This window comes from Bombina bombina, chromosome 6 (assembly GCF_027579735.1).
Source record: "Bombina bombina isolate aBomBom1 chromosome 6, aBomBom1.pri, whole genome shotgun sequence".
NCBI lineage: Eukaryota > Metazoa > Chordata > Amphibia > Anura > Bombinatoridae > Bombina > Bombina bombina.
In genome coordinates, this window is record NC_069504.1 from 1080131154 (window position 1) to 1080275332 (window position 144179).

General features: G+C 38.8%; 1 protein-coding gene across 1 annotated transcript; it reads right to left on the reverse strand.

The window, feature by feature from the left end:
* Positions 1–9046: 9046 nt before the first annotated feature.
* FAM180A (family with sequence similarity 180 member A) lies at positions 9047–100117 on the reverse strand. Its single transcript, XM_053718987.1, has 3 exons — positions 99638–100117; positions 12568–12668; positions 9047–11671 (listed from the first exon to the last, which is right to left on the reverse strand). Exons 1-3 carry the CDS (start codon positions 99711–99713, stop codon positions 11324–11326), a joined length of 525 nt encoding a protein of 174 aa, XP_053574962.1. The 5' UTR covers positions 99714–100117; the 3' UTR covers positions 9047–11323.
* Positions 100118–144179: the final 44062 nt, after the last annotated feature.

Consider the following 144179-nt stretch of genomic DNA (forward strand, 5'->3'; position numbering starts at 1 on the left):
TTATCAGTCAGATGCCTTGGGTGCAAGAAAGTACACTCCAAAGGACTTACTTGTTGATCCACTTTATTGTGAACGTTTTCGAGCCTCACCGGCTCGTCCTCAGACAGACAATTGGTTGTTGTTTTGTCTGTCTGAGGACGAGCCGGTCAGGCTCGAAAACGTGCACAATAAAGTGGATCAACAAGTAAGTCCTTTGGAGTGCACTTTCTTCTACTTGCCTATATATATATATATATATATATATATATATATATATATATATATATATATATATATATATATATATATATATATATATATATATATATATATATATATATATAATATATATACTTGTGAAAAAAACCCATCTCATATATATATAATATACTTGTGAAAAAAACCCATCTCATATATATAATATATACTTGTGAAAAAAACCCCATCTCATATATATATATATATACTGTATATGTATTTATGAATAAAAAAAAACATATTCTTCTATGTGAAGAACGTTGGCATGTGAAATATTCATATTTTCATATCGGATTAGCGCTTTTGAGAACATGGGATCGGGTTTACGCGTGAGTAGGGTGTTAGTTCCCCCCCCCCCCCATTTTTTTGCTCCATTGACTTCTATGGGGGAATTGGTTATCGCGCGCGATATTCTAAGTTCGGCTTTTATACGTGTCGGGTTACATGAGCACAACACGCGCAAAAAGCTTACTTCTGGCGTTTCACTTGTAATCTGACCCAAAGTGAGGAAGAAAGGAAAATTTGTCACAAATAAGGTGTGATTACATGTGGAAAGACTAAAGAAAAGGAAAAAGTAAAATAATAATTTATTTACATTATGCAGTAATTATACATCTGATGAAAGATTAAGGTTTTAGTACAGTAATGGATAGTCTGTATAATTAAATAAAAATAAAGCAGCTAGCTATGGCGTGTTTTTTCCATCTATAAAACCTTTTAACAAATAATAGTAAGTGTAAGGCATGCATTTGTCAAGGGGAAGCAAATTGTATTTTCTTCAGGGTAGCCAAAAATCCTAGCACCGTTTGTGTATTATCCTAGCAACAGATTACACTAAATGATACTGTAGCAAATTGAAACTCATAAAAATATTATTTTTAGAATATAAAGTTTTCTTTTAGTGTAAGAATATTTTTATTAATATTATTGGCTCATGAATAGCAATTGTCAGCAACTGACAGGGTGCTGGTTATTAGTTGTTCATTTGGTAACAATTGCTACTGGATCAAAAGTTTGTCCAGAGTCCTACACATTAAGTAGAAAATATGAATCCTAAGTACATTAAAAGCAAGCACCAATATAACAAACAACCTGCTAAGGATAGTAGTAGCAAGATAATTAAGAAAAACAGTAGTGGAAGAACAAGTGGCGCCTCAAGAGAATAGTTATAAGGGAGCACTTCCCGGGGCCCACTATTTTTGTGGGTGGGGCTGTGATGGGAGGGGCTGAGGCCTGTCGGTCAGTGCGTGGGGCCAGGCAGTATGTGGCCGCAGCTTGTGCAGTCCATGGGCAAGTGGTGGATTGGGCTGGTACAGAACTGGGGGAGCCTGGGCAGAGTTCACATGGGGAGCAGCCATATACTGGGGAAAACTATAAATATAAAAAAACGACATTAAACTAAAAGTTTAATTCTCCATAAAATGTTAAATCATGTGTAGTAAAAAGTCTGTAATTTAATTCATAATGGCCTAGATTTACAAAGATCATTCGACTAGATTTAGAGTTTTGCGGTAGCCGTCAAAACCAGCGTTAGAGGCTCCTAACGCTGGTTTTTACTGCCCGCTGGTATTTGGAGTCAGTCATTAAAGGGTCTAACGCTCACTTTGCAGCCGCAACTTTTCCATACCGCAGATCCCCCTACGCCATTTGCGTATCCTATCTTTTTAATGGGATCTTTCTAACGCCGGTATTTAGAGTCTTGGCTGAAGTGAGTGTTAGAACTCTAACGACAAAACTCCAGCCGCAGAAAAAAACCAGGAGTTAAGAGCTACTGTGCTCTACAGTACACTAACACCCATAAACTACCTATGTACCCCTAAACCGAGGTCCCCCCACATAGCTGCCACTCGATTACATTTTTTTAACCCCTAATCTGCCGACCGCACACCGCCGCCACTTACGTTATACTTATGTACCCCTAATTTGCTGCCCCTAACACCGCCAACCCCTATATTATATTTATTAACCCCTAATCTGCCCCCCACAACGCCGCCGCCAGCTAACTACAATAATTAACCCCTAATCTGCCGACCGGACCTCACCGCTACTATAATAAAGTTATTAACCCCTAATCAGCCTCACTCCCGCCTCAATAACCCTATAAGAAATAGTATTAACCCCTAATCTGCCCTCCCTAACATCGCCAACACCTAACTTCAATTATTAACCCCTAATCTGCCGACCGGACCTCACCGCTACTCTAATAAATGTATTAACCCCTAAAGCTAAGTCTAACCCTAACACTAACACCCCCCTAAGTTAAATATAATTTAAATCTAACAAAATAAATTAACTCTTATTAAATAAATTATTCCTATTTAAAGCTAAATACTTACCTGTAAAATAAACCCTAATATAGCTACAATATAACGAATAATTATATTGTAGCTATTTTAGGATTAATATTTATTTTACAGGCAACTTTGTAATTATTTTAACCAGGTACAATAGCTATTAAATAGTTAATAACTATTTAATAGCTACCTAGTTAAAATAATTACAAAATTACCTGTAAAATAAATCCTAACCTAAGTTACAATTAAACCTAACACTACACTATCAATAAATTACTTAAATAAAATACCTACAATTATCTACAATTAAACCTAACACTACACTATCAATAAATTAATTAAATACAATACCTACAAATAAATACAATTAAATAAACTAACTAAAGTACAAAAAATAAAAAAGAACTGTTACAAAAAATAAAAAAATATTTACAAACATTAGAAAAATATTACAACAATTTTAAACTAATTACACCTACTCTAAGCCCCCTAATAAAATAACAAAGCCCCCCAAAATAAAAAAAATGCCCTACCCTATTCTAAAATTAAAATAGAAAAGCTCTTTTACCTTACCAGCCCTTAAAAGGGCCATTTGCGGGGCATGCCCCAAAGAATTCAGCTCTTTTGCCTGGAAAAAAAAACATACAATACCCCCCCCCAACATTACAACCCACCACCCACATACCCCTAATCTAACCCAAACCCCCCTTAAATAAACCTAGCACTAAGCCCCTGAAGATCTTCCTACCTTATCTTCACCACACCGGGTACCACCGATGCATCCTGGCTCCGATATCTTGATCCAAGCCCAAGCGGGGGGCTGAAGACATCTATCCTCCGGCTGAAGTCTTGATCCAAGCGGCGAATGAAGAAGTCCATCTTCGGGCAGAAATCTTCATCCTATCCGGGCAGAAGAGGACATCCGGACCGGCAAACATCTTCATCCAGGCGGCATGTTCTATGTTCTTCCATCCGATGATGAGCGGCTGATCTTGAAGACCTCCGGCGCGGATCCATCCTCTTCTTCCGACGACTAGACGACGAATGAAGGTTCCTTTAAGGGACATTATCCAAGATGGCGTCCCTCGAATTCCGATTGGCTGATAGGATTCTATCAGCCAATCGGAATTAAGGTAGGAAAATTCTGATTGGCTGATGGAATCAGCCAATCAGATTCAAGTTCAATCCGATTGGCTGATTGGATCAGCCAATCAGATTGAGCTTGCATTCTATTGGCTGTTCCAATCAGCCAATAGAATGTGAGCTCAATCTGATTGGCTGATCCAATCAGCCAATCGGATTGAACTTTAATCTGATTGGCTGATTCCATCAGCCAATCAGAATTTTCCTACCTTAATTCCGATTGGCTGATAGAATCCTATCAGCCAATCGGAATTCGAGGGACGCCATCTTGGATGACGTCCCTTAAAGGAACCTTCATTCGTCGTCTAGTCGTCAGAAGAAGAGGATGGATCCGCGCCGGAGGTCTTCAAGATCAGCCGCTCGTCATCGGATGGAAGAACATAGAAGATGCCGTCTGGATGAAGATGTTTGCCGGTCCGGATGTCCTCTTCTGCCCGGATAGGATGAAGATTTCTGCCCGAAGATGGACTTCTTCATTCGCCGCTTGGATCAAGACTTCAGCCGGAGGATGGATGTCTTCAGCCCCCCGCTTGGGCTTGGATCAAGACATCGGAGCCAGGACGGATCGGTGGTACCCGGTGTGGTGAAGATAAGGTAGGAAGATCTTCAGGGGCTTAGTGTTAGGTTTATTTAAGGGGGGTTTGGGTTAGATTAGGGGTATGTGGGTGGTGGGTTGTAATGTTGGGGGGGGGGGGTATTGTATGTTTTTTTTGCCAGGCAAAAGAGCTGAATTCTTTGGGGCATGCCCCGCAAATGGCCCTTTTAAGGGCTGGTAAGGTAAAAGAGCTTTTCTATTTTAATTTTAGAAGATTGTAGGGCATTTTTTTTATTTTGGGGGGCTTTGTTATTTTATTAGGGGGCTTAGAGTAGGTTTAATTAGTTTAAAATTGTTGTAATATTTTTCTAATGTTTGTAAATATTTTTTTATTTTTTGTAACTTAGTTCTTTTTTATTTTTTGTACTTTAGTTAGTTTATTTAATTGTATTTATTTGTAGGTATTGTATTTAATTAATTTATTGATCGTGTAGTGTTAGGTTTAATTGTAGATAATTGTAGGTATTTTATTTAAGTAATTTATTGATAGTGTAGTGTTAGGTTTAATTGTAACTTAGGTTAGGATTTATTTTACAGGTAATATTGTAATTATTGTAACTATTTTAGCTATTAAATAGTTATTAACTATTTAATAGCTATTGTACCTGGTTAAAATAAATACAAAGTTGCCTGTAAAATAAATATTAACCCTAAAATAGCTACAATGTAATTATTCGTTATATTGTAGCTATATTAGGGTTTATTTTACAGGTAAGTATTTAGCTTTAAATAGGAATAATTTATTTAATAAGAATTATTTTATTTCGTTAGATTTAAATTATATTTAATTTAGGGGGGTGTTAGTGTTAGGGTTAGACTTAGCTTTAGGGGTTAATACATTTATTAGAGTAGCGGTGAGGTCCGGTCGGCAGATTAGGGGTTAATAATTGAAGTTAGGTGTCGGCGATGTTAGGGAGGGAAGATTAGGGGTTAATACTATTTCTTATAGGGTTATTGAGGCGGGAGTGAGGCGGATTAGGGGTTAATAACTTTATTATAGTAGCAGTGAGGTCCGGTCGGCAGATTAGGGGTTAATTATTGTAGGTAGCTGGCGGCGACGTTGGGGGGGGCAGATTAGGGGTTAATAAATATAATATAGGGCTCAGCGGTGTTAGGGGCAGCAGATTAGGGGTACATAGGTATAATGTAGGTTGCGGCGGTGTACGGAGCGGCAGATTAGGGATTAAAAAAATATGCAGGTGTCAGCGATAGCGGCGGCGGCAGAATAGGGGTTAATAAGTGTAAGGTTAGGGGTGTTTAGACTCGGGGTACATGTTAGGGTGTTAGGTGCAGACATAGGAAGTGTTTCCCCATAGGAAACAATGGGGCTGCGTTAGGAGCTGAACGCTGCTTTTTTGCAGGTGTTAGAGTTTTTTTCAGCTCAAACTGTCCCATTGTTTCCTATGGGGGAATCGTGCACGAGCACGTTTTTGAAGCTGGCCGTGTCCGTAAGCACCGCTGGTATTGAGAGTTGCAGTGGCGGTAAATTATGCTCTACGCTCCATTTTTTGGAGCCTAACGCAGCCCTTCAGAGAACTCTAAATACCAGCGGTATTTAAAAGGTGCGGCCAAAAAAAAGCATGCGTAGCTAACGCACCCCTTCTAACGCAAAACTCCAAATCTAGGCCATTGTTTTTTATGCACAGACAAAACACACTAATGCCATTTTTAGCTGTAATGAAAGGGACAATGTATTGCAAATTTAGTTTCCCCTTGATTTGTTTACAATGACTTGTTATACCAGCTGCAGAGTTTAAAATCTATGGAAAATTGCTCCTTTAGTTATTCCCCTCTGCTAATGGAAAACATAACCTAATCAAATGAGATGAGCTTGCAGGGATAGCTTATATCGCTATTTACTCAAAATCCTAATACTCTTTTCTCTCACTGTATACACAGTGAGACCAGAGAATAATGGGGGAAAAAAATAAGATTTTATTATCTCTCTGTCGTCCACCCCAGCTGAGAGCTTGATTTTTTTCTAAACATTGTCGTTTACATAGCTTTTCTATAACCAGTACTTAGGTTTTGAAATTTACATTATAGGTGGGGATACATCAACCAAAGACAGCTATTTCAAATGATAAAATAAAATAAAACAATTTAATACACTAAAATGATAACTGGGAACAAATGAAAGGGGGGACAATTCCAATACACTGTAGCTTTATATATACAATGGTTTAGACTCAACTCAAAAACATCAGGAGAATATAATTTACAACAAATTGATTTTTTTGAAGAACTTCTGAGGGTAGTGTTGTTTTACAACTATTTTCTTTTTATGAACTCTTGGTATATACAAAAGAAGGGAACTGCCATGGGGTCCAATGCTGCCCCATCATATGCCAATCTCTATATGAATTTTTTTGAAGAAAAATTTGTGTACAATAACCACCTTGTTTTAAGGTATGGCGCCACCTGGTGGCGATTTATAGATGATATTTTTGGCATATGGTGGGGCAGCAGGGACTACCTGGTCAGATTTGTAGATGAGATCAATCATGAAGTAGCAGGCTTAGAATTTACTTTAACATTCAGTGAAGAAAGAATGGTATTTCTAGACACTGAGGTATACATAAAGGGTAAAGATTTAAAAGTGGATTTACATTGTAAAGAAACAGACCGCAATACCCTTTTGAGATATGATAGCTTTCATAACAGTAAATGAAAAGAATCACTACCTAGGAGGCAGCTCATTAGAGTGGATAGGATTGTAAGTGAACAAGAGATTAAAAAGTTAAAACTTAAAGAAATGGGTAAAAAAAATTTGGATAGAGGATACCCAGCAGGGTTAATCAACAGGGAAACTCAGAATGTGTGCAATGAAAGGGATAAAAGTACAGCCAGACAGGCAAATAATGAAAAATTGATATTTATATCCCAGCACAATGAATACAGTAATAAGATATCAAATATTATTAGAAAGCATTGGCACATCATTCGGAATTGTAATAAGGAAATAAAGATATTCCAGAATAAACCGATTATGGCTTACAGGCGAGTTAAGAACCTTGGTGATATTTTGGTAAAATCCGATTTAGGATCTAGACAGAGGAATAAAGAAAGGTATATCACTGAGAAAAATGTTGGTTGCTACCCATGCTTGGGTTGTGGTAATTGCCATTCTGTAATCAAGGGCAAGGAGTTTGTTCATCCTATAAGTGGGCATAGATTTAAGTTAAAATCTCACTATACATGCAAATCCACTTATGTGGTGTATATTATAAAATGCCCGTGTGCCAGGATTTACATAGGTGAAACGACCCAAAGCATGAGAAACAGGCTCAACCAACACAAATCCAACATTAGGAAAAAAGATGATAAAGCACCAGTAGCTTGCCATTTTGTGGAATATGGCCATCAAATTAGCCAGTTACGATGGCAAATAATCAATCAAGTAGGTATACTTAGAGGAGGAGGCAACAGAGAAATTATTCTAAAACAAAGAGAGGCATTTTGGATCCATAAGTTGGATTCCATGCACCCAAAGGGGTTAAATAGAGAATGAGATCTGTCTGTTTTCCTCTAAACAAACCTTCTAAAAATCTTTCTTCTAATAGTTTTTCTTGTAAAAGCTTTTTGCTTACATTCTGGTATTACACATCTATTCACTAAACCTCTCTTGAATTGGTCCAATGGTAAGTCATAGTATGCAGCAGTTTATTTTTTAAAAAAAGAAAAACATTTTTTCATTTCAAAAGAATGTAGAATAAGGGTTAAGATATAAATTAGGATTAATAAGACATATACATTATCCTATGTGAGTAATATTGATTATTGTCTGTTTTGAAAAATTCTTTTGAAAAAATGAGAAATGAATTTCTGGTATTGTACATTTGCTCTTTGCCTGTAATTTACCTGGTCTTTATGTATTTATATTTGTTTTTAATTGTGTATACTGACCTCCAGATGGCAGTAACCATCCTCAGGGAATGTAATTAGATATATATATATAAAATAAGCAGTAAAAGGGTTACTCACCTTGCAAGGTGTGTGTTTTTTGGATTCCTGTTGTGATTGGTTGGTGCTACTTTTAAATTAAGAGACAGGTGCATTGCTTTGTATGCATGATTAAGAGACCACGGTCTCGAAACATTGCATATCTGTTCTTTGTATGCTTTTAATATTTAAATGAATATTTTCATTCTTATCTGGTGCTGTGGAGCTTTGAATTTCTTAGACTCAACAAGGCTACTTTTAAAAGTACAGTATTTCATGTTGGGATGTGCTGATATTAACATATATATTTAGAGGTTGTAAAATCAATGGTATTTGTTTTCTTAAGGAAAAAAATCATTATTGTTTAATCCATGTGAGCTAGGGCATTATGGGTAAACAGTGCAGGTGTGTATGCTGTGTAATTGATATGCATTAAGCTGTTGGATTGTTCATTATACATTTTTTACAAATTATACTCCAGGCAGCACTTTTACACAAGTTTAATTTACCCTAGAAATCTTGCTCAAATACAGATCCACATGTAATCTAAGATAATATATTTTACCAGCTGTTACTGTAATTTAACTCCAAAAACCTGCAACATCCAGAATACCTGGAGCATCCTACACAGTGATTTCTTGATTAGTGCAGGAGCTTTTTGGCATCTTTCGCTAAACATACTAATGTCAGAAATTTTTCAAGAGAACAACAATGCAAATTATCATAAAAAAATGAAAATGTGTGATATTAAGCCAATGATTTATCAAATCATAGACACAATTTAGCAAATCCTGGGCACAATATAAAGACACAATTTAATAAAAAAATTGATGTGTTGTTTTTAGGTTTTGTAAAATTGGATTTAATGTATATTTTAAAGTAGAAAATTACTTTTGCACCAAGAATACGTTTTTTGACAATGATTAAATAGAAAGAACTGATACACCATTAATTAAGACGATATTAGGATCATCCCTATTAGATTCACACAATTTGCTAACATTACTAATAGTAATTAATAAAACAAATTAAAGAAAAAATGTGCAAGTTTTAGTAAATCATGGGCACGATTTGTTAAATTGTGTGCACCATATAATATAAAACATTCTTAATAGCCACTCCGAGGCTACTTAAAGTTAAAGTAAATCCTAGCGTTTTACAAACGCTAGGATTTGCTATTGAAACAAATAAAGGGCACTTTCATTCATGAAGTATAAGATACTTCATGTAGAAAGCTCCTTTATTTGAATCAATTGATCGCCGCTCTTAGCTCCTACAGCAAAGCATGGCTAAAAAATGTTTTGGCTAAGAGCTGACGTTTTCACCTCTTAGCCAATAGCCGTGCGGTAAATCCGGCTCCCATGTGCGCCAAGCTGGGTTTTACCACACAGCTATTGGCTAAGAGGTGAAAACGTCATCTCTTAGCCAAAAAATATTTTAGCCGTGGGCTGCCAAAGCAGCTAAAAACGGCGATAGATTGAATCAAATACTTCATGAATGAAAGTGCCCTTTATTTGTTTCAATAGTAAATCCTAGCGTTTGAAAAACGCTAGGATTTACTTTCACTTTAAGTATCTATACTGAGGAATACTCATAATATAAATATATTTTTCTTTGTATTCTCGACTAGCAATATCTGCAATTAAATTAATAATCCTTGTACAGATTTTGACTGACACAATTGTCCATAGTTTGCCAAGATGAGAGGGTGTAGATTTCAAGATACATATGTGCCTTTTAAACTTTAGTGAAGAAGAAACTTTTTTGAAGGGTTAAAATATATTTTTAATGCATGATGAATATTTTGCGGCTCCATTGACACCCATCATTTTTTTTCCAATTAGGGGACAAAAAAAGTGTCCCATACATAATAATAACAATGATGGCAAACCCCCCCCCCCCCCCCACAATTCAATCATAGTTTTGAGCAAGATCCTTTTTTTACCATATTATATTTAGAGGGTCATGCTATTGCTAATTTAAAGAACACAGACTCTTTAAAATGTGAGATCTCATTGTGAATTGCTTTACTTTTAGTAGAAGCAGTGTTTTTTAAGTGTATTGATGACCTACTGTTAACCATTTTCTATAAACCAGTTATTTTTAACCTTTTTTTTTGCCATGGCACACTTTTTTACATTGAAAAATCCTGTGGCACACCACCATCCCAAAATTTAAAAAAAAATCACACATTGTAGCCTAATACAGCATATATATACACATACACACACATACACACATACTGTATGTATTGTGCTGTTATGCCATGCCTCCTACAAACTACCCCTGCATTGGGAGTAAAAAACAAGCAAAGTTTAAAAAATATGTCACACTGTTGTCAGTCTGCCGTGGCACACCTGAGGATCTCTCACGGCACACTGGTTGAAAAACACTGCTATAAACCATTTGGCAAGTATAGGGTGACGTGAGCCCTAATTTAAAAGAGGAGTATCTTCTTTTTCTCATTGTGGTTCTCATGAACAAATGTATTTTGTTTTTGCCAGAAAAGAGACAAAAATGTATCTCCCTCCTCCTCTATTACTTTATATCTGGTGTATAATGGGTTAAGAGATGTAACTGTGACCATGTGCTAACCGTAGGGTCATGTGGAGATTTTCCATTCTTAAGTAACTGGATGCAAAGACATATATTTATTTTTAACTGAGACACATCTTCAGACTCCGCACTCACACACAATACCTGGTTTCTGTCTACTTGTTGTCTAAAGTAATAATTTCACAATGACCATGCGCTAACCAGAGGGTCAATCAACAGATAATTGCTTAGGGGCTGAGTTAAAGGCTCTTTACTATCTATTCAAAGGATTAGGTTCTAGACATGTGCCTAATACCCATGGGCTTCATATTTCTTTACATGTTAATCTCATATTCACTCACAGGTTAAAGATCTCTCTAAACATAAATGACTCTTTGCTCCAGCTTGACAATATTCCACTATATTCTTCTTATTGGCTAATACCTGATATATATATAAATAAACCAACAGCTGGTTCATAATGTTATGTAAAATCCATGTTTTGGTATTGCTTTATCTCAAATAAATATAAATTTGCAGTAATATCACAGCATGCAAAATAGTCGTGGCTTTTTTGTCAGTGACGGCTTTGTTTATTGTATGGAAACATCAAATCTCTCCTTAGTGCCTTAAAAAGCTCAATTAATGAATCAATCCAGACTTTCTGTTGATGGATACTCTCAGAGTTGGATGTTTTGTAGGCTGAATATGCCATTGTCAACAGTGTCCTCTCAAAATCTTCATTCCTTAGTGGTCCTGGAACATGGGATAACATGTCTCCTAGCCTCCGAATTTCACCGATGGACTTAGGTATCACATCATTGCAAACAACATCAAAGATGGTAGCTTTACTCAGGGATGAAAGCTCAGGGTCCTGCAGGGTCAGTCTGTTTTCCTGGTCAATTTTCACTCCAGATAACAGAAACTAAATGGGGGAAAATACATTATGGTTTAGAAACAAAACAAAGGTTTGGTAGCTAAACAAATTAATTTCATAGTTGATATGAACAGTTTGTGTATACTGTGGTGTCTCCATAAATTATGTCTGGAGAGAACTTCCAGGAGGCCCACTGGTGACTTGTGTGTAGGGCCACAGGGGACAGGGTGTGGCATAGGTTGAGCTGTGGGGGTTCTGGATAGAGTTCTGGGTGAAAGTGAGGGATTATCACTGTGTGTATGTACTAACATTTTTTAATTTAAAAAACATAACTTTGTTGTATATAAAAGAAGGCATTTTAATATGTTTTATAGCTTTTTGTAATGGATTTTCTAAGTTGAAAAATAAACATTTTTTCTGTGCATGATTAGACAGGGTGTTACTGTCCCTTAATACACCAGAGGGAGCGCTTTTAATTTAACCAGTGAGCTTCTAGCTTTGTTGTGCACTAACATGTTCTTCCTGTTGTTTTTTAATCAAAATACACAGCTTTTTTATTTCATGATGAAGATAGAGCATACAATGTAAAATAACTTTCCAATGTATTTCTCTTTTCTAATTTGTTTTATTCTCTTTCTATCCTTTGTAGAAAAGTATACGTAGGTAGAAGCTGCTGATTGGTGGCTGCACATATATGTCCTTGTCCTTGACTTTTAGCTAACTCCCAGTAGTTACTTGGTGTTCCTTCAACAAAAGATGCCAAGAGAAAGAAGCATATTAGATAATATAAATAAATTGGAAGGTTGAATAAAATTGTATTTACTGTCTGAATCAATCATGAAAGAATGAATTTGGGTTTCATGTTCCTTTATCATGTAAAAACAAATCAAAATATTGTTAACATATTAGGGTAAACGTTTGCACTTAGCGAGCTGTCCACATACCTCATACAGCAGCTCCACCTCTTTGAGAGACGATTGTAGTACAGGATTCAGTAACTCAGCAGAGGAACGCCGAACGCGATGAGCAGTTGGGAAGAATGGCACTAGTGAAATAAAAAACAATTATCATTAACAGGTGCTAAAGTGTCACTATACCTTTTATCTGCCTTTTTGTCTATCAATGATCCATCTATCTCTCTATTTGTTTATCAGTTCACCTATTTGTATGTTATACATCATCAATCTATCTTTTATCTATCATCTTTCTATCTAATATCTATCTATCTATCTATCTATCTATATATCTAATATCTATCTATCTAATTTCTACCTATATATCTAATCTCTATCTATCTAATTTATATCTATCTATTATCTATCTCTTTCTAGAATCTATCTATCTATGATCTATCTATCTGTGCATCTATCTATCTCTCATCTATCTCTCTATGATCTATCTGGATATCTATCTATCTATCTATCTATCTATCTATCTATCTATCTATCTATCTATCTATCTATCTATCTATCTATCCTGTCACCTATCATCTAGTCTCTATCTATCTATATATCTATCATCTATCTTTCTCTCTCTCTCTCTCTCTCTCTCTCTCTCTCTCTCTCTCTCTCTCTCTCTCTCTCTATCTGTGTATCTATCTATCTATCTATCTATCTATCTATCTACCTATCCGTTTATCTTTATCTATCTTCATCACTATAATCAACATCAACCTCATGTGTGTAACTGTCTAGTTATTTATTGCTGTCACCTTTTTTTGACTCTATTCTGTGTATAGTAGCTAACCTGATTTCATTACAGCCTATGGGCTCCATGTATGAAGCAGCGAGAGCTGCTCCGGAGCCCTTGTGGGGTAAGTTTGCATATGCAAGCCTGCTTCCCACAATGTAAGAAGCAGCGGTCAATGTAAGAAGCACCGCTGCTTCTTACACCCTACGCCAAATCTGAGGTGGCGCAGGAAAATCATACGGCTAGATTTAGAGTTTTGTCGGTAACGACCCGCGTAGCTAACGCTGGCTTTTTTCTGGCCGCACCTTTAAAATAACTCTGGTATTGAGAGTCCACAGAATGTCTGCGTTAGGCTCCAAAAAAGGAGCGTAGAGCATATTTAACGCAACTGCAACTCTCGATACCAGAATTGCTTACGGACGCGAATCCTATCAGCCAATCGGAATTCGAGGGACGCCATCTTGGATGACGTCATTCAAAGGAACCGTCATTCGTCGTTCAGTCATCGGCCAGGATGGATGTTCCGCGTCAGAGGTCTTCAGGATGCTGCCGCTCCGCTCCGGATGGATGACGATAGAAGATCCCGCTTGGATGAAGACTTCAATCGGATGGAAGACCTCTTCTGCCCCGCTTGGATGAAGACTTCTACCGGATGGAGGACCTCTTCTTGCTCCGCTTGGATGAAGAATTTGGCTCGGCTGGGTGAAGACGACTCAAGGTAGGGAGATCTTCAGGGGCTTAGTGTTAGGTTTATTTAAGGGGGGTTTGGGTTAGATTAGGGGTATGTGGGTGGTGGGTTGTAATGTTGGAGGGGGGGTATTGTATGTTTTTTTTTACAGGCAAAAGAGCTGAACTTCTTGGGGCATGCCCCGCAAAGGGCCCTGTTCAGGGCTGGTAAGGTAAAAGAGCTTTGAACTTTAGTAATTTAGAATAGGGTAGGGCATTTTTTTCTTTTGGGGGGCTTTGTTATTTTATTAGGGGGATTAGAGTAGGTGTAATTAGTTTAAAATTGTTGTAATATATTTCTAATGTTTGTAAATATTTTTTTATTTTTTGTAACTTAGTTCTTTTTTATTTTTTGTACTTTAGTTAGTTTATTTCATTGTATTTATTTGTAGATATTGTATTTAATTAATGTATTGATAGCGTAGTGTTAGGTTTAATTGTAACTTAGGTTAGGATTTATTTTACAGGTAAATTTGTAATTATTTTAACTATTTTAGCTATTAAATAGTTCTTAACTATTTAATAGCTATTGTACCTGGTTAAAATAAATACAAAGTTACCTGTAAAATAAATATTAATCCTAAAATAGCTATAATATCATTATAATTTATATTGTAGCTATATTAGGATTTATTTTACAGGTAAGTATTTAGATTTAAATAGGAATAATTTATTTAAGAAGAGTTAATTAATTTCGTTAGATTAAAATTATATTTAATTTAGGGGGGTGTTAGTGTTAGGGTTAGACATAGCTTTAGGGGTTAATACATTTATTAGAATAGCGGTGAGCTCCAGTCGGCAGATTAGGGGTTAATAATTGAAGTTAGGTGTCGGCGATGTTAGGGAGGGCAGATTAGGGGTTAATACTATTTATTATAGGGTTAGTGAGGCAGATTAGGGGTTAATAACTTTATTATAGTAGTGGTGCGGTCCGCTCGGCAGATTAGGGGTTAATAAGTGTAGGCAGGTGGAGGCGACGTTGAGGGGGGCAGATTAGGGGTTAATAAATATAATATAGGGGTCGGCGGTGTTAGGGGCAGCAGATTAGGGGTACATAGCTATAATGTAGGTGGCGGCTCTTTGCGGTCGGCAGATTAGGGGTTAATTATTGTAGGTAGCTGGCTGCGACGTTGTGGGGGGCAGGTTAGGGGTTAATAAATATAATGTAGGGGTCAGCGGTGTTAGGGGCAGCAGATTAGGGGTACATAAGTATAACGTAGGTGGCGGTCGGCAGATTAGGGGTTAAAAAAATTTAATCGAGTGTCGGCGATGTGGGGGGGCCTCGGTTTAGGGGTACATAGGTAGTTTATGGGTGTTAGTGTACTTTAGGGCACAGTAGTTAAGAGCTTTATGAACCGGCGTTAGCCCAGAAAGCTCTTAACTACTGACTTTTTTCTGCGGCTGGAGTTTGGTCGTTAGATTTCTAAAGCTCACTTCAGACACGACTCTAAATACCGGAGTTAGAAAGATCCCATTGAAAAGATAGGATACACAATTGACGTAAGGGGATCTGCGGTATGGAAAAGTCGCGGCTGAAAAGTGAGCGTTAGACCCTTTTTTGAATGACTCCAAATACCGGCGGTAGCCTAAAACCAGCGTTAGGAGCCTCTAACGCTGGTTTTCACGGCTACCGCCAAACTCCAAATCTAGGCCATAGAGAGCTCGCTCTTGGTGATTGACAGCCCCTTCAGTCGCGCGATTGGTCATGCGAATAAAGGGGCAGGTATTACACACTGTGATGAGTGTGTAATGATACATATGGGCCAGCAGATTAACAGATCCACTGCCTGTATGTAGCATAGGAATGCACAACTGCTCACTGGTAGTTTTCATGGGGTTGCAGAGCAACTCCAATCTTTATCCTAGCAACTTTATTGCTCAAAGATGTAATAAGCTGTAAATGTTTAAAGGGACAGTCTACACCAGAATATTTATTGTTTAAAAAGATAGATAATCCCTTTATTTCCTATTCCCTAGTTTTGCATAACCAACATGGTTATATTAATCCACTTTTTACCTCTGTGATTACCTTGTATCTAAGCCTCTGTAAACTGCCCCTTATTTCATTTCTTTTAACAGACTTGCATTTTAGCCAATCAGTGCTGACTCCTAGGAACTCCACGTGCATGAGCACAGTGTTATCTGTATGAAACACATTAACTAACACCATCTAATGGTGAAAAACTGTCAAAATGCCCTGAGGTGAGAGGTGGCCTTAGATGAGAGGTGGCTTAGAAATTAGCATATAAACCTCCTAGGTTTAGCTTTCAACTAAGAATACCAACAGAACAAAGCAAAATTGGTGATAGATGTAAATTTGAAAATTGTTTAAAATTACATGCCCTATCTGAATAATGAAAGTTTTGTTTTGGACTAGACTGTCCCTTTAAGTCACTTTCATTTAAATAACAAAAGCAAGAATACACATTAAAAAATGTATGTCCCCCCTCACCCATAAAAATTTGCCCCCCGTGTGCCTCCCCCACCGTGATCATTCATTACTCATTATAGTGAGGATTTCCTACATCCTATCCTATATCCCTCAGTCCAAACATAATTCAGACCAACATCAGCGCACTCTCACTTGCTTAATCCAAATACCAGGATGCAGAGAAGGCTTAAAGGGACACTGAACCCAAAAATTTTTTTTTCGTGATTCAGATAGAGCATGACATTTTAAGTAACTTTCTAATTTACTCCTATTATCAAATTTTCTTTATTCTCTTGGTATATTTATTTGAAATGCGAGAATGTAAGTTTAGATGCCGGCCCATTTTTGGTGAACAACCTGGGTTCTCCTTGCTGATTGGTGGATAAATTCATCCACCAATAAAAAAGTGCTGTCCAGAGGTCTGAACCAAAAAGAAAAAAGCATAGATGCCTTCTTTTTCAAATAAAGATGGCAAGAGAATGAAGAAACATTGATAATAGGTGTAAATTAGAAAGTTGCTTAAAATTGCATGTTCTATCTGAATCACAAAAGAAAAAATTTGGGCTCAGTGTCCCTTTAACATAAAGTCGCAATCTCTCTGGATTTAACTCACAACAACTTTCTTTATTCTGTGACCTTTTAGGGTCTTCACCCATGCCTCAGACGTCTGAGACCTCTAAATGTGTCAGATTAAAGAAATTTGCTGTGTGGTAAATCCAGAGTATACTATCTATCTATCTATCTATCTATCTATCTATCTATCTATCTATCTATCTTTCTATCTATATACACACAGGGCTTAAAATTTCCAGTGGGCCCTGACAACTTAGAAATTTCAGCGGACGATTTCAAAATTTGACTTTTTCCTATTTTTAACATTGAGTGGACTGCTAACTTTTTCCCTCTGTGCTAGTAGCTTTTAACCCTGTGTATATATATATATATATATATATATATATATATATATATATATATATATATATATATATATATATATATATATACATATATATACATATATATATATTTATATATACACACTCACCAGCCACTTTATTAGGTACACCTGTTCAATTGCTTGGTAACACAAATTGCTAATCAGCCAATCAAATGGCAGCAACTCAATGCATTTAAGCATCTAGACGTGGTGAAACTGACTTGCTGAAGTTCAAACCAAGCACCAGAATGGGGAAGAAAGGGGATTTAAGTGACTTTGAACGTGGCATGTTTGTTGGTGTCAGACAAGCTGGTCTATTTCAAAAGCTGCTGATCTACTAAGATTTTCACGCACAACCATCTTTAGGGTTTACAGAGAATGGTCCAAAAAATAGAAAATATCCAGTGAGCGGCAGTTGTGTGGACGAAAATGCCTTGTTGATGTCAGAGGTCAGAGGAGAATGGGCAGACTGGTTTGAGATGATAGAAAGGCAACAGTAACTGAAATAACCACTCATTACAACCAAGGTATTAGGAATACCATTTCTGAATGCACAAAACTTTGAGCCTTGAAGCAGATGGGTTTCAGCAGCAGAAGACCACACCGGGTGCCACTCCTGTCAGCTAAGAACAGGAAACTGAGGCTACAATTCGCACAGACTCACAAAATTGGACAATAGAAGAGTGGAAAAACCTTGCCTGGTCTGATGAGTCTCAATTTCAGCTGAGACATTCAGATGGTAGGGTCAGAATTTGGCATAAACAACATGAAAGCATGGACCCATTCTGCCTTGTATCAACGGTTCAGGCTGGTGGTGGTGGTGTAATGGTGTTAAGTATATATTCTTGGCACGCTTTGGGCCCCTTAGTACCAATTGAGCATCGTTTAAATGCCATGGACTACCTGAGTATTGTTGCTGACCATGTCCATCCATTTATGACTACAGTGTACTCATCTTCTGATGGCTACTTCCAGCAGGATAATGCACCATGTCACAAAGCTCAAATCATCTCAAACGGGTTTCTTGAACATGACAATGAGTTCACTGTTCTCCAGTGGCCTCCACAGTCACCAGATCTCAATCCAATAGAGCACCTTTGGGATGTGGTGGAACGGGAGATTCGCTTCATGGATGTGCAGCCGACAAATCTGCAGCAACTGCGTGATGCTATTATGTCAATATGGACCAAAATCTCTGAGGAATGTTTCCAACACCTTGTTGAATCTATGCCACAAAGAATTAAGGCAGTTCTGAAGGCAAAAGGGGGTCCAACCCAGTACTAGCAAGGTGTACCTGATAAAGTGGCCAGTGAGTGTATATTTATATATATATACACATACATACATACATACATACATACATGCACACATACATAAAATGACAAAAATTTTTTGTAATTTTATATCTATCTATTTATCTATCTGTAAACACAAAATTATTTTTTAATAACTTTGATATTCCGTAGGGACAACATTTTTGATATATTTCCGTGTTCAGATATTTAACAAATAGTATGAAATTGTTTCTATTTTGATAAACTTGGTGAAATTTTGCTACAAATGTACAGCCAGGAAAGTGAAAAAGAAAAAAAAAACATATGTATGGTGCAATCTGAATATGTTCCACTGTTATAGCCCGATAATAACTGCTGGCCTGCGTCACGGAATAAGTGTATCATTTTAAAGCCATCTGTACATCAATGTGTACGTAGGGCAGCTTTGTATATTCTTTAATTACTGTATGTTTTGGCGAGACGTGATGGATTTGTCAGTTTGCCTACATTTGTGTATATAGCTATGTGTAAAACATAATCACTGTTCCTTGAGAAGCGCAGGGCGTTTCTTTTAAACTAGTAAAATTCAGCTTACTGTTGGAGTGGAAATGCCTGGGCAGAGGCTTGCTTCGTTGGCAAAGAGTCATTGCTAAGCACTTTTTTGCCAGAAGCAATAAGACAAATATGAAGAAGGACTATCAAATATTCATGTGAAAACTTAGGTGAGAAAACACATGAATATATTTAAAGGAAAAAGCCTACAGCTTAAAAGCAACCTTATTTCAATGGCAACATGAAAAATGCATAGATTTTTTTAAAGCTCATAAAAACACGGCATAAAAAATCATAAATAAAAAAAATATTTTATTGGGACTTCTCATCACATTACCTCTTCACAGATATTGTGCTAGATTACAAATGTAGGGCAATCGTTAACGCAGGGTGCGTTATCTCTTGCTCAAACCAACTCAATCTAGTATTATAAGTAAATGGTAAAAATGAGAATTTTAAGGCGACCAACATTTATTTAGTGCACCCTAATTTTTCTTTTATGGATAGTACAGGGAGCGATATTAACCCTCATATTTCAAGTGAAGGTCATGCCCCTGTGTTTGAAGGTGGCATGAGATACAACGAGGAGTTTGTGAGGAGTAATGAATTACCGGGAATACCTGTTTATGCACAGAAGAAATCTTTGTATGCAGCAAGCGGCTTGGTGAGTCTAAGGCCTCTATTTATCAAGCTGTCAACCGCAAATACGCTGGAATTCCGCAGCGTATTTGTGGCGAGCTTGATTCGCCGTAGTTATCAAACCCTACAGACCTGCAAAAGTAGAATATAGTGACGTAACATACGATCCGCCGGACTCAGTCCGACACAGATCGATGGTTACATCACTACAGATGTTCCGAACGCAAGTTCGGCACAATCTAACTACTTTTGGAAGTTATCATAAAACTACCAGGTACGCTCGCCACTATTCCGGCCCAGATGCCATAGGAATCAATGGGAGTCTGACAGCAGCGAAAGCTCATGTTCGCTGCTGCCCGATATCCCATTGATTCCTATGGGAATGTTTACACCTAACACCCTAACATGTACCCCGAGTCTAAACACCCCTAATCTGCCCCCCCCTACACCGCCGCAACAAAATAAAGTGTTTAACCCCTAAACCGCTGCTCCCGGAGCCCGCCGTCTCCTACATTATACTTATTAACCCCTAATCTGCCCCCCCTATACCGCCGCAACTCTAATAAATGTATTAACCCCTAAATCGCCACTTCCGGAGCCCACCGCAACTCTAATAAAGTGTTTATCCCCTAATCTGCCCCCCCCCCCTACACCGCCGCCACCTACATTATACTTATTAACCCCTAAACCAGCGCTCCCGGACCCCTCCGCCACTATATTAAGTTTATTAACCCCTAAACCTAAGTCTAACCCTAACCCTAACTTAAAGATAATTTAAATTAATCTAAATAAATATTCCTATCATGAAATAAATTATTCCTATTTAAAACTAAATACTTACCTGTAAAATAAACCCTAAGATAGCTACAATATAACTAATAGTTACATTGAAGCTATCTTAGGGTTTATTTTTATTTTACAGGCAACTTTGTATTTATTTTAACTAGGTACAATAGTTATTAAATAATTATTAACTATTTAATAACTACCTAGCTAAAATAAATACAAAAGTAGCTGTAAAATAAATCCTAACCTAAGTTACAATTACTCCTAACAATACACTATCATTAAATTAATTACCTAAATTAAAATAAATTAATTACAGTTAAATAAAATGAACTAAAGTACAAAACCCCCCCCCCACTAAATTACAGAAAATAATAAAAGAATTACAAGAATTTTAAACTAATTACACCTAATCTAATCCCCCTAATAAAATAAAAAAGACCCCCAAAATAAAAAAAGCCCTACCCTACACTAAATTACAAATAGCCCTTAAAAGGGCCTTTTGCGGGGCATTGCCCCAAAGTAATCAGCTCTATTACCTGTAAAAAAAAAGACAATACCCCCCCCAACATTACAACCCACCACCCACACACCCAACCCTACTCTAAAACCCACCCAATCCCCCCTTAATAAAACCTAACACTACCCCCTTGAAGATCACCCTACCTTGAGATGTCTTCACCCAGCCGGGCACAAGTGGTCCTCCAGAGGGGCAGAAGTCTTCATCCGATCCGGGCAGAAGAGGACCTCCAGACGGGCAGAAGTCTTCATCCAGGCGGCATCTTCTATCTTCATCCATCCGGCGAGGAGCGGCTCCATCTTGAAGACATCCGACGCAGAGCATCCATCCAGACCGACAACTACCCGACGAATGAATATTCCTTTAAATGACGTCATCCAAGATGGCGTCCCTTGAATTCCGATTGGCTGATAGAATTCTATCAGCCAATCGGAATTAAGGTAGGAAAAATGCTATTGACTGATGCAAGGGGGCGGGAGATAATTTTGGCGAACGTATTCAGGTCCGCGGCATCAATGTTAGGCGATCTTAGGCGAGCGTATTGGTGCCGGCGAATGCTAGAAAGTCGATGGCTTGATAACTAGAGGCCTAAGTCTGTTGGCATCAGCTACGGACAAAAAACAGAGCCTAATACAATCCGGTGAGTGGATGTACTGAGGGGTAGCTCTGAGAGGACCACGGGCTGGTTTCTGCATGGGAGACCGTCCCTGGCTACATGGGTTTAGTGAGCTGTGGGTGACAACCACTTTTTCCCTTCCTCTGAATTAACATCACTCTAAGAGGATTCATGCTGACCGTTACACTGCTATGCTTATTTGTACTGGATTAGTCGCTGATTTTGCTGCCACTTTAAATACAAGTTCAATACTGTTTGGATGGTGCATTTTTCTATGGGTACCCTAAAATCTTATATTTGTGAGACTTTCATTGTCTGGGAGTATTAATCTCCCCAGGACTACTCCTCCTTAAGTAATCCTGTGTTTAGGTTTGCTCACAAATGTATTATTATTATTTGTTGAGTGATATATTTTTTTGTGTAATAAATAAGACTCTAATTGCAACATTTGGGCTTCCTCAGTTTTAATGTATGCTGGTTCCAAATTAATTTATTGCCCCTATATAAGATTGTGCTGGATTAGTTAATTTATGCAGTGTTCTTTTCACTTTACATATCAATGTCTTTTGGAACTCCGTGCACAAAGGGCGACCTGACAATATTTTTTAGTTCAGGGGCCTTTTTCTCTTAGGCATTTTTATATCCGATGAGCTGGTCATATCTATCTATCTATCTATCTATCTATCTATCTATCTATCTATCTATCTAGGTATATACAAATATATTTAGGAATATCTATTTAAAAATACATCGATCATTTCCCCTCTGTGAAGAACATTGGAATGTATAACATTTACAGTACATACACAATAAAACACATGATTAAACATTAATATATATATACACTTATAAATACATAAATATGCATGTATATACACACACACATATATATATATATATATGTGCTCAGTGTGCTTAGAGGAATACGGCTACACCTCACTGACGAGGCCCAATGAAGGCTGAAACGATCGTCTGGGGTTGCTGTGTTCCTTGTTCAGAGAAGAATTGCCTGGTATTTCGGCGCTGGACTGACCGTGATAGGCGGGATCAGACTGATATACTACAGGAAAGTTCTACTCTGTGAAGAGCATTACTGGGCTAAAAAGCTTCACCCAGGTGGTAAATCACCATAGAACAGGCTAACAACTGTATTGAGCCAGTTGTTCGTTCCTGTGAGTGCACTTCTCTCTGTATGTATATATATATATATATATATATATATATATATATATACACATACATACACATATATACATACATACACATATATACATACATACACATATTTAGACGTGTGTGTGTATCAGTGTTAATTTTGACGGCAAATTTCCATTTAGTCTTAGTTTTAGTCTTTTGACTAAAATGCCATTTTAGTTTTAGTCATATTTTAGTCATCTGAATTGTTTTAGTTTTAGTCTAGTTTTAGTCGACTGAATCTCCAGTAGATTTTAGTCGACTAAATCTCCAGTAGATTTTAGTAGAGTAAAATCTAAGGGGTTTAGTTAAAGTGTAATGCATTATTTAAGCATTTCTCTATAATTTGCAAACTGATACTCCAGGAGTAAACATAACACCTGTTATTATTTATGGTATTAAGGTTTAAACATGCAATACAGACACAGATTTAGCCGTTGTGATATATAACGTCTTTATTAAACTTAAAATTAAATAAAACCAAGTTTCATAAACAAACAGAAGTGCAACTTTAAAATATAAAAAAAACAAAACTGTATTGGCTGTATTGAACATATTACCCAATATAAAAACTTTAACAGTTCTCTGTTAATAATTAAAACAAGTATCAAGTAACTCAACACAACAAAAAGTTTCTGCAGCTAGCACAGGCACAGCATAACTTAGACCCATACTCGAGGTTTATGCTTATTTACTGTATATAGGAAGAATCAATCGATTGTTCACAGATTCGAAACATTTTCGGCAACGATATTAGCACTGCTCTAGAATTTCCAAACTCATTATATACTCCTGGAGTAAAGATTTATTAACCAGTTTTTTTTTATGGTATTACGGTTTGAACATGCAATACAGATTTAACAGATTTAACAGATTTAACTGCTGTGGTATATAACATGTCTTTATCTTAAAATTTAATAAAATTATGTTTTATAAATTTTACAAAAGAGCAGTAATTGGATATGGATTGATTATAACACCTTGCATAAAATATTTTTGTCAGCAAATTTTGATTTAGTTTTAGTCATAGTCTTTTGACTAAAATGACATTTTAGTTTTAGTCGTATTTTAGTCATCAGAATTTCTTTAGTTTTATACTCATTTTAGTCTAGTTTTAGTCGACAAAATTAACACTGGTGTGTATATATATATATATTTATTATAGCCCTTTGCAGTCAAACACCTTCTCATATACAATATACCTTTTAATCCTTAGAATTTTTTTTTATTTAGATTTATTTGTATAATTGTTATCAGATGGTGTATATTTGAGTTTTACATTTTTTACTGTTTTTATATTGTGTTTGGTGCAACTTTTTATTTAGCCCTAGCCCTTTACGTGAGGCTTCAGTTAATCTAACCTGCAGTTGCATTTACTTTCAACTTGTAATACATGCAAGTTAAGGCTGTTTTTTTTCAATATCATGCGCGCTGTTTGCACGCCACTTTGGTTGGTTATCCATTCACAGCATAAGAATGTACTCAGAACCCTACTTTCCTATCTAGATTTCCAGTGCATACTCATAATAAGGATCAGATATAGGGGTCTATCTATCAAGCTCCGGATGGAGCTTGAGGGCCCCATGAGCCTGTGGGCTCGCCAGAAACAGCAGTTATGAAGCAGCGGTGCAAAGACCGCTGCTCCATAAGGCGGACACACCTCCCTGCTGGCAGCCACGAATCTGCAGGAGGTGGCGTTGCACCAGCAGCTCACAAGAGCTGCTGGTGCAATGCTGAATACGGAGAGCGTATTGCTCTCCACATTCAGCAAGGTCTGGCGGACCTGATCCGCACTGTCGGATCAGGTCCGCCAGACCTTTGATAAATATCCCCCTGGGCTCCCTAAGAAGTCTAACACACTGTGCCTGCTTGACAAGGCAATGACATGCTAATATTATATTAACAACCTTCTTGGGAGAGTACCTGCAGCATGGCCTGCTTTTGTTAGTGCGGTCAGGACTTTGACAGTGTGGTTGGTCTGGTAGTGTGCTTAGCAGTCAGACACTTTAGTTTCTAAGCTGCCGGCTGTGCTATCATTGTGCGCTGTTCCAGCATGGTGGTGGTATTGAGTGCTCACCCCTTCTCTCCTGAGTTAAGCTGTATATATAGGGCTGCTGGATTTCGCTCTGGGCCCTTGCATAGTCTGTTGTCTATTTGTATGTGCTATTCAGTTGTGTTATACAGACTTTGACCTTTGTGTACTTTTGAATTTCTCTCTTCTACTTATCGATTTGGAACCTCATTGCCAGTGTGTTGCCGGTCCTTTGCCTGACTTCTCATTACCCGCCTGCCTGCCAAATATGTACTACTACTGCCAGTGTGTTGCTGAAACTTTGAATGACCTTTGACTACCTGCCTGCCTGCTGAATCTGTATTGCCATTGCCAGTGTGTTGCTGGACCATTGCCTGATCCCTGACTACTCGCCTGTCTGCCATACCTATTTTAACTCTGAATTACCAGACCTCTGCCTGACAATTGTTTTCTCCCTTTAGCTTGAAATGACCAGTCCTGCCAGTATACCTAATTAGTAAGTCCCTGTACATAACTTCAGGTTTGTTCCACAGTTCTTCCTTCCAGGGAGTCAAGACCTGGTTTTATCCAGAGTGATGGGACAGTACTTTTTCTGCCACTACTCAGCCACTAGGTCCAAATCAGGACTTGCTTATGGCTTGATTATGCTTGATAGCTATATTGCTCCTCCAGAATGGTCCAGTCACAGGAACTGTGATTTCAATACAAAACTGTGTACTCAATCATGAATGTGATCTACAAATGGGACAGATTATGAAAATTTTAAGTTTTTAGAATATATGATAAATATGAAAAATGTATGACAAATAGACACATATAAAAATGTAAGGGGCAATACATAAAGATTTAATGTATCATAACTGTTGCATATTTTCCCACAGAATACCAGCACTGTTTCTGAATCTGTAGCTTATTTCTATTATTTCTTAATTAATCACGTTTTTTTCTGGCATTGTCTTTAAAAATTGCTCTCACTTATTGCTATATATATCTATCTATATATATATATAGCTATCTGCTTTTTGTATCAGACTGGGTTTATTGGAAATTGTTACATTTTTTTTTATTTTTTATCCAGAAAGTGATTGTAGTCCCAAACCAAGAACCTAGGTGCAGCTGGATGCAAGTCATTCTTGACCAGCTTATATAGAGCAAGACATCTTTAGTGATTTAACTGATTTCCCCCACTATTTCCACATCCTCTGTACTTAAAAAAAAAACAAAAAAAAAACATGACACAGTTTTCAAGATTCTACTACATGATGTATCACCTCTCACCTCACTTACAGAACTGTCAGCGTGCCAGGAATCAGACTGAGATGAGAAGTGCAAAAATAATCACACCTTTATTAATAGCAAAAAATAATAAAAAGTCCACAAAACAAATAACAAGCCAGGAATCAAACTTTGGTCCAAATGTGCAGTGTGAGTCAGCAGGGTTTGCAGGGCTAGTGCAAATGATCCAAGCGGTGATCCTGTTCATCCATCCTGGAAATTATGGCAGGTAAAGATGGATTATTAGCACCATCAGGATTCATGGCCCTTGCGTAATGTCAGGGTTCCAGGAATCAGACTGAGACGAGAAGTGCAAAAATAATCCCACCTTTATTAATAGCAAAAAATAATAAAAAGTCCACAAGTTAAATAACAAGCCAGGAGTAAAAACCAGAGATGGTAGTCAGACGAGCCGAGTCAGGAGCCAAAGCGAGTAGTCAGATGAGCCGGAATCAGGAACAAGGAGAACAGCAGAGTCAGGAACAAGCCAGAGATCAGGAACCAGGAGGGACGTCAGACAGCCAGGTAATACACAGGAGCTCTCACAAACAGGTCTGAGACAACGCAAGGGCAAAGCATACTGAACAGAGGCCCTTTAAATAATAAGTGATGACATCAAAATTCTGAGACTGCATCCTGTCTCACATGGATAATGTACACCAGTCTGGCCATAAAAGGAAGTGCAGGAAATGAGCAGCATCACACAGTATGCACCAAAGTCAGCAAGAGAGGTGAGTAAAATAGCTGCCAGCAGCACATGGCAAACACAGCAGGGAAAAAGCCCTGACAGTACCCTCCCCTCAACGACCCTCCCCTGTGGGAGGACAAAAGGCTTATTGGGGAAATGCGCATGGAAGGCACGGAGGAGGGTGGAAGCATGAACATCAGAGGAGGGGATCCATGAACGCTCCTCCGGACCGTAGCCCCTCCAGTGAACCAAATACTGTACGCGGCCCCTGGACATACGAGAGTCAATAACGCTGCTGACCTCATACTCCTCATGGTTGTCAACAAAGATAGGACGGGGACAAGGCAACACAGTGGTAAACCGATTACAAACCAATGGTTTCAAGAGGGAGACATGAAAAACTTTGGAGATGCGCATTGCAGGAGGAAGGTCAAGAGCGTAGGCCACAGGATTGACCCGTCTGAGTATTCAGAAAGGATCTACATAATGGGGAGCCAGTTTATTGGAAGGCACATGAAGGTTCAAGTTGCGGGAGGACAGCCAAACTCTCCCACCAATCTGGTAGGAAGGCGCGGGCAGACGCCTACGATCAGTTTGGAACTTTTGGCGCTGCATAGAATGATGAAGACAATCCTGAATCTGCACCCACGTGGAACGGAGTTGCCGGAGATGCTCCTCCAAAGCCGGAATACCCTGAGACATGAATGAATCGGGCAACAAGGATGGTTGAAAACCATAATTCGCCATGAACGGGGATAACTTGGAGGAAGCATTAATAGCACTATTACGAGCAAACTCTACCCAAGGTAACAGTTCAGATCAATTATTGTGGTGATCTGGGACATAGCAATGGAGAAACTGTTCCAGAGCTTGATTAGACCGTTCCGCAGCCCCATTGGATTGAGGGTGATATGCCGAGGAGAAGGAAAGCTGGATCCCCATTTGAGCACAAAAGGAACGCCAAAATCTGGATACAAACTGGCTACCCCGGTCCAACACTATCTCCTTGGGTAACCCATGTAAACGGAAGACCTCCCGGGCAAAAATTGAAGCAAGTTCCTGAGCGGTAGGCAACTTCTTCAAGGGAATGCAATGGTACATTTTAGAAAAACGGTCAACCACCATAAGGATAACAGTATTGCCATTGGAAACAGGGAGCTCGACAATGAAGTCCATGGAAAGATGTGTCCAAGGATGCTCACCATTAGCAATTGGTTGAAGAAGATCCAAAGGAAGACGTCAGTGTCTTATTCTGTGCACAAACTGAGCAGGAGGCAACATACGCAGCAACATCAGAACGAAGAGCTGGCCACCAGAATTGTCGAGTGACAGACCAAATCATTTGCTTCTTGCCTGGGTGACCTGCAGCTTTAGGATAGTGGTAAGTGTGCAAAAGTTTAGTTCAAAGATTCTCAGGAACAAAACACTTACCACTAGGTTTCTCAGGAGGTGCATTGGTTTGTGTAGCCAGGATCTCCTCCCCCAAGGGAGAAGTCAAATTAGTACGTATGGTAGCCAAAATATGGTCAGGAGGTATAACTGGAGTAGGTACAGACTCCTCCTTGGACAGAGGCAAAAATTGTCCAGAGAGGGCATCAGCCCTAACATTCTTACTACCAGGCAGGTAGGAGACCACATAATTAAACCGAGACAAAAATAGCGCCCATCTGGCCTGTTGGGGTGGCAAACGTTTTGCTTCAGATAGATAAGTTAAATTCTTGTGGTCAGTAAGAATGAGCACTGGCACACTAGTACCCTTGAGAAAATGCCTCCATTCCTTGAGTGCCAAAATTATGGCCAGTAATTCCCTGTTGCCAATTTCATAATTGCACTCCGCTGGAGACAATTTCTTAGAAAAGAAACCACATGGATGCAAGGAACCGTCAGGCGTAGGACATTGAGACAAGAGGGCACCTACTCCAGTCTCAGACGCATCCACCTCAAGAACGAAAGGCAGGACAGGGTTAGGATGAGCCAGAACTGGAGCGGCAGCAAAGGCAGTCTTAAGACTATCAAAGGCCTTAATGGCAGTAGGTGACCAATGGAGTGGATCATTCTCTTTATGGGTCATGTCTGTGATAGGTTTGACCAAGGAAGAAAAGTTTTTAATAAACTTTCTATAGCAATTGGCGAACCCCAAAAAACGTTGAATAGACCAAAGACTGACTGGGCGAGGCCACTGCAGAACTGCAGTTAACTTGTCAGGATCCATGGAGAACCCTGTAACGGAGATAACATAACCTAGGAAGGTTACTTGAGTCTGATGGAACTCACATTTCTCGAGTTTACAAAACAGGCCGTTCTCACGTAGTCTCTGAAGAACCCGTGTAACATCAGAACGATGAGCCTCAAGTGTGGGTGAGTATATGAGGATGTCGTCTAAGTACACCACAACACACTGTTGCAACATATCTCATAGGACATCATTAATAAATTCCTGGAAAACAGCAGGAGCATTACATAGGCCAAAGGGCATTACAAGATACTTATGATGCCCTCTCCTGGTGTTAAATGCTGTTTTCCATTCGTGGCCCTCCTTGATCCTAACGAGATTGTACGCTCCTCTCAAATCAAGTTTAGTAAAGACCGTAGCTCCCTTGAGGCGGTCAAAGAGTTCTGTAATGAGCGGAATAGGGTAAGCATTCTTAATGGTAAGATGATTAAGACCTCTATAATCGATGCATGGTCTTAACTCGCCACCCTTTTTCTTCACAAAGAAGAAGCCAGCCCCTGCAGGAGAGAAGGATTTGCAGATGATCCCCCACGACAGAGCATCAGCAACATACTCCTCCATAGCACAATTCTCCGCAACAGACAGAGGGTAAACCCGGCCCCGAGGAGGAATGGCTCCGGGTTGCAGGTCTATGGCACAATCGTAAGACCGGTGGGGAGGCAACGTACCAGCATGCACCTTGTCAAAAACATCTAGGAACTCTCGGTACTCCTCTGGCAATTGAGATACCGAAGACGTGCACAAGACTTTAACTGGTTTCCGAAGGCAAGTGGAAATACATTGCGGAGACCACGACAAAATTTCGGACCTGCATCAGTCAAGACTGGGATTGTGCTTTTGGAGCCAGGGATAACCCAGAACAACCGGAAAAAGCGGAGAGTTTATCACCTGGAACTGGAGGGTTTCAAAATGGAGAGCCCCGACAGCCATGGTAACATTGATACAAAAGCACTGTCAATGAAATAGCCTGCAGCACCAGAGTGAACAAGAGTCCACTCAGGAAAGGACAACCATGACCAAAGGTTTCTCCTTTAGCGGTTCCGGGGACGAGATAAACCACCCAAGGTCTGCCCCGACAGGACCTTAGGTGTGAGCGTTTCCCGGACGTGTAGGACAAGACTTTAAAGGTGGCCCTGTAACCCACAATAAAGAAAGAGCCCCTCCCTCCTCCTACAGGCCCTCTCCGCCGTGGAGAGACGTGTGAATCCCAACTGCATCGGCTCAGCAGTACCTGGTGACTCAGGACCAGGAGGCATGGGAGGAGAAGGAGGCATGGGTGGGAACGAACATGTAGGAGACAATAGAACAGGAGGCTTCTGCAAGCGCTCCTTGAAAGAGGGCCTCTCACTTAGTCTGATGTCAATTAGGATCAAAAAAGACACCAATGCCTCGAGATCTTCTGGTAAATCTCTGGCAGCAACTTCGTCTTTAATCGCATCAGAGAGCCCATGAAAGAAGGCAGCAACAAGGGCTTCATTGTTCCAACCTACCTCTGCGGCAAGCGTACGGAACTCAATGGCATACTGAGCAACAGATCTTGTACCTTGCTGAATGGACATGAGTTGTTTAGCAGCAGAGGAGGAGCGAGCCGGAACATCAAATACCCTTCGAAAGGAGGCCACAAATTCAGGATAATTTGAAATTACAGGTTTATTAGTCTCCCACAAGGGATTAGCCCAGGCAAGAGCTGTGTCAGAGAGTAACGAGATGAGAAATCCCACCTTAGCTCTGTCAGAGGGAAACGCCTGAGGTAACATCTCAAAGAAAATGCCCACCTGGTTCAAAAACCCTCTGCACTGATTAGGATTGCCTCCATATCGCTGAGGTAGAGGTGCAGAACCGGACATGCTCCTGGTAGGACTAGATGTAGCAGCGGAAACAGGAGCAGCCATAACTTGCGGAACACTTTGGTCCAAATGTGCAGTGCGAGTCAGCAGGGTTTGCAGGGCTAGTGCAAATTGATCCAAGCAGTGATCCTGTTCATCCATCCTGGAAATTATGGGAGGTAAAGATGAATTATTAGCACCATCAGGATTCATGGCCCTTGCGTAATGTCAGGGTGCCAGGAATCGGACTGAGACGAGAAGTGCAAAAATAATCCCACCTTTATTAATAGCAAAAAATAATAAAAAGTCCACAAAACAAATAGCAAGCCAGGAATCAAAACCAGAGCTGGTAGTCAGACGAGCCGAGTCAGGAGCCAAAGCGAATAGTCAGACGAGCCGAGTCAGGAGCCAAAGCAAGTAGTCAGATGAGCCGGAATCAGGAACAAGGAGAACAGCAGAGTCAGGAACAAGCCAGAGATCAGGAACCAGGAGGGACGTCAGACAGCCAGGTAATACACAGGAGCTCTCACAAACAGGTCTGAGACAACGCAAGGGCAAAGCATACTGAACAGAGGCCCATTAAATAATAAGTGATGACATCAAAATTCTGAGACTGCATCCTGTCTCACATGGATGATGTACACCAGTCTGGCCATAAAAGGAAGTGCAGGAAATGAGCAGCATCACACAATATCCACCAAAGTCAGCAAGAGAGGTGAGTAAAATGGCTGCCAGCAGCACATGACAAACACAGCAGGGAAAAACCCTGACAAGAACAATGTTACAGCCATTCTCACAAGCTGTGCCCTACTTACCCCTGTCTCTCAACTTGGTGAACACTCTGCAACAATCTGGACCTCATACTCTCTTCTTGGCCAAGCCTCAATTGTCAACTTGGCATATCCACTGCCACTGGCTTTAGCTACTTTTACTCATCCTTTCACTAGTCAAGTACCAATCATGGATAGACCCCCTCATTCTAAATAATAACACCAATTATGATCTTCAATTGGCCGATCCATCCAAGTAATTTTCATTTTATAGTATCCTAAGTATAAGAATTTTTGACAGATGTGCACTGAACCCATTCATATCTTAACACATTTATGAAAACTCATCTAAATATTTTAAACCAGAAAGTGTTTCAGCTGTCAATTTATTAGCTGAGTATACCTTAGTACATCATCTGAAGAACAAGAGAAAGATACAAAGAATATAGCCATAAATACATTTTTGAATGTTTTGGGACAGATTTGATTTTAAAACCCTGGTGAGAAGCTAATTAAATGGACTGCATGTGTTACTGAGACATATAGATGCAGCTTTTTACTATTTAAAGAAATTCAGATATAATTCAATAAACGTATCTGTCTTTTTTATTCTATGCATACATTTAATGTGTGGCTAAGGTCGATCTGACAACTTTTCCATCTGGTTTTAAAACTAATTTAGTTTGACTGCTTTGCTTAAACCCCTTCCATTACAATAGTAAATTTAATTATTTTTTAGAGAGACATAAGTAAAATTAGACTATATATCCTATGATGTCTATACACACAAGCAGAGGTTTAAAAATAGGTTAACAATTTTAAAAAAAGAAATATGATTCAACTACCCCATGGCAGAATTCCATCCATCTTCTAAAGAGACTGCTGAACAGTGCCAGTTTGTTAAATAAACTTCATTTTAAATTTGCAAGCAGCTGTCAAGAAATTCTGGAACTCATGCACACTAAGAACGGCAATGACAAGCTTGGTTGGTTTGATAATGGGTGGAGAGCAGAGAAATGCAGAAAAAATGAAGTGTTGTACTATAGCTAGGCTTTAAATTAAAAATACAGATTTTCATCACAAGGAAAACTGGATTTTTCATTAGGTAATATAGACAACTGCCTAAGGATGTCTCTTTCAGAATTGTGCTTTTTCAGGTGTGAAGGTCATAGAGGATTTCGGTCATTTTATATTCTTAGGCATTTATTCTTGCCAAAGCAGTACAGCCAATCCAAAAGTATACAAGCGTGTACTTGTGGTTTTATTTTGCAGTTGCATACTTGTAGTGATCAGTGGACAACTAAATGGTGACATCAGGTGTGAGTAGAAAAGTCATTGGGTGTCTAATTGATTGGAAACATTCTTGGGCGTCTATTTAATCTTTTCTTACGGTAGCTTGTAGTAAAGATATTAGCTTTATTACCAGATTAGATTTTCAGTGTATTCTAGTGTGCTACTCTGGGGCATATGTATCAAGCTCCGTATGGAGCTTGATGCCCCGTGTTTCTGTCGAGCCTGCAGGCTCGCCAGAAACAGCAGTTATGAAGCAGCGGTCACAAAGCGGTCACGATCGGGTTGATTGACACCCCCCTGCTGGTGGCCCGTTGGCCGCGAGTCTGCAAGGGGCGGCGTTGCAACAGCAGCTCTTGTGAGCTGCTGGTGCAATGCTGAATACGGCGAGCGTATTACTCACTGTATTCAGCGATGTCTGTCGGACCTTATCAGCTCTGTCGGATCAGGTCCGACAGACATTGATAACTAGAGGCCTCTGTCTCTACATTTGTTTAACTCATTGGGGCCGATTTAACAATGTGCGAGCGGACATGATCCGCATCGATAAATGCATTTCTAGTGAAAATGGTTGTGCAATGCCAGCCCCTGCACATTCGCAGCCAATCGGCTGCTAGCAGGGGATGTCAATTAACCCGATCGTATCCGATCGGGCTTATTGCTGTCCGCCACCTCAGAGGTGGCAGACGAGTTAAGGAACAGCGGTCTTAAGACCACTGCTTCTTAACTCCTGTTTCCAGCAAGCCTAAATCGACCCCATAAACTGCCTTGGTTGGCAGAGGAGGAGCAATGCAATTCATTTTAGGCACCTCCAGCAGATAACAGGTTAAATCTTTAAGGGTATGCTTCATATATAAGGATAGTTTTAGTGTCCAAAAACAGCATATATCAGTCTATAATTAAAAGCCAAGTGTGTGGCTGGAAATTCCATTTAGAACGTTTTGAATAGCTTGGGATTTGAACTACTTCTTTAATCGAGTGGTTTTAACAAGTTATCTATTAACATCTCCCCGGTCACGTTATTATACAAATGGCTTTGATGATCCACTGTTAACTGTATGCAATTAAATCTATAGCAGCTGAGTTATATCAATGATGTAACTTTCAGAACACCCTAAGGAACTGTGTTAAGGGCATATACATTTTTTTAAAAAAATGAATAAAATGTGTTTATTTGTGTATAACCTGAAAATGTATCTTTGTACTCTGAGAATATAAATAATCAGTTTCATGGTCAAATCCCAGGTATAATTAAATTTGAAATATTTCCTTGTACATTTCAAATTTAAGAACATTTAAAGGGATATGAAAACCATTTTGTCTTCTTTCATGATTCGGCATACAATTAAAAAAAAACAAGTTTCCAATTTACTTCTGTTATGAAAATTACTTAATTCTCTTGGTGTCCTTTATTGAAAAGCAGGTAGGTAGGCTCAGGAACGTGCATGTGTCTGGATTAATATATGGCAGCAGTTCTGCAAGAATACTTTTAACAGTGATATACATTGGCAAGAGCACCAGGTGGCAGCAGTGTTTGCTGCCATGTAGTGTTATAGACGAATGTACACTACCTACCTAGGTATGCTGTTCAACAGAGAATACCATGAGAATGAAGCAAATTTGATAATAAAAGTATATTGGAAGCGTTGGGGTTTTGAGTACCTTTACTTACTGTATTCACCCTTACAGTTTTCAGAATGTGTTGTGTCTCACATTTACAGTTTTGTACATTTTCTACCTGTTCCCTGGCAGCACACTATATACAAATACAAAAATGACATCTTTATAGGAAGGGTAATTACAGTAAAATGTTGGCTGGAATTTAAGGGTCTAATAAAGTTGCTATGAACTCTGGGCGTTAGCTCAGACATTTTTACTCATTTTTCCATCATGTAATAATATACATTACTGAACTAAGTCACAGAACACAGTACAGTATAGGTCACTTAAGGCCATTTTCCTGTTGGTACAGAGATGCATTTATGAATAGGACAAAATGTCCCAAATATAGATTTGAAGGGACCACAATACTGAATTTTGATACATTCTTGGTCCCTGTACAACCTATTTGCAGAGAGGTCAATATTTTGAGGGACATTTCTTTGTGAAACCCTGATTAGGGTTGTCCCTTTGCCAAATAGAACCGTGTGTGAGATTATAAAATCGTGCCCTCTGAGATAGTAGTAGGAATTAGGCAACAATACATAATATAATTATTATACCCCATTGGAATCCACTAACCCACGATAATTTAATCTTTGTGCCAGAAACACATAGCATTATTTTAACCACTTGGCACCAAAAATACAACTAGATCCTACTGCCCTGATTTTCAGTGAAATTAAAAGAAGAAGGATATTACCATATTGTGTCAGAAACACAGAACTATGTAGGATCCCCCCCACGTAGGCTGCCAGGGACAAACACTGATCAATGAAATCTGCCGGTAAAGTCTAAGGTTTAGTTCTATGGCATGATGTCTTCTGAATCCTATGCACTCAAAATATTTTATTCATTTTTTTACAAATCAATTATCCCTGGTTGTCTAGTGGAGATGCCTGACCTCTTCATGTGCCCCTGAACACTGTATACAAGAAAATGTGTGCTAATATTGTTAGTGTTGAGGGCATTAGGGGAAGCCAATTGTCCAGTGCCTAAAGCAGTGTCTAAAATACATACACCAAAGACTACTTCCGTAAAGTGCTTAATGTGTGCAACGTGCTGTGCCGACGTAGGTATGATCTCATTTTTTTAATTGCACTATCTATCGGAATTATTAAAATGTAGTTTTTGATTTCCATGTCCCATTAAAGGGACATGCAACCCAATATGATTCTTTCATGATTCATATAGAGCGTACAATTTTAAATAACTTTGTATTTCTATTATCAATTTTGCTTCATTTTCTTGTAATCTTATAATGAAAGAGCAACAATGCACTGCCACTCACAGGAACTAGCTGAATATCAGCTAGATTACGAGTTTTGAGTGCTATAGTGAAATTAACAAACGCCACAAAAGCGTTGTTAATTCACCTCCCTATAGCGCTGCTATTACAAGTTTACAAAAAGTAGGCTTGTACGGGTGATATGGTGGCGTTGAACTCCATACCGCACCAAAATACAAGCGCTGCTTTGACGAGCTCGTGCAAAATTTCCCCATAGACATCAATGGGGAAAGCTGGCAAAAAAAAGCCTAACACCTGCGATCGTGAAAACAAAAGCTCTGTAATGCACAATCAGCAGCTACCTCCCACCTTTTAAGCCTACCTAGGTATACTTTTCAACAAAGGATAAAAGAAAAATGAAGAAAATTAGATAGAATAGAAGTACATTGGTAAGTTGTTTAAAATTAAATGTTGTATATCAGTTTTGAGTTTCATGTTTATTTAAGGATATATATTTACCTGCAGGCAATTAGTTAGTTAGTGCACATGTTGATGGTGTCATTACCAGGCACAAAAAGGTTGAACATGCAGATTTCATCTAAATTTGCTGCTATACCTAGGTTGACCAACCTTGCTTAAATGATTTATATCCAATCTGTTACAGTTTTCTCCCGTGCATGTAATGCTAAAAGTGGTGAGCTCTATCCTTTCAGATAGGACGTAATTTTAATCATCTTTTATCATCAAAACTAATTGTTTTGTTTCCCAGTGCATATAAAAGGCATATTTACACTAGTTTATTAAAGGCATAGTAAAGTAAAAATTAAACTTTCATGATTCAGATATGGCGTGTAATTTTAAACAACTTTCCAATTTACTTTTATCATCAAATTTTCTTTGTTCTCTTGGAATTCTTAGTTGAAAGCTAAACCTAGGTAGGCTTGTATGCTTATTTCTAAGCCCTTGAAGGCTGCCTCTTATCTGAATGCATTTGGCAGTTTTTCACAGCTAGAGGACGTTAGTGCATGTGTGCCATATAGATAACATTGTACTTACGCCCGGGGAGTTACTTATGAGAGGGAACTGATTGGATAAAATACAAGTCTAATAAAAAAAGAAATGAAATAAGGGGGCAGTCTGCAGAGGCTTAGATACAAGATAATCACAGAGGTAAAAAGTATATTATTATAACCATGTTGGTTATGCAAAACTGGGAAATGGGTAATGAAAGTGTTATCTATCTTTTTAAACAATAACAATTCTAGAGTACTGTCCCTTTAATGAGGGCAGGAGAGCAGCATGGAAAGTATACTCTGAATGTACTTGAATATTGGACAAGGTGACTGTGATGCGGAGGAAATACTAGTGAACAATAAATAAAAAAATAATAAAAATCCAGCAAATAAAGTTGGATAATGCTGCATGCTAACAGATAATGCCTATGAGAAAATTGTCTTTAAGCAGCAACGGTTTCAGACACTGATAAATTGGGAGGCCAAATGTTCTTTTGTAAGAAGAAATGTGGGTGGAATTGCAAGTGTTCTTTGGACAGCATGGGTGTGGGGGATTTTGTGGGTTTTTTGTGAGTGGAATTTTTGGGGTGTGACTAGGTGGTCTATGGGTGTGGCTAGGCGGTGTATGGGTGTGGCTAGGCGGTCTATGGGTGTAGCTAGGCTGGAAGAAACAGTCTTGGGGAGGGGCTATTTTCCTCAGCACAATAGGGGTTCAACCTAAGAGTTTAGGGAAATTTAGCACCACTGCTGCTTTCCATCACACTCTTGATAACTCTAGTATTTATAAGAGAAATTTGGAGCTTCAGCACCTTTATCAGTGGCCATGAAATTTTCAAGATTATTGTGAATGATATAGCCTGAACATGTGATTAGTCTTGCCATTTACATACACATTGCTCTATCTATTGTTCTTGTGTACAACAGATATTGTACTGCTTGCCTTTACCATTTTCAGTTCCTTCAAAATGATAAAAAGCCTTCCACATTCTTTTCTTGACATATACCTAATCGAGAAGCAGTGCAGTAGCTACAACATATCCTTCAATTGGTGTGCAGTGTCAATCACGTCCCATAAAGCCACTCATGGATATAGTTTTCAACAATGACAACATTAAAACACAAAAATGTTTATAAATGTCTGGTTTTGCCATATTTTTTTTGTGGAAACTATTGTGGTTGTTTTTTCATATTAGCGCTGCACCCAAATACAACTTTAAATTGCAGCCAGACATCGGTATAGGTTGATCAGATTCTATCTAGATTTTCAAACGTTTTGTATCTGGTGATGTCACCACTAATGTGGACTTACCAGCCCACTAATATATTTCTGCTTATGAAGAGTATGCAAATAACTCTACAGTTTCTGATTAGATGTACTATGCAAACAGTAACATACTGCAAAGCCTGAACACAAAGCCTTGGCATAAAGATATACCCTAGATAGGAGGTGCCCCAAGGAAGTTACCTACAGTATCTCACAAAAGTGAGTACACCCCTCACATTTTTGTAAATAGTTTATTATATCTTTTCATGTGACAACACTGAAGAAACACAGCCATTAATGTCTAAACAAAAGTGAGTACACCCCTAAGTGGAAATGTCCAAATTGGGCCCAATGTTTGAATATTTTGTATGGACACTATTATTTTCCAGCACTGCCTTAACCCTCTTGGGCATGGAGTTCACCAGAGCTTCACAGGTTGCCAATGGAGTCCTCTTCCACTCCTCCATGATGACATCACGGAGCTGGATGTTAGAGACCTAGCGCTCCCCCACCTTTGGTTTGAGGAAAGGTGCTCAATAGGGTTTAGGTCTGGAGACATGCTTGGCCAGTCCTTTACCTTTACCCTCAGCTTCTTTAGCAAGGCAGTGGTCGTCTTGGAGGTGTGTTTGGGGTCGTAATCATGATGGAATACTGCCCTAGGCTCAGTCTCTGAAGGTAGGGGATCATGCTCTGCTTCAGTATGTCACAGTACATGTTGGCATTCATGGTTCCCTCAATGAGCTGTAGCTCCCCAGTGCCGGTAGCACTCATGCAGACCCAGACCATGACGCTCCCACCACCATGCTTGACTGTAGGCAAGACACACTTGTCTTTGTACTCCTCATCTGGTTACCACCACACACGCTTGACACCATCTGAACCAAATAAGTTTATCTTGGTCTCATCTGTTTTTCTTCAGCAAACTGTTTGTAGGCTTTCTTGTGCATCATCTTTAGAAAGAGGCTTCCTTCTGGGATGACAGCCATGCAGACCAATTTGATGCAGTGTGCGGCATATGGTCTGAGCACTGCCAGGCTGACACCCCACCCCTTCAACCTCTGCAGCAATGCTGGCAGCACTCATACGTCTATTTCCTAAAGACAACTTCTGGATATGAAGCTGAGCACATGCACTCAACTTCTTTGGTTGACCATGGCGAGGCCTGTTCTGAGTGGAACCTGTCCTGTGAAACTGCTGTATGGTCTTGCCCACCGTGCTGCAGTTCAGTTTCAGGGTCTTGACAATCTTCTTATAGCCTAGGCCATCTTTATGTAGAGCAACAATTCTATTTTTCAGATCTTTAGAGAGTTCTTTTCCATGAGGTGCCATGTTGAACTTCCAGTGACCAGTATGAGAGAGTGTGAGAGCAATAACACCAAATTTAACACACCTGCTCCCCATTCACACCTGAGACCTTGTAACCCTAACGAGTCACATGACACCAAGGAGGGAAAATGGCTAATTAGATTTCCACTTAGGGGTGTACTCACTTTTGTTGCCAACGGTTTAGACATTAATGGACAGCAAATTTACACTGTTATACAGACTGTACACTCACTACTTTATATTGTAGCAAAGTGTCATTTCTTCACTGTTGTCACATAAAAAGATATAATAAAATATTTACATAAATGTGAGGGGTGTACTCCCTTTTGTGAGATACTGTATATTTCTTAATGAGAAATGTAGTTTTTCCACTTCTGATTATTAACGTATATCTATATAATTATTTATGTCAGTATTTGTGCGTACTCTTCTTTCCTCTTCACTTTAGTTTTTAGTTTTTCTTCACACACCCAGTTTGAAAGGTTACTTTATATAGTCAGTGTTCTTAGCCATAGCCAGGTGACATTATGAAGTAGCTGGGTGGCGGCAATATAATACTTCGCAATTGTATAACATTTTCTGGTATTTATAAGTGTCACTTAAGCTATTCAAAGAACAAATTCATTGCATAATTTAACACACCTTGATTTAGTGATAATATTTGCTTATTTTAACTTAATATCAAATGTGTGTGTATGTGTGTGTGTATGTATGTGTGTGTGTATGTATATGTGTGCGTATGCATGTGTGTGTGTATGTATATGTGTGTGTATGTATGTATGTGTGTGTGTATGTATATGTGTGTGTATGTATGTATGTGTGTGTGTATGTATATGTGTGTGTATGTATGTATGTATGTGTGTGTATGTATATGTGTGCGTATGCATGTGTGTGTGTATGTATATGTGTGTGTATGTATGTATGTGTGTGTGTATGTATATGTGTGCGTATGCATGTGTGTGTGTATGTATATGTGTGTGTATGTATGTATGTATGTGTGTGTGTATGTATATGTGTGTGTATGCATGTGTGTGTGTATGTATATGTGTGTGTATGTATATGTGTGTGTATGTATATGTGTGCGTATGCATGTGTGTGCGTATGCATGTGTGTGTGTATGTATGTATGTGTGTGTGTATGTATATGTGTGTGTATGCATGTGTGTGTGTATGTATATGTGTGTGTATGTATATGTGTGCGTATGCATGTGTGTGTGTATGTATATGTGTGTGTATGTATGTATGTGTGTGTGTATGTATATGTGTGTGTATGCATGTGTGTGTGTGTTTATGTGTGTGTGTTTGTGCGTGTGTATGTGTGTGTATGTATGAGCATGTGTATGAATGTGTATGTTTGCATGTGTGTGCGTATGTGTGTATATGTGTGTGTATGTATTCATGTGGGTGTATGCATGTATGTATGTGTGTGTATAACTATATATGTATGTGTATGTATGTATGTGTGTGTGTGTATGAGAATTAACTAAAATGTTACAGTAGTTTAGTCACTGGTATACAATTAGCCAACAGTGCTGGCTTTTAGAAAGTGCATCCTTTGTAACTAGAATCATGTGCTGCCTAGTTTTCCGGTCATAAAGTAAACATATGAGGGATGAAGAATCGTGTACTGAGAACGAAGCTGCTGGTAGGAAACCCCTGCAGAGATATAGGGCATTGCATGGAAAACTAACATCATTTGGGACGGGGAACAGTAGGAGTTTAACATTTACATTCCCTAGTGTGCTGATTTTGGATACAGTTCTAATAAGCAACACATCTTTTTTTTAGAAAGGAACATGCTACTTTCAGGGATAGAACTGAAGTCAATAAATAGAATGTTTCATTGTAAATCACTGAAGGCTGAAGTACTAGCAGAATGTAGCTCTCAGATTAGCTCATTACCTATTAGTGCCACATTCCGAATATCTAGCTCATTGTAATACAGAACGGAAAGAAGCTCCTCAAATGGGCATTATGGGATTGGTTTCAAACCTTTCAAAATGATTTCAATATCCCAAAATGGGCTCGCTGTGATTTATAGATTCAAAACGATCATTGTTTACATTGTGATCTTTCCAAAGTTGAAAAAGGTCGTCAAGAACATATTTCCTCTTTATAAAGCCTCTATGGCCTCTAGTTATCAAGCTCCGTAAGGAGCTTGACGGCCCCTGTTTCTGGCGAGTCTTCAGACTCGCGAGAAACAGCAGTTATGAAGCAGCGGTCACAAAGACCGCTGCTCCATAACCTGTCAGCCTGCTCTGAGCAGGCGGACAGTCATCGCCGGAAATCAACCCGATCAAGTACGATTGGGTTGATTGACACCCCCCTGCTGGCCGCGAGTCTGCAGGGGGCGGCGTTGCACCAGCAGCTCTTGTGAGCTGCTGGTGCAATGCCGTATTCAGCGAGGTCTGGCGGACCTGATCCGACAGTGCGGATCAGGTCCGCCAGACCTTGATACATATGCCCCAATATATACTATTTATATAACCTCTCTTATGTTGACCATTTAGGGACTAATGCATATGTTCTCCCTTTTGGATCTTGTAGTCACTGTGTACATTATTGTCAAGATTGAAGAACCTACAGGATACAGTTCAGCCTATTTAAGGCAGTGTTTAAGACAGAGTGTACCATTTAAAAAAAAAGTTTCTTTAATATTATATATATATACTGTATATATATATTGTTATCCTTTGTAGAAGAACAGCAGCTTGCATTTGGCTAGCGCTCTAGATGACCCCTGCTTTTGACAATCTTATACATTGTGCAAACACTGCTGCCATCTAGAGGTTACATGTGTATAACATTGTTAAAAGCTTTGTAGCACAAATACTGACATATCGTGCTCCAGGCTCATGCTCTTTCCAGAGCCTACCTAAGTAAAGTCTTCAGCAAAGGATACTAATGTAACAAAGAAAATTGGACAACAGAAGTACATTTAAATATTGTACTTTTTATGAGAATCATGAAAAAAGTTTTATGTCATTGTACACTAGATTTGTCTTTGCATAAATGTTTTGTAGATGATCCATTTATATAGCCCATCTGGTAGTGTTTTTGTAAAAATGTATAGTTTTGCTTATTTTTTTAATAACATTGTGCTGATTTTTAGACTCCTAATCAAGCCCCAAAGTTTTAGATGTATACTGATGTCTACAGATTACTGCGGCCCCTGTTTGTATAATCTGTCTTTTCATAATTAGGGGGGGGGGGAGTGTCTGCTCTTCATGTTTTCCCAGCATCTTTCACTGGGTGTCCCAGCCTAACCTCATCAACAGTGCAAAACTGGAAACTTCTAAGCAAGTTTTTCTTTGTAGTAGTGTCTACTATATGCAGTTATATGAAAATTGATGTATACTGTCCCTTTAAGTTACAGAAAAACGCATGTAAAATAAATAATGAATGCATATTCCACGTTTGTTTACTAGGCAACTAAACATTTTATAGGAGAGTTAAAGGGACACTGAACCCAAAATTGTTTCTTTCATGATTCAGATAGAGCATGCAATTTTAAGAAACTTTCTAATTTACTCCTATTATCAATTTTTCTTCGTTCTCTTGCTATCTTTATTTGAAAAAGAAGGCATCTAAGCTAAGGAGCCAGCAAATTTTCGATTCAGAACCATGGACAGCACTTCTTTATTGCTGCTGTCCAATCAGCAAGGACAACCCAGGTTGTTCACCAAAAATGGGCCGGCATCTAAACTTAGATTCTTGCTTTTCAAATAAACATACCAAGAGAATGAAGACAATTTGATAATAGGAGTACATTAGAAAGTTGCTTAAAATTGCATGCTCTACCTGAATCACGAAAGAAAAAACTTGGGTTCAGTGTCCCTTTAAGTTTTTGTTTTAATGTCTTTTTACAGAAAGTTTTGCTGCTCTGTTTGTTTACTGTTCAGGCAAATTATTTCTTTACAAGGTTATTTTGAACTTACAACTCATTAAACCTCTTAAATACTGGACCATCATATGGAAATGGTCTATATCCTGCTAGATAGATGCTTTCAACCACTCTGACCTGACTCCTTAAAGCCTTTGATCAAGACTTCACAGACTTTAACCGAATCAGAGCCATCTGGACACCTGTATTGGTTTATTGCTTTGCAATGAACTGATTTTAAGTTGAAACTGAAATGTCAGAGATCAATAATAATAAAACAGCTGTAACTTAAATAACTTCTGCAACTGTTCAATATGGGCTCCTTATGACTACATATGTGCTACTAAACCTTTGACACCCAAATATTTGTTTTTATTGGGACAATTATCATAGCCACAAAAATAATCTAAGTTAAGAGTTGTCTTATGTATATATAAGGAATATTAAAGCAATATGAAAAAATACAAATATCCAAAAAATATGTGAAAGTCTGCGTGATAGTGTTTTGAGCTTGTTGACATCTCCCAAAGCGAAAGAAATACAAACAATAGTCCAGATATATAAGGTTGGATAGATATATATATATGTGCCAATTCTGTACTCACGAGAGTTGGGGCATAAACAATGCTCTAGATGAAGCACTCACCTTAAAGATTATACTAATAGGTTAACAGTGAGGTAAACCAGGAGATTTCTTCAATCCAGCATAAAAATGTGTTTAAAACCATTAAAATCAAGTAATACACTGTGCAGTGTAAAGTCACTAGGGCAATTGTCTCTTGACTGAAAAGGCAGCTATCACGGATGGATATGGATTGTAAATCAACTAAACTGCTCTCTGTTTGTAATATGTGTGCAGTTATGAACATGGGAGGGAATTACAGCAAAACAGAGATTGATTCAATTGATTTTTCTTTCTTAAAATCAATTAATTGCTGACTTCCTTACGAGGAAGCTGTTTGGTGAGAATCCAATAGAAATGCCTTTAGCTTTGTGCACAGCAGCAGATTTTTCATTAGGCACAGTAGGCAACTACCTTGGAACAACGTCAGTAAGTTTTATTGTTTGAAGACAGCACCACCCAAACAGTCGGCTAGATTACGAGTTGTGCGTTAGGGTTAAAAAGCAGCGTTGAGAGGTCCCAACGCTGCTTTTTAATGCCTGCTGGTATTACGAGTCTTGCAGGTACAGGTGTACCGCTCACTTTTTTGGCCAGACTCGGAAATGCCGCAAATCCACTTACGTCAATTGCGTATCCTATATTTTAAATGGGACTTGCATAGCGCCGGTATTACGAGTCTGACCAAAAGTGAGCTGTAGACCCTCTCCTGTCAAGCCTGGTATCGCATTTAAAAGTCAGTAGTTAAGAGTTTTACACTACAACGCCGTAGCATAAGACTCTTAACTAAAGTGCTAAAAAGTACACTAACACCCATAAACTACCTATTAACCCCTAAACCGAGGCCCCCCCACATCGCAAACACTAAAATACATTTTTTAACCCCTAATCTGCCGAACTGGACATCACCGCCACTATAATAAATATATTGACCCCTAAACCGCCGCACTCCCGCATTGCAAACACTAGTTAAATATTATTAACCCCTAATCTGCCGGCCCTAACATCGCCGACACCTACCTACATTTATTAACCCCTAATCTGCTGCCCCCAACGTCGCCGCCACTATAATAAAGTTATTAACCCATAAACCTAAGTCTAACCCTAACCCCCTAACTTTAAATATAATTTAAATAAATCTAAATAAAATTACTACAATTAACTAAATTATTCCTATTTAAAACTAAATACTTACCTATAAAATAAACCATAAGCTAGCTACAATATAACTAATAGTTATATTGTAGCTAGTTTAGGGTTTATTTTTATTTTACAGGCAACTTTGTATTTATTTTAACTAGGTACAATAGTTATCAAATAGTTATTAACTATTTAATAACTACCTAGCTAAAATAAATACAAATTTACCTGTATACTAAAACCTACAATTACACCTAACACTACACTATAATTAAATAAATTAACTAAACTAAATACAATTAATTACATTTAAATAAAATTATCGTACAAAGCGGATCCTCCACACTCCATGGCTCCGCGGCCGCCGGTCTTCAGTTCCAGGGTTGCCGGTCTTCAGTTCCAGGGTCGCTGATTTTCAGCTCCACGGTCATCAGTCTTCAGCTCCACCCTCCGCTCCATGAAGGATTGTTCCTGGAAGAAGAAAGAAGAGGTTGCCGCTTGGAAGAAGACTTCACCGCATGGGACAGGACCTTCTCTGCCGAACTTCAGGAATGATGAGTACCAACCTGGGGGTTACACTTTTTTTTTACTTTTTTTTTCATGTTTTTTTATTTAGATTAGGGTGGGCACTTTGTAAAAGAGCTAAATGCCCTTTTAAGGGCAATGCCCAAACAAATGCCCTTTTCAGGGTATGGGTAGTTTAGGTTTTTTAGTGTTAGGTTCTTTTATTTTGGGGGGTTTGGTGGGTGGAGGGGTTTACTGTTAGGGGGGACTTTGTGTATTTTTAATGTAAAAGAGCTGTTTATCTTGGGGCAATGTCCTGCAAAAAGCCCTTTTAAGGGCTACTGGTAGTTTAGCATTAGATTAGGGGGTGTTTCTATTTTGGGGGGCTTTTTTATTTTCATAGGGATTAGATATAATTTTTTCAAATTTGATAATTTATTTTTTTATGTTCTGTAATCTTAGATTTTTTTATTTTCTGTAATTGTAGTTTAAAGGGACAGTCTACACCAGAATTTTAATTTTGACTAGACTGTCCTTTTAATTTATACTAACGCTGATTTTTTTCCCAACGCACCCTTCCAACATCGCTGGTATTTAGAGTGGTTTGAGGGGCTGCGTTAGGCTCAAAAAAGGGTGCGTTGAGCCAAATTTAGCTCCACTTCAACCCTCAATACCAGCGTACGGTAGCGGTAAGCTGGGAAAACGTGCTCGTGCACGATATCCCCATAGGAAACAATGGAGCATTTTGGGCTGAAAAAAAAAACTAACACCTGCACAAAAAGGCGGCTTTCAGCTCCTAACGCAGCCCCATTGTTTCCTATGGGGAAACACTCTCTAAATCTGCACCTAACACCCTAACATGTACCCCGAGTCTAAACACCCCTAACCTTACACTTATTAACCCCTAATCTGCCGCCCCCGCTATCGCTGACACCTGCATTATACTATTAACCCCTAATCTGCCGCTCCGGACACCGCCGCAACCTACATTATCCCTATGAACCCCTAATCTGCTGCCCCTAACACCGCCGACCCCTATATTATATTTATTAACCCCTAATCTGCCCCCCCAACGTCGCCGCTACCAAACTACACTTATTAACCCCAAATCTGCCGACTGGACCTCACCGCCACTATAATAAATGTATTAACCCCTAAACCGCCGCACTCCCACCTCGCAAACACTATAATAAATTGTATTAACCCCTAATCTGCCCTCCCTAACATCACCGCCACCTACCTACAATTATTAACCCCTAATCTCCCGCCCGCAACGTCGCCACTACTATAATAAAGTTATTAACCCCTAAACCTAACTCTAACCCTAACCCTAACACCCCCGGACACCGCCACAACCTACATTATCCCTATGAACCCCTAATCTGCTGCCCCTAACACCGCCGACCCCTATATTATATTTATTAACCCCTAATCTGCCCCCCCAACGTCGCCGCTACCTAACTACACTTATTAACCCCAAATCTGCCGACCGGACCTCGCCGACACTATAATAAATGTATTAACCCCTAAACCGCCGCACTCCCGCCTCGCAAACACTATAATAAATTGTATTAACCCCTAATCTGCCCTCCCTAACATCGCCGCCACCTACCTACAATTATTAACTCCTAATCTCCCGCCCCCGCTATCGCTGACACCTGCATTATACTATTAACCCCTAATCTGCCGCTCCGGACACCGCCGCAACCTACATTATCCCTATGAACCCCTAATCTGCTGCCCCTAACACCGCCGACCCCTATATTATTTTTATTAACCCCTAATCTGCCCCCCCAACGTCGCCGCTACCAAACTACACTTATTAACCCCAAATCTGCCGACTGGACCTCACCGCCACTATAATAAATGTATTAACCCCTAAACCGCCGCACTCCCACCTCGCAAACACTATAATAAATTGTATTAACCCCTAATCTGCCCTCCCTAACATCACCGCCACCTACCTACAATTATTAACCCCTAATCTCCCGCCCGCAACGTCGCCACTACTATAATAAAGTTATTAACCCCTAAACCTAACTCTAACCCTAACCCTAACACCCCCGGACACCGCCGCAACCTACATTATCCCTATGAACCCCTAATCTGCTGCCCCTAACACCGCCGACCCCTATATTATATTTATTAACCCCTAATCTGCCCCCCCAACGTCGCCGCTACCTAACTACACTTATTAACCCCAAATCTGCCGACCGGACCTCGCCGACACTATAATAAATGTATTAACCCCTAAACCGCCGCACTCCCGCCTCGCAAACACTATAATAAATTGTATTAACCCCTAATCTGCCCTCCCTAACATCGCCGCCACCTACCTACAATTATTAACTCCTAATCTCCCGCCCGCAACGTCACCACTACTATAATAAAGTTATTAACCCCTAAACCTAACTCTAACCCTAACCCTAACACCCCTAACATAAATATAATTTAAATGAAACAAAATAATATTCCTAAAATTAACTAAATTAATCCTATTTAAAACTAAATACTTACCTATCAAATAAACCATAAGATAGCTACAATATAACTAATAATTACATTGTAGCTATTTTAGGATTTATATTTATTTTACAGGCAACTTTGTATTTATTTTAACTAGGTACAATAGCTATTAAATAGTTAATAACTATTTAATAGCTACCTAGTTAAAATAATTACAAAATTACCTGTATTTATTTACAGGGAGTGCAGAATTATTAGGCAAGTTGTATTTTTGAGGATTAATTTTATTATTGAACAACAACCATGTTCTCAATGAACCCAAAAAACTCATTAATATCAAAGCTGAATATTTTTGGAAGTAGTTTTTAGTTTGTTTTTAGTTTTAGCTATTTTAGGGGGATATCTGTGTGTGCAGGTGACTATTACTGTGCATAATTATTAGGCAACTTAACAAAAAACAAATATATACCCATTTCAATTATTTATTTTTACCAGTGAAACCAATATAACATCTCAACATTCACAAATATACATTTCTGACATTCAAAAACAAATCAGTGACCAATATAGCCACCTTTCTTTGCAAGGACACTCAAAAGCCTGCCATCCATGGATTCTGTCAGTGTTTTGATCTGTTCACCATCAACATTGCGTGCAGCAGCAACCACAGCCTCCCAGACACTGTTCAGAGAGGTGTACTGTTTTCCCTCCTTGTAAATCTCACATTTGATGATGGACCACAGGTTCTCAATGGGGTTCAGATCAGGTGAACAAGGAGGCCATGTCATTAGATTTTCTTCTTTTATACCCTTTCTTGCCAGCCACGCTGTGGAGTACTTGGACGCGTGTGATGGAGCATTGTCCTGCATGAAAATCATGTTTTTCTTGAAGGATGCAGACTTCTTCCTGTACCACTGCTTGAAGAAGGTGTCTTCCAGAAACTGGCAGTAGGACTGGGAGTTGAGCTTGACTCCATCCTCAACCCGAAAAGGCCCCACAAGCTCATCTTTGATGATACCAGCCCAAACCAGTACTCCACCTCCACCTTGCTGGCGACTGAGTCGGACTGGAGCTCTCTGCCCTTTACCAATCCAGCCACGGGCCCATCCATCTGGCCCATCAAGACTCACTCTCATTTCATCAGTCCATAAAACCTTAGAAAAATCAGTCTTGAGATATTTCTTGGCCCAGTCTTGACGTTTCAGCTTGTGTGTCTTGTTCAGTGGTGGTCGTCTTTCAGCCTTTCTTACCTTGGCCATGTCTCTGAGTATTGCACACCTTGTGCTTTTGGGCACTCCAGTGATGTTGCAGCTCTGAAATATGGCCAAACTGGTGGCAAGTGGCATCTTGGCAGCTGCACGCTTGACTTTTCTCAGTTCATGGGCAGTTATTTTGCACCTTGGTTTTTCCACACGCTTCTTGCGACCCTGTTGACTATTTTGAATGAAACGCTTGATTGTTCGATGATCACGCTTCAGAAGCTTTGCAATTTTAAGAGTGCTGCATCCCTCTGCAAGATATCTCACTATTTTTGACTTTTCTGAGCCTGTCAAGTTCTTCTTTTGACCCATTTTGCCAAAGGAAAGGAAGTTGCCTAATAATTATGCACACCTGATATAGGGTGTTGATGTCATTAGACCACACCCCTTCTCATTACAGAGATGCACATCACCTAATATGCTTAATTGGTAGTAGGCTTTCGAGCCTATACAGCTTGGAGTAAGACAACATGCATAAAGAGGATGATGTGGTCAAAATACTCATTTGCCTAATAATTCTGCACTCCCTGTATTTGTGGTCGGCAGATTAGGGGTTAATAAGTGTTGTTAGGTAGCGGCGACATTGGGGGGGCAGATTAGTGGTTAATAAATATAATATAGGGGGGGCGGAGCTAGCTCTGAAACAGAAAGGATGCATATTCACACAGCTCCGATAAAAACTGTTCTAAAACTAATAGTTTTAATTGTTTGATGTATCTCAACTTGCAGCATGCAGTGTGGTTGTTTACAGAGATACTTGTTTGTGAATTTTGGGCGTTAAATCAGCACTCTAGAGAACTGGTAACCTACAATCTCGGTGGAGATATTTGCGGAGGTGAACTTGAAGCGGCCATCTTATAGCCTAAGCAGCAGTTTGTATATCTAGACTTGAGTATTGCAACACAGAGCTGCTGAAAACAGATGAAAAAATAACTTTCAGCGGAAACTGAATTCTCCTGGAGTACGCGATGGCTACAGCTGAATATATTGTGAATAGGCTGGATGCTTTGTTGGATGCGTGTCAAGTGGCGTGGGAGAATGCACTTTTGAACAAGAGCATTCCTGGTAATGCCAATACCCCAGCTGCCACCCTTACTGTGGACCCGGCAGTATGCGGAGTTATCGTGGGAGAGCCGATACATAGCATTCGGCAGAAGCAGGATATGGGACCCACTCTCACTACATGGAACAACCTGACCACATGGGTCGCGGTTGATACGGGAGAGCAGACGCCCGACTACACACTTAGAAGAACAGAGGATTCAATAGTTGATCATGGCAACTCACGGGACATCCTACCGCGCCTGACTCCCGCCTTCATGCTTGTGAGTAAAGGCCTATACGGCGAGATCATTGTTAGTCCCCGAGAGGACACTGAGAAACATAGCAGCCCCGGTTTTATGGCCACTGGTTCGATGGGCAAATCTCTCTTAATAGAGACTGATGCGGATCGGTGGAGAGCATCAGACATGGTGTCTAGATCCCATAGGCAATCGGATCATTTTGCCCCATACTGTTCATTTGACGAGGGGGTATTCGTGAGAAAGGCCGGTGTGGGATAAAGCACTGGGACAAGTAAAATGGCGAACACGGACTGAGCAAGCCGCCTTTGCCCTGACTTTTGTTGCTTAGAAATGCCTAAATTTTCTTTATGGATAATATGTTTAGTTTCTTGTTCTTTGGCACTACTAGGTTAAAGGTTTGTGGTGCTTAGAGCGAATGGTTCATTATTGTTCACTACTGTTCCTGCTTTCATTCTATTGAGCATTAGAGCTTTTGTCTAAATTAAGAACAGACTTAAGATTGGGTTTTTATTAGCACATATATCTAGGGATATATCTTACTATATGTTGAATTGTCTGGATTGGTGATAAACTATATTAGACGTTTTAAGGAAATTTATAAAGTTCACAAGATGGATCCATATCTATATTTCATGTTACTTAACTGTTTAGTGTGAAACTGGTTATCTAAGACCTTTTACATATAATCCTTCATGTATTGGTTAACCCCTTATCCTGTCCTTACTAGACATATTTTTATATTGTTTCTTAGACATAGGTCTAGACACTGCATTGTCCTTATATGTAATTATTTTGCTCCTTATAAGATGTGCAATGGGATGTGCCTAATATTGCTGTTAATGCCTACTTTGGGACTAACTCGGTGGGTTATGGCCGCAAATCAAATGTATATCTGTTAACCCCTTATCCTTTTTTACTAGACATGTTTTAATATTGTCCATCAGGTAGCTGCTCATTTTGCCATTGACCTAGGAGCATAGGGCCCATGCTTCTGGGTAGGAGGTATAATGCATTAAATGGCTACTACTTATTATGTTTTAGCTGCCAGTTATCTACTAATAGCTCTCCATATCTAACACCATTTGAAATGTGAAAGATGTTATTTGATTGTATAGCTCATATTTTACCAAGTTATAGATAGACTTTGTACCTAGCTGAGTGTTTCCACTTAATACCACTCTGTTACAACTTGGGTCTTTACATATTGGTCATTTTCCATATGACCGCTGTTAAATTACCCCCCCCCCCCCATGTATATATAGCTTACTGGTTAAGCTGAGGGGCACAGACCCCATCGAAACAACCTAACTTTGCTTAATTGTGAACATTTGAAATATGATATTAATAGATTCCCTTTACCCCTAAATTGAGGTGCTGATTTTATATGTCCCACAGATAAGTTCATATGGGCTGATGTTTTGTTTACTCATTGATACGCAGTATATGTATTCATGCTTGATAACAAATTCTTTGTATATCTTTAAAATGTCATATTTTATTTGTATGCCCTTCCTTCTTGAACCTCAATAAAAAAAAAATTAAAAAATAAATAAATAAAAAATAAATAAAAAATATATATAATATAGGGGTCGGCGATGTTAGGGGCAGCAGATTAGGGGTTCATAGGGATAATGTAGGTGGCGGCGGTGTCCGGTCGGCAGATTAGGGGTTACATTTTTTTATTAGAGTGGTGGCGATGTGGGGGGCCTCGGTTTAGGGGTACATAGGTAGTTTATGGGTGTTAGTGTACTTTAGAGCACAGTAGTTAAGAGCTTTATATTCCGGCGTTAGCCCATAAAGCTCTTAACTACTGACTTTTTTTGGAGGTAGGAGTCTTGACGGTAGAGGGTCTTCCGCTCACTTCTCCCAAGACTCCAAATACCAGCGTTAGGCAGATCCCATTGAAAAGATAGGATACGCAATTGGCGTAAGGGGATTTGCGGTAGCCTGGAATCGCGGTAGGGGAGTGAGCATTAGACCCTTTCCTGCCTGACTCTAAATACCAGCGGGCAGCCAAAAGCAGCGTTAGGACCCCTTAACGCTGCTTTTGACGGCTAACGCCAAACTCTAAATCTAGGCATTAGTTTTTTTTATTTTTAAAGTACTGTTAGTTTTTTTTTAATTGTAATAGTTTTTTAATTTAGGTAATTTGAGTTCATTTAGGGGGTGTTAGGTTAGGGGGCTAAGTAATTTAATTATTTATTTGCGTTGCGGGCTTTGGTGGTTTAGGGGTTAATACTTTAATAGGCAGTTTGCGTTGTGGGCTTTGGCAGTTTAGGGGTTAATACTTTAATAGGTAGTTTGCGTTGTGGGTCAATGGCAGATTAGGGGTTAATAGTTTTATTAGGCAGTTTGCGATGTTGGGGTTGGCGGATTTAGGGGTTAATACTTTAATAGGTTTATTGCGGTGTGGGTTTGATGGCAGATATAGGGGTTAATAGTTTAATTAGGCATATTGCGTTGTGCGGGTGGGTTGTCGGTTTAGGGGTTAATCTTTTTATTAGTTCTACGTGTCGGGCTTATTTTTGGGAGCGGGTTAGACTGTTACGGGAGATTTGATTTTTTTTTTTCTTAGGCGCCGGCAGTTTCTAAAGTGCTGTAAGTCACTAGCAACTCCAGAAATGTGTTTTTACGCTCATTTCTGGACATCGCTAGTTTATTCGACTTACGGCAGTTTATGAACTGCCGGCGCCCTATATGTAATATCCCGATGTGCGAGGTGAAATTACGGGTGGTGCTGGTTTCAGCCTGCGCCGTATATGTAATCTCGCCCCTAATGTTTATTAAAAACAGAAGTGAATGTAAGATTACAGAATTGAATGGCTTTGAACATTCCAACAACAAATTAAATTCCAACGCTTCAATAGAGCACTGCTAATATTTTCTTGGGTGCTTGAAATATGACATTCTTTAGCACTAATTCTTTTAGAGCTTTCAATAAGTGATGGTCATATCCTTATATACAAATATGTGTACTGAGGTGGAAAAATCCTGGTAGCTGGAAGCTAGGGCTCTGAAAAAAATGTATAATTGTGTAGGATTCAACAAAAATGAATCTGCAGCATATGAAAGTGTGTGTGTGTGTGTATGCGTTAGTGTGTTTGCAGGAATATGTCTGTGTTTGTGTATAAGTTAATGTGTATGTGTGTGTAGGCATGAATATGTGTGTGTTTGTGTATATGAGTGAGTGTGTATGTGTGTGTGTGTATGCATGAATATGTGTGTGTTTGTGTGTGTATGAGTTACTTTGTATGTGTGTATGCATGAATATGTCTGTGTTTGTGTATAAGTTAATGTGTATGTGTGTGTATGCATGAATATGTGTGTGTGTGGGTATATGAGTGAGTGTGTATGTATGCATGAATGAATATGTCTGTGTTTGTGTATAAGTTAATGTGTATGTGTGTGTATGCATGAATATGTGTGTGTTTGTGTATACGAGTGAGTATGTATGTGTGTGTATGCATAAATATGTGTGTGTTTGTGTATATGAGTGAGTATGTATGTGTGTGTATGCATAAATATGTGTGTGTTTGTGTATATGAGTGAGTGTGTATGCATGAATATTTGTATGTATATGGGTAAGTGTGTTTATGTGTATATGCATGAATATGTGTGTGTTTGTGTATACGTGAGTGAGTGTGCATGTGTGTGTATGCATGATTTTGTGTGTATTTGTGTGTATATTAGTAAGTGTGTTTATGTGTATATGCATGAATATGTGTGTGTTTCTGTATATGTAAGTGAGTGTGCATGAATATGTGTGTGTTTGTGTGTATGTGAGTGAGTTTGAATGTGAATGTATGTGTATGCATTAATAGGTGTGTGTTTATATGTATGTGAGTGTGTATGTATGCATGAATATGTGTGTGTTTGTGTTTATGTGAGTGTGTATGCATGAATATGTGTGCGTTTGTGTTTATGTGAGTGAGTGTGTATGTGTGTGTGTATGAGTAAATGTGTATGTGTGTGTATGAGTGAGTGTGTATGCATGAATATGTGTGTGTATGTGAGTGTGTATGTGTGTGTGTGCACTAATATGTGTGTGTTTCTGTGTATGTGTGTATGCATGAATATGTGTGTGTTTGTGTGTGTATGAGTTAGTGTGTGTATGCATGAATGTGTGTGTGTTTGTGTGTGTATGTATGCATATGTGTGTGTTTGTGTGTATGTGAGTGAGTGTGCATGTGTGTGTTTACAGGAATATATGTGTGTTTGTAGGTATATAAGTGAGTGTGTATGTGTGTGTATATGAATGAATGAATACTATATGTGTGTGTGTTTGTGTGTATGTGAGTGAGTGTGTATGTGTGTGTATACAGGAATATGTGTGTGTTTGTATATAAGTGAGTGTGTATGTGTGTGCATGTATGAATGAATACTGTATGTCTGTGTTTGTATGTATGTGAGTGAGTGTGTATGCATGAATATGTGTGTGTTTGTGTGTATGTGAGTGAGTGTGTATGTGTGTGTATACAGGAATATGTGTGTGTGTGTGTGTATATATATATAAGGGATTGTGTATGTGTGTGTATGTATGAATGAATACTGTATGTGTGTTTGTGTGTATGTGAGTTAGTGTGTAGGCATTAATATGTGTGTGTTTGTGTGTTTATAAGTAAGTGTGCATGTGTGTGTATACACGAATATGTGTGTGTTTGTGTGTATGTGAGTGTGTATGTGTGTGTATGTATTAATATGTGTGTGCTTGTGTATATGTGTGTATACAGGCATATGTGTGTGTTTGTGTGTATATAAGTGAGTGTGCATGTGTGTGTATGTATGTATGAATAAATACTGTATGTGTGTGTGTATGTTTGCATGAATATGTGTGTGTTTGTGTGTTTATAAGTGAGTGTGCATGTGTGTGTATACATGAATATGTGTGTGTTTGTGTGCATATAAGTGAGTATGTATGTGTGTGTATGCATGGATATGTGTGTGTTTGTGTGTACATAAGTGAGTGTGTATGTGTGTGTTTGTGTGTATGTAAGTGAATGTGTATGCATAAATATGTGTGTGTTTGTGTGTATATAAGCGAGTGTGTATGTGTGTGTATGCATGAATATGTATATGTTTGTGTGTATATAAGTGAGTGTGTATGTATGTGTTTGCATGAATATGTGTATGTGAGTGAGTGTGTATGTATGGAGATGTGTGTGTTTGTGTGTATATAAGTGAGTATGTATGTGTGTATACATGGATATGTGTGTGTTTGTATGTGTATGCATGCATATATGTATTTGTGTGTATGTGAGTGAATGTGTATGCACGAATATATGTGTGTATGTGTGTATCCATGGATATCTGTGTTTGTGTGTACATAAGTGAATGTCTGTGTGTATTCATGAATATGTGTGTTTGTGTGTATATAAGTGAGTATGTTTGTGTGTGTATGCATGAACATGTGTTTGTGTGTATATGTGTCAGTGTGTATGTGTGTGTATACAGGAATATGTGTGTGTGTGTTTATATAAGTGAGTGTGTATGTGTGTGTATGCATGAATATGTGTGTGTTTGTGTGTATATAAGTGAGTGTGTATGTGTGTATATGTATGAATGAATACTGTATGTGTGTGTTTGTGTGTATGTGAGCGAGTGTGTAGGCATTAATATGTGTGTGTTTGTGTGTTTATAAGTAAGTGTGCATGTGTGTGTATGCATGAATATGTGTGTGTTTGTGTGTATGTGAGTGTGTATATGTGTGTATACAGGAATATGTGTGTGTTTGTGTGTATATAAGTGAGTGTGCATGTGTGTGTATGTATGTATGAATAAATACTGTATGTGTGTGTGTATGTTTGCATGAATATGTGTGTGTTTGTGTGTTTATAAGTGAGTGTGCATGTGTGTGTATACATGACTATGTGTGTGTTTGTGTGTATATAAGTGAGTATGTATGTGTGTGTATGCATGGATATGTGTGTGTTTGTGTGTATATAAGTGAGTGTGTGTGTGTGTTTGTGTGTATGTAAGTGAATGTGTATGCAGAATATGTGTGTGTTTGTGTGTATATATAAGTGAGTGTGTATGTATGAATATGTATATGTTTGTGTGTATATAAGTGAGTCTGTATGTATGTGTTTGCATGAATATGTGTGTGTTTGTGTGTATATAAGTTAGTGTGTATGTATGTGTATGCATGAATATGTATATGTTTGTGTGTCTGTGAGTGTGTATATGTCTATGCATGAATATGTGCGTGTTTATGTGTTTGTGTGTGTTTATGTGTATGTATGCATGAATATGTGTGTGTATGTGAGTGAATGTGTATGTATGGAGATGTGTGTGTTTGTGTGTATATAAGTGAGTATGCATGTGTGTATGCATGGATATGTGTGTGTTTGTATGTGTATGCATGAATATCTGTATTTGTGTGTATGTGAGTGAGTGTGTATGTGTGTGTATGCACGAATATATGTGTGTTTGTGTGTATATAAGTGAGTGTGTATGTGTGTATGCATGGATATCTGTGTTTGTGTGTACATAAGTGAATATGTGTGTTTGTGTGTATATAAGTGAGTGTGTATGTGTGTGTATGCATGAACATGTATTTGTTTGTGTGTATATAAGTGTGTGTATGTGTGTGTATACAGGAATATGTGTGTGTGTGTTTATATAAGTGAGTGTGTATGTGTGTGTATACAGGAATATGTGTGTGTTTGTGTGTATATAAGTGAGTGTGTATGCATGAATATGTGTGTGTTTGTGTGTGTATATGTGAGTGTGTATGTGTGTGTGTATGTATGCATGAATATGTGTGTATTTGTGTGTATATAAGTGAGTATGTATGTGTGTATGCATTAATATGCATGTGTTTGTGTATATGCGAGTGTGTATGTGTGTGTATGCATGAATATATGTGGGTTTGTGTGTATGTGAGTATGCACGAATATGTATGTTTTTGTGTGTATATAAGTGAGTGTGTATGTGTGTATGCATGGATATGTGTGTGTTTGAGTGTGTATAAGTGAGGGTGTATGCATGGATATGTGTGTGATTGTGTGTACATAAGTGAATGTGTGTGTATGTGTGTGTGTATGCATGAAGATGTGTGTGTTTGTGTGTATATAAGTGAGTGTTTGTGTGTGTATGCATGGATATGTGCATGTTTGAGTGTGTATAAGTGAGTGTGTATGGATATGTGTGGGTACATAAGTGAATGTGTGTATGCATGAATATGTGTGTGTTTGTGTGTATATAAGTGAGTGTATTTGTGTGTATATAAGTGAGTGTATGTTTGTGTATGCATGAATATTTGTGTGTATATAAGTATGTATGTGTGTGTATGCATGAATATGTGTGTGTTTGTGTGTATATACGTGAGTGTGTATGTGTGTGTATACAGGAATATGTGTGTGTTTGTGTGTATGTGAGTGTATGTGTAGGCATTAATATGTGTGTGTTTGTGTATTTATAAGTAAGTGTGCATGTGTGTGTATGCACAAATATGTGTGTGTTTGTGTGTGTGTGTGTGTGTGTGTGTATGTGTGTGTATGCATGAATATGTGTGTGCTTGTGTGTATGTGAGTGAGTGCGTATATGTGTGTATACAGGAATATGTGTGTGTTTGCGTGTATATAAGTGAGTGTGTATGTATGCATGAATGTGTGTGTGTTTTTATATAAGTGAGTGTGTGTGTGTATACATGAATATGTGTGTGTTTGTGTTTATATAAGTGAGTGTGTATATGTGTGTTTATTCAAAAGAAGTAGTTTTCCAGCCTCCAGTTAAATTTAAAAGACCTTTATTAATTTCTTACAGGGTTCATCATATCAACCAACAATGTTTCAAACCTATTCCAGGTTCTTAATCATGTCTATTGAATAGTGTACAGGTGTGTATTTTATACCTGTCCAATCTTCTATCAGATTACACAATAGTGCCATCTTGTGGTTAAAATTTAAAATTACATGTGATAAATAAATTTTTAGATTTATTGTTTTTTTTTTTTATTTTATTTAAATATTGATTTTTGTGTTCAAGATTAATATTAATATTTTGAAATATTATTAAAAATTAATTTTTGAAAAATTCATAAAAATATTAATTTTTCATATTAAAAAAATTAGTCAAAAATATTAATTTTTCATATTTCAAAATTCATAAAAATATAATTTTTTCATATTTCAAAATTCATAAAAATATAAATTTTTCATATTTCAAAATTCATAGAAATATAAATTTTTCATATTTCAAGATTAATAAAAATATTAATTTTGTCATATTTCAAAGTTGATATTGATATTTTGAAGATATAATTTTTTTATTTCTCTCTCTTATTGGTCAAAATTGTATTAGCGTTTTATATTATTAAGTACAAACACTAAAATAACAATGTCTTCAGCAAAAAGTAATGCTAGCGTTTCTGTGCAAGATGAAATTGTGTCCTCCCCAATGTCCTCCGTCAATGAAGTGATTCAGAAAAAAAAAAACGCTCAAATTAGACGCCATGAATCACATCATGACTAGACTTGATATTGGGGACGATGTCTCCAGGTATATTAATGAGTGTAAAGATAAGGCCAAAGATTTAGTTAAAGATATGTGGTTTGAAGATGGGGAATTATACCAAATGTTACTGCAACTTAATAGATGCACGGAACTTAGGGGGCGTGATGAATTAATTTTCGAAACTTGGCCGATCCTAATGTATTTGAGCTGAGAAATGTCTAACCAAATGGCAGGACAGAACAGACAATTAGGGCGGCTAAGGGATGAAAATAATTCATTACAAGAATTTCAAGATGCCTTTATTCAGACAAAGACAGATGTTTTCCATATTAGCCAAAAGGCTTCTGATTTAGATAAATATAATCAGGAACTAATGGCTGATTTTAAAACTTTCGAAGAAGAATATCAAAAGTGCCAAGATGAAAATAAAACTTTAAGAGCTAGATATCATGAGGCTGAAAAAGCATACGAGCATGCAATAAATAAATTACAGAGACAAATTAGCAGCTATAAGGACTGGGACAGAAATGATAGTCAAGATCCCAGGCGGGAGGATAGACAAAGATACCCAAACTATAGCCCTAATTCAGGCCCAGAGATAACTTTTTCCCCTAGGCAACTACATAACTCTGGGGACCAGAAAATTATTACGCTTCAGATGAAAGGCACTCTAGCTCAAAGTCCCCAGTAAGGTCCAGTGATATACCAAATAAAGTGTATGACACCCCCACAATAATTAAATTCCTAAAGAATACAGTACACCCATTTTCTAAAGGGGGGGGCCACTTCCATAATTGACTACTTAGAGGGCTTTGAAAACGCATTATCTATAATGAGTGTTACAAGTGAGCAATTAAAAATTGAATTTCTACCCTGGGTATTTGAAAGTAAGCATCACAAATTCATTGCTTCACTAAAGGATATGAATATTCGTTCCTGGAGTGAAACAAAACGACAATGCAGAAAAGAATTCGGACAACATCGCACTAAAACGGCAGCGAGAATAGCTGTATATGGTTTAAAATGTAGTGCGAATCAAAGTCCAATCGAGTTCCTTTCTGTATTGAAGAATGCGTACAGCATGGCTGAAGATGATCCCATATTTGAAGGTTCAGAGTTTGTGAATATATTTTTTGAAGCGCTCCCCACACCCATCAAAATCAACTTAGCTAGAGATTTTGAGGAGAACTGTTCATTGGAATGGCTGATCAAAGAGAGTACAAAGTTATACTCTATTCAGCAGTCCAGTGAACAGGGGGATAAAAGGGAGAAAAAGCCCAATCCTAAAATAGTGGCTGAAACTAGGGTGTCACCTGAACCCCTAAATTTGGAGTCTAAAAAGAAAACCTATGCGGAAGTGGCCAGAGAAAACGGGCCATCTCCACAGAGGTTTAACTCTACCCCTCCCCCAACATGGGATGAGACGCTGAGAGACTATAGCCAAAGCGGGGGACATACTCAGGCGAATAATTACGCCCAAAGAGAATACCCACAGAATAATGGGTACCCCCGCAAAGGTAGATACAATAGACGGCGAAGGTATTCTCAGGATAACCAGACACCCCAAGTAAATAATGCTCCCCAAAATAATAATGCTGAACAAATTGCACCCCAGGAACAACCACGCCAGAATAGAAATAGCGTCCCTGATTCTGAGGGTACCCAATGGTCCAGGAATCATTACAATGGGGCACCAGGAGATAGACCCAGGGGTAGAGGTAACTTGTACAATCAGGTAGATATGCTGTTTACCCAGTTAAATCGGTTGAGCGAACAAATCGCTAATATGAGTCAAAAATCTACGGCTCAGCAACCGAACAATACTTTTTTAGGGGTACAGCCAGTGGTCAGCAGTGGACCACAGGCACAGTCATAAATACTGCAGCATCACCTGAGGGGGAGGGGAGAGATATACAAAATGTAATAATAAATATCAATGATACTAATCATGTTCTCTCCCCACAGACCGAAAACGGACAATTTAGCTGTGATGACAGGCAACCTCATCCGGGAAAAACTAACAAATCTCTTCCTTTGCAGCGCTCTCTTAACCTTATTTCCACAGATGCAGTACAAAAGAATCCAGCCGACCCTGTCATAAAGGAAACAGGTAGGTATGAAGCTTCCTCTGCACAGGAAAACGTGGCGAATTCAGGTAACACGTGGCGAAGCCCACAGATGTGTGAGAATGCCAATTTTATGTGTGAAATGGTAGAAAATGCAGGAAGATATTATGTATTAGTTGAGCTGCAAGATTCAGTCTCCAACCCTATTAGTCGATCTCAGGCAACTATTTTATCCCACAGGTACTACACACAGCTAAATGAGCTAACACTCCACAAACCTAAAATAAAAGAATTTGACGGTTCGCTAATATGAGTTGGGGGTGATTCTCTAAAAGTCTACGGTACGGCATGGTTAAAATTTAAATTGGGGAACAGGGTCATAAGACACCTGTCATTATAGTGGATCTGCCAACTGATCGTTTAATTATTGGTAGTGATCTCCTGAAGCGATTAAGCACCATAATTGATTGCATAAATAATGTAATTTGATCACAAGTTAAGAGACCTATAAATTATGAAAAATCTGGTATATCTCGCTCCCAATGTAGCTGTCACGTGGTGGAAGAGAAACCAGATGCTGTGGAGGTTCATTTCAGGAATAACTCTATACCTGAAATCACTATTCTACAAATAGATGATCAGACTCCTTTTAGTGGCTCTGATGGTAATACTTTTAAAATATCGCCTGGAAAGATAGCGAATATCTCCCTAGATGGTGATGTATTAACCATATCACTCCACAAGGGGGATCATAAAATACCTAAGGGGGGAGACCAAGCTCAATACCTCACAGGGATTGAGAGAGTTAAAGAGGATCTATTTATCCCTATACAAGTACATGACCTTGGTAAAACCAAGTATGCTAAAATAAACTTAAAACAGGAAGCTAGCTATATAAGCGAAGGTTTATTAGCGCAAATAGCTGAACCTAAAGTGATTAAATATCTTTCTCCCCAAGACCACTGTGTCAACGGCCTGGATGACAGGTCTGAAAGCTATAACATCACAGCTAAGTGCTTATTATCTATCTCTATTGGCAATAAGTCAGTGAAGCACCTGTTTTTAGTTTTAAATACTAATAATCAAATATACATTGGCAATGATATCTTACATAGATATGCCATACAAATAGATTTGATTAATTCTTGCCTCTGGAGCAGGTTAAAGGGGGACCCTGAAGTATTTCAGGATGAAAATGCAGCCCTGAAATCAAACCAGCAATTGCCATATGCCATGAATATGCAGGTATCTAGCGATGTTATAATTCCTGCTGGGGCTGATAAATTTCTTTTACCCTTACAGGTAAAGAGAGGTCAGAAATTAAAAACTTCTGAAACACTAATTTGCCTCTCCCATAGAATACAAAATCTGGGTGTCACAGTAACCTACACTCCTATGGTGAATATTGGAGCTGTTCCAATACATATTGTTGTACATAACATGACCCCACAGGATATAACATTATCCAAGGGAACTACCATAGGATATGCACTGGAATCAAGTTATTACACTTTTGGATTCCAGAATAATGTAATTGGGCTAATACCTGAAGGATACCTAACTGAAGAACAATTAATAGAACAATCCTTTGCATCTATGCCAGAGGGTCTATTTAATGTTCAGTCTATTTATCCCTTCAGCTCAGAGGAAGGCATCTGTAAAATTGAAGAAGCCTCTCTAGTGTTTGATCCGCCAATCAAACAGCAAGATTACCCCAATACCCTGAGTCATGGGAACAATGTAAACTATAATCAAGGGGATCTCACCTCTAGGTTGGAAGAAGCCTATGAAATAGGACAGCCTGAAATCTTTCCAGGATTTCAACAAATAGTCGAAGAGCAAATATCCTTAGCTAATGGTTGTTCCAGCGATGACGAACGCCAACAGCTGCGAGAACTCCTAATGGAGTACAAGGATATTTTCGCTAAGGATTCTTATGACTGTGGTATTACAGACTTGCACATTGCAAGAATACAAACAGATCCCGATGCGCCACCTGTATTTGTCAAACAATACAGACTTCCTTTAGCCTCATATGATTCTCTTGCAGAGATCATAAGGAATTTGGAAGAAAGAAGTATTATCAGACAGGTGCACAGCTCTTATAATAATCCTATTTTAGGTGTCCTTAAACCCAATGGACAATGGCGTTTGTGTGCTGACTTAAGACAGCTAAACAAACAAGTATACATGTCTGGCTGGCCTGTACCATACATTGACCAGTGCCTAGCACAAATGCAGGGATCCAAAATATTCACTGCCATTGATTGTGCACAGGGATATTGGACCATAAAGGTACATGAAGAGGACCAATATAAGCTAGCATTCTCCTTCCAAAAGGTTCAGTATGCATTCCAGAGACTTCCATTTGGATACATAAATTCTGGACATGAATTTGCTGTATTCATGCATAAGGCTATGCCTGACGCACTGGAAAGGGGGACCTTATCTTATGTTGATGATGTTTTAATCAAAAGCACAGACTTTGAAAAACACATTGCAGAGCTTAAACACGTCCTCAGCCAACTTAAAAGGGCAGGTGTCAAATTATCCCTACAAAAAGCTCAATGGTGCCGCACTCGTGTAAACTTCTTGGGACATGAAGTTACCTCTGAAGGATTAAATCCCCAAAAGAAAAAGGTGGAAGCTATAATAAATTCTAAAAACCCAACTAACTTAAAGGAATTAAGATCATTCCTGGGTATGATGAATTATTCTCGCAAATTCATTGATAATTATGCAGAGTTAGCTAAACCACTACTACTTCTTCTAAAGAAAGATGTGAAATGGCACTGGAGTGAGTCTCAAGAGACAGCCATCAGAGAGCTGAAGAGAAAACTCACTCAAGCACCTTGCTTAGCGTACCCTGAAGGTGGTAAACCTTTCTTCTTGAAGACAGGTTACACAGATATAAGCATGAGCGCTGTTTTATACCAAAAGCATGATAATTTGAACAAAGCCATTGCTTATGCGAGCAAAAATCTATCCCCAGTAGAAATAAATTTTAACAATTGCGAAAAAGCCCTCTTATCTACTGTATGGGCTCTACAAAATTTCCGCAGCTATATACAGGGCGAGAAAATTATTGTAGAAACGGCCCACCAGCCTTTGCTATATTTGCAAAGTGAAAGAATAAGAGATGGGAATTTGTCAAATAGCCGCATAACAGCGTGGACTCTTTCCTTACAAGGCTGGCCCTTAGAAATTTGCTACAAGCAGAATAAAAAGAATCCAGTTGCACAGGGGCTTGCTGAACTCCACGACTGTACTGCTAGAGATCCTGGGGAAGAATTATCAGAAGATGATTTTCTGGAGGAACAATTGCTTTCCCCATATAAAATATACAATGAGGACCATTGTCAAACATTACCTTGGGTGTAAGTTGATGGTTGTTCTTACCATGCCACTATAGATAATGAGCGCAGATTAGTCGCTGGCATTGGTATAACTGGGGCAAATGGATTCCCAAATATATCTATAGGTTTCAACATTGGACCAAGATCCAGTCAAGTTGCAGAACTAACTGCTGTTTTCAAAACCATTGAAATGGCTATTGATCATGGTATTCATGAATTTGTGATCATAACTGACTCAAATTATGTGCGTGACAGTTTTGTTGAATACCTGCCAACTTGGAAAAGAAATGGCATGCAGAAAAGCAATAACAAACCAGTCAAGCATGGCAAGTTGTTCTGCGAGATTGATAATCTGGTAGTATCCAATGATTTAACCATACACTGGAAAAAGACCAAGGGTCATTCCAGAGTTCTAGGTCCTGATAAGGAAGGCAATGACCTTGCGGACTCATTAGCCAAACAAGGAGCCATAACTGGAGAACTCCTTAATATTGACCACTTAATGGGTGCAATTCAGGTAGAAGCCATTACCAGAAACCAGGCAAAACAACAGAGTGAGCCTAACTTGGTACAATGGAGTCAGGATTCTCCTAGTGAGGACCTGATCACTAGTCAAAAAGAAGACCCCATTGTAGGCATCGTCTATAAACACATAGAAGATCCTGAAAGCAACCCCATCTCAAAAGATGATTGTATTGGCAAAGAAGATCTTAGGATATTAATAAAATCTAGATCACAATTCAAGTTACAGGATGGGTTGTTAATTAGAACCTCCAAAACTGGCATCCAGCAGTGGGTAGTACCCATCAAGTTCAGAGGTCTAATGCTTCAACATGCCCATGATGCTCCCACATCTGGTCATTGTGGTGCCAAACTCACGTATGAAATATTACGTGATTATGCTTTTTGGCCACACATGTTTTAAGATGTTCAAACCTACTGTCAAGGGTGTTTAATCTGCCCACAGTTCCAACCCACTGCACCAACGCATAGAGCGCCATTGCAGAAAAGGGGTATGGTAATGCCATGGTCAGATATACAAATTGATTTTATTGGCCCAGTAACAAGATCATCAAGAGGTAACAAATACATGTTAACCGTGACATGCCTGTTCACTAAATGGGTAGAGTGCATTAGTGCACCTAACAATAGTGCTGAAACATGTGCAGCATTGCTCATCAACCATGTATTTTCCAGATTTGGTTTGCCCCAAAGAATCGAATCAGATCGGGGGACCCACTTCACTAGCGAAGTGATGACCAAAATGTGGAAAATACTAGGGGTTAAAAGAAAGCTCCATATTGCTTATAGAGCTGCCTCAAGTGGTGGTGTAGAGCGTTACAACCAGTCCATTGTTAAAATCCTCAAAAAGTTTGTGAGTGAAACAGGTAAAGATTGGGATGTAAAACTACCTCTAGTCTTAATGGCATTAAGAGCAACTCCAAGTAATGCTACCAAAATGTCACCTTTTGAACTGATGACTGGTAGAAGAATGGTTCTACCTCAGCATCTGCTATACCGTACATCAGACCAAAACTTGATAAACGCTGCCAATACACATCAATATGTGGAGAACTTAAGAAAACATCTGCAATATGCATTTGCATTTGCTCAAAGGAATTTAGAAAGATCCGCAACTGCCACTAAAACCTATTATGATCTCAAAACATCCAAAAAGGAATATGAAATAAATGATAAAGTTTATCTTTATAACTTTGGAAGAGATCAGGTTAGGGAGAAGAAATTTCTTCCCTCATGGAAAGGTCCTTTCGTCATTACTGACAAAATATCTCCAGTCGCCTATAAAATACGGATCCCCAAAAATGAAAGTTTCATAGATAAATGGGTCCATATAAATCAATTGCGAGCGTGTCATCCAAGATCCCAACTACAAGTCATAGAGGGAAAATGAAGTGTCATATCCCCAAATGAACTAAAAGACATACTGTAGTTCAAAGATGCCTAGCTGATAAACATGAAGGCTCAAAATCGACAGACTATCTACATAGAAGACTGTCCATGATGTGTACGGTCAACATCCTCACCAAATACCACTAACTTTGATCCAATTCAAATACATGTGTCCTACATATTTTTGAATTAGAAAGGGGGATTTATGTCAAGGTATTTGAAATATTACTAAATAATATATAGAAGTATATTTATCTTTATTTAATAAATCTGTGGATGTGCACATGGTCTGTAAAACAAAGGATTATTTCTAAGAGATCTCCCACACTCATTATGTAAATTATGCTAAACACACAGGGGGGGAAAATGGAACATTTGGCCTGCCCAATTTAATACAGTCACTTAGAGGAATGTTGGGGGAAGTAATTTTGAAAGAGAACAGGATACAGGCCCATATATGGGTTTCCTCCAAGGGAAATGCCGATCCGTCTGAAAAGATGTGAGAGATACAAACATTCTTCAAAGGACTGATAATTAGCACAGATTTTGCTTGAATGGCTCATGCTGTGTGGCTGATAACACAGAGAAAACACAGACAAATGCTAAGGTATGACTATGAACATACAGCACACAGTGAAGACACATGGCTTACATTATGATTTCAAAACAACTGTATATATTTTAGTGGATATGATATATATATATATATATATATATAGATAGATAGATAGATAGATAGATAGATAGATAGATAGATATATGTGTATGAATATATATATGTATATTTTGAAAGCATTGAATATCTTAACCTCTGTGTTTTTAAATAAATATTTGTGGACCTGGAAAGAAATAATTAATGACACTTATTACTTTATTTCAGATGGAGTGCCTGCGTGAGGTGAAATAAGTCATATCATATAAATGTGCAATAAATGTTTATAAAGTTTTAAATACATCTTTTAAAATATAGTGAGATGAAGATATGGAAGTTACTTTGATATGATATGACTATGAAATATAGATTTTTTTTGTTAGACTAAATGAAATATAAATTATTTTAATATAATGTTAGATGTATTTGATATTTCATATCAAAATGATCAGAAAATTCATTAAGATATAACTTATCCAAAACAAATATTGTGAATAGTTGTTGCAGTAAATTATGATAAAATGAATAACCATTTCATAAAAATACTGATTTAAGTTGTTTCAAATATTGCTATGTCTGATTGTAATGATGCCACCTAAGGGCCGATACCGGTATAGCAGTTGAGATTTAACTGCTTAAAGGATGCGTTTCCGTGGTGACCAAGGGCCAATCCAAATAGACATCTCACCTAACCAATGGGATGGTCAGATCTCGTAGGGCCACTCCCATGGTTTCATCAATGAATGAAAAAGTTATTTAAGTGAACGCATGAAGGAGAATTAAGACAGATTTTGGCTGACTTGAAGAATATACTGCTGGGCGTCCAAATTACATTCATTCTGAACAAGCTAATCTACCTTTTTCTCAGTGATTGCAAAAATTTACTTATATATTTTCTGAGATGAAACAAGGAATCCTTGGTAATGTATATATATATAAAAAGAAAGAGGGCAGTCTGCATTTTACTAGTATTCAGCCTGTGTAGGGTTAAACATATCCTTGCTGCTAAATTATTTTATCTGTACAACTATAGAGTGATAACTCAGAATTGGGTTTTTACATAAATAACCTATACAATTTCTGATGTTTTTAATAGAAGTGTATATTGTACTATTGTTTAAGTTAGCACTGTAAATCATATTGCTGAATGTTTGTTAGCTGCTATTTTAGATCTCATTGTAATATTTTAAATGCAGTCTGAATGAAAGGTTGGTTTTAAAATAAATTTGCATAAGGTTTGTATAGCATATTTTAAATAGTTTTTGTTTTAACGCATATAATATTGACTCATATTCTAATCATTACAAATATTTATGTATCAACATGTTCATAGTTATTTACTAATAATAAAGAATTCAAATATTTAGATTAATTTTATTATCTTAGCAAATGTATGTTTGATTGCAGGTTTAGTTTAAAGGAAGATTGTTAAATATATTCCCTGCCATATACTTACACATTGTTTAGAGAATACTGCTAAGATTTTCATAAATATACTGACAAATATGTGTGTATTTGTGCGTATATAAGTGAGTATGTATGTGTGTATGCATTAATATGCATGTGTTTGTGTATATGTGAGTGTGTATGTGTGCGTATACAGCAATACGTGTGTTTGTGTGTGTATGCATGAATATATGTGGGTTTATGTGTATGTGAGTATGCACGAATATGTATGTGTTTGTGTGTATATAAGTGAGTGTGTATGTGTGTAGGCATGGATATGTGTGTGTTTGAGTGTGTATAAGTGAGGGTGTATGCATGGATATGTGTGTGATTGTGTGTACATAAGTGAATGTGTGTGTATGTGTGTGTATGCATGAAGATGTGTGTGTTTGTGTGTATATAAGTGATTGTGTGTGTATGCATGGATATGTGTGTTTGTGTGTGTATGCATGAATATCTGTGTGTTTGTGTGTATATAAGTGAGTGTGTATGTGTGCATGCATGGATATCTGTGTGTTTGTGTGTACATAAGTGAATGTGTGTGTGTGCATGAATATGTATGTGTTTGTGTGTATATAACTGAGTGTGTATGTGTGTGTATGCATGAACATGTGTATGTTTGTGTGTATATAAGTGAGTGTGTATACAGGAATATGTGTGTGTGTTTATATAAGTGAGTGTGTATGTGTGTGTATACAGGAATATGTGTGTGTGTTTATATAAGTGAGTGTGTATGTGTGTGTTTGTGTGTATATAAGTGAGTGTGTGTGTATGCATGAATATGTGTGTGTTTGTGTGTATATAAGTGAGTGTGTATGCATGAATATGTGTGTGATTGTGTGTATATAAGTAAGAGTGTATGTGTGTGTGTATGCATGAATATGTGTGTATTTGTGTGTATATAAGTGAGTATGTATGTGTTTGCATTAATATGCGTGTGTTTGTGTATATGTGAGTGTGTATGTGTGTGTATACAGGAATATGTGTGTGTTTGTGTGTATGTATGCATGAATATATGTGTGTGTTTGTGTATATGTGAGTGAGTGTATATGTAAGTTTGTGTGTTTGTATGTGTATGCATGAATATCTGTGTGTTTGTGTGTATGTGAGTGAATATGTATGTGTGTGTATGGACGAATATGTGTGTGTTTGTGTGTATATAAGAGTGTGTATGTGTGTATGCATGGATATGTGCATGTTTGAGTGTGTATAAGTGAGTGTGTATGTGTGTATGCATGGATATGTGTGTGTACATAAGTGAATGTGTGTGTATGCATGAATATGTGTGTGTTTGTGTGTATATAAGTGAGTGTGTTTGTGTGTATATAAGTGAGTGTGTATGTATGCATGAATATGTGTGTGTTTGTGTGCATATACGTGAGTGTGTATGTGTGCGTATACAGGAATATGTGTGTGTTTGTGTGTATGTGAGTGTGTGTGTAGGCATTAATATGTGTATGTTTGTGTATTTATAAGTAAGTGTGCATGTGTGTGTATGCACGAATATGTGTGTGTTTGTGTGTATGTGTGTGTATGTGTGTATGCATGAATATGTGTGTGCTTGTGTGTATGTGAGTGAGTGCTTATATGTGTGTATACAGGAATATGTGTGTGTTTGTGTGTATATAAGTGAGTGTGCATGTGTGTGTGTATGTATGTATGAATAAATACTGTATGTGTGTGTTTGTGTGTATGTGAGTGAGTATGTTTGCATGGATATGTGTGTGTTTGTGTGTTTATAAGTGAGTGTGCATGTGTGTGTATACATGAATATGTGTGTGTTTGTGTGTATATAAGTGAGTATGTATGTGTGTATGCATGGATATGTGTGTGTTTGTGTGTATGTAAGTGAGTGTGTATGCAGGAATATGTGTGTGTTTGTGTGTATATACGTGAGTGTGTATGTTTGTGTATGCATGAATATTTGTGTGTATATAAGTGAGTGTGTATGTTTGTGTATGCATGAATATGTGTGTGTTTGTGTGTATATATGTGAGTGTATACAGGAATATGTGTGTGTTTGTGTGTAGGCATTAATATGTGTGTGTTTGTGTATTTATAAGTAAGTGTGCATGTGTGTGTATGCACAAATATGTGTGTATGTGTGTGTATGCATGAATATGTGTGTGCTTGTGTGTATGTAAGTGAGTGCATATATGTGTGTATACAGGAATATGTGTGTGTTTGTGTGTATATAAGTGAGTGTGCATGTGTGTGTGTATGTATGTATGAATATATACTGTATGTGTGTGTTTGTGTGTATGTGAGTGAGTATGTTTGCATGAATATGTGTGTGTTTGTGTGTTTATAAGTGAGTGTGCATGTGTGTGTATACATGAATATGTGTGTGTTTGTGTGTATATAAGTGATTATGTATGTGTGTGTATGAATGGATATGTGTGTGTTTGTGTGTATATAAGTGAGTGTGTATGTGTGTGTATGCATGAATATGTGTGTGTTTGTGTGTATGTAAGTGAGTGTGTATGCATGAATATGTTTATGTTTGTGTGTATATAAGTGAGTGTGTATGTGTGTGTTTGCTTGAATATGTGTGTGTTTGTGTGTATATAAGTGTGTGTATGTGTGTGCATGCATGAATATATATATGTTTGTGTGTATGTGAGTGTGTATGTGTGTATGCATGAATATGTGTGTGTGTATGTGTGTGTTTATGTGTATGTATGCATGTGTATGTGAGTAAGTGTGTATGTGTGTGTGTATGCGTGTGTGTATGCATGGAGATGTGTGTGTTTGTGTGTATATAAGTGAGTTTGCATGTGTGTATGCATTGATATGTGTGTGTTTGTATGTGTATGCATGAATATCTGTGTTTGTGTGTATGTGAGTGAGTGTGTATGTGTGTGTATGCACAAATATATGTGTGTTTGTGTGTATATAAGTGAGTGTGTATGTGTGTATGCATGGATATCTGTGTGTTTGTGTGTACATAAGAGAATGTGTGTGTGTATGCATGAATATTTGGGTGTTTGCGTGTATATAAGTGAGTGTGTATGTTTGTGTATACAGGAATATGTGTGTGTGTGTTTATATAAGTGAGTGTGTATGTGTGTGTGTATACAGGAATATGTGTGTGTTTGTGTGTATATAAGCGAGTGTGTGTGTATGCATGAATATGTGTGTTTGTGTGTATATAAGTGAGTGTGTATGTGTGTATGCATGAATATGTGTGTGTTTGTGTGTATATAAGTGAGTGTGTATGCGTGTGTATACAGGAATATGTGTGTGTGTGTTTATATAAGTGAGTGTGTATGTGTGTGTATACAGGAATATGTATGTGTTTGTGTGTATATGCATGAATATGTGTGTTTATGTGTATATAAATGAGTGTGTATGTGTGTATGCATGAATATGTGTGTGTTTGTGTGTATATAAGTGAGAGTGTATGTGTGTGTGTATGCATGAATATGTGTGTATTTCTGTGTATATAAGTGAGTATGTATGTGTTTGCATTAATATGTGTGTGTTTGTGTATATGTGAGTGTGTATGTGTGTGTATACAGGAATATGTGTGTGTTTTTGTTTATATTAGTGTATATATAATTTTTTTTTAAAATTTTGTCAGTCACCAGTGGGTACTACAGCAGAGTGCTATTGAGCGTGGGTAATTTTATTACAAGGATTAAAGCATTAGCATTTGAGAGGATTTCTGAGTGTGCACTAAACCACTATGCACATTGTGAGACTGACTTGGCACTTCAGTTTGTACAGTGTGTGCCTGAGTCAGACAGCAGATCAGGTAGGACTTACTTAGTAAATGTTTTTTATATCTTTGTAGAAAATGAAAATGATGTAGAAATTCTATATTTAAAGCCATGCAGAAATGGTTTCTCCACAATACACAATTTTTATTAATATATTATTTATATTCCAGTTTACTGCCCCTTTATGCAAGGACTTTCCAGATGCAAGGAGGTGTTTTATCTAAGATTTTTACATCTGCATACAATGTTATACTCTCAGACTAAGATATCTCAGTGTTTAAAATGAGACAGGTTAACTTAACACTGTTCAGTTTACACTACAGCTGACTTAATTTTGAAATACATACAAGCAAGCCTAAATCCTGCATTTAACCAGATCTAATGGTATGAGACTGAGCACCACAGCTTATGGTTCCACCAAGACCATATAGCGTACAGCATTTTCAAAATCCATAAGTACAGCTGAACATTTGTACACCATATTTGAAGTGGTGGGGAAAATGGGGAAAAACAAACAAACAAATGTCAAATTTTCAAATGTACTTTTCTTCATCTAGCCATCTACCCAGATCATTAATGTACAATTTAGAATTCACAGAATTATTTTTGTTTGCACATTTACAAATATCTCTTAATTTCTGCATTTTTCTTTATCATGCATGTCCCACACTGTTGATTTAGGGGATGCAATGAAATTTTACCTCCTGTGAGTGTTTCTGTGGGTGTCTGTGTTTATGTCTTTGTGCTTTTTTTGTGTCTCTATGAGTCTGTATGTATTTTTTTTCTGTGGGTCTCTCTGTGAGGGTGGGTGTGTATGTCTGCATTTTCTGTGGATGTCTGTGAGGGTGTGTGAGTATGTTTTTGTGCTTTTTCTATGGGTGTCTCTGTGTCATGTTCATTTCCACCTTAAGAAGGCATTCTCTTATTATTACATGTCCACCTTAACAAAGCAGTTACCTCATTTCCTGTTTTGCATAAAATGCCCCACTTCCTCTGCTTCATTGCTGGTTTATTGAAGAAGTTTGCTAATCTCCTTCTCCAGCTCTGAAGCAGTCCGTTATAACTAAAGAGTTTCCTTGCACTAACTGAGGACATTGTTTTCCCTGCATCTTGCTTCTCAACCCGCTCTCTGCTACAGACTCTGGTAACTCTCACCTCTCCTAAAGAACTGAATCTGTTAAGGTGTTTTCTCTCCTGTCTGTTCTGCTAACAAAATCTTATCTTGGTAACCGGACACTGTGAGTAACCTGCTCAGAATTGTTTCATCTTGCTTGTAATATCAGACTGCCTATTCAGCTTGCTTGTACTAATAACCTGCCTAAATCAATTGCAGCTTCTCTCTGTTTGTGCTTTCACTGCATTAACTGTTTATCGCCTGCCTGGTATAACTAAGGAATTATTGCTACACTATTCTGCTTACCATATTATTGTGCCTTACTCTGTTTTGGGAGATTATATTCCTGGTATTTTCCTCCAATCTAACTTAAAAGGCTACATATCAAACTCATATATATTACATATTTAAAGGGGAAGTAACATTATCAGGAGACACACCTGAATAAGCGGTTAACTCCTAATTAGCCGTGACATAATAAACCAGCCGTAAAATAAATAAAAGGGTTACTGCACTAAAATGGAACCTACAGATTATTCACCACAGTTACACTCTTTGAATCAACGCATGGATAATTTGTCTCAAGCCTTTAGGGAATTGCAGGTAGAGAACCAGAATCTTAGGGCTTGCTTAAGAGAAGCCCTCACAGCCAAAGGATCTAGTGGTGATCACTCTAGTGAACCCCAGGTATTACTCCCAGAAACATTTTCTGGGGACAGAACCACTTTCAAGCAATTTAGAAATGCATGTTTGTTACAATTCGAATTAAGACCAAAGACATATCCTAACGATAGGACCAAAGTACTCACCATTCTGTCATATATGAAAGGTGAGCCTCGTGCTTGGGCTGATTCTTTATATGAGAGTCAGGATCCCATCCTCAATTCACTCAGTTCTTTCATAGATACATTATCACATCTGTATGACGATTCCTACCGCCAGCTGACCGCTGAGAGTAAACTCAGGAGTCTCATACAACACAAGAACCCAGTCGAGCAGTACATCACCCAGTTTAAGATCTGGGCTAGGGATTCTTTGTGGAATGACATTTCTCTGAAAAAACAGTTTAGACTGGGTCTCTCAGATGATATAAAAGACGAACTGTCCAGAATTGGTGTACCAGAACACCTAGAGGACCTGTACGCTACCTCTATCAGCATCAATAGACGCTTTAGAGAAAGAAAACTAGACACTTGCCACTTACCCAGTACGTAAAGCAATATCTAACATACCCACTCACTCCTCAACTACTGATCAGCCTATGGACATAGGTTTCATAAAGAGACCACTGTCTGCCCAAGAAAGATCCAGGCGCAGATCCCTTAACTTATGCATGTATTGCGCAGCACACAATCGCCTAGTAAAGGATTGCCCTCTCCTTGCCAAACAGAAGATGAGTAAGTCTAGTTTCTATACACATTGCTTCTATTCCAAAATGGGAAGTGTTAACAATATAATCCTATAATTGTCTCTACAGTGGGACCATCACAGCCTCAGGATTGACGCCATCGTGGACACGGGTGCCTGTGGCAATTTCGTTGACATTGACCTGGTCAAAAGCAATAAAATTCCTTTCTTCCTTAAAAGCAACCCCCTGCCTCTTAGAGTTATTGACAGTTCTAATTTGCCATCTGGTCCTGTTACACATCAAACTGTCCCTCTTATTCTCACAACAACTACTGGTCATACAGAATCCTTGTCATTTGATATTATCTCTTCTCCTATCTACTCCATAGTTCTGGGTATTTCTTGGCTTCGCCTCCACCAACCACTAATTCATTGGGAAGATCTCTCCCTATCTTTTCCCTCTCAATTCTGTACCACCACTTGTTCTCCCACTTCCACACTAATGACTACACTTCCATCTAAAATACCAGAGCAATACCTTGATTTCTCTGATGTTTTTGATAAAAAGAGTGCAGAAACACTCCCCCCGCACAGACCGTACGATTGTCCTATAGATCTCTTACCTGGTGCTACAGTTCCCTATGGTCGTATCTACCCTCTCTCAAAATCTGAGTTATCCCACCTGAAAGATTACATAAACGATAACTTAAAAAAGGGGTTTATTTGACCCTCCACCTCACCAGCAGGGACTGGGATGTTTTTTGTTAAAAACAAGGATGGGTCTCTCCGCCCTATAATAGATTATAGGGAACTTAATAAGCGTACATGTAAAAACAGATACCCCCTACCTCTTATTCCAGAGTTAATAGAGAGGTTAAGAGGCGCTAAGTTTTTTTTTTTTACCAAACTAGACTTAAGAGGTGCCTATAACCTTGTGAGAATAAGGTCCGGTGACGAATGACTGAATGCATTTAGGACCCGTTACGGTCTCTATGAGTATACAGTTATGCCTTTCGGTTTATGCAACACACCGGCGACATTCCAGAACTTTATAAATGACATATTTTGTGATATCCTTGATATGTTCCTATGTGTGTACCTGGACGATATCCTCATATACTCTAGTAATTTCCTAGACCATGTCAAACATGTTAGAATTGTACTTTCCAGACTCAGAAATCATAGTTTATGCGTTAAACTTGAAAAATGTATATTCCACTCTAGACAAATTTCATTTTTAGGTTACATCATTAACCAAAATGAGGTCAAGATGGAAGAAAACAAAATATCTGCTGTACAACAATGGCCTATACCCAAAAATAAAAAGGACGTACAAAGGTTCCTGGGTTTCGCCAATTTTTATAGGCGTTTTATACATAATTTCGCCACCATAACAAAAGCTCTCTCTAATTTGACAAAAAGTTTTTCCACATTCTGTTGGAATGAGACTTGTAACAAAGCTTTTGACCATCTCAAGTTGTGTTTTGTCACATCCCCAGTTTTAAAAATTCCTGATACTTCTTACCATTTCGTGCTTGAGGTAGACGCCTCAGACCATGCCATTGCATCCATCCTCTCACAAAGGAGATCCCCCCCCAAGATCCCCTGCATCCCGTCTCATATTATTCAAGACTCCTTACTCCACCAGAACTAAACTATCCGGTTGGAGAAAAGGAACTCCTGGCCATAAAGCTATCATTTGATCAGTGGAGACATCTACTGGAGGGTGCGGAACACCCTTTTGCCATTTTTGCAGACCACAAAAATCTACAGTACCTCCAAACAAACCGAACTCTATCTGCCCGACAATTACGCTGGAACTTATACTTCTCTATGTTTAATTACACCATTACATACCGGCCAGGGACAAAGAATGGGAAGGCGGACGCCCTCTCACGTAAATATTACAAACTCACCTGTACACCACAACCCTCCAAAGTAGTGCCTGGTTCCAACATTCTCGCCTTCTTGACACAGTATCAACAAGAAATGTTGACACAACAGCAACAGGATGTCACCCTGCCTTATGAACTTCTAAGTCCTGATTCACAAGGTATTTATCACTACGGAATTAAGACGTATGTTCCACCCACTCTACGCAATAAGGTCCTAAGCCTTTCACATGATTCACCTCTAGCAGGTCACCTTGGCATTCACAAGACATATGACCTACTACAAAGATCCTTTTGGTGGCCAGCTATGAGGAAGTCAGTGAAAACGTATGTTACCTCGTGCATAACCTGCTCCACATTGAAACCTTCACACAAAAAGCCACTAGGCTGACTGCAACCACTGCCGGTTCCTGAAAGACCATGGTATCTGTTTCCATGGATTTCATTGTGGACCTCCCGAACTCATCAGGCTTTACTGTAATATATGTTGTCGTGGATTTATTCTAAAAGATGGCTCATTTCTTCCCTATGAACTCTCTACCCACCGCACAGAAAACAGCAGACCTGTTCCTCAAGGAAATTGTATGGCTACATGGTGTTCCAACAGCTGTCCTAAGTGATCGGGGAAGTCTGTTCACATCGAAATTTTGGAGGTCTCTCTGCACTGCTCTACACATGCAACAACACCTGTCAACAGCTTACCACCCACAAACGAATGGGCAATGTGAAAAGACAAATCAATGGCTCAAACAGTATCTCTGCTGTTTCTGTTCCCACAAGCAGGATTCCTGGGCTGAATTTCTCAGTTTTGCAGAATATGCGTATAACAACACCTCCAATACCTCCACCGGATTCTCTCCCTTTTACATCAACTCAGGTATGCATCCACAGTTTCACCCTTTCTCGACTTCTGATTCTCGCACCCTCAAAGTTAATGACCTAGTCAACACCATTAACAAGACCTTCACCATCATTCAGGACAATATTAAACAATCTCAAGCAACTCAAAAGAAGTATTATGATCTCCGACACAGGTCTCATCCTGTATATACAGTTGGCCAAAGGGTTTGGTTGGCTACAAAAAACCTCAGAATACCAAACACTAACAGAAAACTAAACAAATTATTCATAGGACCCTTCAGCATAGTGGCGATAAACAACCCCATGACTGTAACGTTACAACTGCCTCCACAATACTGTATTCATCCTACATTCCACATCTCATTGATAAAACCGTGTCACCCATCCTCTCCGGACCTAGTCCATTCAGCGTCTCCACCCCAACCAGATCCTGAATACGAGGTACAGTCAATTCTGGACTCTAGACAGCACCACGGATCTCTACAGTATTTGGTGCGATGGGCTGGATTTGATTCATCTGAGGATTCATGGGAACCCGCTTTCCAACCTTTCTGCTGACCGTTTGGTGTCCCTTTTTCACTGTCGGAACCCAGACCGCCCTGCACTGTGACACCTTCCTTGAGGTGTCTTTTCAGGGGGAGTATGTCATGTTCATTTCCACCTTAAGAAGGCATTCTCTTATTATTACATGCCCACTTTAACAAAGCAGTTACCTCATTTCCTGTTTTGCATAAAATGCCCCACTTCCTCTGCTTCATTGCTGGTTTATTGAAGAAGTTTGCTAATCTCCTGCTCTGAAGCAGTCCGTTATAACTAAAGAGTTTCCTTGCACTAACTGAGGACATTGTTTTCCCTGCATCTTGCTTCTCAACCCGCTCTCTGCTGCAGACTCTGGTAACTCTCACCTCTCATAAAGAACTGAATCTGGTAAGATGTTTTCTCTCCTGTCTGTTCTGCTAACAAAATCTTAACTTGGTAACCGGACACTGTGAGTAACCTGCTCAGAATTGTTTCAGCTTGCTTGTAATATCAGACTGCCTATTCAGCTTGCCTCTACTAACAACCTGCCTAAATCAATTGCAGCTTCTCTCTGTTTGTGCTTTCACTGCATTAACTGTTTATCTCCTGCCTGGTATAACTAAGGAATTATTGCTACACTATTCTGCTTACCATATTATTGTGCCTTACTCTGTTTTGGGAGATTATATTCCTGGTATTTTCCTCCAATCTAACTTAAAAGGCTACATATCAAACTCATATATATTACATATTTAAAGGGGAAGTAGCATTATCAGGAGACACACCTGAATAGGCGGTTAACTCCTACTTAGCCGTGACACTCTGTGAGGGTGTGTGTATGTTTGTATTTGTGTATTTTCTCTGGATGCCTCTGACGGTGGGTGTGTATGTCTTTGTGTGTTTTCTGTGGATGTCTCTGTGAGGGTGGGTGTGTGTATGTATGTCTGTGTTTTCTGTAGATGTCTCTGTGAGGGTGTGTTCGTATGTCTGTGTTTTCTGTGGGTGTCTCTGTGTGTGTGTATGTATGTCTTTGCGTGTGTATGTATTTGTGTGTTTTCTGTGTGTGTTTCTATCTCTCTCTGTGTGTGTATGCCTTTGTGTGTTTTCTGAGACTGTCTCTGTCGGTGTTTCCTTGGGTGTATGTGCAAGTTTGAGTTTGTGTGTGTGTGAGTGTCCATTTTCTGTTCCTTTTATAGGACATTTTGACCTTACTACTGATTATTCACATCTTTCTACAGACTTTGAGACTAATGAGACATTTCCGGAAGTCACCAATCCACCATTTAACCTTTCAATTATTGTTTAGGCAGTTCATGGCCCTTCCTTTCAGCCACTGCATGCTATTGTCATCATTTAGTTGTCTTCCTTGACAAAAAGATAATCAGAACTCCATATTTTGTTTTGTAAATCTTCTTTCTTCTGTTATGTGTGATCAGTCCACGGGTCATCATTACTTCTGGGATATTATCTGCTCCCCTACAGGAAGTGCAAGAGGATTCACCCAGCAGAGTTGCTATATAGCTCCTCCCCTCTACGTCACCTCCAGTCATTCTCTTGCACCCAAAGACTAGATAGGAGGTGTGAGAGGACTATGGTGATTATACTTAGTTTTTAGAACTTCAATCAAAAGTTTGTTATTTTACAATAGCACCGGAGCGTGTTATTACCTCTCTGGCAGAGTTTGAAGAAGAATCTACCAGAGTTTTTCTTATGATTTTAACCGGAGTAGTTAAGATCATATTGCTGTTTCTCGGCCATCTGAGGGAGGTAAAAACTTCAGATCAGGGGACAGCGGGCAGTTGAATCTGCATTGAGGTATGTAGCAGTTTTTATTTTCTGAATGGAATTGATGAAAAAATCCTGCCATACCGTTATAATGAACATGTATGTATGCTTTACACTTTAGTATTCTGGGGATGGTATTACACCGGAATTACTCTGTAAAAGTACATTAAACCTTTTATTAGGTATTTTCATGTTAAACGTTTTTGCTGGAATGTAGAATCGTTTGCATTAATGAGGTACTGAGTGAATAAGTATTTGGGCATTATTTTTCCACTTGGCAGTTTGCTTGTGTTAATTATGACAGTTTCGTTTCTCTCTCACTGCTGTGTGTGAGAGGGAGGGGCCGTTTTTGGCGCTCTTTGCTACGCATCAAAAATTTCCAGTCAGTTTTTCTGCATGATCCGGTTCATCTCTAACAGAACTCAGGGGTCTTCAAACTTCTTTGAAGGGAGGTAGATTCTCTCAGCAGAGCTGTGAGACTTATATAGTGACTGTGATTTAAAACGTTGCTCTGTAATTTTTATGTTTAAAATTTAATTAGTGTTATTTTACTAATGGGAACAAACCTTTGCTAAAAAGTTGTGTTGTTTGTTAAGAGTGATGCTATAACTGTTTTTCAGTTCATTATTCAACTGTCATTTAATCGTTTAGTGCTTCTTGAGGCACAGTACGTTTTTATTAAACAAAATTGTAACCGAGTTGCATGTTTTATTGCTAGTGTGTTAAACATGTCTGATTCAGAGGAAGATACCTGTGTCATTTGTTCCAATGCCAAGGTGGAGCCCAATAGAAATTTATGTACTAACTGTATTGATGCTACTTTAAATAAAAGCCAATCTGTACAAATTGAACAAATTTCACCTAACAGCGAGGGGAGAGTTATGCCGACTAACTCGCCTCACGTGTCAGTACCTGCATCTCCCGCCCGGGAGGTGCGTGATATTATGGCGCCTAGTACATCTGGGCAGCCATTACAGATAACATTACAAGATATGGCTACTGTTATGACTGAAGTTTTGGCTAAATTACCAGAACTAAGAGGCAAGCGTGATCACTCTGGGGTGAGAACAGAGTGCGCTGATAATTCTAGGGCCATGTCTGATACTGCGTCACAGCTTGCAGAGCATGAGGACGGAGAGCTTCATTCTGTAGGTGACGGTTCTGATCCAAACAGATTGGATTCAGATATTTCAAATTTTAAATTTAAATTGGAAAACCTCCGTGTATTACTAGGGGAGGTCTTAGCAGCTCTCAACGATTGTAACGCTGTTGCAATACCAGAGAAAATGTGTAGGTTGGATAAATACTTTGCGGTACCGGCGAGTACTGACGTTTTTCCTATACCTAAGAGATTAACTGAAATTGTTACTAAGGAGTGGGATAGACCCGGTGTGCCGTTCTCACCCCCTCCAATATTTAGAAAGATGTTTCCAATAGACGCCACCACACGGGACTTATGGCAAACGGTCCCTAAGGTGGAGGGAGCAGTTTCTACTTTAGCTAAGCGTACCACTATCCCGGTGGAGGATAGCTGTGCTTTTTCAGATCCTATGGATAAAAAATTAGAGGGTTACCTTAAGAAAATGTTTGTTCAACAAGGTCTTATATTACAACCCCTTGCATGCATCGCGCCGATCACGGCTGCGGCAGCATTTTGGATTGAGTCTCTGGAAGAGAACCTTAGTTCAGCTACGCTGGACGACATTACGGACAGGCTTAGAGTCCTTAAACTAGCTAATTCATTCATTTCGGAGGCCGTAGTACATTTAACCAAACTTACGGCTAAGAATTCAGGATTCGCCATTCAGGCACGCAGGGCGCTGTGGCTAAAATCCTGGTCGGCTGATGTAACTTCTAAGTCCAAATTACTTAATATACCTTTCAAGGGGCAAACTTTATTTGGGCCCGGTTTGAAAGAGATTATTGCTGACATTACAGGAGGTAAGGGCCACGCTCTACCTCAAGACAAAGCCAAAGCTAAGGCTAGACAGTCTAATTTTCGTCCCTTTCGGAATTTCAAAGCAGGAGCAGCGCCAACTTCCACTGCACCAAAACAGGGAGGAGCTGTTGCTCGTTACAGACAAGGCTGGAAGCCTAACCAGTCCTGGAACAAGGGCAAGCAGGCCAGTAAACCTGCTGCTGCCCCAAAGACAGCATGAACCGAGGGCCCCCGATCCGGGACCGGATCTAGTGGGGGGCAGACTCTCTCTCTTCGCCCAGGCTTGGGCAAGAGATGTCCAGGATCCCTGGGCGCTAGAGATCATATCTCAGGGATACCTTCTAGACTTCAAATTCTCTCCCCCAAGAGGGAGATTTCATCTGTCAAGGTTGTCAACAAACCAAATAAAGAAGGACGCGTTTCTACGCTGTGTACAAGATCTATTATTAATGGGAGTGATCCATCCGGTTCCGCGGTCGGAACAAGGACAAGGGTTTTACTCAAACCTGTTTGTGGTTCCCAAAAAAGAGGGAACTTTCAGGCCAATCTTGGATTTAAAGATCCTAAACAAATTCCTAAGAGTTCCATCGTTCAAAATGGAAACTATTCGGACAATCTTACCCATGATCCAAGAGGGTCAGTACATGACCACAGTGGATTTAAAGGATGCTTACCTTCACATACCGATTCACAAAGATCATTACCGGTATCTAAGGTTTGCCTTCTTAGACAGGCATTACCAGTTTGTAGCTCTTCCATTCGGATTGGCTACGGCTCCAAGAATCTTCACAAAGGTTCTGGGTGCCCTTCTGGCGGTACTAAGACCGCGAGGAATTTCGGTAGCTCCGTACCTAGACGACATTCTGATACAAGCTTCAAGCTTTCAAACTGCCAAGTCTCATACAGAGTTAGTTCTGGCATTTCTAAGGTCGCATGGATGGAAAGTGAACGAAAAGAAGAGTTCTCTCTTTCCTCTCACAAGAGTTCCATTCTTGGGGACTCTTATAGATTCTGTAGAAATGAAGATTTATCTGACAGAAGACAGATTAACAAAGCTTCTAAATGCATGCCGTGTCCTTCATTCCATTCAACTCCCGTCAGTAGCTCAATGCATGGAGGTGATCGGCTTAATGGTAGCAGCAATGGACATAGTTCCCTTTGCACGCCTACATCTCAGACCGCTGCAATTGTGCATGCTGAGTCAGTGGAATGGGGATTACTCAGATTTGTCCCCCACTCTGAATCTGGATCAAGAGACCAGAAACTCTCTTCTATGGTGGCTTTCTCGGCCACATCTGTCCAGGGGGATGCCGTTCAGCAGGCCGGACTGGACAATTGTAACAACAGACGCCAGCCTTCTAGGTTGGGGCGCTGTCTGGAATTCTCTGAAGGCTCAGGGACAATGGAGTCAGGAGGAAAGTCTCCTGCCAATAAACATTCTGGAATTGAGAGCAGTTCTCAATGCCCTTCTAGCTTGGCCCCAGTTAAAGACTCGGGGGTTCATCAGGTTTCAGTCGGACAACATCACGACTGTAGCTTACATCAACCATCAAGGAGGGACAAGAAGCTCCCTAGCAATGATAGAAGTATCAAAGATAATTCGCTGGGCAGAGTCTCACTCTTGCCACCTGTCAGCAATCCACATCCCGGGAGTGGAGAACTGGGAGGCGGATTTCTTGAGTCGCCAGACTCTTCATCCGGGGGAGTGGGAACTTCATCCGGAGGTCTTTGCCCAAATACTTCAACGTTGGGGCAAACCAGAGATAGATCTCATGGCGTCTCGCCAGAACGCCAAACTTCCTCGCTACGGATCCAGATCCAGGGATCCGGGAGCGGTTCTGATAGATGCTTTGACAGCACCTTGGAACTTCAGGATGGCTTATGTGTTTCCACCCTTCCCACTGCTTCCTCGATTGATTGCCAAAATCAAACAGGAGAGAGCATCAGTGATTCTAATAGCGCCTGCATGGCCGCGCAGGACTTGGTATGCAGATCTAGTGGACATGTCATCCTGTCCGCCTTGGTCTCTACCTCTAAGACAGGACCTTCTGATTCAGGGTCCATTCAAACATCAAAGTCTAACTTCTCTGAAGCTGACTGCTTGGAAATTGAACGCTTGATTTTATCAAAACGTGGTTTTTCTGAGTCGGTTATTGATACCCTGATACAGGCTAGGAAGCCTGTTACCAGAAAGATTTACCATAAAATATGGCGTAAATACCTATACTGGTGTGAATCCAAAGATTACTCCTGGAGTAAGGTTAGGATTCCTAGGATATTGTCTTTTCTACAAGAAGGTTTAGAAAAGGGTTTATCGGCTAGCTCATTAAAGGGACAGATCTCAGCTCTGTCCATCTTGTTACACAGGCGTCTGTCAGAAAATTCAGACATCCAGGCCTTTTGTCAGGCTTTAGCTAGGATCAAGCCTGTGTTTAAAACTGTTGCTCCGCCATGGAGTTTAAACTTAGTTCTTAACGTTTTACAGGGTGTTCCGTTTGAACCCCTTCATTCCATTGATATAAAATTGTTATCTTGGAAAGTTCTATTCTTAATGGCTATTTCCTCGGCTCGAAGAGTCTCTGAGTTATCAGCCCTACATTGTGATTCTCCTTATCTGATCTTTCACTCAGACAAGGTAGTTCTGCGTACTAAACCTGGGTTCTTACCTAAGGTAGTCACTAACAGGAATATCAATCAAGAGATTGTTGTTCCATCCTTGTGTCCAAATCCTTCTTCAAAGAAGGAACGTCTTCTACACAATCTGGATGTAGTTCGTGCCCTCAAGTTCTACTTGCAGGCAACTAAAGATTTTCGCCAAACTTCTTCCCTGTTTGTCGTTTATTCTGGACAGAGGAGAGGTCAAAAAGCTTCTGCTACCTCTCTCTCTTTTTGGCTTCGTAGCATAATACGTTTAGCCTATGAGACTGCTGGACAGCAGCCTCCTGAAAGAATTACAGCTCATTCCACTAGAGCTGTGGCTTCCACTTGGGCCTTTAAGAATGAGGCCTCTGTTGAACAGATTTGCAAGGCTGCAACTTGGTCTTCGCTTCATACTTTTTCCAAATTTTACAAATTTGACACTTTTGCTTCTTCGGAGGCTATTTTTGGGAGAAAGGTTCTTCAGGCAGTGGTTCCTTCTGTATAATGAGCCTGCCTATCCCTCCCGTCATCCGTGTACTTTTGCTTTGGTATTGGTATCCCAGAAGTAATGATGACCCGTGGACTGATCACACATAACAGAAGAAAACGTAATTTATGCTTACCTGATAAATTCCTTTCTTCTGTTGTGTGATCAGTCCACGGCCCGCCCTGTTTTTTGAGGCAGGTACATATTTTTTAAATTATAATTCAGTCACCACTACACCCTTGGTTTCTCCTTTCTCGTTGGTCTTTGGTCGAATGACTGGAGGTGACGTAGAGGGGAGGAGCTATATAGCAACTCTGCTGGGTGAATCCTCTTGCACTTCCTGTAGGGGAGCAGATAATATCCCAGAAGTAATGATGACCCGTGGACTGATCACACAACAGAAGAAAGGAATTTATCAGGTAAGCATAAATTACGTTTTTTTGACAAAACTGTAGTCTACCTCATTACTTGTCAGGTCAATGTAAACAAGTGCCGAGTGTCTGTTTGGGTGTCTGTGTCTCGTGTGATTGGAATAAAAAGCGGCCAATAGAGGGGAGCGCCAAGAAGGCTGAGGTAGATGAGGACAAAAGGGGATAAGTCTAAAAAAGGAGTCTTTAAATATAGGGACTCTTATATGAATATAAAAATGTATACTAGTTTAATACAAAATAACATTAAATGAGCATTGATATCACATAAAATACAAACTATCAAATACAATTGATACAATTAATACCATGGATCCATGTTAAAAACAATGCTGTGTACAATAAAAGCAAAAGGTTATAAAGGTGCAACGTCGGAGAAGAAATATCTCTAGTATCTGATAGGTACAGATATAAATGGCCTGTAAAAAGTGTCTTTGTGAAATAACAAAGTCAATATAAGTCTATTCGTGTCCATCCAAGTTGATAATCAAATGGTGATCAAATGATAATAATATCCAAATCAATGTGAGTTGTGGTAGTTGAGATGAAAAAATGGAAAAAAGTAGAAAAAGGTGGTACAAAATTTGGATACAAAAAATTGTGTAACAATAAAATGTGAAAAATTCAAAAATATGTGTTAGTGGAGAAAAAATTAAATCCAAAAGGAAAAATTAAAAATTGGAAATGGTGAATGAGTATATCCAAAAACTCTTTGGTGGTGATGGTGTAATCCAAATAGGAAATGTTGATGATACTTAAAAATATATATGTAAAAAAACAAAAATAAAGATAAAAAACCTGTGAAAAAAGAAATTTGAATATATCAACTGTTAGGTTCATATACAGGTAATATGCTTACTCAAATCTGTTGACGCGTTTCGGCCTTAATCTCCTGGCCTTTATCAAGACCCTGTATATGAACCTAACAGTTGATATATTCAACATCATTGTTTATTTCTTTTTTCACAGGTTTTTTATCTTTATTTTTGTTTTTTTACATATATATTTTTAAGTATCATCAACATTTCCTATTTGGATTACACCATCACCACCAAAGAGTTTTTGGATATACTCATTCACCATTTCCAACTTTTTATTTTTCCTATTGGATTGAATTTTTTCTCCACTAACACATATTTTTGAAATTTTCACATTTTTCACGTTTAATTGTTACACAATTTTTTGTATCCAAATTTTGTACCACCTTTTTCTACTTTTTTCCATTTTTTCATCTCAACTACCACAACTCACATTGATTTGGATATTATTATCATTTGATCACCATTTGATTATCAACTTGGATGGACACGAATTGACTTTGTTATTTCACAAAGACACTTTTTACAGGCCATTTATATCTGTACCTATCAGTTACTACAGATATTTCTTCTCCGACGTTGCACCTTTATAACCTTTTGCTTTTATTGTACACGGCATTGTTTTTAACATGGATCCATGGTATTAATTGTATCAATTGTATTTGATAGTTTGTATTTTATATTTTATGTGATATCAATGCTCATTTAATGTTATTTTGTATTAAACTAGTATACATTTTTATATTCATATGAGTCCCTATATTTAAAGACTCCTTTTTTAGACTTATCCCCTTTTGTCCTCATCTACCTCAGCCTTCTTGGCGCTCCCCTCTATTGGCCGCTTTTTATTCTGATATTGATTAGGGGTTCACTAGGGAACCTCCAGAGGAGAGCTAGAGGTATATCCCCTCATTGTTTTCGGCAGGGTACACCCTACATTTCTTCTCGGTGTGATTGTGTGTTTCTTTGCATGTCTGCTAGAGTGTCTATATGTGAGTCATTATGTGTGAGTGTGTGTTTCAGTGTATGAGTGTGTCTGTGTGTTTCTGTGTTTGTGTTACTACCTTTACAACATTTCCAAGTTTAACTACACTTAAGAATAAAGTGCATATACATTTTAGTATAGTGCACATGTCAAAGAGGGGGGGGGGTGATCAATGGTTAAGTCAGGGGCCCCAAAATTTCTAATGGCTGCCCTGTTTGTGTGTATATAAGTGAGTTTTTATGTGTGTGTGTTTGTGTGTATATAAGTGAGAGTGCATGCATGAATATGTGTGTATTTGTGTGTATATAAGTGAGTGTGTATGAGTGTATGCATTAATGTGTTTGTGTGTATGTGAGTGAGTAATATGCTTACTCAAATCTGTTGACGCGTTTCGGCCTTAATCTCCTGGCCTTTATCAAGACCCTGTATATGAACCTAACAGTTGATATATTCAACATCATTGTTTATTTCTTTTTTCACAGGTTTTTTATCTTTATTTTTGTTTTTTTACATATATATTTTTAAGTATCATCAACATTTCCTATTTGGATTACACCATCACCACCAAAGAGTTTTTGGATATACTCATTCACCATTTCCAACTTTTTATTTTTCCTATTGGATTGAATTTTTTCTCCACTAACACATATTTTTGAAATTTTCACATTTTTCACGTTTAATTGTTACACAATTTTTTGTATCCAAATTTTGTACCACCTTTTTCTACTTTTTTCCATTTTTTCATCTCAACTACCACAACTCACATTGATTTGGATATTATTATCATTTGATCACCATTTGATTATCAACTTGGATGGACACGAATTGACTTTGTTATTTCACAAAGACACTTTTTACAGGCCATTTATATCTGTACCTATCAGTTACTACAGATATTTCTTCTCCGACGTTGCACCTTTATAACCTTTTGCTTTTATTGTACACGGCATTGTTTTTAACATGGATCCATGGTATTAATTGTATCAATTGTATTTGATAGTTTGTATTTTATATTTTATGTGATATCAATGCTCATTTAATGTTATTTTGTATTAAACTAGTATACATTTTTATATTCATATGAGTCCCTATATTTAAAGACTCCTTTTTTAGACTTATCCCCTTTTGTCCTCATCTACCTCAGCCTTCTTGGCGCTCCCCTCTATTGGCCGCTTTTTATTCTGATATTGATTAGGGGTTCACTAGGGAACCTCCAGAGGAGAGCTAGAGGTATATCCCCTCATTGTTTTCGGCAGGGTACACCCTACATTTCTTCTCGGTGTGATTGTGTGTTTCTTTGCATGTCTGCTAGAGTGTCTATATGTGAGTCATTATGTGTGAGTGTGTGTTTCAGTGTATGAGTGTGTCTGTGTGTTTCTGTGTTTGTGTTACTACCTTTACAACATTTCCAAGTTTAACTACACTTAAGAATAAAGTGCATATACATTTTAGTATAGTGCACATGTCAAAGAGGGGGGGGGGGGTGATCAATGGTTAAGTCAGGGGCCCCAAAATTTCTAATGGCTGCCCTGTTTGTGTGTATATAAGTGAGTTTTTATGTGTGTGTGTTTGTGTGTATATAAGTGAGAGTGCATGCATGAATATGTGTGTATTTGTGTGTATATAAGTGAGTGTGTATGAGTGTATGCATTAATGTGTTTGTGTGTATGTGAGTGTATGCATGAATATGTGTGTGATTGTGTGTATAGAAGTAAGAGTGTATGTGTGTGTGTATGCATGAATATTTGTGTGTTTGTGTGTTTGTAAGTGAGTGTGTTTGTGTGTATGTATGCATGAATATGTGTGTGTTCGTGTGTATGTATGAAGATGTGTATGCATGAAGATGTGTGTGTATTAGTTTGTATATGAGTCTGTATGTGTGTGTATGTGTGCATGTGAGTTAGTGTGTATGCATGAATATGTGTGTGTTTGTATGTTTGTATGCATGAATATGTGTGTGTTTGTGTGTATGTGAGTGTGTATGTATGAATATATGTGTGTTTGTGTGTATGTATGTGAGTGTGTATGTCTGTGTATGTGTGTATGCATTAATATTTGTGTGTTTGTATGTATGTGAGTGTGTATCTATGAATGTTTGTGTGTATATAAGTGAGTGTGTATGTGTGTGTATGCATGAATATTTGTGTGTATATAAGTGAGTGTGTATGTGTGTGTGTATGCATGAATATTTGTGTGTTTGTCTGTTTGTGTGTATATGTATATTTATGTATATGTGCAAATGTGTATATATAGGTTTGCAAACCTCCCTTATTTGCCATTGCCAATAAGTTTTACAGTCTCCTAGGCTCCCTTATTTATCAGTCCCCAGAACATTTTTTCTCCCTTATATTTACAACATGTAAAATCTTAATTTCATACATTTAATACTGTACTCTTGCACTCTTATTTAGCTAATAATTTTGATATATTTGGCAGTTAAATGTCTTTACTCCCACTGTGCCTTAAATGAGAAACAGAATTCTACGATTTGCAGAAAATTGTTGAATTGTATTAAGTTAGACTGAATGAATGAAGCTGATTTGTATTATGTGTGTTTGAATGTGTATATGTATGCATTGTTGTAATGCACCGATACATATGTAGGGGTCGATTTATCAGTGCTTCAACTGATAATACGCTGGAATCTTGCATCAAATTAGACGCAAAGTTGATCCGCTGTAGTTAACAAAGCGTCAAGATCGTCAAATGTACCTCAGTACCTTCCCCCCAACCACTGAGAATGGAGTTCCCTAATATCTTCCTCACACCTCACTACCTGCCCACTTGACCCTATCCCTTCACATCTAATACCTACTCTGTCTTCTACCCTCAACCCAGCTCGTACTCACATATTCAACCGATCCCTTACTACTGGTTCATTTCTATACTCCTTCAAACATGCAAAGGTCATCCCCATCCTCAAAAAACCTCCCTCCACCCCAATTCTCCTGCAAACTACCGCCCCATATCACTGCTTCCGCTAGCTTCAAAAGTCCTGGAAAAACTAGTTTGCGATCGCCTAAACCAATTCCTATCCTCCAACTCATTGCTTGACCCCCTGCAATCTGGCTTCCATCCCCAACACTCAACTGAGACTGCCCTCACCAAGGTTACTAATGATCTTCTTTCTGCTAAAAACAATGGCCACTATTCTATACTTATCTTACTTGACCTGTCTGCTGCCTTTGACACTGTTGACCATCCCCCCCTCCTACAGACTCTCAGCTCCCTTGGGCTCTGTGACATTGTCCTCTCCTGGATCCACTCTTATATCTGTAATAGGTCCTTTTCTGTCTCATTTGCTGGTGACTCCTCCTCTCCATTGCTTCTGTCTGTTGGAGTACCTCAAGACTCTGTTCTTGTAAGGGATGCTGTGTCTTTAAGTGCCTACAAACCTTATTGGTTACTCCGCCTTTAAATAGGTTAAACAGCTAAGCAACATTGCTTAGTTATTCTAATTGTTTCCTATGTGAACACCTGAGAACCAAACCACTTCCTAAACACTTGAGAAAGGATCTGATTCCTCCTCTCCGGATCTTGTACTTCTAAAGCTAAATAATTTGATTTGGATTCCCAGCTATTTGATACACCATTCCTCAACTCTTCAAACAGTAGTTCAGTACCTGGCATTCCTGCTCATCTACAAGGTAAAACAATTGCAATTTATCAAAACACTGTTTACCTTTCAATTCCTCTCGCATCCAGTCAGGACTACATTACCCAGAAGCACTTACCTCAAGATTGCGGTTACTTCTGGTTTGGCGAACAGCAGCAGCAAACGGATCTCTCTCATTCTCAAACCGCAACTGACTCCTAACACCAGTTCACAGATAATAAGGTACCAGAACTGTAGCAGCATATTAAGCTTTTCTTTGCATAAACTTATGTTGAATAATCAGTTTATCCTGAAGTCCGTTTATTAAAAATAAAACAGGAAAACTTAATTACTTCACTAGCTCTTCATATGGTTCCTTCCTTTGCTTACATATAACAGATATTAACCATTGATTATCCAATCTTCTAGAATCCAAATAAGAACTATTGGTTATCTAATACAAATCATTCTATATAAAATATCACCACTAAATCTGTGATTGAATTCTGTGGTGAAACAAACCTATTTTCAAACACTGTTAGTGCTTTCCTTAAAGAGAGATTACAAAACAATTCCTCTTTGAACAAGCTGGTTAATTAAAATTCTAACCACCTTCTATATCTGTAATTTGAGTTCCTTAAAGGACTGACCTTACAGTTCTAGGCCCTCTACTCTTCTCTATTTATACTTCCTCACTGGGTAAACTTATCAGTAGCAATGGCTTCAACTATCACCTCTATGCTGATGATACTCAGATCTACCTATCCACCCCTGCACTCTCTCCTTCTGTCCTTTCCCACATCAGCGACTGCTTATCTGGCATTTCTTCCTGGATGGCCTCTCACCACCTAAAAATCAACATGTCCAAGACTGAGCTTCTTCTAATCCCCCCATCTAATTCTACTTCAGTTTCTAACTTTACTATCACTGTTGGTGACACCACTGTCTCCCCATCACCCCAAGTCCGATGCCTAGGAGTTACACTTGACTCCAATCTGTCCTTCATACCCCACATCCAATCGCTCTCTTTATCCTGTCGCAACCACCTACGCAATATCTCCAAAACTCGTCCTTTTCTGAGTGCTGAAACTACTAAACAGCTAATCCATTCCCTAGTAATGTCCTGGCTTGACTACTGTAACAACCTACTAACCGGCCTTCCTCTCTCCCACCTCTCCCCCCTTCAATCCATCCTAAATGCCTCTGCTAGGCTAATCCATCTCTCCCAACGCTCTGTATCCACTGCAGCCCTATGTGAGTCCCTTCACATGCTCCCCATTCACAACAGAATTAAATTCAAAATTCTCACTCTGACCTACATAGCCCTTACCAATGCAGCCCCCCCTACCTGTCTTCACTCATCAACAAATATATTCCAGCCGTCCCCGAAGATCCAACAATGATCTACACCTTGCCTCTTCTACCATCACCTCCTTCCATGCTAGACTACAGGACTTCTCTTGTGCGGCAGCAACCCTCTGGAACACACTTCCTCGAGCTGTCAGACTTTCCCCCCAACCTCTCCTCCTTTAAACACTCCGTAAAGACCTTCTTGTTCAGGGAAGCCTATCACCAAATCAGTAGCTAATGAATTCCCCTTGCCTAATAGTTGCCCTCATCTAACTCCACACTAACATCATTCCCACCTTTGCAGTCCCCTCCCCCTGTTTCTCACCCTCCTACCCATTTAGATTGTAAGTTCCCACAGGAACAGGGCTCCCAATTCCCCCTGTATTTGTTTGTTAAATTTTGTCTGGTGTCTCATACTGTACTGTCCTTTTATTTTTGTTACCCATGGACAGCGCTGTGGAATCTGTTGGCACTTTATAAATAAAGAATAATAATAATGTGTGACATAATATACGCTCCCGCGATATCAATCCGACGCAGATCGATGCTTGTGTTATTTGAGCGAAATACTGATCATCTGCTGTCAAATTCGACTCTTTTTGACCCTCTTGCCAATTTATCAAACATTCAACAGGTACACTCGAGTCTATTCTGATGCAGCGTACCTATCGTTCAAACAGCCACCCTTGAGGCTGTGAATGCCATAGAAATCAATGGGAGTCTGAAAACACAGAAAGGTTATGTTTGATGCTGCAAGACAATGAACCATATTAGATAATAAATGTAAATTAGGGAGATGTTACCTTACTTATGTATTATGTTACATCTTTGTTTCTCATTACAAAGCAAGGGGACAATATTATTGTTCCAAATTTGGTGCAAAGTATTGTTCCCAATTTGGTGCACTAGTAGATATAGGGATAAAAATGAAATAAATTACTACTTATGGATTATGTTACATCTTTGTCTCTCATTACAAAGCTAGGGGACAATATTATTGCTCCAAATGTGATGCGAAGTATTGTTCGAAATTTGGTGCACTAGTAGATATAGGGATAAAAATGAAATAAATAGATTGCATGATATAGCCAACTTCCTTTTTTTGGATACATCTATTTGCACCATGCTTAATGCATGTAATACAAGTCCCACTCTCCATTTTGCACTAAATTTGACGCAACACTTTTGACACCAAATTTGACGCAATACTTAAACTCCTAAACAGCCCACAAACTGGTAAAGTGTTCCTCAACTTCTTATTGGTAAATGCATAATCACATGATTAATGAAATCAGCCAATCTGATTGAAATATACATTTTCTACTATCACTAACGAATCAAATTGCTCTATACTTGAGTCATTAATCACTCATCAGAATTTGTAAGTGCCATTTGTTACATTGTGTATTATACTTTGAAAGTATGTTTATGTAAAATTAGTATTAAAAATAAACATTGATGATGACATTAGGCCACACAGTGTAGGTAGTGAAGAAGGTAGCACTCTCAATGAAAGGAAAACACCTTTATTAGAGCAAAACATTAAACTGATAACTCAATTTATACACAAGGCAACTAATGAGGAACCAATCCACAAGCCACAAGGGGACGTGTGCTAAAGTGACATCACCCTTATATCCTAATTAGCATAACTTAAAGGCACAAGCCTACATATTTTAACTTTTGACTGGCCATGGTTGAGCATTGGACCTCAAAATTAAAATAAAGTTAAAAACAAAAGAAAAGATAGGAAAGTATAAGCTCCCATAGGGTACCTAAACTGTGAATATATATATAGTCTGTAGTACTCTCTTTATATTAGGGGCATTAAATCAAACTCTGTTGAGGCTCCTTGGATACATAGAGAAATGTACTTGTTCATGGACAGTAATGAAATTGTATAAATACAGTTGGAAAAAAACAGAATATCCGCGACATTGATGACTCTAGTTGGGTAGACTTGGCTAAAGCTGACTAAAAGTAAGTCCTAGAAAGAGAAAGTTATGACACTGGATCATACACACTGTGCACAAAGATGCCCTAGGCAGGGGCATAGTTTGTATTATAAATATGACCTTGGGTACATTGGCTGATGATTATTTTGTACAATGAAACATAATTTTGTATGAGTGAACATTTGCCGAAACATGGGCTCTATCTCCAACAATTCATCTCACTTCCTTTCGTTCTGTCTGCAGGAGATTGACAGCAATACAGGTCTTGTCATTTCAAACACAGGGGAAGTTTGCTAATATTATGTGCTGCCTGTCATATGCAAATGTGCTATGCGATGAACTGGAAACTGCAGTAACTTTATTTCTCAAGAGTAATATGTGCATCTAATCATGACTACTTAAATGTAAAATGTATTCTTTGAGATTTGTTTGAAGCCAACCTGCTAACATTTTAAGAATTCCATTTATAACATTTTTGTAGATAATGTCCTGAAATGCAATTCACAAATGCACATTTAGCAAACAGTGAAAAAGCTGTGATTCATTGGATCATGACATTCTCTAGAAATACTATCTGAGCATTGTTTTTGAAGTTTTACGCAGGACTTACAATCTATTAATATTTAAACATATTGTTCTGCTGCAATCTCCCAAGTCACTCATAAATGACAAAATTATAAATATGCCTTTGTCCCATTAATGCCCACATTAAAATGACAGACAAAGATATATTTATATATATTGCATACAAAGAGAGAAGCGCTCTACCAGGAACGAACAACAGCTCAGTGGCTTGTTCTATGGCGATTTACCACCCGGAGGCAGCCTCTTTTAGACCAGTGTGCTTTTCACAGAAGAAAACTTTCCTGAAGTATATCAGTCTGATCCCGCCAAATAAGGTCAGTCCAGCCCCGAAATACCAGGCAATTCTCCTCTGAACAAGGAACATGACAACCCCAGACGATCGTTTCGGCCTCCTATGGGCCTCGTCAGTGAGGTGCAGCCACATTCCTCTAAGCACAATGGTCAAGGAGTCCACGTCTGGTTTCCCCCATCACCCATAGGGAGACTTCCCCAGGGTCATAATAATTTGCATACAAAGAGAGAAGCGCTCTACCAGGAATGAACAACAGCTCAGTGGCTTGTTCTATGGCGATTTACCACCCGGAGGCAGCCTCTTTTAGACCAGTGTGCTTTTCACAGAAGAAAACTTTCCTGAAGTATATCAGTCTGATCCCGCCAAATAAGGTCAGTCCAGCCCCGAAATTCCAGGCAATTCTCCTCTGAACAAGGAACATGACAACCCCAGACGATCGTTTCGGCCTCCTATGGGCCTCGTCAGTGATGTGCAGCCACATTCCTCTAAGCACACTGGTCAAGGAGTCCACGTCTGGTCTCCCCCATCACCCATAGGGAGACTTCCCCAGGGTCATAATAATTTGCATACAAAGAGAGAAGCGCTCTACCAGGAACGAACAACAGCTCAGTGGCTTGTTCTATGGCGATTTACCACCCGGAGGCAGCCTCTTTTAGACCAGTGTGCTTTTCACAGAAGAAAACTTTATATATATGTTTGTCTGTCTGTATCTACAGTATATGTCTGTTTCTATCTGTTTGTCTGTATGTTTATCTATATGTTTGCTTGTCTCTACTATCTATCATCTATCTGTCTGTCTATCTTAAGCTCATTTAGGTTTAATTCTGACTTTCATATGCCTTTAATGTTGAAATATTTTTTCTATCTTGCTTCCTTAGGATCCGATGACAAATATCAACCTAGACCACTCAGAGATGGATATCTTTATCTTTTCTAATGAATAATCATACAAAAATAAAACAAATCTATCTGATGAACTCTAGTCTTTATGAAATAGACTTCAGGACAGATCCCCACGTTCAATGTATACATTTCTTGTAAAATTCCATAGTCTTTATCTTAAGCGTGCACTACTGCTACTGTAAAACATGGTGTACACAGATGTCACTATGTATTGAACTGAAGGAGACCATATGGTGCTGCTAAACATTCTGTTACTGCTGGTAAGTGTTTAGTTCTTCACATAGTGTGACTGTTGCAGGATCATGACCTGGGAAAGGCTCAGTTCCATGGTAGCATCATCCTACTAACAGCAATGATTTACGCTTAGTGCCATCAAGCACTTTATTATTTGGCAGGAAGAACTGGCAAAGTAGGTCAGTGACCTGAATTATAACTCCAAGGAATGCCTAGTTTGCTTCCTGTGTTGATGCTTTTAAATCTTAAAGGGACTTTCAATCAAAAATTGAAATGCACATCAGTGAATTACAGTTTTGAATAGAAGCATTTTTTGCAATACACATGTATAAAGGAAACATTATTCCAGTAAAATCAATTACTGTGAGAGATTTTAATGTGTATGAGGATGTGGATCATATCTAGATGCACTAATATTTTAAACAGCCTGTCTGGTCGGAGTTGTTGCTGTTGTTATGTAAATGAAGACACCACATCAGCACGTTTCAATTTGGGCTGGGATGCCCCTTTAACCAATTTAGGGCCAGAATATGAGTGGAGTGCTAACTGTTACGCACAAACGATAAGGGTTTTTTCGCTCGTATTACAAGTTGAAAGTAAACATGGTCGCTTGAGCGCAATTGAGATTTATGCTATAATGATTACCACGTTCTCAGATCCCTGGTTAAATGTTTCACGAAACAAAAAAAGTTGCACAAAAATCATTGCAAAGTACAGTTTCACTCATAATAACACCATCTAATAAAAAATATTCACAAAAAAGTTATAAGTGCTGAAAGATTTAAGGTCTCAGGAGTTAGAAAAAAAAAAGACTGCAAAGGGTTTTAACATAGACATACATATAAATGTCTAAATAGATAGATATAGAAATATGTATTTATGTACAGTATAAATAGAACATATTCTGCTATGTGAAGAACATTAGAATGTGAAATATTCCTATTGGGTTAGTGCACTTGAGAATATGGGATCGGGTTGCGCTTGAGTAGGGTGCTAGTATTTTCCACTTTTTTTGCTCTATTGACTTCTATGGGGAAATAAGTTATTGCGCTCTCGATATTCTAAGTTCGACTTTTTACGTGCATCAGGTTAGCACGTAAGTGAAAACAGTTTACTTTTAACTCATAATACAAGCGCAACCCAACTCGTGCAAAAAGCTTACTTCTAGCAGAGTTAACGCTCAAGCGGAAGCGTTAAATAGCGCTCCACTTGTAATCTGGCCCTAAATAGATCTGGGAACCAGATTTTCTTTAAATCTAGGAGCCAGCACAAATACATTTTTTGCATGTATATAAAATAAATACACATACACCCACATAATCACACACAGTTACACATGCATATGCATATAGATGATACGTAGACAAGATCAATTAAACTATAAGACATTTAGCTGCTGGGTTTTCAGTAACACATACCAATTGCTTAAATGGCCCTGTTTTATATAAATGTAAGGAATAAGAAGACAAAACCCTAAAGTGATTTGGCTCCTTAGGATGACATAGGAATGGAGAGTTATTTTCCTCAAGATCCCTTTGGATTGTTCAAAAACCTACGGGTGCATGTGTGAAGCAAATTCAACACTTTATTACATATACTGTCAGCCATAAATAAAAATGAGAGTTTACATAAAGTAATTCTGTTATGTTTTACCATTTGTCGATAAAGATTAACAGAGCTAATGAAAACTACTATTGAAAATGTTATTAACATAATAAAAAAATGCTTCTAAATTTACCTAAATATTTCTGTTTTCCCTGTGATAACAAACCTAAATGCATTTAGAATCTGCAAAACATGAACTTGTTATGTTTTCAGCAATATTCTCTACTGAAATGCACTGATCAAGCACATTCATTTCAGTTTCCCTCAGAGCTGCGTTGAACCTGGTTAAAGAGACAGGAAATCTCATTTTTTTTCATGATTTGGATAGATCATACAATTTTAAAGCAACTTTGCAATTTGCTTCATTCTCTTGTTATCCTTTGCTGAAGGAACAGCATTGCACTACTGGCAGCAAGATAAACACATCTAGTTAGCCAATTACAAGAGACAAATGTGTGAAGGCACGAATCAGCAGCTAGCTCCCACTAATGTAGGATATGTGCATATTTTCAACAAGGGATACCATGAGAACAAAGCACATTTGACAATTGAAGTAAATTTAAAAGTGTCTTAAAATGACATGCTCTATCTGAATCATGCAAGTTTAATTTTTACTTTCCGATTCCCTTTAAATGTACAAATAGTTTGTAATCAGCAAAGTGCATATTGCTTTTGTGCACTTTAAGTGCATATTACTGTACAGGAAAGTAATTTTATCAACATACATAACTTCCGCTGTCTAAATGGAATATCTTTTCTCTATTCTCATATTGTAACAATATTTCTTTAGGATGCTTTCTTACATACGTTTAGAAGTTGCATGTATCGCTGTGCAATTTAAGATAATTATATTAGAGGGAATTAGAATTAGAATGTTCTTCATTTTAATGTGTTTATCAAAGATCCATGTTATCTGTTGGGGTGTATTAAATTGTTTGCAAATAACTTTTGCTTTTATTTTGTCATTTGAAATAACTGTTTTTGCCTGTATTCATTGCAGTATTGGTTGGGTTTCCCTCTTTTTATTGAGCAGAAGATTACTTTTAGTTTGCATATTTTTTTTTTTAACCTTTTGAGAATAAGACTATGGGGTCGTTTTTTTTGTTGTTGTTTTTTTTTTTTAAGTGCGAGCGGACATGATACGATGTAGCGTATCATGTCCGCTGCAGATCGATAAATGCCGACGGCATACACTGTCGGTATTTATCATTGCACCAGCGGTTCTTGTGAATTGCTGGTGCAATGCCACCCCCTGCAGATTTGCGGACAATCGCCGCTAGCAGGGGGTGTCAATCAACCCAATCGTATTCTTTAGACTGCTGCTTCATAATTTCTGTCTCCGAAACATGGGGCATCAAGCTCCGAGCGGAGCTTGATAAATTGACCCCTATACATGGGGAATTATAAATGTAAATATTTTAATTAAGAAATATAATTATTTTTTTTTATTTTTTTAAACCTACTAAAAAATATGAGGTAAATGTATACATATAAATATAATATATTTTGCATATAAAAGCTATATGAATGTAGAAAATATATCAATCCTACAGACAGAAGTTAAATATGGTTTATGAAATCTAGTTGTCAGTTTATTTCAGTAGCATTTTAATGTGAAAAAAACATAATTATATATAATAAATGTAGACTTTTTATTTTTCCATTTCATACTGTGATTTCACTGAACCAGTGTAATCTGGAGAACAGACTTCAAATAGTGTGCCACATTGCCTCTTAGTGTGTAGTTACAGCTATGTAGTTACTATGCAGTGAGTAAAGAAAAAAATACTAGCACTGTGTAAATCCATAGTTCCATTTCTGTTTTGCAATAAAATCATTAAAAATAATTAACTTCAACACATTATTTCCCTCTGATATTCTTTTAATTTAGGAGTAAATAACTAATAATAAATAAGTTATTAGTTTCTTACCTCTTTGCCATTTGGTAGTAAAATTGGCTTCCACATAGTTAAACAGTAGCAGTACCAGACATGACTCCAGAAACATTCCCGCTTCTGAAGATCTCCCTAACTATGAACTATAAAGTTCTGTCTTCTTCCTCTGAAGAGTAACCTGCTCGTCTGCTAATTCTGTTCACTTCTGCAGTAGTCTTGGTCTCTGATCTAAACCGCTCATGGTTGGACTTATGACATTTGCAGATCTTTTTTTTTTTTTTTTATCCAAACACATCTGGAATGAGTCAAGGAAGCACGTGAGAAAAGTGAAAACAGAAAACGTCACACAGCATTACACTGTCTAAATTTCTTTCTACACAAGAGCTGGGCTGATTGAATCATAGTTGGTCAAAAATTGCAGGAGCTTAGCTTTAATTTACTCCCCAACACAAATACAGACCCACCTTTGTGGGTTTTACAGTTGTGCAAGAGCCATATAAGGTTTGTGTCATGAGATGCAGGACATATGCAGGACACAGCAATGATGGTACAACTCTATTTTATTACAGAGCATAGCAATACACATCCAGACAGGTTGGACCTAAGCCCCGCCCACCAGCTAGTGACATCACATCCTGCTATCATCACATCTTCCCCTTTTTCAAAGGCAAAGCATACATTCACATATATTAAACAACAAGGTACACCAACAGGGTATACACAACATTTTGTTTTAGAACATTATAAAAAACAGATAGATTAGAAAACATGAACAAACAAATTACATCCTGACTTGGACATCGGGGTAGACTACCCTAGTCCACAGTGACCATGGGATTATTCTGCCCATACTTCCGGTCACTGTTCTAGCTAAAGTCAGTCCCTGTATCGGGCCGGAAGCCTCACCACTCTTCCGCTTGATGTAACTTTGCATGAATTGTCCTCTGATACAGAAGATGGTGAACAAGAGTCTGCTGGAGGCAAAGATATATCCCCGCTATGATCTTGCTGAGGGGAAGGCACCTCTCTTAGAACAGGAGATCCCACCGGCGGTGGTACTGAGGTATCCGGTTCCAGACTCTCAGGTACAGGCTGAAGATGTCTTCGGTTACGGCGTGTAACCGTCCCTCCCTCTGTAAGGACTGTGTAAGACCTTGGTTCTGGAGAGCGGCCCACTACCGTAGCAGGCGTCTTCCATTTCTTCTCATCATCCAGTTTAATTCTGACACTTTGGCCCACTTTCAGTTCCTGTAAAGGCCTGACAGAATGTCTCCTGTCGTAGAAGAAACGATAACCCTTTTTGGCCTCTTCATCCCTCCTAAGGACTTCGTCCCGAGGAACAGGGCCAGGCGGCTTGAAGACACCCACTGAGGGTAAAGTGGTGCGAATCTGGCGTCCTAGCATCAGCTGTGCCGGGCTAAACCCGGTGGCTTGAATGGGCGTCGCCCTGTATGACAAGAGGGCTAGGTACGGTTCAGATTGCTTTAGGATGAATTTTGTTGTTTGAACTGCCCTTTCAGCCATTCCGTTGGCCTGCGGATAATGTGGACTTGACGTGGAATGTACAAAATCATATTCCCTGCTGAAGGCACTGAACTCTGTAGAAGTGAACTGCATGCCATTATCACTCACCAGCTCCATTGGAATGCCCCAGCGGGCGAACAAGCTCTTCAGGCGAATGATAACGGCCTGACTTGTGATATCATTCAGGGGTGCTATTTCCAAATACCTGGAATAGTAGTCGATAACAACAAGAAACTTTTTCCCGTGCAGTTCGCACAAATCAGCAGCTATTTTCTGCCACGGCCCCGCAGGCAGCGGAGTAGACATTAAGGGCTCCCTTCTCTGAGTAGGCCGGCGTTCCCGGCAAAAGGCACATTTAGACACGTGATTTGCAATGTCGGAGCTGATCCCAGGCCACCACACAGCTGTAGCTGCTCTTTCTCTGCACTTTGTAATGCCTAAGTGGCCATCATGAATCCTGTTTAACATCTCCTTCCTCATGCTGACAGGAATTACAATACGGTCTTGGAACAGCACCAACCCCTCCAGCTCCGTGAGCTGCAACCTCTCTGGCTGGTAAGCATTTAAAGACATCCAGGCTGCCCGGCTCTCGGGCCAGCCATCTCTTATGTACCTTATAACTTCTTGCAGATCTGTGTCCAAATATGTCTCTTTCTTTATCTCTTCCAGTTTCCTTGAAGAAATGGACTTAGAGGCCAGAACTGAATCAACATACACTTTTACATCCGATTCTGTAGAGGATTCTTCAGCAGCAGCCAGCGGGAGCCTGGACAGTGTATCTGCCACAACCAGCTGCTTCCCCGGCACATGCACTGCCTGAACATTGAACCTGAGCAGTCTCATTAAAAGTCTCTGGCATCTCAAGGGTGTTTTGTCGATGTCATAAGAATTGATAAGAGGGACTAGCGGTTTGTGGTCAGTTTCCAGACTAAATTTCTCCAAACCCACTAGATAACGCTGAAAGCGCTCACAGGCCCAAACTGCAGCCAGGCACTCTTTCTCAATTTGAGCGTATTTTGACTCCGCAGCCGTCAGTGTGCGGGAACAGTAGGCGATGGGCTGTAGTTTGTTGTCATTCAGCTGCAGGAGTGCAGCCCCCAACCCATAACTGCTTGCATCAGCACTAACCACAGTCTTTTTTGAAGGGTCGTAGAACCCCAGCACTGGGGCAGACCCCAGCAGGGACTTAGCATGCAGGAACGCTTTTTCTTGTGAGGGTCCCCAGACCCAGGCAACATCTTTCTTAAGCAACTCTGTGATAGGGTGCAAAACTGTAGATAAATCTGGAAGAAACTTGCCCACGTAATTTACTAGGCCCAATATCTGTCTCAGCTCATGTACATCAGAAGGGCTTTTCATCTGTTCGATAGCCCGAATTTTCTCGGGGTCCGGCTTGATGCCATCCCCGTTGATGATATGCCCAAAGTAGCATAATTCAGTTTTCCTAAAATGACATTTTTCTTTATTCAGCTTCAGCCCAGACTCTTTGATAGCCTGCAGCACACAACTCAAACGCTGATCATGCTCCTCCACTGTAGACCCATACACTAGAATGTCGTCCATGACGACTGCTGTGCCCACGTGGCCACTCAGGAGAGAACTCATTTCCCTCTGAAAGATCTCAGGAGCGGAGGATATCCCAAAGGGAAGTCTGCAGAAACAGAACCGACCTACCGGAGTGATAAAGGTAGTCAGTTTGCGGCACTTTGGATCCAGGGGGATCTGCCAAAAGCCGCTAGAAGCGTCTAATGTGGAAAAGAACTTCGCCCCAGCCAACTTCGGGGCTATATCTTCCAGTGTCGGCAGCACAAATCTCTCCCTCTTCCCTGCCTCATTCAACCTTTTCAGGTCCACACAGATGCGCACCTTTCCGTTTTTCTTTGCAACTGGAACAATGGGGGCACACCAATCAGTTGCCTCAACAACCTCTTCAATAACCCCCATAGACTTCATGCGCATGAGCTCTTTCTCCACTTGAGGCATGAGCGGGAACGGAATTCTACGAGGAGTAGAAATACTGTACGGGACTGCGTCACTTTTAAGTGCTATACGGACAGGTTTGCAGCTCAGTAGGCCCAACTCGCCAAACATATCTTCAGAGATCTCATTCACTCTGGCCACGAGGCCCAAGTCACAGGCTGCTTTTCTGCTCAATAAACTGTTAACACACTGACCTCGGATCACATGCACCCACATGGTGAACTTCCTTTGTTTGTACTCACAGCTGGCAAGAAATTTCCCCACACAATCAATGCGGCCACCAGGACTATGAACATTTGTAGTAACCTTCGCCAGCTGGGGCTGTCGAGGCAGTCTCATAAATTCAGCAAAAGACATTACAGTGATATCTGCTCCTGTGTCAATCTTAAAATCAACATTGGCTCCCATTACAGTAAAGGTAACTTTCCAATCTTCCTCTGAGCTTGTCCGTTCCACAACAGACCCCACAAAAGACACTTCCTGACCCTCCTGGTCACTGTCCACCTGCATCTCCTTAATGTATTCAGTTTTACACACCACTTCAAAATGGCCTATTCTGTTACATTTTCTGCATCTTTTATCTCTGGCCGGGCATACAGCACTCTGATCATGAGCCCGGTAGCACCGTGTGCATCGGCCATGTTGCGCCCATCCACTTCTAGGCCTTTCCAGTACTTTAGATCTACCGCTCACACTGTGCCTTTCACTAGCAATTTTCCTAGACTGTTGTACTTCATCCACAATACTCTCAGACCTCAGATCAGCACTTTGCTGTTTCACCAGTTCACTCTGGCGGGCCATCCTAATAGCCCCGTCTAATGTTAAATCAGGCTCTAACTGCAGCTTCAGGGAGACTTCAGCATCTGCAATTCCAATAACTATTCTGTCTCTGATTTGCTCTTCTTTAGCAACACCAAACTCACAGAATTCAGCTAATTCATACAGGCTGCGCAAAAATGACTCCACAGATTCTCCCACACGCTGATTACGTTTGTGAAAACAAGCTCTCTCATGAATCACATTTCTTTTGGGCACAAAGTGGGCACTGAGTTTATCCATAACTATATCAAAGTTAACTTCTTCCCCTTCTTGGAAAGTAAAAGCATTGAACACTGGCTCTACATCTTTCCCCATAGAGTATAAAAGAGAATTAACTTGTACTTCACCACTCTCCTTGTTCAGTTTGGATGCAATCCTGAAGCGCTGAAACCGCTGACGCCATGTGGGCCAAGCTGCAGGCTGAGAAAAGTCAAAAGGCTCAGGTGGGGTAAACTTTGACATCGTCATCATCAGAAACAGAAGCGTAGTCCAGAACTTCTGACACCATGTCATGAGATGCAGGACATATGCAGGACACAGCAATGATGGTACAACTCTATTTTATTACAGAGCATAGCAATACACATCCAGACAGGTTGATTGTACTAAACTAACTGCGACACAGACACCGGACCTAAGCCCCGCCCACCAGCTAGTGACATCACATCCTGCTATCATCACAGTTTGAAAGCTTAAAACATCATTAGTAAAATAAAATTAGTTTTTGTTTCTATATTTATTTTGATTAGAGGCAGCTGTATGTTCCATATAACCATATGCCTTAATTTAAATATAGCTGACGAAGGTTTAGATAGATGTACTTAGTAAATAGCCCAAGAAAGTTGTTAAACAGACAAAATGTCAGTTGTTGGTCTTTCTTTTTGCCAATATAACTTAATGAACACTAAAAATAGTCAACATAAATTAATAATAAGCATGCCAAATTAAGGTTTAGCAACACCACCAGCCTATTTAAGCTAACACTAAAATGCCAAATATAAGTTAAATAACAATAAATATACCTATTTAACATTAATTAATACTACATATTAATAATATTAATTCAGAATAAATTTGTCCAATATAAATAAACAAAGCTCAATATAAATGCATATGCAAAAAATTATATATTAATCTACATTGAGTCCACCCAATGTAAATCAAGCAAACCTTATTATTGTTCCTTTCAGGTTTTCAGTTTTTTCCCCATTATGTATGTTCTTTAAATCAACATGATTATTGTACCGTTTTTTCCTCCCTCTATATTATTAAAATGCTCCAGTTAATGTTTTTTTTTTAGAGGCATGTCATGCACCCCACATACTGCAATTCACATTCATAGATAGATAAGATATTGGGTCAGATTACAAGTGGTGGTGTAGTGTGAAAAACGCCTGAACAATGGCCGAGGTGGCTAAGGTCCCTGAACTAGATGGAGTGACTCTCTGAGGGAGTTGGTGGAGTCAAGCTAAAGATGTTTAATACAATAAAAGTCACAATGAAATTACAATAAAATCACATTAAAATCAAAACATTAAAAACAGATAATGACCATAGGTAATACACAATTTTGTACAATCATGGATCCATAATATCTAAGTGCAAAGATTATACAGAAAGGATATTGCAGTGATGATGCAATGGATTTAACTTGTGACTGTACATGAGGAAATGGTAGTGGTAACAGAGTCAAGCACTAGTGTCCAGGTGGAAAAATGTGGGTAAGTGAGTCAATGAAAAAATCAATATGTATATATATTCTCCAGTTAGTGTGCACAGTGAAAAATAAAAAAATACAAATTCAAAAAATAAAAATAAAAATGTTGATGAAAAAATTGTTGATGAAAAAATTGTGATAACAAATTAATGGTGATAAAATATATTGATGAAAAGTCTTAAAAGTCTAAAAAGTGTAACAGGCCAAAAAGGAAGGAGTGTTGGAGGTTTGACAATTTGATAGGAATGGTCCTCCAGTATGATCCTAGTGATATTTTAAATACTCCTATACGATTCTGATTAACCTATAGCAGAGCTTTCCAAACTTTTCATGTTGGTGACACACTTTTTAGACCTACATCATTTCGTGACACAGTAATTCAGTTGTACTAGCAAACAGGAGGTTAAACTAGAAACATAGAAACATAGATATTGACGGCAGATAAGAGCCATAGGCCCAGCAAGTCTGCCCGACCTTACCTAACAGAATAAACTTATCTAGTTCGTAGGATAGCCCTATGCTTGTCCCATGCATTTTTAAACTAACTTGCTTTTAGAGATATGGACACATACATAAATTATATTATAATGAAATGTATTTACAAGTAACAGTATGTAAGTGTGCAAGAATAAAAAAAAGTTTAATAACACCAATAGCTACTTAATATTTTAATGGGATGTATGAGGTTGATGGGATGAACACAATTTCTGAATATTTGGTGGAATATTAGATAAAGACACTCGCATTTCATCATCAAGCATTTCTTAAGCTTCCACTTCCTATCCATATATCAAGAGCAGGAGCAGCAATGCACTACTGGGAGCTAGCTGCAAAAAAACCCCATTGACTTCAGCTCAGCATTTAAGCTGCCGCCCTCAGAGCTCTGTGAGTCCGACTGACTACTGCCCACGCTGCATACACACTGCTATCCCACTCACTGACTACACATGCAGTCACGAGCCAATTAAGGAGACTACACTTGCAGTCAGGAGCCAATGTGCCGCCAATAGGAATAGTTTCAGTTCCCACTGAGCTGCACCAATAGGTTAAGAGGATCTGTGTCCCCCTAGGTATCAATCATGTGTCAAAAGATATTAAAACCAGTGAGCGCAGGGTGAACACACCAAACTCCTGAGAATACCTATGTTTTCCCAAAATAGGTAAGTGAAATGACTAAAAAAGGGGAGTGAACCAGGAGCGCTACAGCTAAAGGTGCTAAAAAATATAAGACAATATGTTTGATACTTGGAAATATGACAGGACAATAACGTATCTAAAATGAGACACAATTTAATTGACAAAAATAATAACAAGTAAAAACGGACGTCTCCGTAAGTAAAAACTTCTTAAGTTGCCGCCATATAAATATTGCAATAGCAGAAAGAGTTCGTGGTGCAAGATAGAAATAGTCCAGTGTACACTTACAATTGCTCTATTCCGTGTTGGTTTGCTAGCAAACAAGGGCTTACCCCAGACCTTCCACTCGATGTTCTCTGTGGGTAAGTTACAGCCGTTAGCGCGATGACGTCCCTTATGTGGGCGCTGTCCCAGACGGGCTCTCTGATTGGACCAAATTCGGAACCAGCCGACAGCGGTAATAGTGACTCTTTTAGCTATGGTATAGCAATCCTCCAGTGACAGATACCTGCTCTTAGTGCTAGATAGCACGCAAGGTATAAAATAAAGGCTGTGAGCGGACTTGATTAGGAGTTCAGAGAGTTAGTTGCAAGTCTTTCCAATAGCTAATTATATTAGCGAATTTGTACAATCCTCAGTGAACACTTTGGTAGCTCCAGCTACAAGTAGTAAATCTTAGTGGTTGTTGCAGTACATCAACGCGTTTCTCCCTTTACAGGGCTTTCTCAAGATGAATGATCTGCAACAGGTGTATCTCCATTTAAAGGTATAGCTTGCTTCTCATTGGTTATACCACACCTGGGAGTATTACCTAAGGCGGTCTTTAATATTTAAGATGGTATTGGCAAGCAACTATATAGAGAAGAGTAGTCTCTATCACTAATTTTCACAGAGCTCCCTTAAAAATGATCCCTATAGTTAATATTGTGTCTATTTATACAATTATTTTTATTAAAGTTATGTACTAAAACATTTATTAAAAACAATGAATTAAAAACAATTAATAAGAACATTTATAAAAAACAATAATTAAAATTAAAAACAGTGAGTACTTGGAGCATAGTAAAGATAGTCATATTGTGGGTCTAAATTGATACTATATGTGTAATATAATAAGGTGCAAAAACGTGCATTACATAGCTGCTATTAGTCAAATAAAAATGGGGAAATATCTAGTTCAGAATTTAGACCAGCCGGGAACAGAGTGTTATGTTTATAAATCAATTCAGCCTCTTTGATTTTCAAAAATTTTTTTAAAAATTTTTCTAAATCCCCCCCCCTCCAATTCTGCTTAACTTGAAGTATACCCCAATACTTTAAATCTTTGGTATTGCCCTTATGTACAGATTTGAAGTGCCTATATAAATTAGTGTCTACTATTCCCTTCTCAATGCATAATAAGTGTTCTCTTATCCTGTCTTTGATCATACGCTTAGTCTCCCCAAAATAAAACAAATTACATGTGCATTTAAGAATATAAATTACCCCCTTTGTAGTGCATCTAATGCATTGCTTAATAGTGATTTCTTCTCCTGAATTTGGAATGGTAATAACTTTCCTTTTATCACTATGTGTACATGCCTTGCATGAATAGCAAGGAAAGAAACCTGATATTTTTCCCCCTTGTAAATCTTTTTGTATGAAATTTGGTTTCTGATTTGTCTCACGTGAACTAGGCGCAAGTATTGTTTTAAATTTTTTTGTCTTTTTAAAAATTAATCTGGGTTTGTGAGGGAGTGCATCTCCTAATATTGGGTCAGCTTTTAGGATGGCCCAGTGTTTATTTAGAATTCTTCTCATAATGCCATGATCTACATTGTATTCCGTTATAAATGGGACGTCAATTAAATCTGAGTTCTCTTTGGTTGTCTTTTGTTTATATGTGAGGAGGCTCTTTCTATCAGTGTTCCTTGCTCTTGTTACAGCCCTATTGACAACTTCCTCATCGTATCCCTTATCTCTAAATTTTTCGATTAGGGACTCTATTTGGTATTCAAAGTCTGAAGGTCTAGAGCAATTTTTTCTTACTCTTAGACTTTGGCCTACGGGAATGTTGTCTTTCCACTGCTGGAGATGACAACTTTTAAAATGAATAAAACTGTTAGAGTTAACCTCTTTGAAATGTGTTCTTGTTTCTATGTTTTTGTTAATTGCCATAATTTCTAAATCTAGAAAGACAGCCTTATCTTTGCTGTGATTAAAGGTAAATACAAGACCTTTATCATTAGAGTTCATATCCGAGAACAATTTTAAAAGATTTAATTCAGACCCTCTCCATATCAGCAAGACGTCATCTATGTACCGTCTATAGAGCACGAGGTCCGCGCCATAGTTACCCGATTGGAAGAAAGACTCTTCCCAATTGCCAACAAATAAGTTGGCGTAACTTGGCGCGAACCTCGTGCCCATAGCCGTACCTTCTATTTGTAAGTAGAATTTGTTATTATACATGAAGTAATTATTCTTCAATATAAACAAGATACTTTTTAATAAAAAATCTTTTTGTTCTGGTCTCATCTCTGAATCTTCATCTAAATATTTCCTAATAGCTACAATCCCTTTATCATGATCAATTACTGTATAAAGAGAAGTAATATCTCCAGTCACTAAAATAAAGTCATCCTCCCAAACAATTTGTTCCAAAATATTTAGGACCTGGGTGGAATCCCTCAAATATGAGTCCAAATTCCTTACATACTTTTGCAGGAAAGTGTCCACATATTGTGAGAGATTGGAGGATAATGCCCCTATGCCCGAAATAATCGGTCTCCCTGGTGGTTGAGTGAGGTTCTTATGTATTTTCGGAAGGAACTTTAATAAAAATAATTGTATAAATAGACACAATATTAACTATAGGGATCATTTTTAAGGGAGCTCTGTGAAAATTAGTGATAGAGACTACTCTTCTCTATATAGTTGCTTGCCAATACCATCTTAAATATTAAAGACCGCCTTAGGTAATACTCCCAGGTGTGGTATAACCAATGAGAAGCAAGCTATACCTTTAAATGGAGATACACCTGTTGCAGATCATTCATCTTGAGAAAGCCCTGTAAAGGGAGAAACGCGTTGATGTACTGCAACAACCACTAAGATTTACTACTTGTAGCTGGAGCTACCAAAGTGTTCACTGAGGATTGTACAAATTCGCTAATATAATTAGCTATTGGAAAGACTTGCAACTAACTCTCTGAACTCCTAATCAAGTCCGCTCACAGCCTTTATTTTATACCTTGCGTGCTATCTAGCACTAAGAGCAGGTATCTGTCACTGGAGGATTGCTATACCATAGCTAAAAGAGTCACTATTACCGCTGTCGGCTGGTTCCGAATTTGGTCCAATCAGAGAGCCCGTCTGGGACAGCGCCCACATAAGGGACGTCATCGCGCTAACGGCTGTAACTTACCCACAGAGAACATCGAGTGGAAGGTCTGGGGTAAGCCCTTGTTTGCTAGCAAACCAACACGGAATAGAGCAATTGTAAGTGTACACTGGACTATTTCTATCTTGCACCACGAACTCTTTCTGCTATTGCAATATTTATATGGCGGCAACTTAAGAAGTTTTTACTTACGGAGACGTCCGTTTTTACTTGTTATTATTTTTATCAATCATGTGTCAACAATGTGACATTCATAGCAGGCAGGTGGAAAGTCAGAAACCAAAAAAAATTTGTGCTGAAGCAGGGACACACCTACACACTGCTTCCGACACACTAGTGTGTCCTGACACACAGTTTGGAAAGCACTGACCTATAGAATTAAAAAAAAAGTGTAGATTGTACCAACAGATTGGATGTAGTAGAAAATATGCTTACCAGCTTGTGTCGACGCGTTTCAGCCTATATAAGGCCTCTTTCAAGACAATAAATTGTGTATACAATGATGCCTTTATATAGGGTGAATGATTAAGTTGTAGTGATCGTTTAGGCGCCAAACCCAGAGACCCAGATCACTCAAATTTGAGATTAGTCACTTGCCACTTATACTATTTGGTTTAAGTATGTTTGTAAACCGCTAACTAAAATTTAGAATGCAATTAGACATTCACTAGCCCATAATATCATCCACTCAGTTTTCCGGTCCAAGCAAAACCGGAAATGACGTCACTGATCCGTAACCGGATATGACGCGACGGAGACACGGCCGACCAAACATACTTAGCGATCTATATATATTTTAAAAATACAAGTTTTATAAACTTTTAGATGCTTGTCTGCTTATATCTTTGATGTAGGTTATTGTGATATTTAGATTAGTCTTGTCTTGAAGTTTGACTATTAACAATACCCATAAGACATCACACAAGAAGTAGGTGTTCCAAATCTCTGGGTTTGGCACCCAAACGATCACTACAACTTAATCATTCACCCTATATAAAGCCATCATTGTATACACAATTTATTTTCTTGGAAAAGTCCTTATATAGGCCGAAACGCGTCGACACAAGCTGGTAAGCATATTTTCTACTACATCTAATTTGTTGGTACAATCTACACTATTTTTTATTTCTATATAGGTTAATCAGAATTGTATAGGAGGATTTAAAATATCACTGGGATCATACTGGAGAACCACTCCTATCAATTTGTCACTCCTCCAACACTCCTTCCTTTTTGGCCTGTTACACTTTTTAGACTTTTAAGACTTTTTCATCAATATATTTTCTCACCATTAATTTATTATCACAATTTTTTCATCAACATTTTGTATTTTATTTTTAATTTCAATTTTTATTTTTTGAATTTTTATTTTTTATTTTTCACTGTGCACACTAACTGGAGAATATATATACATATTGATTTTTTCATTTTTTTTGATTGACTCACTTGGACACTTACCCACTTTTTTCCACCTGGACACTAGTGCTGGACTCTGTTACCACAACCATTTCCTCATTTACATTCACAAGTTTAATCCATTGCATCATCACTGCAATATCCTTTCTATATAATCTTTGCATTTAGAGATTATGGATCCATAATTGTACAAAATTGTGTATTACCTATGGTTATTATCTGTTTTTAATGTTTTGACTTGATTTCAATGTGATTTCATTGTGACTTTTATTGTATTAAACATCTTTAGCTAGACTCCACTAGCTCCCTCAGAGAGTCACTCCGTCTAGTTCAGGGACCTTAGCCACCTCGGGCTTTGTTTAGGCGTTTTGCACACTACACCATCACCATATTCTTCTTCCAGCCAGCTAGGAGGCCTTTGTACAAAGCAAGAAGTTACAGCCAGGGTGCTTGGTCTACTCCCACTTATTCAGATTACAAGTGGCACACTACCATTTTTTTTCGCTCAAGTGCTAACTGTGCTCAAAGTAAAAAAATTAGCAAGCGGATAGTGTGTATGAAAAGAAAAAGTTAGCGCAAGAGCAAAATACTCAGGCACGCTAACTTCAGAACTTTTGATATCTCAAACACGCTAACTCCTTCTCCCTATAGACTTCTATGGGCCACGCTACAAAAAAAAGATAATTTATTCTTACCTGACAAATTCCTTTTTTGCTTTGTGGTGAGAGTCCATGTGTAATAAGGCAAATGTAAAATGTCACTCTTCCAAATAAATTTTGAAGAAACTTTTGTTTGTAATAATTACTAAAAACTGTTTGAGAAAAGTTATATTTCTTTGAGTCTGAGATAATGATTCTTGTAACTTACAGACTGTATAGAAAAAATAGTGAGTGTTCCTTTTCCTCTTATAAATGCCTCTGTGCTTTAGGCATATAATTGAAGAGAAGGTAAATTTTATATAGGTGGCAGTTCTCACAACAACAAACTTGTAATTGTGTTGTTGAGACCTTTTACCTACTAATAGATAAATGTAAATACGTGGAGACATGAAAAATAAAGGAAAAATAACTTGTAATTGTATTCCCAAAAGTTCAAGGATAATAATTGAATTGCAGGACACAGAATATGGTAGAAGATATTGCCAATAAGTTAGAATGTGAAGGTACTCACAAAGTTTTAGCGTGTAGCAATGGATAGTATGTGATGGTACTCACAAAGTCTAGGCGTGTAGCAATGGAGACCGGAGCTGCAGCTGATCCGGACAGCGTGAAGAAACCGGAAGTAGTCGGAGCGGCCGCCCGTGACGTCAGCGTAGTCGCCTGGTTCCGTGGATAGAGGCAAAACGGAATTCTAGAAGTTAGTAGCTGTAACTGAGCTGAAAGTCCGGTAAGGGGAGAAGTACTCACTGAGGATGAAATGATATCCACAAGATTAGATAGGAGCTGGGTGCTAGAAAGCAACTATAGCACAGGCTGGGTATTGAGACACAGAAGTCCCAACACAGAATACCAAGCAATGAATGAGTGAGAGAGAGCCCTTAATAAAGGAGGTGTGAATGTGAGAATGAGGCTGCAGCTCAATTGGTTTAAAGAAACAGTAACATTACATAGGAGCCCCTCAAAATTAACCACTCCGAGGTTCAGGGACGTGGACGGTCGGGGTTGCGCCGATGGAAAAGGGACACAAGTCGTGGCGCTGAAAGATTTGCTGAAGGTTCCCAAGAATCGTCCTCTGATAAGTAACCCTTCCAACGTACAAGGTATTGCAGGTTACCTGAAACCCTTCTAGAGTCGATAATGCTATGGACCTCAAAATCAAGATCAGGTTGGATGGAAGGTTGAAACGTGGAATCGACAGATCCAGTCCGAAATGCTCTATACGGTTTTAATAAAGTAACATGAAAAGTGGGGTGACTTTTATACTGAGAAGGCAAATCCAGGGTAACAGCATTGTCATTTACAATTTTCTGAATAGGAAAAGGTCCAATGAAGAATTTATTAAGTTTCCTACTTGGTTGTTGTTAAACATAAATTTTTCGTCGAAAGCCAGACCAAATCACCCACCACATATTTGGGTGCTGGTCTTCGCCTAAGGTCGTAATATTTTTTCTGTCTGTTTTGAGCTGTTTTAATATTTTGAGCCAGAATAGAGAACGTTTCTGCTATTGTGTTGGTGGTATCATTAACAATAGGACAAGAACTCTATGTTGATGGGTTGAAGTGAAACACTGGATGAAATCCATAATTAGCAAAGAATGGTGTAGAATTAATCGATGAATGATGAGTGTTATTGTGTGCAAACTCCGCCAGTGGAAGTAAGGAAGACCAGTTATCTTGTTGTTGAGTGACAAAGCATCGTAAGTACTCCTCCAACCACTGGTTTGTACGCTCCGTCTGTCCATTAGTTTGTGGATGGTAAGCAGTACTTAGACGTCTTTCAATCTGTAAAGCTGAACAAAGTTCTTTCCAAAGTCGTGAGGTGAATTGAGTTCATCTGTCTGATGTTATTGAGCGAGGTAACCCATGTAATTTTATTACATTATCGATCAATAATTGAGCTGTCTCTAGTGAGGTTGGTAACTTGTGGAAAGGTATAAAATGTGTCAATTTAGTAAAGAGATCAACCACAACCATGATGGTCATGTTGTTGTTAGAGATAGGTAAATCAACAATGAAATCTGTTGCAATATCTGACCATGGTTTGGCCGGTATTGGTAGTGATAGTAGGTAGCCAACTGGCTTACGTTTATCAATTTTACTTGTTGAACATACTTCACAAGCATGCACAAAATCCATGACATCTTGGTGCATTTTTGGCCACCAATAAGATCGTTTAGTTAATTCAATAGTCCTCTGAATACCTGGGTGACCCGTTAGGAGAGTGTCGTGCATAGTACTTAAAAGTGGTCGTCTAAGTGTTGGTGGTACAAATATTCTACTATTGAAATGGTATAAACCATCAGCCTGCTTTATCAATTTTTCTTTAGAGAAACTGTTATCCTTAATTTGTTCATTAAGAAAATCTTTGTCATCAATGGATACAACAGCTAAAAGATTTTGGAAACAGATATGTGGAATGATAGTACCATAGGGTAGATTCACTTTAGGTTTTTCTGGGAGACGTGATAGAATATCTGCCTTTGTATTTTTGTTTGCAGGTCTATACATGATAGTATAGGAGAATCGGGAGAAAAATAAGCTCCATCTTACCTGTCTAGAAGTAAGAGTGCGATGAGTCTTTAAATATTGTAGATTTCTATGATCAGTAAAAATTTGTATTGGAAGAATAGTACCTTCTAACAGGTGCCTCCAGTGTTCAAGAGATGCTTTCATTGCAAGCAATTCTTTTTCACCTATGTGATAGTTTAATTCTGAAGCTGATAAAACACGTGAGTAAAATGCTATAGGATGCAGAGGACCTTGAGGTGTTTGTCTCTGTGAGAGTATTGCGCCAATTGCATAATTTGAAGCGTCAACCTCTAGGGTGAATTGTAATTTTGGGTCAGGAAATTTTAAAATTGGAGCAGTTGTGAAACAGGACTTCAAAAGTTGGAAAACGTCTTGAGTAGACTGAGTCCAATTAAATGGGACGTTAGATTTTGTTAGTCGTGTAAGTGGTTTAGTTAAACGTGCAAAATCTTTAATAAATTTTCGGTAAAAATTTGAAAATCCTAGGAATTTTTGTACATCTTTTTTGTTCCTAGGTGTAGGCCAGTCAGTTATTACCTGAATCTTGTCTGTTTGCATAGAGATACCTTTAGGTGTTATATGGTATCCTAAGAATGTTATATTTGTTGTATGAAATGTACACTTTTCAAGCTTAGCGTATAAACTATGTGCTTCAATCTGGAAAGAACTGTTCTAACATGTTTTACATGTTCTTGTAAAGAAGATGAATAGATGAGGATGTCATCTAAGTAAATTACCATCGAAGTGTCAAATAGATCTCTGAAAATATCATTGATAAATCTTTGAAAGGTGGCCGGGGCATTACATAACCCAAAAGGCATGACTGTATATTCATACAGACCATTCCTTGTTCTAAAAGCGGTAAGCCACTCATCCCCAGATCTGACACGAATTAAATTGTATGCTCCCCTTAGATCGAGCTTTGTGTAGATTTGAGCACCTTTCAATCAGCTCAGGTATTAGGGGCAGAGGATAACGATCTTTAACAGTCCTCTTATTAAGCTCCCTATAGTCAACAATAGGGCGTAAGGTAAGATCTTTGTTTTTTACAAAAAAGATTCCTGCGCCTGCAGGCGAGGTTGAGGGCCTAATGAAACCCTTACGTAAATTGTCGTTAATGTAAATTTTTAAGTGCTGTAACTCTGGTTCTGAAAGTGGAAATATATGTCCATATGGTATGTCAGAACCAGGTACAAGTTCTATTGGACAATCATATAGTCGGTGGGGTGGTAACGTCTCTGCCTCCTTTTTGCTAAACACTTGACTTAGATCATGATATACACTTGGGAGTGCTGAGTCAAGCACAGCTAACAGGGAAGTGTGTGTAAAACAAGTACTATTGCAGTAATCTGAAGTAAAGTCAATTTTATTTGCTAACCAATGTATATGTGGTTGATGCAATCTTAACCACTGTAGACCAAATACTATAGAGTATATAGGTGATTGAAGAACATCAAATGAAATATATTCATGATGGGAGGAATGTGTAGTGACAAGAATGGGAACAGTATGATGTGTAATAGGTCCTGTTTCCAACTCTTTACCATCAATTAAACGCACCATAACAGGTTTTGATTTTGCAATTAATGGGATTTTATTTGTATTAACAAATGATATATCAATATAACAGGAGTAGGCACCAGAATCGATGACCGCCTCAGAGTGAAGCTGCTGACGATCCCACTGCAAGGAAATAGGAATTACACAATTTGTAAACTGGTTTTTACTTAAAGATAAGTTATAATAGTTGGATAATGTCTTACCCTTTTTGGTTTTCAACAAAAGTGGACAGAGAGGAACTTCATGTTCTTTAGAGGCACAATATAAACACAGATGATTGATTCTGCGTCTATGTTTCTCTTCCGGAGTTAACAGTCCTCTAATGGCACCGATGTCCATTGGTTCATCTGGACTCTTAGAACTATGCATCATTGATCTATGTACAGTGGATCTAGTGTCAGTTGAAGATTTCTCTTATTTCCTCTCCCTAATTCTATGGTCAATCTTTATAGAGAGCTGCATCAAATCATTTAAATTCTCTGGAATGTCAATTCTTGCAAGTTCGTCTTTAATTAATTCAGACAAACCAATCCTGAACTGATTCCTCAGGGAGATTTGGTTCCAGCCTGAATCTGCCTGCCAAATCTTAAATTCGGAAATATAGCCTTCCACAGCTCTTTTATTTTGTTTAAGTGATCTTAATTTATTATCAGCAGTAAGCTGTTTATGTGGATCCTCGTAAAGTGAGGATAGACCTTTAAAAAAATCTTCTATAGAATTTAACATGGGATCATTCTGTTCATATAAAGTGTCTGCCCATGCCCTAGGTTCTCCCCTAAGGTAAGAAATGACAGTCAAAACTTTTATTTTGTCAGTACTGAACGTTTTGGGCTTTAATGTTATAAAGAGATTACAAGAATTAAGGAACTCTCTAAAAAGTTTTCTGTGACCATAAAACTTCTCTGGTGGGCTAACAGGTGGTTCTATGAGAGTATCACTATGTGAGGGTTTAGGGCTTATTCCCTCTTTAATAATGTTTCTCAATGTTAAATTTTCCACCTGAAGATCCCTAAGACCCTGATTAAGTTGATCCACTTTTTGCCCTAGAGCTACTACATAATTAGATAACTCCACAGGATCCATTCCTTTTTTTGTTAGGCTTGGTATTTCTGTAATAAGGCAAATGTAAAATGTCACTTTTGCAAATAAATTTTGAAGAAACATTTGTTTGTAATAATTACTAAAAACAGTCTGAGAAAAGTTATGTTTCTTTTAGTCTGAGATAATGATTCTTGTAACTTACAGACTACAGTGGGACCTTGGTAAACGAAATTTCGGTTTACGAATGAAAATTCTTTAAAAAAAATGCCTCGGTTTACGATTTTTTTTCACAATACGAAACAAGTGTCCGGTTTGCCCCTCGGTTTACGAATTTTTTTTCGCAATACGAAACAAGTGCCCCGGTTTGCCCCTGCATACTGAAGTGTGGGTAGCAGTGTGTAGGTGTTGGAGAGGTTTTGGAGCCATTTGCAGCAAGTTGTTGAGCCTTTTGGAGCCATTTGCAGCAAGTTGTTGAGCCTTTTGGAGCCATTTGCAGCAAGTTGTGGAGCCTTTTGGAGCCATTGGAGCCATTTGCAGCAGGTTTTGGAGCCTTTTGCAGCAGGTTTTGGAGCCTTTATTTTACTTTTTTCTCACCTCCGGAATGCATTAATTGGTTTTCAATGCATTCCTATGAGAAACCGTGTTTCGGTTTACGAATTTTTCGCAATACAAAACGTCCCGGAGAACGAATTAAATTCGTAAACCGAGGTCCCACTGTATATAGAAAAAATAGTGAGTGTTCCTTTTCCTCTTATAAATGCCTCTGTGCTTTAGGCATATAATTGTGCTTTAGGTGGTAGTTCTCACAACAACAAACTGGTAATTGTGTTGTTGAGACCTTTTACCTACTAATAGATAAATGTGAATACGTGGAGATATGAAAAATAAAGGAAAAATAACTTGTAACTGTATTCCCAAAAGTTCAAGGATAATAATTGAATTGCAGGACACAGAATATGGTAGAAAATATTGCCAATAAGTTAGAATGTGAAGGTACTCAAAAAGTCTTAGCGTGTAGCAATGGATAGTATGTGATGGTACTCACAAAGTCTAGGCGTGTAGCAATGGAGACCAGAGCTGCAGCTGATCCGGACAGCGTGAAGAAACTGGAAGTAGTCGGAGCGGCCGTCCGTGACGTCAGCGTAGTCGGCTGGTTCCGTGGATAGAGGCAAAACAGAATTCTAGAAGTTAGTAGCTGTAACTGAGCTGAAAGTCCGGTAAGGGGAGAAGTACTCACTGAGGATGAAAGGATATCCACAAGATTAGATAGGAGCTGGGTGCTAGAAAGCAACTATAGCACAGGCTGGGTATTGAGACACAGAAGTCCCAACACAGAATACCAAGCAATGAATGAGTGAGAGAGAGCCCTTAATATAGGAGGTGTGAATGTGAGAATGAGGCTGCAGCTCAATTGGTTTAAAGAAACAGTAACATTACACCATGATTCCTTACTTGTGGGAATTAATTTCCTTGCCACCAGGAGGAGGCAAACACATCTTATACCAGAACGTTAATTTTCTGTCCTACTCCCTTTCCCTCCCAGTAGTATGTATAGCCAAAGATAGGAGGAAGAAGTAAGAAAGACAGTAGGCTAACGAGGTGCAAACTAGTACTGCCGGCATCAAGGGAAAATGGTCAGGTTTGTGGACTCTCACAACCAAGAGAGAAGGGAATTTATGAAATAAGAATAAATTATGTTTTCTTTCTTAAGGGGTTGAGAGCCCATGATCAGTTACTTGTGGAAACTAACACCCAATCTGTGGAGTCCACAAAGGAAAATGGGTGGGAAAATAAGGAAAGGCAGGCACCAGTAACTATAGCCTGAAGGACCATCCTTCCTCAAGTTGCCTCTGCTGAGGCAAACCCATCAAGGTATGCAAAGGTGATCAATTTGCAGCCTCTGCCATTTGTTCTACTAAAGTTTCATTCTTAAAATCCCAAGAAGTAGAAACAGAATGATTTGAAATTTGTGACGATGGCGATTGTCCCTAAAAAAACACATTAGGAAGAAAACCTGGTCAAAGTTCGTAAGACAGCATTGTCCCAAAGAATAAAAGTAAATATGGAGGATCATAATAGAGAGCTGATAATTCAGATACTCTCCTAACTTAGGAAATAGTTAAAATAAAACTGAATATCTAGTTTATACATAGGTTCAAAGGGCTGATATTGCAACATCTTGAGGACCATATACAAAACTCCATGGAGGAGAAATAGGCTTGACTACAGGTATGATGATAACTAAGAACTGAAAAGACAACTGAATATCAGGAAGATGAGCAAGTTTCCTATGCAATAAAACTGGAAAAGCCGAAATACCCTTTAGAGTGCTGGCCAATAAGCTATTATCTAAATCATCCTGAAGGAATTGAAAGATTTGAGGAGTTCTAACAGCATGCCATGCATAACCCTAACCTGAACACCAAGACAGATACACTTTCCAAACCTTGTGGTAAGTCTTCGTAGAGACAGGCGTACAAGCCTGAATCAAAGCCTCTTGGACCAAGACAGATAAACCTCGTTGATAAAGAACTAAACAAATTTTGAGACTGAAGATTTGGATAAAAGAACGGACCTCAAGAATGTAAATACGCCACTGAGTAGCACTGGACATCTGATCCAGATTTGCAACCATGTCTTCTGAGCTAATTTAATTTAATTTAATTTAGGTAACTGTATTTAATTTAGTTAATTTATTTAATTATAGTGTAGTGTTAGGTGTTAGTGTAACTTAGGTTAGGTTTTATTTTACAGGTACTTTTGTATTTATTTTAGCTAGGTAGTTATTAAATAGTTAATAACTATTTAATAACTATTCTACCTAGTTAAAATAAATACAAACTTGCCTGTAAAATAAAAATAATCCCTAAGCTAGATACAATGTAAATTTTAGTTATATTGTAGGAAGCTTAGGATTTATTTTACAGGTAAGTATTTAGTTTTAAATAGGAATTATTTAGTTAATGATAGGAATATTTATTTAGATTTATTTAAATTATATTTAAGTTAGTGGGTGTTAGGTTTAGGGCTAGACTTAGGTTTAGGGGTTAATAACTTTAATATAGTGGCTGCAACGGGGGCGGCAGATTTGGGGTTAATAAATGAAGATAGGTGGTGGCGATGTTAGGGACGGCAGATTAGGAGTTAATAATATTTAACTAATGTTTGCGAGGCGGGAGTGCGGCGGTTTAGGGGTTAATATGTTTATTATAGTGGCAGCAACGTTGGGGACGGCAGATTAGGGGTTAATAACATTATGTAGGTGTTGGAGATGTTGTGGGCTGCAGATTAGGGGTTAATATAATGTAGGTGTCGGCGATGTTGGGGGCAGCAGATTAGCGGTTAATCAGTATAATGTAGGTGGCGGCGGTGTCCGGCGTGGCAGAATAGGGGTTAATAAGTATAATATAGGTGCCGGAGATGTCGGGGGTGGCAGATTAGGTGTTAATAAGTGTAAGATTAGGGGTGTTTAGACTAGGGGGTTCATGTTAGGGTGTTAGGTGTAGACATAAAATGTATTTCCCCATAGTAATCAATGGGGCTGCGTTACTGAGTTTTTTGCAGGTGTTAGACTTTTTTCAGCCGGCTCTCCCCATTGATTCTTATGGGGAAATTATGCACGAGCACGTTGCACCAGCTCACCGCTGACTTAAGCAGCGCTGGTATTGGAGTGTGGTAACGAGCAAAATTTTGTTCAACGCTGACTTCTTGTCTTTTAACGACGGGTTTCTGAAAACTCATAATACCAGCGCTGTAGGTAAGTGAGCGGTGAGGGAAAACTGCTCGTTAGCACCGCAGAGCCTCTAACACAAAACTCGTAATCTAGGTGTATGCCTTTTCACAGAGGAAAAATTTCCTGTAGCATATCAGTCTGACCCTGCCCAATGACAATCCAGCGCCGAAATACCAGGCATTTTTTCTCTGAACAAGAGAAACAACAAACCACAGATGTACGTTTTAGCCTACAGTGGGCCTCATCAGTGAGGTTTAGTTGCATCTCTCTAGGGACATGTGTGCAAGGAGTCAACTTCTGGATTCCCCTTTAACTCTTAGGGAGACCCAAGAGCAATCTGCATAAATAAGAAAAGAGAGAGAGAGACGCACTAAGGGTCCGATTTATCAAACTACGTATGGAGCTTGATGCCCCCGCTGCTCCATAACTTGTCTGCCTGCTCTGAGGCCGCGGACAGAAATCAACCTGATCAAATACGATCAGATTGATTGACACCCCCTGCTAGCGACGAATCTGCAGGGGACGGCATTGCACCAGCAGTTCAGAAGAACTGCTTGTGCAATGATAAATGCAGACAACGTATGCTGTCAGCATTTATCAATGTGCAGCAGATATGATATGCTACATTGTATCATGTCCGCTCGCACTATGATAAATCTACCCCTAAGGCTCACAGAAGGCCAAAACGTACATCTGGGGTTGTTGTTTCTCTTGTTCAGAGAAGAATTGCCTGGTATATCTGTGCTGGACTGTCATTGGGCAGGATCAAACTGATAAGCTACAGAATATTTTTTCTCTGTGAAAAGGAATAAACGTGTGCTTAAAGAGTATGCACCCAGAGTGGCACTGAAAATGAACAGGGATAGCAGTTATTCTAGCTTTTGCTCAGTGTCAGTGCGTCTCTCTCTTTTTTCATATGTATATATATATATGTGTGTGTATATATATGTGCATTTATGAGTATTTATAGGTGTATATGTGTTGGAAAAATTGTGATGATAGACTTGCTCAACACAGGATTGCCACACACCTTCAATTTGTAAAAAAAGCAATATCTGCGAAATGAAATAAAGTGAAGTGCAATAAAACTAGGTATGCCTGTATTGCCAAGCTGACCAGGAGTCCATATGGTAAACAATTTGCAAGGCATGCACGTGTTTGTGATAAAATAAAACTCATTATCCTCTTAAGGACATATGACGGAATGTTTCCGTCATAAAACAATTGAGCAAACTGAAAGCTGTGTCCTTAAAGGGCCTAACCCAGCAGAGGCAGCCCCAGTCTGCTCCATTATGCCCACAATAGACTGCAATATTATCAGCACAACATAGTTGTACATTTTTAATTTACAATATATGTAGAGAAAAACAAGTACAAGGACACAGCAAGAGAAAGTTAAGTACAATATGTGGCTATAACAATTGTTCAAAGTTACCCCCCCTTTGTAAACTCCCCTGAAGTGCATAGTAAAAATGACAAGCACTGTAAATAGCGGTATACCGCTAAATATACGTTTTCCAAAAATGATGTTTAAGCCCTTCAATCAAGCAAGTTATACAGTACATATAAGCCCCCTTAGCTCAAGTATAGGGTGAATATTACCCCCTCCGGTATGATTGCTTTGCCGCAAGTGGTCCGTTATGGAAACTGGTCACTGCCATAATGAGGGAGGGCTATGAGGGTGAATCCAGGAACTGTGGCAGAAAAGCTGTAACCCCTTCTGGGCCGGCAGGAAAACTTAGCCCCTGTGCTGTGCTCTGCATGTAACCTGCTGAGTAAATCTTACCAGCCCAAAGACCCTACAGTAGCCTCCTCACACTACCTGAGCTAGATCTCTTCTGTGCCTGTTAGAAGTGAAGAGCACTAAACAGAATGTTAAACCGGCCCATGCAGAGTTAAAGCGGCAATTAAAGTGGCAATGCCAAGTTAGCAAAATCCTTCATTAACCCTAAAAAAAAACTAAAATATATACGTTTTACAGTCTCAGGTATACATGCCACAGACAGTATTAATTGTACAACACTGCCATACAATTACAGTAAGCACCAAGGCACCTGCAGTAATGAATGGGACTATAAGAAGGCTTTTGTGAGACTGTGTGACTGGCTATAAAATACACTAACCTGTGTAACTACTAATAGCCTGTGGGCTATGGGGGGGAAGCAGGTACTTACTAAGTAAATGACCACTCCACTAATCTTACACAGATAAAAATCCTGAGAAAGCAGCAGAGAGCCCATCCTGCATTGTAACTAACAGAAGAGGACATACTGAGGGAAGTACACCTTCATGGCCAAGCAGGAGGAGTCTGAAGGAACTATCCCAGTGTGGCAGATGTGTGACCACAACTCATGAGTAGGGATTTATATTGCACAGCCATTACTGTCCTAAGTCCCTCTCTTCCAGGAACTATCCTTTGAAATTTGTGACTAATATCCCTGTAGATCTTCAATAAATCCTGAAGTTAGGAAATGTGGACTTTCGCCAACTTAAGAAAGAAAACCTTATTAGTAGCTCGTAACTAACTCAGCTGCTCTAAAGCTGATGGTGCGTTGGGTGAAGAACATAGGAATTTTTATTCAGAGCACATTAAAACATGTTAAAGGGACAGTAAAGTAAAAACTAAACTTAAATAGGGCATGATAATTTAAACAACTTTCCAATTTACTTATTTTATCAGTTTTGCTTAGTGCTCTTGGTAGCCTTTATTAAAGAGTACTCTTAGTTAAGCTCAGAAGTGTGCACATGTCCTTAGCCATGTGCCAGCAGTGTTTGTAACTATGTCTACCACTGCTATAAACAAACACTGCTGCCATGGACTGCTATAGACCCATGCATGCTCCTAAGCTCGTATAAGCCTTCCTAGCTTCTCTCTTAACAAAGGATATCAAAGAACAAAGCAAATAGATGCTCTATATTAATAATGAATATTTTATTTTGACTTAACTGTCCCTTTAAAAATGAATACAATTAATATTGCATAAATAAAAAGAGAGAAGCCAGGAGCTTCCAGGAGCAGAGCGGCTTTGAATGATGGATGTGCTATGCTGTACACAAGGCTCGCTCCGTGTTCTGGCTCGGAGGCTCCTTTTGTAACTCCGACTATGATGTGGCCCTTCAGCACCGGCGGCCCACCGAAAAACTACAAGCATCCTGTCGGGCCAATCCAGCACTGACTGGTGGACTTTCCAGTGAAACACCTTGCCATATACCATATCCCTTTTTAACCCTTTTAATTTTTTTTAGCAATATTAATATTATATATTTTTATTAACCCCTTAACGACAAGCGTCGTACAGGGTACGTCTTACCCAAACTGGTCTTTAAAGACCAGCAACGTACCCTTTACGTCGTTATGGGTAAAAAGTGGATGGAAGTGATCCTTATCTCTTCCAGCTGCTTTCAAGATATTGCCATGATGCCTCGTTATTGAGGCATCACTGCAATACTTTTTTGGCACACCGATGCAGAGAGGGCCACTCTGTTCCCACCCTCTTCCTCCCTCCACCTCCCTGAGTCCACCTCCACCTCCCTCCCTCCACCTCCACCGGACTAAATGGAGCACGCTCGCGCACGCACACGTGCACAAGCCCTGTGTGTGCATGCGCTCGCACGCTCCATTTAGTCCGGAGGGAGGGAGGTGGAGGTGGACTCAGGGAGTTGGAGGGAGGAAGAGGGTGGGAACAGAGTGGCCCTCTCTGCATCGGTGTGCCAATGGTATTGCAGTGATGCCTCAATAACGAGGCATCACGGCAATGCCTTGAAAATAGCTGGAAGAGATCAGGATCACTTCCAGCCGCTTTAAACCCCTAACAATGTACAGGGTACGTTGCTGGCCTTAAAAGACTATTTGGCCAAATGCTGTATTATTATACTTTAAGATGGCGGTGACAATTGTGAGGTGGGGGAGGGAAGAGATATGTTTGAGGGGGATCAGGGGGTGGGATGTGTCATGTGGGAGGCTGATCTAAAGCTAAAATTAACTACACTAAAGATAAAATTAACCCTACAAGCTACCTAATTAACCCCTTCACTGCTGGGCATAATACAAGAGTGGTGTGCAGCTACATTTAGCTGCCTTCTAATTTTCAAAAAGCAATGCCAAAGCCATATATGTCTGCTATTTCTGAAGAAAGGGGATCCCAGATAAGCATTTAGAACCATTTGTGCCATAATTGCACAAGCTGTTTGTAAATAATTTCAGTGAGAAAGTTTGTGAAAAAGTTAGCGATTTTTTTTATTTGATCGCATTTGGCGGTGAAATGGTGGCATGAAATATACCAAAATGGGCCTAGATCAATACTTTGGGTTGTTTACTAAAATAATATATACATGTAAAGGTGTATTCAGGGATTCCTGACAGATATCAGTGTTACAATGTAACTATCACTAATTTTGAAAAAAAAAAATGATTTGGAAATAGCAAAGTGCTACTTGTATTTATTGCCCTATAACTTGCAAAAAAAGCAAAAAACATGTAAACATTGGGTATTTCTAAACTCAGGACAAAATTTAGAAACTATTTATCATGATTGTTTTTTGGTGGTTGTAGATGTGTAACAGATTTTTGGGGTCAAAGTTAGAAAAAGTGTGTGTTTTTCCATTTTTTCAACATATTTTATATTTTTTTATAGTAAATTATAAGATATGATGAAAATAATGGTATCTTTACAGCTAAACACAAACACTGCAGGGTAAGACAATTGAAAAATGGCCTTGTCCTTAAGGGGTTAAAAAGTGTATATATGAGTCTAATAGTTTATTTTAATATGTTTTTGATGTATTTTGTGAATTTTTTTAAGCCTCAGGCATGTATTTATCAAGCCGTCAAACGCAAATACGCTGGAATTCCGCAGAGTATTTGTGGCGAGCCTGATTCGCCTTAGTTATCAAACCCTACAAACCAGCAAAAGTAGAATTTAGTGATGTAACATACGATCCGCCGGACTCAGTCCGACACAGATCGATGATTACATCACTACAGATGTTCCGAACGCAAGTTCGGCACAATCTGACTACTTTTGGAAGTTATCAAATTCCTAACAGGTACGCTCGGCACTATTCCAGACCAGCGTACTTGGTTTTCAATCTGCTGGGAGTCGGAAAGCAGCGAGAGCTTATGTTCGCTGCTGCCCGATATCCCATTGATTCCTATGGGAACGTTTACACCTAACACCCTAACATGTACCCCGAGTCTAAACATCCCAAATCTGCCACCCCCTACACCGCCGCCACCTACATTATACTTATTAACCCCTAATCTGCCGCCCCCGACACTGCCACCTAAATAAAACTTATTAACCCCTATCCCGCTGCTCCCAGACCACGCCGCAACTAAATAAACTTATTAAACCTAAACGGCCGCTCCTGGAGCCCACCGCCGCCTACATTATACTTATTAACCCCCTACACCGCCGCCACTATATTAAATTTATTAACCCCTAAACCTAAGTCTAACCCTAAACCCTAACACCCCCTATCTTAAATATAATTTAAATATATATAAATAAATTTTCCTTTAACTAATAGTTTTATTGTAGCTAGCTTAGGGTTTATTTTTATTTTACAGGCAACTTTGTATTTATTTTAACTAGGTAGAATAGTTATTAAATAGTTATAATAACTTCCTAGTTAAAATAAATACAAATATACCTGTAAAATAAAACCTAACCTAAGGTACAATTACACCTAACACTACACTATAATTAAATTAATTCCCTAAACTAAATACAATTAAAAACAATTATCTAAAGTACAAGAAAAAACAAACACTAAATTACAGAAAATAATAAAATAATTACAATTTTTTAAACTAATTACATCTAATCTAATCCCCCTAATAAAATAAAAAAGCCCCCCAAAATAATATAAAGCCCTACCCTATACTAAATTACGAATAGCCCTTAAAAGGGCCTTTTGCGGGGCATTCCCCAAAGTAATCAGCTCTTTTACCTGTAAAAAAAAGTACAATACCCCCCCAACATTAAAACCCACCACCCACACACCCAACCCTACTCTAAAACCCACCCAATACCACCTTAATAAAACCTAACACTAACCCCTTGAAGATCACCCTACCTTGAGACGTCTTCACCCAACCGGGCCAAAGTCCTCAACAAAGCCGGGCGAAGAGGTCCTCCAGACGGGCAAAAGTCTTCATCCAGGCGGCATCTTCTATCTTCATCCATCCGGCGCGGAGCGGGTCCATCTTCAAGACATTCGACACGGAGCATCCTCTTCTAACGACATCCGACAATCAGAATTCAAGGGACGCCATCTTGGATGACATCATTTAAAGGAACCGTCATTTAGTCGTCGGATGTCGTTAGAAGAGGATACTCCGCGTCAGATGTCTTGAAGATGGACCCACTCCACGCCAGATGAATGAAGATAGAAGATGCCGCCTGGATGAAGACTTCTGCCCATCTGGAAGACCACTTCTGCCCGGCTTGGATGAAGACTTCTGCCCGTCTGGAGGACCACTTCGCCCGGCTTCGTTGAGAACTTCGGCCCGGTTGGGTGAAGACGTCTCAAGGTAGGGTGATCTTCAAGGGGTAAGTGTTAGGTTTTTTTAAAGGGGGATTGGGTGGATTTTAGAGTAGGGTTTGTTGTGTGGGTGGTGGGTTTTAATGTTGGGGGGTATTGTACTTTTTTTCAGGTAAAAGAGCTGATTACTTTGGGGCAATGCCCCGCAAAAAGCCCTTTTAAGGACTATTTGTAATTTAGTGTAGGGTAAGGCTTTTTATTATTTTGGGGGGCTTTATTATTTTGTTAGGGGGATTAGATTAGGTTTAATTAGTTTAAAAATCTTGTAATTATTTTATTATTTTCTGTAATTTAGTGTTTTTTTTGTACTTTAGATAATTTTATTAAATTTTATTTAATTGTAGTTAATTGTAGTTAAAGGGACACTGAACCCAATTTTTTTCTTTTGTAATTCAGAAAGAGCATGCAATTTTAAGCAACTTTCTAATTTACTCCTATTATCAATTTTTCTTCGTTCTCTTGCTATCATTATTTGAAAAAGAAGGCATCTAAGCTTTTTTTTGGTTTCAGTACTCTAAACAGCACTTTTTTATTGGTGAATGAATTTATCCACCAATCAGCAAGGACAACCCAGGTTGTTCACCAAAAATGGGCCGGCATCTAAACTTACATTCTTGCATTTCAAATAAAGATGCCCAGAGAATGAAGAAAATTTGATAATAGGAGTAAATTAGAAAGTTGCTTAAAATTTCATGCTTAATCTGAATCACGAAAGAAATTTTTTGGTTACAGTGTCCCTTTAATGTAGGTAATTAATTTAATTTAATTATAGTGTAGTGTTAGGTGTAATTGTAACTTAGGTTTTATTTTACAGGTACTTTTGTATTTATTTTAACTAGGTAGTTATTAAATAGTTAATAACTATTTAATAACTATTGTACCTAGTTAAAATAAATACAAAGTTGCCTGTAAAATAAAAATACATCCTAAAATAGCTACAATGTAACTATTAGTTATATTGTAGCTATCTTAGGGTTTATTTTATAGGTAAGTATTTATTTTTAAATAGGAATAATTTATTTCGATTTATTTAAATTATATTTAAGTTAGGGGGTGTTAGGGTTAGTGTTAGACTTAGGTTTAGGGGTTAATACATTTAATATAGTGGCAGCGGTGTAGGGGGCAGATTAGGGGTTAATAAATATAATGTAGGTGGCGTCGGTGTAGGGGGGGCAGATTAGAGGTTAATAAATATAATGTAGGTGGCGGCGGTGTGGGGGGGGCAGATTAGGGGTTAATAAATATAATGTAGGTGGCGGCGGTATAGGGGGGCAGATTAGGGGTTCATAAATATAATGTAGGTGGCGGTGGGCTCCGGGAGCGGCGGTTTAGGGGTTAAACACTTTATTTAGTTGCGCAGGGTCTGGGAGCAGCGGTTTAGGGGTTAAACGCTTTATTTAGTTGCAGCGGGGTCCGAAAGCGGCAGAATAGGGGTTAATAACTTTATGTAGGTGGCGGCGGTGTAGGGGCGGAAGATTAGGTGTTAATATGTATAATGCAGGTGGCGGTGGGCTCCGGGAGCAGCGGTTTAGGGGTTAATACATTTATTAGAGTTGCAGTGGGCTCCGGGAGCGGCGGTATAGGGGGTAAACAGTTAGTATAGTGTGGGTGTTTAGTGACAGGGTACCAAGAAAGCTGAAAAAAAGTCGAAGAGCAGCGAGATCGATGACTGTTAGTTAACAACAGTCCGCTGCTCATTGCCCCGTACTTGGTGCGTGGCTTTTTGACAGCTTTTTTGGTAACTTTGGAGAACGTATTCAGGTCCGCGGCAGCGATGTTAGGTGATCTTAGGAAAGCGTATTGGTGCCGTCGACGGCTTGATAAGTAGATGCCTCACACTTTACATTAGTTCTCAATTTGCGCTAAATATTCTTGCGCAGGTTTAGTTTTTGCTCCAGCACAAGCTATAAAGTTTAATATGTAATATGAGTGCTATTTAGAGTGGTTGTAATATCATTTGAAAGTATAGGTTGTGTTAGAGCGATGTCAACCGCACTAACCCTTCTCTGGTAAATTGGATTGGTAGTGGGGGGGATCAGAAGTGGCAAGTAACATTTTGGCTGGCTAGTAGCTTAGGAGTTTAACTTTGAGTCATTGAGTAATAATGTTTTTGTATTGTAGAGCTTTAATAAAAGAGAATGTGCTCTTCCCGTGACTATGCAAGGATTTGTTTTCCAAAACGTATGGCACTAACTGTTCAAGTCTTTAACTAACTGAATTTCTACAAATTTCCTGGGAACTCCAAAAATATGAATCACATTAGATATTTGGATTGTTTCCTCTCAACCAGATAACCAAAAATTCTTAGCAAAAAATAGAATAACTAAAGACCTTAAAGAAGCTCTGAATTCATTCCAATATGCTCTAATGGAAGGTTTTTGTTCTTGGCATTTTCAACAGTAAGTATATAACACTCTAACAGATATCTTCTTCAAGAAACTGTGCCATTTTTTTCTTTATGAAGAAGGTGGTTTCTGTCTATTTATAGCAAGTCATAAAATGTATCTTAAAGGTGTCTTTATAAATAGCAACCCTTAGGAGATACTTGTATAGATTGTTTTATTTTTTAGGTTATATCTTAAAGGGATATGAAACCCAAATTTTTTCTTTCATGATTCAGATAGCACATTCAATTTTAAAGGGACAGTCTAGTCAAAATTAAACTCTCATGATTCAGTTAGGGCATGCAATTTTAAACAACTTTCCAATTTACTTTTATAATAAAATTTGCTTTGTTCCCTTGGTGGTATTTTTGAAAAGCTAAACCTAGATAGGCTCAAACTGATTTCTTAACCATTGAAAACCGCCTCTTAGCTCAGAGCATTTTTAAAGTTTTTCACAGTTAGACAGTACTAGTTCATGTGTGCCATATAGATAACATTGTGCTCACTCCCATGGAGTTATTTAGGAGTCTGCACTGATTGGCTAAACTGCATGTCTGTCAAAAGCACTGAGATAAGGGGGCACTCTGCAGAGTGAAATGGTGGCTCATCTGGCAAGGTAATCACAGAGGTAAAACATATATTAATATAACTGTGTTGGTTTTGCAAAACGGGGGAATGGGTAATAAAGGTATTATCTATCTTTTTAAATAATAACAATTCTGGTGTAGACTGTCCCTTTAAGCAACTTTCTATTTTACTCCTATTATCAATTTTTCTTCATTCTCTTGGTATTGTTATTTGAAAAGGCAGGGATGTAAGCTAAATGTAGCCACCAATCAGCAAGCGTTACCCAGGTCCTGAACCAAAAATGGTCCTAAGCTTACATTCCTTCTTTTTCAAATAAAGATACCAAGAGAATGAAGAGTAGCTGCTTCTCTGTGATTGTGAGTCACTCTTACACCTTGGTTGAACCCCAAAAGATAAGCACTTGCACAGCCTTCCTGTACAAATATGGTGACAGGTTTTTCTGTATTGCCTCACTGTAGCAGTCATCTTGTAAACCTTACAACCACATTTGAAAAGGCAAATTCATACATTTTATTAAACTGTAAATCATTTTTAGCAGGGGCACCAAGAGAGGCCAGGCATGATGCAGGTGTACCCCTGGCCTCACCAGGATTCAATGCTGGTTGCAGGGCCAGATGAGTCACCTAGTGGTGTGGCCTTGGTCTTGATTGAGACCTCTTTAGTTACACTTCTTCCTGGGAACTGACACTGATCTTGTTTTCTGCCTTGCATCTTATATGATTCTGTGTGTGTCAAGCAGGGCCGCCACTAGAATTTTTGGGGACCCTGACTTAACCATTGATCAGACCCCCCCTTGACATGTGCAATTTTTGACCAAGTGACTAAAATGTATATAGTGTAGTCAAACTTGGAAATGTTGTAAAGTAGGTAGTAACACACAAACACAGAAACACACTCATACACTGAAACACACACACTCACACATAAGGATTCACATATAGACACTCTAGCAGACAGGCAAAGAAACACACAAACACACTCAGACACAGACACCCAAACAGACACTTGTTTCTATTGACCTGACAAGTAATTAGATAGACTATAGTTTTGTCAAAAAAGGAGATTTACAAAACAAAATATGGAGTTCTGATTATCTTTTTGTCAAGGAAAATGCCAACTAAATGATGACAACAGCATGCAGTGGCTGAAAGGAAGGGCCCTGAACTGCCTAAACAATAATTTAAAGGTTAAATTGTGGATTGGTGACTTCCAGAAAGGTCTCATTAGTCTCAAAGTCTATAGAAATATGTGAATAATCAGTAATAAGGTCAAAATGTCCTAAAAAGGAACAGACAATGGACACACATACAAACACAAACTCAAACTTGCACATACACCCAAGGAAACAGAGACAGCCTCAGAAAACACACAAAGACATACACACACAGAGAGACAGCCACATAAAACACAGAAAGACATACATACACACCCTCACTGAGACATCCACAAAAAACACACAAACCCATACACACACCCTCAGAGAGACACCCACAGAAAAAACATACCCTCACAGAGACCTCCACAGAAAACACAGACAAACATACATACACACACTTACCCTCATAGAGACATCCACAGAAAACACAGAGACATACGCACCCACCCTCACAGAGGCATCCAGAGAAAATACACAAAGACATACATACACACCCTCAAAGAGACACCCATTGAAAAAGCACAAAGACATATGCATACACCCTCATAGACATCCACAGAAAATGCACAAATAGATGCACACCCACACTCACAGAGAGACCCACAGAAAAAAAATACATACACACTCATAGAGACACAAGCAAAAGCACACAGACACCCACAGAAACCTCACAGGAAGTAACATTTCTGCACATTGCATACCCTAAATCAACAGTGTGCGACATGCATGATTAAAAAATTGCAGAAATTAAAAGATCACTTTAAAAAAAATCATATTTGTAAATGTGCAAACAAAAATAATTCTGTGAATTCAAAATTGTACATTAATGATCTGGGTAGATGGCTAGATGAAGAAAAGTACTTTTAAAAGGTTGACATATGTTTCCCCCCTATTTCCCCCAACCAAGAGCACTACTTCAAATATAGTGTACAAATGTTCCCATCTGTCAGCTGTACTTATGGATTTTTAAAATTCTGTACTCTATATGGTCTTGGTTGAACCATAAGCTGTGGTACTCATACCATTAGATCTGGTTAAATGCAGGATTTAGGCTTGTTTGTATGTATTTCAAAACTAATTCAGCTGTAGTGTAAACTGAACCGTTTTAAGTTAACCTGTCTCATTTCAAACACTGAGCAATCTTAGTCTGAGAGTATAACATTTTATGCAGATGTAAAAATCTTCGATAAAATGCCTCCTTGCATCTGGAAAGTCCTTGCATAAAGGGGCAGTAAACTGGAATGTACTTAATATATATATATATATATATATATATATATATATATATATATATATATATATATATATATATATATATATATATTAATTTTAAAAAATGCATATCTGCCAAAAGGGCACCTACCATTTGTGTATTGAGGAGGAAACATTTCTGCATGGCTTTAAATATAGAATTTCTACAGCATTGTCAAATAATCATAAATACACTGCTGCTAAAAAATGTGTTTTTATGGACCCCTGGCCCCACCATTCAACTACTACCACACTGAAGTTACAATCTGAAATTGCACAAAGAAATAAAAAACATTTACTAAGTATGTCCTACCTTCTCTGCAATGCTGTCTGACTCAGGCACACACTGTACAAAGTGTCAAGTCTGACTCACACTGTGCATTGTGGTTTAGTGCACACTCAGAAATCCTCTCAAATGCTAATACTTTACTCCTTGTAATAACATTTCCCATGCTCAATTAGCACTCTGCTGTAGTTCTCACTGGTGGCTGCCAAAATTTAAAAAAAATAAAAATATTTTTTTTTTAGTTGTTCTTGCCTCATGGCCCCCCCCCCCCCTGGCCCATTGGGCCCCTGACAGGAGTCACCCCTGTCACCCCCTGATGGTGGCCCTGGTGTTAAGACTTACCTCCTTTCGATCCTGCAACTAGCTCCTGCCTTGGTGTTCCTCCACTTGGAACCTCGAGGTCTATCTTTTGCAGTGGCTGCTACCTTCCCCTAGGCACACATGGGCATGCTCTGGTCAAATTTAAAGGGGTCACAAACTAATTAAAGGAACTCCTACCTAGTGGCTTCAGGTGTGGGAGTTCTTATATAAAGTCACTCAGCCCATTACTTAGTGGTCTGCACTACTGCTAACTCAGATCCAATCTAAATTATCAGAGGTGAGAATTATTAAGGAGAAGCTCAGCTCCTGTATTCAGTTTTACACTGTATCTCATTCACTCCACTAGGAAATAAGTTCATATATAAGTCAATTTTGTTTATTGCAAGATGGTTACCTTTGGAAAATACAGGAGCTGAGTTTTTCTTTACAATTTTTTACCTCTGATAATTTAGTGTACACCACTTATAGACTGCAGATAGGAACATTTTAAGTTCTATCAACATGGGAAGATAGTATACCGGTACTCTTGAAAAAGGCTGACACAGCCGAAACGCATAGAGGCGTATCCAGATTGGCATTCATTGAATGGCAAAGCATGGAACTGAAACACTAATAACGGAAGTGAAAGACATCTGAAAAGGATGAGGAGCAGGTGTTTTTGTGGCAGAAGCAAGAACTGTAAAAAACTGCGGAGCGTGTGAAAACGCTAGGGAACCGGTATACTGCAGAAGAACTACAGCCAATTACAGCATACTCTACTGTCTAAACATCAAAGTTGAACCCGCATCCTATGGTAAAGCGCAATGGAGATGAGATTTGTGGGAACACCCAGTGAAAGGGGCTGGGTGCAGATACTCACTACCCCCCCCCCTTCCCTGCATATGAAAAGACAGATAAGACAAACAGGAGTCAGCAGTTGTCTGTAAATGCATGTATACATCTGACACTTGGGAGCTTGGTTAGGAGTCTGAAAACCAGCACAATGTTATATAAAAATAAGCAAAACTATACATTATTACAAAAAAACTTGCAGACAAGCTATATAAATGGATCATCTCGAAAACATTTATAAAAAGAAAAATCTAGTGTATAATGTCCCTTTGTCTTGAAGTAAGCTGACCAGAGCAAGAAAGTCAGACAGATATGTAGGGGAGGGAAACATCATCAGACTTCTGCGAAGCATTTTGATCTACTCTAAACATAAGAGGATATATAACCAACATTACGGACATGGTTCTACTTCCAGTATTAAGAAGTGTATCAGTAAGGATAATTATGTATTAGCAATAGGCTTCCAAAAGTCCTTATATTCACTGCCCAATATAGGGCTAGATTATAAGTGGAGTGCTAATTCGCCCATTTACAGGCGCGCAATAAATAACCAGCCATTACAAGTGGCTGGTTATTGCTACTGCAATCTTGCGGTAGCAATAACACTTGGAAAATTAACCAGAGATCAGATCTCTGGGTAATTTTTGAAACATCCCCCAATTGCCTCCAAATTAAAGTGGTGTGTTTTGGTTTTAAAAAAAAGAAGCATCTTTACTTTTTAAAAATATAACGGCTAAAAGCAGTTATAAAAGGTTGAAAGTTGAGGGTGTGGGTGAAAAAAAATGGCACTGAAAAGGGCCTTTACATTGCGGTCTATGGGTACTGTGTGTTCCCAGTAAATATATATGTTATGCTTTATATACATATATGTGTATATACACATATTAAACCAGAAATATATAGGTATATGTTCATATATTCAAAGAGGCTGGTACACTCGCACAAACAGGTGTCCTGGTGGTGCCAGGGTGCGGAATGCAAGTAGAGGTATAAGTAATAGAAGAGAACACTCACTGGTCTTAAGAAATAGCAATAGTAGCTTTTTTTTACATGACGTTTCGGGGTCGTCTGATAAAGGGGAGCTGTCCCTAAAACGTCACATAAATAAAAGCTACTATTGCTATTTCTTAAGACCAGTGAGTGCTGTCTTATATTATTTATATGTTCATATACATATATTTATATTTGCTGCCCATCGTTGCACGACTTACCTCCTTCGCTGCGCTAGTTCTCATGCCCTGTCTGATGGCATGTGAACAAGGCTCCCATTGGAGCCTATGGAAATGCGCTCTCATGAGCCCAATGCTTCCGTGCAATGCGAAGGCGAGGTCACATTCGCATTGCACCTCACTTGAAATACCAGTGCACATTTGCATGCACTGGTATTACTCAGTTGAGCGCAAATATCTCTTTTGCCGAAGCAATATTTTGCGCTCAACTTGTAATCCGGTCCATTATCAATACCACACATGAGTTCACCCATTATTTTATGTGAAGTTATTTATCTCACCACCCTTAGAGGCATTTGCCAGGTGATATGAGTTAAAGGGGTGTTAAGCAGTAATTACAAGCTAGACTGTATTCAGAGCAAATATTAGACTTAGAATAGTATATCAATGCATTTTTTTATTATTATAATACTTGTTTAAATATTGAAAATACAAATGTAAAGGTTTTGTTTCTATAAAGTACTTTAGTTCTTATAAAGTAATTGGCGCCGCCATGTTTGAACTAGTTTTCTATGTATCTCTGTGCAAACAAAACTGTGGGAAATCCCTTTTACACACAACCTTCTTTGGTCAGTCTCTTTTATTGCCTGTTTTATATATTTGCCTAAATATCTTCAGCAAGATAAATAGATAAGGGGGCAACTTAAGTTAAAACATGGTGGTTTAGTATACTTTATAGAAAATGTTCAGAGTTAAATTACAGGAAAAGAGAACAAAATAAATGCGGAACGTTTGTTTGCACATAATTAAACATTTTATAGTACAATCTCATACTGTTTAATATCACTTTAAAATTTAACCATTTCCCTGCTAAGCCTTTTTCACCCCAGTGCTGGGCCAAATTTGAGCTTTTTTTTGCTACCTACATTTAAACCCTATTGTTAGTTAAATTTCAGTGAGTGACCCATACAAAATAAATATTGTTTTTTTTTCAACAGGCCAAGCAGATTCACAATATACCATTATTATATTTATAATTCATGGCATGTGAGATAGCTGTGGCAAAAACTGTATAACATTTTTTTTTTACAATTTTTGCTTTGATTTTTAGTAAATAATATTAAAAATGACGTAATTTGTGGTAACCACGCTCATATTATTTTGTAGGATGCTCCACCACCCTGATTGACAAACTAATAAATGGCACGCATCCTGAAGCTACAAATGTGGATCAGGCCCCACTAAAACAGCAAAGACCCAATATAGAAAAGTTCAATTTTAGACCTGTACCCTTCAATGTCATTAAGAAACACCTCGATAATCTAAAAATGAAAAACCAGTCAGGACCTGATCAAATCCCAGCAATGCTGTTGAAGCTCAGTGCGCCGGCAATTGCTAAGCCTGTTGCAACCCTAATTAACGAATCCTTGGTGTCTGGATACATACCCAAACTCTGGAAAACTGCAAGAGTAGTGCCTATTCATAAAAGTGGGGAGTTAACCTTGGTTTCTAACTATCGTCCTATATCACTGCTCCCTGTATTGTCAAAAATCCTAGAAAAATGCGTCCATATTACCAACTTTCTAACTATCTGACCCCTGATCAATCAAGTTTCAGACCGAATCACTCCACTACAACTGCCCTCCTAAAAGTTTGCAACGACATCCAAACTGCCATGGAACAAGGAGACCTAACTGGAGCTATTTTCCTTGATTTTGCAAAGGCTTTTGACACAGTGGACCATGACCTACTACTTCTCAAACTAAAAAACTCTGGTATTGCTGATCACCCGTTAACCTGGTTTAAATCATATGTATCGGATCGATCACAATATGTCTCTGTCTCTAACAGTGACTCCCTCCCTCTCCCAGTCACATGTGGTGTTCCCCAAGGTTCCATTCTCGGCCCCCTACTATTCACATTATTTATAAATGATTTGCCTAATGTCTGCAAATCCTCAACTGTACACATGTACGCAGACGACACGGTAATCTATGCAAACAAATCTGATCTGCTGCAGCTTGAAACAGTGCTCCAAGACCAGTTCACAGAGGTAGAAAAGTGGATCTCGAAAAACAAACTCTTCCTAAACACTGACAAAACGGTCACAATGATCTTTGGAACGGGACCTAAAATACATAAATTACAAAATTCCCATCTTCGCATCAAAACAAAATCCAATTGCACGCTGACCGCAGTCCACTCTTTTAAATACTTAGGTATGTTGTTAGACCCCAATCTATCTTTTGGACTCCACATAGAAAAAATTGCCTCTAAACTTTATCCAAAACTAGGTGCCCTGTACAGAAACAAATCTTGCCTCAGCCCTACAGTAAAGAAAAAGATTGTACAGCAAATGCTGATGCCTATCTTGGATTATGGGGACATAGTATATGCACCTGCTCCGCAAACTCACCTTAATAAACTAAATACGTTATATAACTCGTTCTGCCGCTTTGCGCTACAATGTAACTACAGGACCCACCATTGTGACATGCTAAAAGAACTAAACTGTCTGTCGCTGGAATCCAGACGCACCCTCCATCTTTCCTGCCTTGTCTTTAAGAGCCTTTCTGGGAAGCTCCCACCCTACCTGAGCAGAATGCTCTCCCCTGCTATTCCCACCTCCTATAACCTCCGATCCAATAACAGCACATTATTGAGCTTGCCTCAATACAAATAAAAAGCAGCTCGATCCTCCTTTTCCTACAGAGCGCCACAATTATGGAACGACCTCCCTCACACTTTAAAAACTTCCCCAAGCCTAAAATCCTTTAAGAGATCCCTCTATACATATCTCAAAACAGAATGCTCCTGTCATGGTTGATTAAATATTTCATACCTGCTCTATGTTAAATGTTTGCATATAATGTGTATTTTTATTATTGTTTTTGTATTTTATTGTACCCTATTGTATCAATGCAATGTTTTGTGATCCCAGGACATACTTGAAAACGAGAGAAATCTCAATGTATCCTTCCTGGTAAAATATTTTATAAATAAATAAATAAAATAAATAAATATGAGTAAGAACTGCAATGCAAGGCCTCCAAATCAGCCTCCACTGCTTAAAGGGATAGTTTAGTCAAAATTAAACTTTCGTGATTCAGACAGAGCATGCAATTTTAAGCAACTTTCTAATTTACTCCTATTATCAATTTTTCTTCTTTCTCTTGGTATCTTTATTTGAAAAAGCAAGAATGTAAGCTTAGGAGCCGGCTCATTTTTGGTTCATTGGTGTATAAATGTAGTCACCATATAGAGCCTAAAGTGCCTATTGCTTTGCAAACTATACTGCCGTAGATACATGCGCAGTGCACGTCTCTAGATAATAATGAGAAAATATCCACTTTCTGTGCATGAAGAACATCACGGGATTTGTTATCACATACTTGTTGGGTCCATAACCATAAGTAAATATGCATGATACATTACAAAGTTTAGCATTTAATCTGGCTTACACCAGAACATTTGGGGCTATTTTAGTTTTATTTTTTCAAGCTGTAGAGCCGAAAAAAAAATCAGGAAATTCTTCCCATAACTTTGGCCTTCAATCTCTTTTGTTTTTCAGAACATTTAACTGGTTTATCGAATGCTCGTCTCAGAACTTTTCCTTCTTAGGAATTTAAATAATCGTCTGTGGTTATTTTTTTTCTTTTTTACTACGTGATTTACATGCAGGAGTAATGAACTCTGGGTTACTTTGTCAATGTGTCACTAATTCCCAGAGGGATGTGACTGTTTTATACTTAATATACAGACTGGAATGTTTTTATTTTGTGCTAAAACAGCTGATATTTTTTATCCTAAGGAAGACACATGAAACATCCTGTCTACTTAAACAGAAATCCCATATAATATTGATAGAGAATGTAAACTGGAATGCAGTAAAAAAAAAAAAAGAAACACTGATTAGAAACGCCAGCTGTTTAAAGGGACATGAAAAAGAGAAACAGAAAATGCTCTGATGTTTTAGAGTATTTTATTATTGCACTGCTGATTGCATATAACTATGGGTATGATCTAAAGCTCTCTAGGGGACCGATCCGATATGCAGAAGCCGGCGACGCCAGATCTTGCACGGGTTTGGTATCACATATACGGCGTAGCATACAAGTTACGCCCGTATATTTCACCCGTCGCCCGCAAATTTTACTCCCATAGGCTAACATATAAAACCCCAGCAATTTGGGATCCAATATCCAGCGCAAGGCCTTACGTGATGAAAATGGAGAAAACTTACTCCATTTTCACCTCGCCATAAAAAGCAGCCATAGCAGGCCTTGCGCTGAGTATGGGAGCACCGTAACTCCCTAAAATGCCTACAAAAAAACCTAACACCTAACGAATGCGTAGTCTATCTACCTGTCAACCGCAATCCCCCACCGCAATACCTAATAAGGTGTTTAACCCCTAAACCGCCGCTCCCGGACCCCGCCGCCACTAAATAAAGTGTTTAACCACTAAACCGCCGCTCCCGGACCCCGTTGCCACCTACATTAAATGTATTACCCTCTAATCTGACCCCCCTACACCGCCACCACCTACATTAAATATATTAACCCCTAATCTGACCCCCTACACCGCCGCCACCTACATTAAATATATCAACCCCTAATCTGACCCCCTACACCGCCGCCACCTACATGAAATATATCAACCCCTAATCTGACCCCCCTAAACCGCCGCCACCTACATTAAATATATCAACCCCTAATCTGACCCCCCTACACCGCCGCCACCTACATTAAATATATTAACCCCTAATCTGACCCCCCTACACCGCCGCCACCTACATTAAATGTATTACCCCCTAAACTTAAGTCTAACCCTAACACCCCCTAACTTAATTATTATTTAAATAAATATAAATAATATTAATATTATTAACTAAAGTATCCCTATTTAAAACTAAATACCTATAAAATAAACTTCCAAAGAATCCAGCCGCTGCAAACGCGGAAGTATGGGCTTGATCCGGTGAGAGGAAACAGAGCACACCAACGTACAAAGGCTGCAGGGGTGCAAGCTGCCAAAAAAACGGCCGGTGAAGCCGTGAATGAACACAGAAAAGAAAGAGCAGGCAGCTGCACTGTTAGGAGTGAAAGCAAGGGCTGACAAAATAAGATAAAAAAGTTAAATCTTTATTATAACAGTGCAGCTGCCTGCTCTTTCTTACCTATAAAATAAACCCTAAGATAGCTACAATATAATTAATAATTACATTGTAGCTATTTTAGGATTTATATTTATTTTACAGGTAACTTTGTATTTATTTTAACTAGGTACAATAGCTATTAAATAGTTAATAACTATGTAATAGCTACCTAGTTAAAATAATTACAAAATTACCTTTAAAATAAATCCTAACCTAAGTTACAAATACACCTAACACTACACTATCAATAAATTAATTAAATAAATTAACTACAATTATCTATAATAAAATACAAGTAAATAAACTAAACTATATTACAAAAACAAACAAACACTAAATTACAAAAAATAAAATATTACAAGAAGTTTAATCTATTTACACGTAATCTAAGCTCCCTAAAAAAATAAAAAAGCCCCCCAAAATAATAAAATTTTCCTACCCTAAACTAAATTACAAATAGCCCTTAAAAGGGCCTTATGTGGGGCATTGCCCCAAAGTAATCAGCTCTTTTACCTGTAAAAAAAAAAGAAATACATTACCCCCCCAACATTACAACCCACCACCCACACACCCCTACTCTAAAACCCACCCGATCCCCCCTTAAATAAACCTAACACTACCCCATTGAAGATCACCCTACCTTGAGCCGTCTTCACCCAGCCGGGCCGAACTCTTCATCCGATCCGGGCACAAGTGGTCCTCCAGCAGGGCAGAAGTCTTCATCCGATCGGAGCAGAAGAGGTCCTCCATCCAGCAGAAGACCTCCGGCGCGGAACATCCTTCTCGGCCGACGACTACCTGATGAATGGCTGGTCCTTTAAATGACATCATCCAAGATGGCGTCCCTTGAATTCCTATTGGCTGAAAGGATTCTATCAGCCAATCGGAATTAAGGTAGGAAAAATCCGATTGGTTGATTTAATCAGCCAATCGGATTGAAGTTCAATCCGATTGGCTGATTGGATCAGCCAATAGAATGCAACGTCAATTCTATTGGCTGATCCAATCAGCCAATCGGATTGAACTTCAATCCGATTGGCTGATTAAATCAACCAATCTGATTTTTCCTACCTTAATTCCGATTGGCTGATAGAATCCTATCAGCCAATCGGAATTCGAGGGACACCATCTTGGATGACGTCATTTAAAGGACCAGCCATTAGTTGGGTAGTTGTCGGCCGAGAAGGATGTTCCGCGCCGGAGGTCTTCAAGATGGAGCCGGTCCTCGTCGGATGGATGAAGATAGAAGATGCCGCTTGGATGAAGACTTCTGCTGGATGGAGGACCTGTTCTGCCCCGATCGGATGAAGACTTCTGCACGGCTGGAGGACCACTTGTGCCCGGATCGGATGAAGAGTTCAGCCCGGCTGGGTGAAGATGGCTCAAGGTAGGGTGATCTTCAATGGGGTAGTGTTAGGTTTATTTAAGGGGGGATCGGGTGGGTTTTAGAGTAGGGGTGTGTGGGTGGTGGGTTGTAATATTGGGGGGGGGGTATTGTATTTCTTTTTTTTTTACAGGTAAAAGAGCTGATTACTTTTGGGCAATGCCTCGCAAAAAGCCCATTTAAGGGCTGGTAAAAGAGCTGATTACTTTGGGGCAATGTCCCGCAAAAGGCCCTTTTAAGGGCTATTTGTAATTTAGTTTAGGGTAGGGAAATTTTATTATTTTGTGGGGCTTTTTTATTTTATTAGGGGGCTTAGATTAGGTATAATTAGATTAAACTTCTTGTAATTATTAATTATATTGTAGCTATCTTAGGGTTTATTTGACAGGTAAGTATTTAGTTTTAAATAGGAATACTTTAGTTAATAATATTAATATTATTTATATTTATTTAAATAATAATTAAGTTAGGGGGTGTTAGGGTTAGACAGGTTTAGGGGGTAATACATTTAATGTAGGTGGCGACGGTTTAGGGGGTCAGATTAGGGGTTAATATATTTAATGTAGGTGGCGGCAGTGTAGGGGGTCAGATTAGGGGTTAATATATTTAATGTAGGTGGCGGCGATGTAGGGGGGTCAGATTAGGGGTTGATATATTTAATGTAGGTGGCGGCGGTGTAGGTGGGTCAGATTAGGGGTTGATATATTTAATGTAGGTGACGGCTGTGTAGGGGGGCCAGATTAGGGGTTGATATATTTAATGTAGGTGGCGGCGGTTTAGGGGGGTCAGATTAGGGGTTAATATATTTAATGTAGGTGGCGGCGGTGTAGGGGGGTCAGATTAGAGGGTAATACATTTAATGTAGGTGGCGGCGGAGTCCGGGATCGGCGGTTTAGGGGTTAAACACTTTATTTAGTGGCGGCGGGGTCCTGGAGCGTCAGTTTAGGGGTTAATACATATAATGTAGGTGGCGGTGGGCTCTGGGAGCGGCGGTTTAGGGATTAATACTAGGATAGGTTTATTGCGGTGTGGGCTATGGCAGTTTAGGGGTTAATAATTAGGCTTATTGCGTTGTGGGGGGTTGTTGGTCTAGGGGTTAATACATTTATTATTAGGAGTCAGAGGGGGGATTGCGGATATAGGGGTATACGTGTGGGATGATGTTTGGGAGGCAGGTTAGACAGTTACGGGAGATATCATATTTTAGTTAGTTTTTGTAGGCGCAGGCAGTTTCTAAAGTGCACTTTGGCAACTGCCGGCGGGGTATATGTAATACCCCGATGTGCGAGGTGAAACTACGGGCGGCGCGGGTTCCCTCGCTTGCGCCGAAAACTACGCCGTATATCGGATCACGCCCCTGATGAGATCTAAAATGATCCTCCAGCACTGAGAGATTCTTCACAAGATAGTCACATTTTGCAATTTCTCACTTAGTCCCAATGATCTAAAGCTCTGTTCTCCAGCGAGATGATCTGAGAAGTCTTGCTGATACCGCGAGGCCCCTCAAATAATTTCTGAAACATAGGTTTCATGCAGTAGCTTACCTGAAGCTCAGATAGTGGAACTTGGGAACTCATCTCATGTTGTTTAACGTCTGAGGTGGTAGGCCCCTGGCTGAGATGGACTTAAAGGGACAGTAAAGTCAAATTTAATCTTTCATGATTCAGATAGAGCACACCATTTTAAACAACTTTCCAATTAAATTCTGTTATTACTTTTGCTTTGTTCTCCTGGTATCTTTGTTAAAGAGTTATTCTAAATGAGCTCAGAAGCGTGCACGTGTCCTTTACCATCAGGCAAGTTTTTGCAAAAATGCTTAAAACAATCTTATATATAATTGCAAACTTTGCTGTCATAGAGTGCCTGTAGCATTACATGGCAGCAGTGTTTGTAACTATGTATAACATTGCTATAAACATTGTTGCAAACACTGATGCTAGATGGCTAAAGACACGTGCACGCTCCTGAGCTCACCTATGGTTACTCTTTAACAAAGGATAGCAAGAG

Bases quoted from the DNA above. Each gene is read 5' to 3' on its own strand.
- FAM180A (XM_053718987.1), bottom strand. From the start codon at position 99,713: ATGTTTCTGGAGTCATGTCTGGTACTGCTACTGTTTAACTATGTGGAA. The intron at 12,669-99,637 runs GTAAGAAACTAA...TTATTTCACTAG, and splicing joins TACTACCAAATGGCAAAGAG to TGCCATTCTTCCCAACTGCT. The intron at 11,672-12,567 runs GTATGTGGACAG...TCCCCCATTTAG, and splicing joins AGGTGGAGCTGCTGTATGAG to TTTCTGTTATCTGGAGTGAA.